A 144,179-nucleotide genomic window follows, 5' to 3' on the forward strand; every position below is an offset into this window, starting at 1 on the left:
AGACGACATGCAGAGCTACGTGAAGAGCAGGTAGACCAAATAATCATCAACGTTGTCTGTCTGTCTGTCTAATATGTTCGCTAGCTGTTAGTGTTGTTGCATAGCAACCATCCATCCATCCATCGTCTACCGCTTATCCGGGATCGGGTCGCGGGGGCAGCAGCTCCAGTAAGGAACCCCAATCTTCCCTTCTCCGGGCCACATCCTCCAGCTCCGACTGGGGGATCCTGAGGCGTTCCCAGGCCAGTGAGGAGATATAATCTCTCCACCGAGTCCTGGGTCTTCCCCGGGGTCTCCTCCCAGCTGGACGTGCCTGAAACACCTCCCTAGGGAGGCGCCCAGGTGGCATCCTTACTAGATGCCAGAACCACCTCAACTGGCTCCTTTCAACGTAAAGGAGCAGCGGCTCTACTCCGAGTCTCTCACGGATGGCTGAGCTTCTCACCCTATCTCTAAGGGAGACGCCAGCCACCCGTCTGAGAAAACCCATTTCGGCCGCTTGTACCCGTGATCTCGTTCTTTCGGTCATGACCCAGCCTTCATGACCATAGGTGAGGGTAGGAACGAAGATCGACCGGTATATTGAGAGCTTTGCCTTCTGGCTCAGCTCTCTTTTCGTCACAACGGTGCGGTAAAGTGTAATACTGCCCCCGCTGCTCCGATTCTCCGGCCGATCTCTCGCTCCATCGTCCCCTCACTCGCGAACAAGACCCCGAGGTACTTGAACTCCTTCACTTGGGGTAATGGCTCATCCCCTACCCGGAGTAGGCAATCCACCGGTTTCCTGCTGAGAGCCATGGCCTCAGATTTGGAGGTGCTGATCCTCATCCCAACCGCTTCACACTCGGCTGCGAACCGATCCAGTGACTGTAGCATAGGGGTGGTGGTTCCCCTATTTAAAAAGGGGGACCAGAGAGTGTGTGCCAACTACAGGGGTATCACACTTCTCAGCCTCCCTGGTAAAGTCTACTCCAAGGTACTGGAAAGGAGGGTTCGGCCGGTAGTCGAACCTCTGATTGAAGAGGAACAATGCGGATTCCGTCCTGGTCGTGGAACAACGGACCAACTCTTCACTCTCGCAAGGATCCTGTAGGGGGCCTGGGAGTACGCCCATCCGGTCTACATGTGTTTTGTGGATCTGGAGAAGGCGTATGACCGGGTCCCCCGGGTGATACTGTGGGAGGTGCTGCGGGAGTATGGGGTGAGGGGGTCACTTTTGAGGGCCATCCAATCCCTGTACGCCCAAAGCGAGAGTTGTGTCCGGATACTCGGCAGTAAGTCGGACTCGTTTCCCGTGAATGTTGGCCTCCGCCAGGGCTGCGCTTTATCACCAATCCTGTTCGTGATTTTCATGGATAGGATATCGAGGCGTAGTCGTGGAGGAGAGGGGTTGCAGTTCGGTGACCTGAGGATCTCATCGCTGCTCTTTGCAGATGATGTGGTCCTTATGGCATCATCGGTCTGTGACCTTCAACAGGAGTATGCATAGCAACCACCTCGCACCTCGCACTATTGTGCAGAAGTCAACGGAGGGACTATTTTATTTTGAACGTCAATATTTAATAATAAAAACTATTCAAATTAGAGTGTGTATTTTCCTTTCATATTGCCCCACTTGGTAACCGTTTTATAAAAGCAATAGCTCACTTCAGACCGTGATATATGGTCATTATATCACAGTTAAGGGGGTTGTACCACGCCCCTTAACTGTGATATAATGAGCATATACCACGGCCTGTCGTGAGCTATTGCTTAAATATAATGTTCTATTTAAAAATAAAGATTGATGTTATTACGTGTTATTGAGAAGAGAGTGCCTGGCAAAAAATGTGGGCTTTTTACACCTTTAATGATAGTGCAGTTTAAGATTGGACAGAGAGAAGGGGAATGACATGCAGCAAATAACAGCAGGTCTTTTTCGAACCTCGGGCCGCAGCGGCAAGCATTTGTGGATCGCCTACTCTACGAGCTGCGCCACCAGGGATGTGTAATGTACACGTTGGATGTACATTATTATTTCAACAGATTTAGATTTGGTATCTTTACTTTCTCACAAGGAAGATGATGCTGGCGTGCATAACAATTGTTTCGCTAGTTGGCTGGCTCCATAATGATCCAATACAAACGCGATACCAACAACTCAACAGCAACAATGCATACTACGACAACAACAACCCAGAAATTATATATTATATAAAGTGTTGATTATGAGGGGGCTCAATTGCGGTTCGCTCCCCCTTATATTTCAAATCGCACGCCAAACCCGCAAACCTGTTCCTGAATCAGTCACGTGGTACGGCTTCGAACGTCATCACATACGTCATCAACACAAGCCTCGATACGCGCTTCACAAAAATCTTCCGCGATTACTCGACACACCCTTCGAAGCCTCGACACGAAAGGACACATCACTAGTTTACAGTGCTGCATGAGGTTAGCCTTGGGACATAATAAGGCCAATAGCAACAATCACTTTCAACATGTACCAGTCCTGAATTATTATTGAGCACTTGCAAGCGTCACTGGCGGAGAGGGCAGATAACTAAAGTTTATTTTTGAGAGACATTTTTATACAGCTTGGTTTGAATGTCTTTGTCCAACAGGTGGATGTGTGAAAGCTTTCAGACATGAACATGTGAGATTCACCAACAAGAAGAGCTATTGCCATCTGAACAAACACAGGCATGAACATTGGATCTAAGATCTAGATCTTCAGAGTTCTGCAGATTAATCCTTGTGAATGTTGCAGTGTTATCCGCATTTTTATACTTTCGACGGACAGACAGCCTGTTTGCTATCCTGGCTGACAGAAAACGCACCTGTTTCGACTGCACCTCGGCCAATAATAATCAAAAATAATAATTAATTTTAAATATATATATTATATATATATATATATATATATATATATATATATATATATATATATATATATATATATATATATATATATATATATATATATATATATATATATATATATATATATATTCTTGTTTCTGTATATAGCACTTACATTGGTTTGGCTTATTTGTAGCTAATAGTTGAATTTATGATTTGTTGAATTTCTGTATGTTGCACTTTTGTTTAGCTTATTTGAAGTTATTGTTCTGCACTTAAATTATTTCACCTATTTGAAGCTAATGTACTTTGAAGGTTCTTGCTGTTCAGAGTTGTATCCTCATGATTGTTTGCACTTATTCGCTTTGGACAAAAGCGTCAGCTAAATTAAATGAATATAAATCAGAGAGCTTGTAGTGCACACACTAAAGATGTACCAGTCACATTGTCACCAAGGGTTGCAGACTCTGCTGGCTGCACTCTGATATCAGGAGTGTGTCGCCACCACCGTGTGGACAAATTGAGTAATTACATGTAGGCACATTCTTTAATAAAACTAATGTTTTTAATGTTAGGAATTTTCAAACTGTGATATCAAATGTTGTAGAGATTCAAATAGATTTACCAAGTGACTCATTCATGTTGGGTAGTTTGTTGAAAAAAATAGGAAATGGTAAAAATAATTACATAAAAGACCAATTTACAATGAAAATGTCACTTTTCATAATTTATATTTTCATATTTGTTTTATTCAGACCTTTGTAATATTTGTTGGCATTCATTTGACAGTTGGCTGGAAACATGGGGAGAGAGAGAGATGGGTGTGAAGTGCAACACAGCTCCCAATCCAGAAGCAAATTGTTGACACTGCAGTTATGTGCTTTGCACCTCATCCATTAGACTACCACTGCACCCCTGTAGCAGTATTTCAGTCCCACATTACTAATTTGTCTCAGAGTGCTTTACAATCTGTACAACATACAACTAAAACGTTTAATGGGGAGGGATAAAGGAAGAAGAGCAGCAGATTAGGGACATACAGCATACCTGTCAACATTGGAATTTCAAAATAAGGGACATTTTCTGGCGGACTCCGCCCATACCTGAACAGCTGAGCCAGCCAGCCATATAATGACATTATATGGGTCCCTTATGTGTCTACATTTACATTATAATAATGTAAATGTAAACACATAAGGGACTGGTTCAGGAAATACATGTTTATTTAAAGTATGTATTACTTGTACAGACATGTTTATAAGATGTATGTATTTTAATTGCATATATACATTTTATTCAGTGTGGGAGTCCCTAGCATCTGCAAGGGACTTGTTGTAAACATAGGTTGCAGACTTTGCCTGCCTCAAGGCTAGATGAAGGCTACATTATTTTGGCACAAAGCATCGACATCTTTCCCTCAGCTTTGGTCACTTGGTTTGCCTCTGAAACAGTTCTTATCACACATGAAGTCATTGACAGTGGATGTTTTTGTGCCTCTTGGCGTGCTTGTGCTTGGACGCTTTTTCTGCCGTGTGCGATGTTAACATCTGAATGGCACTTTACAAAAAGCACGAGTTTGCCCGACTCTGCTTTTAATAAATAAGGGAAGGTCTCCTCCCATTTGTTCAGGTACTTACATAAAGTTTTAACTTGTTTGGCAGGTACAACTGCGTCTCCATCTATCTCCCGTTCACTGTGACTCTCATCATATGTTCACCTTCTGTGTTATTGTTCCTGTTTTCTTCTTCTGTGTGTTTACTGGCGGATAACATTTTTCAACTAAAGTTAAACATAATACTGCCACCTGCTTTACCGGAGACCACTTTACCACTGTACACTTTTTTAAATTAGGCCTATTTTTATTTTTGAAAGGTTAAAAATACGGGAAAATATTTAAACGGGAGGACAGCGGGATAGAAGGAAAAATACGAGATAATCCCGGGAAAAACGGGAGGGTTGACAGGTATGACATACAGACATGCAGTAGCCTACATGTCACATGCACAGAATATAACAATCACAATGTGAAGAAACAGAATGACAATCAGGTGAATAATAAGTGAACATGTACAAAGAATGGGAATCAGCAATTGGGGCGGGGGGCTACTCATGCTCAAACAGAGAATTACAATGTTTTTCAGGAAGTTATCAACATGCTGGTCCGCAGATCAGACAGACTTTGATTGCTAAGGCCTTAAACATTGAGAGATGGAAGTACAATGGCAACAGGTGTGGAGGCACCAGAGGCCATGACAATAGTTGAAGAGCTTATGGTTTAAAGTTGAAGTGATTCAGCAGAATGATGTCAGCAGGGAGATCGTTCCATAGAAGAAGAACACAACAGGAGCCTGCTGACTTTTATATTAACATATTATTCATATCATGCTCATCTCATGTACTCATCCGGAACATTTATCTGTTTTCTTATGTCTTCTGATTGACCTTGATGTACTTAATTCAAAACAAGCTTTACAATAGCAGTTCAGCACCAAACAAAACCAAACAAAGATCTTAGTAAATAGAAGTCATTTAATTATGTTAAAACAGAAGATTATATAAACACTGCCATGATTATAATGTACAATTAAAAATATATTGTTCATGACACTAAAGACATCCAGAATTGTCAGCGCATGAGATAATCCACCAGGCTCCAACACTTCGGCATGTTAGCATAGGATTAGCTGTGCCGTCTCAACAACACAACACAACTCATTCAAAAGGAGGACTCCATTCCAGTGTCACATTGTTCAGTCATTGAGCCATTACACTGAAAGTTCTGTAAGACTAACACATAATGTGCACTGCAGATTTGTAGGTGCAGTGAGTGGAGCTACCACGAAGACGCTGGATGATTGAGGCGTATTATATTATTTATTTGTTTGTTTTCCCTTCAAGACACCAGAGCACCATACAGACTAGACCATGTCCCTTTGATATTTAGCTCTTTAGTAACTGAAGAGCAACTACTTCATTATGCCATGGAGGGCGTGGACCTTTAGAATTAAGTCATTTTTATGCAAGCAGTGTGTTAATAAGGAGATACTTATTATTCTTTTATTTAGTGGCCCCAGACAGTCTCCCTCCTTTGAATCACACACTTCTGGTCGCTACATATACATTTAGGAATAGGCGGAGTTGGAGATACAAGCCAAACGGACAGAGCTTGTAAGTGACATGACTCATGACTCCTCTCAGGTACCTTGCGGCAGCTTGGCAGGTAGCCAGTGGAAAGAATGTATGGCACACATTGTTGAGTGCAAGAAGAACCAGTTGGTCGAGCTGGACAGAAAGCAGCTTTCTATCTCTTCCAATCAAGTGTGCTTTAAAAGAGATGCATCCAGCAGCCTGTCTGAAAGTTTTACATTTTAAATTACATTTGAATCGGTTAAAACATCGATGTATGTTTGGATTCAGGTGATTTCGGTTTAGTGATGAAAGAATGGTTAATTTTTTTTGTCTCTTTCTTGCCAAGTGTCACAGTCTGGTCGTCTGCTAGTAACGGCCGGCGTCGTCGTAGGAGGTGACATCCAGGTCAAAGAAGTCCTCCAGCTTCCACTGCAGGGTCTCGAATGTGGGCCGGTCCTGCTCGTTCTCCTTCCAGCAGTCTGTCATCATGTCATACATGACTTTGGGGCAGTTGGGGGGGCACGGCATTCTGTAGCCCTGGGGAAGCCTTTGGACCACCTGGTAGTTGGTCATGTCTGGAGAATCACAGGACATTAGAATCTTACATGAGACAATTATTTTGCATTTTATTGTTTACAGACTTTTTAACAGCTACTTCAAAATCATAGAACAACTATATTTTAACTCTTCAGAAAATTCTGAATACATCACTCATATGTTTTAACTATTTTCAGAGAATCATTGATGACAAGCATGATGAAAGACTCACTAGGGTAAGGCATCTGTCCAAACGTCATGATCTCATACAGCAAAATTCCGAAGGACCAAACGTCCGATTTGATGCTGAACTTGTTGTCGTGGATGGCTTCTGGAGCGGTCCACTTCACAGGGAATTTAGTTCCTTCTCTGGCTTCATACACATTTTCATTCTCTTTCTAGAAACAAAATACAGGTTTTCACTGTCAGTCTTAGTGTAAAGACCTTTACAGTCGCAGAACGCCTGTGTGGCTTGGGGGTGTGGAGGATACATTTAGCCATATAATGCATGCCAGTAAATAAGGGCAGCATCTGAACTTAGTGGAGAATGCAGGCTTGTTTTGGTTTCATTTCAAGGCATTAAAATACAGCTACAGGTCCAACACATAGCAAGCTTCAAAACATACATTCACTAAAGAATTTTTTTAGTGTCTAATTAACTATGACACTTGCTAATACAGTACACAACACCACTTAAAATGTCAAACCCACCATGAAGACCCTGGCGAGGCCAAAGTCAGCCACCTTGCAGATGTTGTTCTCGCCCACCAGCACGTTCCTGGCTGCCAGGTCTCTGTGGATGTAGTTTTGTAACTCCAGGAAAGCCATGCCTGCTGCCACCTGGGCAGCCATCTCAATCTGGTCAGAGGTCCCCAGCGTGGTGCCCTTATCCTCTGGAATCAAGAAGAGGCACATAGTCAGTCACAGCCCTGCCCTGGTACGCTGGCAGAGAAAGAAATATCATTCAGAAGAATCTGGAGAAATGTAACTGTAAAACAACAACCTTGCATTATATGGTGGTTTTATTCATTTCTACATCTTGGTCAATGCTGGGGGCAAACATGGAACACAAATCTAATTGTCTGAACACGAATTACGCTCTTTTAACTGCATGATGGGCGATAACTCATACTCATTACTTTTTCTTTCTATCCATCCATCAACTTTGTCAGATAAAAAAGGACAGCGGACAGCAGATTCACCATCATTCTGTTTTCTGGCCACAATATAAAATGGAACTGTTGCATATCTGCACCATTAAAACTCAGCTAAAGAAGATTTTGTCAATGAAGAACACCACTTCTACTGTGTTTTACTTTGTACTTGTGAACATGTCCTAGCGAGGTGACAGTAGGAAGGAGAGTTATGGGCTGCAGACACACGAGTGACACTACATCTCTCGCATCACAGCATGCGTGTCCAAGAGCTGAGCACTACACATGTCCCAGCACCTACGCAAAATAAAGCATTTCTAAAAAAAAAAAAAAAAAGTTTTTTTATTATTTATTCAAAATACTAAAATCAGCATCGGGGTCACTCTCAGTCTACTACTGGTGTTCCTATACATTTGGTTTATGCCACACTGAACAGCCAGCATCTAAAGAGGCTACCACTGCCCTCAGTCCATCCAGGAATAGTCATCCTTTCCTGATTATAAACTGCAGAAAATGATGTTTGTATAATATAATAACGTATTCTTTTAATTAAACTTAACAGTCCTTTTGTCGACAAAATGTCAGAACATTAATTAAAAACATCCTACAGGCAATTGCCTAAAGCCCCCCCCAAGACTTATTCAGATGTCTAGTTTTTTTCTAACCAACAGCAGCAACTCAAATTCAGTGAGCACAAACCCAAGCGGGAGTCACAGCGTGCTGGTGGAGCTCTGGGTTTAACCTGTGTAATGACAGCAAGCCCCCGGGATGACACTCCAGATGCAGCTCTATTACCATTACTTCTGTCTGGGAGAGAATCATGCTTTTAGTTTAGGAACTAGCTTGCCTAAAAAAATTATTAAAAAAATACAATTGGAGCTTGGTTTTTTAGCCTATACATTTGTTTAACTTTTGGTAAATTGGCACCATTAAAAGTTTGTTGAATTACACAGATCTATAGACAGCTATGATTGGATTACTGTTCTACTGAAGATTCAGATTCTCAGGCAAGTTCTGGAGTTACAAGGAGCATATAAGTCACACTGAATCTAAAATGATGTGCATCATGTTTGTGTCTCCAGAATTGACTGAGTTATGACTCCAAGCAGGGGTGTGTGTCACAATCCTGCAGCTCCGACCGATAATTAAGGCAAAATACAAAAAAGAATAAAGAAAAAAAACAAAGTCTGCCACAAAGCACAGATTGTCTGCTGTGTATTGCAATGCAGTGAATGCTGACCATGGCTGTTTTTTAGCTGCAACAACCACTGTCATTCAGATGCATGAACGTGTGCATGCCATTTGCACATTTAAATTAAACATGTAATGCATGTTTACGAAGCTTGAAGTTGATAAATACATGCAACTCCACATAGATTTGAACAGTGAACACACGCACCCACAGACACACGCTCATGCACACACAGTAACCTAAGATGACAGACTAATCTTCAGTAAATAAAAAAAAAAAATCGAGTGAATCCATTGTCTTCTCCAACAAACTCAAAAATGGTCATGCAGTGCTGGCTTGATGCCAACAGGTTCACATTAGTGTGTGTCCTTAGAATGAACTCCTGCAGCCAGACATCAGGGTTTGATCTGCATCATTCCTTAACATTCATTTAAACAAAAGATTCAAGCAAAAAATGTAAGATGAACTCAATGGGAAAGTGGGCGGAGCCAGAACCTGGAACAGATTTTGTATACAAGGAAATTGATTTATAGGCAACTGGACCCTCTGACTGAGACTAAATAAAATTCATGATGTGAAATATGTGCAGCACAAAGTTTTGATTTATGAACTGTAGGATCTAAAATGGTTTTGTTGCTCTGGGATAAATCACTACCGTCACCCTGACCCTTGTAATCTAGCACTGGACTCTGATCTTGTCATAAAGTAGCAGTAGCTCATAATCACATGAGTAGATCAAAGTGAGGCTGCCTTACGTTGGAGGTACTCCAGCAGGCTGCCGTTCTTCATCAGCTCTGTGATGATGTAGATGGGCTGCTCCATGGTACACACAGCGTACAGCTGGATCAGCTTGGCATGCCGCAGCCTCTTCATGATCTGAGCCTCTCTCAGGAAGTCCTCTGCATCCATGGCATCTGCGATAGTTTGTTCAGTGATGGTGCATCAGGAGCGGAACTTTGACAAGTGTTTTATAACATCCAACATTATAACATCTTTTGGGATGCACAGTATCTGATGTAGTGGTTGTAAACTCATTTGTATACAGACGGATAGGTGTCATAATAATCTCCGCCAAGGAGGTCAAGTTTTTGGCGTGGTTAGTTTGTCTATCTGTCTGTCAACAGGATTACGGAAAGATTACTGACCCGATTTTCATGAAACTTGGTTGACGTATAAAGCATGTGCCAAGGAAGGACACACGGTATTTTGGAGTGGATCCAAATAACAGGGCGGATATATTGTTTAACTTGTTTCATTTTGAGAGATAGGACATTTGTGCTGTATTCATGGGGTGTTGGAGTAATCGGTAAAATTTGTTCACGACTGGGAAAATTCATGTGAATGCCCCCGAAGGTCGCAACAACAAATGGGAAGGTCAGTGAATAAGGTACACGACTTGCCGTATTGATGTTATATTACGCAGAAACATGTCGGGTGGCTCAGACAATAAAATACCACAAATCTTCTTTGTAGCGTCCGTGTTGTTTTCACATTACGACTTAAAGCTCATGAAGACGGAAAAAAATTAAATAGGACCATCTGATTTATAGGAGATTTATATAGCTAGATATTGAATTCCTTTTCAGATTTCACTGATCCCATATCTACCCATGATCAAATCAAATTAACTTCCACTCAACAAATTGCTTCTCATTCCTAATAATAGCATGTTTTTGGTTTAGAGAAAAGGAGGCATTAGTGTACCTGGTTTGAGGGTCTTCACTGCGACTGCGGTGGTTTCGTTCCACAGGCCTTCAAACACTTCTCCAAACTGACCGGCTCCAAGCTTCTTCAGCAACTTGATGGAGTTGCGGTCAATCTCCCATTGGTCCACCGTGTTATAGGACAGGCCGTGAGTCTGTGGAGCCTCCATCTACACAGACAGGAAGAGTTACGGTTTAATGATATGAATGGGACTTTATAATGTATAGCAAACTCACATTTAGGAATAGAAACAAGGCAATATTGGAATTTAGGAAAGAAACTGGATGTGCGTTTTACCTTTTTGCAAGGCTCACCCAGACGCACACAGAGGCCATCGGGCTGCTTGGAGTAATGTTCCACTAACTCCTGCAGTGTTGCAAAGGATCGGCTCTTCGACACAAAGTAGTGACCGTTCTCCAGTTTTCTCAGCTTGTAATGCTTCACCTTCCCACTGTCCAGCACTGAAAGACAAGTCAACATGCATGTTATACTCAAGACCTGTAGACGTTTCCTCATGTACCGTAGGCCTAAAGTCTTTTATCAAAGCAAGTCAAGGTCTTGCTTACACAGCCAGCACAAGACGTTCTAAAAGGCTAAAGAGGTCGAAAATAAGATTTGTATTATTCCTTTGACTTGCTATTGTCAAAATAGCATTTTTTCTTGCTAGATGCGTGCTTGTAGTAACTCCACTAACTGTGGTGTGGTGCCCCTTGGTGGCTGTAAACAGAAAACAGACATTGCTCCATTAAGTTTAACAGTTGTCTGCCGTTTGCTGCAGAGCAGGTAGTTTACGGTGGGTTCATCAGAGCTTTTCCCCTGTAGACAGCTGCTGCTGGAAATGAGGTTCATGAGAGTGATGAGAGTGCTTACAAAAAAACTAAGCAAGCAGCTGAAAGAGGCTATTTAGAGCTGAACTGGTGATAATTCTCTGTCAATCGTTCACATTCCAACCCATGCTTTATATGAAAACATCGATTAGTGACGCATTAAGGTTAAGAAGTTTACTTTAAATGTGAAATACAGATATTCATAAATATATAACGTCAATTTACTAACCCCTCATTCCGTAAATATTCAGTCGGTTAGTTTTTATACAGAAGTCCATTAAATAAATCTGACGAGAAAAGTTGTTCAACGTGTCACCTTTCTGCATTTGTACATACATGTAGTGATGGAGGTCCTAAACTATATTGTTGCCCATTAAACATTTTTAAATATTATTATGTCTGACCAACTTGTGTTAAATATTGTATTGTTCTCCATCATTGCTGCTTTTTTATATTATTATATTTATAACAACAATTATATTGTTCAGCATTTCTTAGATAAACTGTTCCATCAGGGGTTATCTCTCACACATCAGTCATTAACTGGCTTCACACACACACACACACACACACACACACACACCATTTCTATGGGGAAATCATTTCATTTGTTCTTCATAACTTACATGCTAAAAGTGTGGCTGTCTAGACCTTCACTTCACTATTTAGTAGAACCTGGAAAACCCATTTAGAGATCTGCAGCACGTTCTATGGTAGGGGAAACCCAATCCCCACCTCCAGTCAGCATACTGCCTCAGTTATATCACAGACTGCTGTTAGAAAGCTCGCTCACATCACCATAAGCTTAAGGCCATCAAAGCCTCTGTGTGTTTCTGCTGAATCAAACAAGTGTGTTTTCATCTTTCAAGGTCAACATACCTTTTTATTGTTAATGTCCATATGCAATGTTCCTTTTAAATAAACAAATGGGCAAAAGGTATAAAGTTCATTTAAATGAGTGTTTGGTTTCAGAGGAGAATTCAAAGCTTAAGCTGCGACTAACAGTTTACCTGAGAGGGAGCGCTCCCCTTTCTGACTTTCACAGTTTCTGATGAGGAAGGCACCATGATGGTTCCCTCCTGCCAACAGCATCTTCTCTGCATCCAGCCTCTTGGTGTTGGGAAAATACCATCTGCAAATTCAAGCAAAGAAGCAGAGCTGGTCAAATATAACTGCCATTTCTGAATAGAAATAATTATCAGGGTGCCAAAAGCTGCACTGGTAATTGATTGCAAATTGTCTTGTTTATCCGGTCTGCAGCACTAAAAACACCACCATCACTTTTACCCAATCAACAATGTTTAAGATATAGTGTTAAGGGAATAATCTGGTCATATTCTACCTTTGTCGACAAATCCCAAACCAACAATTTATTGATTTGCTAACAAAGCCTGATTTTTTTTTTTTTTTTAAAGATTTACATCAGTAGTATTACCCTAAATAATTCCATGGCCACACACACACACACACACACACACACACACACACACCAGATTAAACTAGAAACTGAATCCAAAAACTTAATCTGGTAACTAATCAGTTCATATTTATCAGAGGTAAACCAGCTCAAGAATGGAAATGTGATGCATTAAGTTATTAGGAAAATTTAATTCACAACTATTTGTATCCCAGTGAACAGAAGCGGAAAACCAGAGTACAGCTGAGAAGAAACTGGTTCCACTGAGAAGTAGGCTGAGAATGCATTGCAGACAATTCAGCAATAAAGAACACAGAAGTCCAACTCCTGAGTAGTATTAGTGAACTCGGTGTCTGGAGAGGTTAGCACATACTGTATCTGAGCAAGGCCTTTCATAGCATGTTGAAGTGGCTACTTGTAGCCAAACATAAGTTTGCTGCAAAACCAGTTTCTGTAACCTTCCCGAATGATGTAGTCATAGCTGCTAGCTGCAGAGCATACACAAATGTGAGCAAGGCATTTTAATGCACTGTTGAGGCTTCCAAGCATGGTAATCATTAACCTGTAAGTCTACATTTCCTGGTTGCAGACAATCATTAACTAGTTTAACCCAAGACTTTACTTTGTAGCATTATTCAGCACTAAAGACAAAAAACATCTTACAGCCTTTTACCTCCATCAAAATGACAAAGTTATGGTTCTTAGAGAACTTAAGATCTGTCAGATAGGATGCATTCCAAACGTGTTGACAATCTTGGACAGCAATGTCAATGGAAAATAAAATCACAGATTTCAATTATGTTTTAAAGAGGGGATCACTATTTTAGAAAATACTACATGATGATGATGACACTTACGGTTCTGCATCAATACTCTCCACGGGAGCCACATAATTAGCCGGGATGTATCCCTGTTTGGGGGCCGAGACCCCGTTGATGGCTTTCGCAAACCACCATTCACCAGCACTTTTATCCAGAGCCTCTAAAGTATCCCCGGCATTGAAGCTCAGGTCCTCCTCAGTACGAGCGGAGTAATCATACTGGGCGATGTAATAATCCCCCGCTGGGACCGGCGGTGAACATGGTTTAGAATCAATGTGATCAGCACCGATATTTACAACAACCGTGTGAGGTTTCTCCTCAGGCCTGGTGTTCCCTTCAGATTGGTTCGGTTTTTTTAAACATGTCACAAAACTCTCCCAGCACGAAGAAAACCTCTGTTGGATCTCCATGGTTTGGCCGTCAATCACAGCAAGTCATTCCGTGTCAGCAATAAGTGGAAATAGTTCGGGGGAATCCCTTCTGCTCGCTCATGATCCACATTCATTCAAATACTGAGTCACTGTATTAATCCCAGGACCTGGCAGCAGTGTCTTTGACCTCAGCACATAACACTTCACACTGAGCGACGTGACTGCTGCCACTTTCCTAAGTTTCCTGGTTCAGTTTATGGTTCATGTTGCAGCGTAATCATCACCTGCACCTGCTGAGAAATGCATGGGGAGCGGCTCACTTTCATGACGTCATGTGCCCCCTGGCGGCCTTGTTGGAGGACAGCAGCTGAAACAGATGGAAGAACATCTGATTACTTTGGAGATATGCGTCAACTTTTCCTGTTGCCATATCTTTTTTTATTGAGGTTCTCATAACTATGAGATCACTGTGGAAGCTTATTTCTGCCAGGGAACAAATCCCATAAAGTATAGGAATTGACTAAATAATTATTAATCACGGTAAGTCACAATGAGGTGGTACTAGTTTTGTGTAGGCCTACGTAAAAAGTATGGCATAGTAAGTCAAAATGTACTTATTAAGTCACAACTATGAAATAAAAAAATTAAAATAATGATACAACTCAAAATCATGGCCAAAAACGTTCCTAGGGTTGAGCATAGTACAACAACAACTTTTGTGGATGTTGTTGTTTAACCATGAAAATAGCACACAATTAAATTACCAAAAACTAAATGATTCTTAGTGAATTTGAGCTCTGTAAACTGTCACGACTTACATATGTTTACAGTTCATATATCTGTTTATTCCACATATTCATATATTATTACAGTATACAGTATGTATTCTACTGCACTGCATTTACAATTGTACAGTCTGTTTTATCTAATTCTATGTTATATGTATATATTCTACTTACTCCTGCACTTTACTTACACCATTATGTCTCTTATGGCACTATTTTATTTCTTTTTTTTATGTCTTTACTATACTGTATGTTGCATTGTTGGAGGAGCCTGGGACTTAAGATGGTCATTGCCAAAAAATGACATTGTAGCTGTTACGCATGACAATAAAGCTTTTGAGATGCTTGTAATTATTAGACACCAAAGTCACAAGATGAATCCACAAAAGACAACGTGTGAGCCCGAGAGAGAAACTGGGAGCTCAACCTCAAACCTATAACTCAGTTATCAAAGTCACCATTATAAAGTAACTTATATCTTAATATGTTGTTAAAATATCATTGCTGATGCATACTCTGAGAATGAGTGGTGTTAAACAGCAAGTTGCTTACAATATATAGCCTACAATGCTTTCAAGACAATGATCACATTTAAAACAACATTCAATTAAAGTTGTCTGAATTTATTTTTCTTTGATAATCGAGATCATGAGTCCAAGTCACCCAAAGCAAGGACAACCTCTGCCTCTCTAACCAGTTAGTTACTAACTGTACCTGCTGTGTGGTGCTGGAGAGTAGTAGTAGTGAGTAGTGTAGGGTTTATCATCGATCCTCCAGCTGCCTGCTGCTGCTGGATGACTGATGAGTTAAGTGAGACTGAACCGAAATAGTAAAGTTAGTGAAAAAATGCTAAAACACTAGCTGTAGGTAATTGTAGGGTTGGTTGATAATGCGCATATACACTGTGTGTTACGGTTTCGTTCCCCACCCGGAAGCACTGCACGCTCCCGCGTTCGCCCACCTCTCTGCCGCCTTCGTCTTCCATACAGCAGGAGTTTAACTTCTGGCTCCATATGAGCAACAACCTATTGACGTTAAGCGTTCACTGATAATCGATTCGGGTTTCGATAAACGGCTTCGGTGAATTGTTTGCTCGGTACCGTAAGCGCAGACTGAGAGGCGCGTGTACAGACCGCAGTGTCAGTGACAGTGACACATCAGTGGTCTCGTGCGCGAGTTAATGTGTGTACGGGTTCGTTCGGCTCCGGAGCGCTTTCCCCGCGGTTCCCCCAGCGTCTGCAACAATGAGCGAATACTTCAGCCTGTCGGACAGTGATGTTATCGGCTTTGACCTGGATCACACGCTCTGCCGCTACCATCTGAAGGAGACCTCCAGGGTGAGTGTGTGAGTGGAGCGCGTGCAGCTAGCTCCAATACATAACCATACGGTGGCCGTGACGCTTCGATCTGCAACACATCTGGATTAAAAATAGCACGGAACCGTCAATACGCTCCACGGTCACTTGTCAATTATGTTTTACCTGCACCAATTAATTATGTTGAAAATGTCTCTCAGTGTGCTTAGTGGTTGCATTTATGGAGAGATGTGTACAATGTGATGCGATGCTCCTGATGCTGCAGTCACTCTGCGTGACTCACAGGTTGAACGTCGGCGGTGATTGTCATACATGTCTTTAAATCCTCTCTGAAACCTATTGGCAACAGCATCTTCTCATATCATAATCCATTTGCTATTATAAGAAGCTACAATAACTGCATATTTAAAGGGTATAGCTGGATTCTGTGACACCGAGGGACAACACCTAAATTACTGTTAAATCCCATTATGGCCTGGTTCATGAGGCCTGCAGTTCATGTATGCGCTCTCTTGCATGTCACATGTATGTGTATGTGTATGTATGTGTATGTATGTCTACTAATACTGTCAGTGCAGTAGCCTAGAATAGGGAACCCTAAAAGGGTTGCCCAATAAACACATTCTCCGTTGACTACTTCTGCTAGGATTTCTCTGACTAACTAGTTGAGTTAACTGAAAAAGCTTTCCCTATACAGACGCAGCCATGCACAAGACTTCTCTTTAAACCAAATGTGTATCAAAGACCAATAATGTGTTAACCGTAAATGTAAAAAATAACTAGATTAAACGTAAAACTGCACTAAACAATAACTTTGATATTTACAATGGCTCAAATGACTATGTGTAAGGTCAAATGTGTCCCTTATGATGAGACCACAGGGAATTAACACCCAATTCTGTAGTTAATCTCAGCCCTGTGGAGTTGTTACCTCATTGTTTAGGTTTTCCAGCCCTTCTCATCTGTGCTGTTTCAAGCCGCCTCAGGCAGCTGTTTTCAGCAATATAGCTGTAATCATTCCACTGTATGCTACCTGCCCAGCACGTAGAGGACGGCAAACAGAAAGTTAGCAACTAATATTTTTCTTAGGAGTTGGAAAGGTTGAAACAGAGAAAGCGTGACTCCTATCAACATTTCTTTGTGTCTGTTGGATGTGTGCACAGGCAGTTGTTGGCTCACATGTTCACCATTTCAAGTTTATAAGATGATGATAGTAAATCAATGTTGTGTTGTACAAACGATCTAACTAAATCAAACAGAAAAATAAATTCCACATTTCCTGCCAGCATAATCCTGTTCATGTGTTGAACATTGTTAAGTGTCAAAACATTAGTGAGCTGAAAGACAAGTGTTCACTGATCATCACAGCTTCAGCCAGTGTGATCATCCTGTCAGCGTATGTATAAACTGTATATTCTTGGCATTCAGTGGCACATGGTTACATTCCCTTGTTGTTGTCATTTGCATTATGACCGTGCTGCTCATTCTTGTGATGTTATTTCCTCTTTGTTTTTGCAGTTGATCTATGAGAGCTTTGCCAGATATCTGGTGGAGCATAAAGGCTATGACCAGGACCTGCTCAACCTAACCCCTGCTACCTGGGATTTCTGGTGAGTCGGCAACAGCAGCAGTTTATGCCTTAAAGGTAGTACCTGTTTATCTTTAAGAGTAATAAGGCTACGTTCATCTAATGCATATAACAATCGAGTCCTATACTTGTATCACTCAGAAATGTGCCTCTGCCTTTGTTTCTACCCAAATCCACATTTTGGGTGTCACTCTGCCAGACACAAACTATTGAAAGCATTCCTGAAGGCACACCTAAAACACTTGTTGTTTGCATTATTTATAAATGACCTACAGGACTATCTACTGCACAATGGCTGTCAGACTGTTCTTTTTGATGACATTGTAATCAATAATTATTATCATGTCTACAACAAAAGAAGTGTTACAGAAAGCAATACACCGTATGCATGATTTCTGAGAAATGGAAATAAAAGGTTAATATTGTAAAACTTAAGTATAAGTCTCTAGAAAAGCTGATATTAGTTTTTAGCAGTTAGTTAGTTTTCAATGGAGAAAATCTAGAGATTGTCCTTTGCTTTAAATATCTCGGTATCATTTTCAATCATAATGGTTAATTCAAGATTGCCATTGAGGAGCCTTCCGTGCAATGTCAGCTATTTTTTACAAATGTTGAAAATTTGATTTACCTGTAAATGTCTCACTAAATCTTTTTGACAAGTTATTTACGCCATTTATGTTGTATGCATGTGAAGTGTAAGTATTTTAATTTTCTTTTGGAAATATTGGAAAAGCTGCAGCTGCACTAAAAGTTAAAATGACAACCTGCAGTAATATGGTCTATGGGCTGGGAAGATATCCACTCTGTGTTGCAGTTCAAAAGAGAAGGATCTACTGGAGGAGTCTGTCAGAAGCAACTGAACTCAGTCGAATAATGTATTTGCTCAGCCTGCATACTTAGAGTGTATATGTGTCAACATGGATCTCACAGGCTCAGCAGATACTGGATGTTTGTCTTACCTCTGGCTCACACACAAGTGTAACAACATGAACTGGTTGAAAGTAACTGTTGAATAGAAGCTGAGAGATCAGTTCATGCATAAGTGGCAACGTGAGCTCAGACGTATCACGTCATGTGATATTTAAGTAGAATTTAAACAAGAGCTTAAATTGGAAAAGTATTTGTTATATAAAAATCCAAAGTACAGACATTATTTGTAACTTTAAAAGTAAACATAAGTGAGCAGAATTCCTCAGGATCTACCTGAGGAATTCTGCTGTTTACTTTAAAGTTACAAATAATAAGTTACAAATAATAATATAAAGGTTGTTTAGAAACCTGAAAAGGATCATATTTAGTTTGAATCTATGTTTAAATTTACATTACAATCAGACAAAGGTGTTTGTAATCGAGGTGCCTTATTGAAGACTTTCATTCCTTTGTTTAAGTTACATGTGTTGTACTTTAGCCATGCTGTGTGCCATTGTTTTGTTATTATTGTATATTCTGTTTGTGCTCCATACCATGTGATAATGGTCCTGAACCACACAAATAAACAAAAAATTAGAAATAATAAGAATACAATAAGGGTTAAAGGGCTAACAAAAAGTCAAATAGCATTTTTGGTCAAATTCAGTTTTATGGAAGGGATTAGTTCAGTCTGATTCAGTGGGTTTAATACACAAAAGGCTCTTCTTTTACAGAGTAAAGGTGAAATGTTACACTTGAGGTTTATGTTTGCATCAGATTTATTGGGATTATTATATTCTGCCCAATAGTGGATTTTGGAGGCCGGTATGATCTAAATATTTGGGAGATTATAATGATAATAATCCATTTTTAACATAAGTACATATCATTAACAAACTATTTTGATACAAATCCTTTCAATTATTTCTTTTTTAAATCCTTTTTTTTAAATGTAATTCTTGTTAATTATTGGCCAACATATACAACAATACTGATATATCTGCAATGAGTTAAACCAGTCTGATTTATCTGTATAACAGTAGTGATTATTATCATAAATCAATGATTATATATAACACTTATAATAAAGAGTAGAATATTATATGCTAATCAAGAAAGCTTAAGAGTAGGGAATTGCCCCTCCAAAATAAGCCCATATATGTGTATTTAGGAGACAACAACAAGCAATGGATTTAAACCCTTCTCCAAAATCATAGTTAATCCTTATCTATTCAAGTCACACACAGGCTCCACACGCCCAACTTTTTGTCTTGTCTGTGTGTTTCTAGTAATATTCTGCTTGTCTCTAAATGTGGATGCGTTGGTGTGCTTACTTTAGTTAAACCATCTCTCGTGCTAAGCTTAGCTGAACACATTCAGGACCTTTATGGTCCAATGGTTCCCAACCCCTTTGGCTTGTAACCCTTTAAAATGAAGGAATGTCAACCTGTGACCCTTCCCTGCCACAGGTTATGTTTTTTGTGAGGACCTGAGTTGTGAGAAGTTAAACCAAAGAATACTTTTTCATCTCAGATTGTTTCATATGAAGCATTTAAAAGTCAAACAGAGGAAGGTATCAAGTATTTATAACAAAAGAGAAACACATTTGATAATTTAGTGTCACTAGACTCCTGCTGGGACCTTTGTTGCATGTACTTTGAGTTAAAATGTGTCTGTAACGGTTCAGCAAGCAAATCTCTGTCGTCTGGAATGGTCGGCACTGAGTTGTCCATGCTGGGTACAGGACAGGAGTGATGTATACTGTATTTCTAACATGCTGAATTTGTGTCCAGTTTCAAAGGACTAGTAGTGGATCTGGAAGATGGAAACCTTGTGAAGCTAGCTGAAGATGGAACTGTCTTGAGGTATGCTTTTGGTGCATGAAATGTATTTCATCTGACTCTCAAAACCTCTCCTCCGCTCTTTTGTCAAAGTTGTCATTGCTTTCACTGACCTTTTAAAGTGGGATACATAAATATCTAAAAGTTTTATTCCTTGCTTGATTAGAGCGACACATGGAACCAATGACCTCAGCACCGAAGACATCATCAAACATTATGGTCCAAAGAGGGAGTGGATGCACTTCAATAGCCTCAATACCTCCTTCACAAGATCTGGTATGATGTTTGTGTCCTTCTTTATTACCTAATAGCTGTATGCTGTTGGCTCTTGAAGGAAGAGTTCAGATGTCAGTGTATTAGCTACAGTAGGTGGTGGTCGACATGTCAGCAGTTTGGAGAAACAGACAGTAGTACAGGAAGGGAGCAAAGCAATGCACTTTTGTGGACGACGGCAGCAGCAAAACATAAATTAGCCACCTAAAAATTCAATATCAGTTTAAGTACATTATATTTAGAATATTTTCACTGCTTTGCCTTGTTGTCGGACAGCCCTTTTCAACGGTTAACTTAAGCCATTATCTATGCTCTCTTCAAAGTCACCAGACTCCATTGACAAAAAAAGTAATTTCCAAACTAACCAGAGTCAAACAATACCAGAAACCTTTTGGGTTAGAATATGTTTCGCTGTTTCCCCTGTCCACAGCAGTACATTGGTTTGCTCCCTGCCCATACTCGTCTCTCCTAACTAGGCGAGTGCCGACCGCCATCTACTGTAGCGAATACACTGACTATGGATAGTTACCTAAAAAAGAAACAATTTCCCTTTTTTTCACATCACCTGTCACTAGATTCCATCGACTTTTGTTTTGGTCTTTGCAGCAAAATACTATTTCTATGACAACTACTTTGATCTACCTGGGGCTCTCCTCTGTGGAAGAGTTGTGGACATGTTGCATAAGGTAATATTTCATAATGTATGCTTTCAAATGAATGGTTGAGAATTTATGTGGAAAAACCTATTCAATTGTAACTTCATGTTTTTGTGAACAGCGAGGAAATGAGGTGAATTCCGACTTTTGGAAAGATATGGTTGCTGCCATCGACCACAATTACAAAACATCTGCATTCAAAGGTATGCCTTTTTATTCCAAAGCGGCACACATTTTAGTTTATTGCTTATTTATGATGTCTTGTCAAGGACCTATACAGTAAATAAGAAAAACAACATACACAATACAAAGGATACATTTTTCTTTTTCAAACTAGAACTTTTATTCTGTGTTTTGGTTGGTAAGTGGTACATAACTTAACACATCCAATGGGACATTGTTGGTTTGGAAGAAAAAAAATGCAGTTTGAATTTCTCATTCTGTGTTGTTTTGCTGATCACAGTGCTTGTGAGAATGTGCTGATCTAGTAACATGTAGTACAACAGTTTTGTGTGTCTCTAATATTTATATTACAGGAAAAGTCTTAAACAACAGATATTAATAAAAACAAACACAAAAAAAGACATGCTGTAAATGTTACAGGCAGTTGTAAAGCACCACTTCAGATATCTTCCAATATTGTTTCATGTTTCTAAAAATTGCAAAGTCACAGACATGGTGAACTGGGGAAAGGAATCAATTCAAACCTTATTTTTAAAGATTTTACTCAGCAATAATTGTCGTTAAATGTTTTAGCAAATACATTTTGTATTGTAAATATTTGAATAAGGCAATGAAACTCTAAAATTACAACCATATATTTTTTTTAATCTACAATCTTAATTTGCAAATGTATAAACTAATCTGTTTCTCTGAGTAGTTTAATGTTTTGTAAGGTTTTGAGATTTATTTGGATTTGTGAAATCACGTTGAGGCAATCAAAAACCCAGAGAAAGAGCAGTGAACATTATCTGCTGCAAATATGCCATTACTCTCCTCATCAGGGACCTGGACATAGACTCTGTCACCGGCATGCAGCATAAGTACAGTACTGCCTGACATCTGATCCAGGAAACCTTTGTTGTACTCATCATAGGTGAAAATAACTGGATCCTCGTTTTTGTAGAGGGCCACCAATGCATTGGCACCATTGACATGCATATGATAGCTGAAATAGTAGAGGCCTGGAATCTGGCAGGTAAACACACCACTTTGATCGTCATAATGGTTTTCCCCATTGTACAGAACCTGGTCAAACTGAATAGGGGATGCAGCTGGAGGGTAGGCTCTGGTTAGCACAGCACTGAAGGCAGACATTGGGGCCTTCATCATCTCATGAGACATCACAACCTCATGGGACTTGATTGGCATACTCTTCTCATGGTGGTATGCCATCTCTCCTGGTGGGCCAGGTTGACCAGGAGCACCGGCAGGGCCTGGGTGACCATCTTGACCTCTGAAACCTTGAATTCCAGGTGGACCCTGAGGACCAGAAATTCCCTTAGCTGTCATGCCAGCTGGGCCAGGTGGGCCTGGAAGACCTGGATGACCCTTAAGTCCAGGGAGACCTGATGGACCGGAGGGCCCAACTGGTCCCATAGATCCTGGCCTTCCATTCTCACCACTTTTTCCTGGTCCTCCTGAGGGGCCTGTGTGTCCTTTGGGTCCTGGTCCACCATTTCCACCTGAGACCCCTGGGGCACCACTATGGCCTTGTGTTCCCTTTTGACCCTGAGGACCATTATGCCCTGGAATTCCTGAAGGACCTACTGCTCCGGGGGAACCTGGTTTTCCAGTGAATCCCTGAGCTCCCTGTTCACCCTTGGTTCCTCTTGGGCCTGGTGCACCTACCATACCAATGTCTCCTTTGGGTCCCTGTGGGCCTCCCTCTCCCTGGAATCCTCTTGCACCTTGTGGACCAGCTGGGCCAATAGGACCGGAAGCACCTGGCTGACCAGTAAAACCAGTTGGGCCTGGCTCTCCTTTCTGACCAGTGGTTCCTGGAGTACCGGGGGATCCTCTGCTACCTGGTATTCCAGATTCACCCGTTTTGCCAACACCTGGCATGCCAGGGGAGCCTGGCTGACCAGCTGGACCCTGTGGACCTTTAGAACCCATAGGTCCAGTCATACCTGGGGTACCATTCTGACCTGGTTTCCCTGATGCTCCTGTACCTGGAGCCCCGGTGTGACCCTTTGGTCCTTGCATACCATTTGGCCCGGTAGCACCATCTCTTCCTGGTGTGCCACTCTTGCCAGGTTCTCCAGGATAGCCACTGGCACCAGGTGCACCAACTCCAGATTTGCCAGGCATTCCAGATGGGCCCATTGGTCCAACTGTGCCTGGTTGTCCTTGAACCCCAGGAACTCCAATGCCTCGCTCTCCTTTGAGGCCAGGAATGCCAGGAATACCAGGATGTCCCTTCAAACCAGACTCTCCTCTATGACCCATTGACCCAGGGATGCCAGATGGTCCAGGTTTTCCAACGGAAGAAATTCCAGCAGGTCCAGGTGTTCCATGTGGACCAGGTGAACCTCTACCACCCATTGGTCCAGGTGGGCCAGATTCACCTTTCTCACCAGGGAGGCCAGCGCTACCTGGTTTTCCATGACCACCTGAGGCACCGGGTTTACCTGCTTGAGAGTAGCCAGGGGGTCCGGGAGGTCCAGCTGGGCCTTGTGGTCCAGTATGTCCTGTACCACTGTTTCCAGCAGGTCCAGGTGGTCCCATTGGTCCTGGCTCACCTGGAGAACCTGCAGGACCTGGTTGGCCTGTAACGGCTAGACAACACATAAATACAGACATGTAAGTATTTCAGTAATATGATCCAAACATCCTAATGCCCCGGGTATCTGTCTGTGATCAATTTGGTTTAGTTTGATGTTTATAATTGGATTTAGTAAACTGTTAATCTGTCCATGGGCTTTAATGTAAAAAAAGAAAGAATATTTCACAGTATTCCACATGTTGTTGTCGGTGAATATATATATATATATATATATATATATATATATATATATATATATATATATATATATATATATAATATAAATATAATATAATATAAATTAAATATAAATATATATATATATATATATATATATATATATATATATATATATATATATATAATATATATATATATATATTACGTGAGATGCCTTCTTGGTACTTGAATAACCCTAGGTTTGGTATTCTACTCCATAAGACTGCAGGCTGCCTTAAAACACTACTCCCTATTATTGTAGGTTGGGTTGTGGAGACAAAACTCCTTTCCCCAGGATAGTCTTGACAGCACCACTGGTCTGATGTGTTGCTCTCACCAAGCTTATGTCTGCTGCCGTGGGAACCAACACATACCAGCTCCTGTGCATTTTAGTTAAATGTTCCCACACTTTACTGCACCCCTTAATTTCCTGCACTACCCATGGCCTTGAGTGTATATTTAGTGGTCAAATTGTCAACATCACCATGATGGATTTCCTGGCACATACAGTAGAGTTTATGGTCAAGGTCAAATGAGTGCATATTTATGCACTAAAGTGGTGTATAACATCAGGATATATCTTTCTGGAGATTGTTGCTCACGTCTCTGTTTATCACTAAAGTCAATATAAGAATAACCTTACCCTATAAAACCAACGTGGCAGTGAAAACATTGTTTGTTATCTCTCGTTTTTATTTTATTTTTTATTTAGACATTTATTTGATGTTTGATAATAATGAGATGACATAAAATGAGGTGACAGATAGGTTGTGAATAACATGCAACAAAGTTCCCTGGTCGTGTTGGCCTTGTCGCCTTGCTGTTTTCTCTCTTAAATTTTTCATCAGGATTCTACTTGTTACCTTAAACCTGTTTTGCATTAAACATCTCTTTAATTTCTGTTTAAAGTCAAAATGGAAATATTATAGTGTATATAAACTCTCATCTATCAGGGCATGAACTATGCACAAAGAGCATCTCTGATAACATTGCTATCATTGTATTCCTTTATACTCCATAATTCTGGATGCATCACTGCCAAATAATCAAAGAATCAAACCTATAGTGTTGGCCTCTCTTTTGAAATGGTGTTTTGAGAAGAAAGTGCTTTTACAGAGCTGTCATTTTCAAGCCACATAAGGCTGTGCCTGAAACCCCACAGGGATATTTGTGCTAGAAGTGGAAACCCCACAAACTGGACGTGATTCTGGCCACAGTGGCTTTACCACGTATGACCTGTTAACACTGCAAAGTTCTACAATGTTTATATTCAGAGAAGCACTTATATCCATTCTTAATTTGGTTGTCTTAAATAAACTCCCCTGAGTTAGAAGCTACTGTAAATTTACCGTGATTTATTTGTTAGATTGACTCTTTGGTCTTGTGAGAGTGTTTCTCTGCAGTCTGTTGTATTATTTCTTTATTATTATGTGGCATTTTGTTAGGGCGTGCCTGCAACGTGGTTACATCTGTTTAGGAGATTTGTCAAATTTGTGCTCTTATTGTCAACTTTCTATCCTATTTTTATGTTAAGGCACACAGTCAAACCACATCAGAACATCTTCACAAACAAAACTAGAGGAATACATTCTCAAGTGTCCAAAGCACAATTTGAATCATTGTTTAGTTGGGATCTAAAATATAGTGTTATGCATCAGCTTGGCAGTTACATCATGACCACTGCTATGGTTTTTTGATGACACATGCAGATGTGACTGTTTCTTTCTTTAATCTTTATTTATATGGAGCATAATTGCTCTTTTACAGCTATACCCCACCTCACAGCTATATACAGTTCTATTCATTCACAGCAGTTCAGCCAGTTCAACCACAGCCTTCTGCTCTCAGCCAATGAGACGTTGTGCTGGATGTGTGCACCTTGATGACAGTTAATGGAGGAGGGTGGTGTTATGGCAGCCTCATTAACTGATGTGTATGAGCCAACAGTTTGTGAGGTTGCACAAGAGAGGATCTTACTGAAAGGTCAGAGTAGTGGTGATGATCATGATGATTAGCAAAATGAATCAAGAAATGTGTTTTATTTTCAGGTTATTTAACTGATGTAGCAAGTTGCCATATTTCCAGGGTTCACAAAGGTTATCATGATGTATCAGTGGTTGTGGCCTAATTGGATTTTGCCAGTGGGTTATTGTAAGTCATTCCAGAAGGACTGTATCATATGACCTGTTTTTTCAAAAAGTGCTGTTATATGCAATTGTAGGCTTTAACTTTATATTTAATTTGTGGATTGCTTTTAAATGTCTTTGGTGGATGCACTGCTGCCTTGCTTTTCAGCAGCACAAGTTATAATGAAAAGTCTGAAAGCATTCGGTCTCTCCATTTCACCCCAAGTGTCACTTGAAGTGTCTTCTGGTGCTATTGTGCAGTTTAATTTGTTTAGATTTGTTTTAATGGAGCTGGTACAGTCTGTAAGCACTTTTACTGTGCAGCCTGCACAGATTTGAAATTAACGATGGGCTTGGCTGGAGATTAATATTATACCAGAAGTAGATTCTATTTCTGCTTAATTCGCTGAGTTTAATTTAAAGTCTCTGTATTTGTGGTAATTAAAGCATTTCTCCTTAACACTACATTGTCATGATTGTTATTATAGTAAAGATGCTTTCTCCTGAACAACCCTGGCAAGAAAAGACATATCTGACTCACTTTGACTCTTGACGGGGTAGGGAGTCTTGCTCACTTTTGGCACATGGTAGTATCTCTCAGGAGTCGCCTCAGCCAAAGCTAGGAGGACGAGGAGAACGCTTGTCACCCTCAGGTCCATCTTGGGAAGCTAAACCTGAAAAGACAAAATCCATTTATTAGAAGAAGCATTGTTGTTCTCTTTGTATCTAATGACAATCAGCAACCAAAAGGATGTAAGATAACCTCAGAGTGGCTGGGCACCTGTGCTCCTGCACTTCACTGACACTCTTGACAGTGAAAGTGAAGTGCAGTGTGGTTGGTGCATGAGTAAATCTGACAGAATGTGATAGCTTCAAATAAATGTCAGAATCTTTCATTTCTAAATTGACCAGATCATACTTTTCTATCAGTTTTGGGCTCCCAAAGTGAGCAGCATTTATGAAAAATATCCACTTTTAACATCTCTGACTAAATATTTTATTTTGTCAACTTCATCACAGGCACAAAATCTCTCCCAGTGTAAAGCCAGCCACAGCACATGGCTCATTACATTTGTAATGCTCTCAGCGCAGCAGCAGTGACCCTCCCCTTCAGTGAGAGCCAGTCTGCAGTTGGGAATCCCACATGCACTAACCTGAAATCAGAAAGAAAGCTTCCTTACCGGGAAGGTGTATGCTCCAGAGAAACAGCGGGGGGGAGGTCAGGAGGATGCTGTCCCGGCACTGCGCTGTTATATCCTTAGTTGTGGAGTCTGTCTGTCTGAGCGGCAGCTGCTTCTTCCCAGGGCACCGGGCTCAAGGTATTTATACTGAGCAGCTCTCCAGCATCAGGGATGATCTACCTCATGTGGAAGGCCCTCCCTGCTCTGATGTCATCTTTAATAATGGGTGCCATGTCTTGAGAGGAGGACCGTCACTCTGAAGGGACAGGCCTCCCGCTCCTCCCTGACTCTCCCTCTTTCTGTCTGCGCGGAGAAGCAGCAAGGGGATTCTTGTCGAATTCACATTTTCATAAGTTGTTTTCTTGATTTATCTCAGTTTGGTGATCAGCATTTAACTTTGTGGCACGCAGTGGTACAGATCTTAAAGTGACCATCCGTTATTCAGTCATAAATGCACATTAACCACTGTGTTTGCACTTTTTTACAGATGAGTCAGGAGTGAGTCCCTGTCTGTCTTAATGTCCTTTTTTAGCCTGGATTTTCATTTTTAACTGCACAAACACAGATATTTATTGCTAAAAACATCATGTTATTGACTAAGTTGTTGTGACGGTGGGGGGTTTCTGGAAAAGTAAAGACTGCAAGTCTGACAATATGTTCCTGCAGTCTCAAGACTCTATATTGGTTGGATGTGGTAGACTATACGTAGCCGACTGTCTTTCTGTCGGTTTTGGTTCAATCGAAAATGACAGCCAGTTTTTGATGGACGCTGGAAAGTTATGGGAACTCTTTTTGATCTGAAAGATTCTGGGTTTGACAGACAGCAGTCAGTGTTCACTAATGTATATACATTAAACAAACCACCGGCTTGATTTGGGTTTATTTCTGTAGATCCTCTGTGTGTTTTACAAGCTGGTGTGTGGTTTGCTGCAGGGATCCACAGTGCAGCTTTAAGACACCAGGAGGCAGAAGTGAGGTGTTGTTCTAAGTTGCTACCTGCTTCATCCTCTGAGGAGCCTCTACAGTTCACATTCACTGAGCTGCAACAGTACTGTGTTTACATGGAACAGAGACTCTGTGGCATTAAGAGATTGATATCAGTATGTAATGTCATTCAGTAAAATCATATCATGATCATACTGTGTCCAAACTTTCTCTAAATCTTCATGGGCAGGTCTATACTTCAATGTATTACTACTTGATGCCTAATTCTGATACATCTCAGTAATAAACATACTGGCTTATTTAAAGTACGTACCAATTTATTGGTTGGATTGTAGTCTACATTCATGATTAAGAACAAAAACAAATAATGTGAAATGAAACCTGAGAGGCATTAAAGTTACTCCGTGCAGCTTTTTGTGAACACAGTCATTTCTGTTAAAAATCAGTTTTGCACCAAAATACAGTGTGTGTATCATTTAGGCATGTCAAAGTGTTACAGTTTTACTTCCTCATAAAGCATTGGCAGAGATAATTGTTTTCAGAATTTGGAGCCTGCAGTGTTGACGTCCATGGTTCCTTGCTAGCAGTCTTCTTCTTCCTTGCCTTTTGTTTGCGCATTGCTGCGTTTCTTGGCACGTCGTTTCCACAGCCAACTGCCGATGAGAGGAGTAGCATGAAACCACCGGCAGGACTGTGTCTTCACCCACACGCGCGTGTACTTAACCTTAGCCAGGTGATTAGCTTAGATTAGCTCAAAGACTGGAAGAAGGGGGAAACCGTCAGGAGCAGTGACTTCCTGCAATCTCTGCTGATCGCCTGCCAGTAGAGCTAGAAATTCACCAAGTTTTGTAGAAACAATGAATAACATTTTTTAAATGAAAATCTACCTATAAAATATGAAGCTTCTACATTTTTATTACAGATCATCTTGTTTTAAGATGAGATGAAATCAACACAAGAAGGAGCAACAAGACAAATAGTGTGGGATCAAATGTCGTTTTTTACATTGCAATTAAATGTAACATGGTGATCTTCATCAACCTTACAACCATCCTGATTGGTCAAGCCATTGTGTAATATATCTCTGGGTTTGGTAAGGCCTTCCTTTCCTTTGCCCGTATCATTTAAACTGCCAGCAAAGACCACAGATGAGCGCTCAGTGAGCCACGGGCATCTTTGGGTAAACTCTTAGAATTAAATGACAGAGTAGTGTGGGGGTGGAGTCAACATTTAACAACTTTCTAAGCTGAAGATATGCCACTGCATCTCATCATGAAAGTGGCTGTGACCGCAGTGAGGCAGGGCTGCCTTTTTATTTCATTTGGATCTTTTTGTTTTTGGTGTGTCAGAATTAATGCCTCCCTATCTAAATCTGGCCACTGTGAGGTTTAATGTAAACGACTACTTAGATTTCTGGGTTAGCAAAAGGCATTCACAGTACATAAACATGTAATTAGGATGGGAGATGCACTGTATGGAAAGCAGTAGAGACAGAGCGTAGAATGATATTTAGTTCTCCCCTGACAGCAGGCTGGGTGGTATTTCTGGAAGGGTCTGTAACCATTGTTTTGCCCCTCCAAACATCTTAATGTGTTGCTGCTGATGCACTCCAGACGTGTCTTAATGCTCCTTCAGTGGATTTAATTAACTCTGCTGATGACAGCGGTTGTCCCCAAGCATGCTCTGCCTCCATGTTCCACATTATCCTAAAACAAGTCACATTTGTGTGTCGAAATAATTCTGATGAAATGTGTTTTGCACCTTGGTCATCCATGGAGAGAAGATCAAACGTGACCTTTTAGTTTCTGCTGTACACGATGTTTTTCTGAACAAATGAGTCATCCATCCATCGTCTACCGCTTATCCAGGGTCGGGTCGCGGGGGCAGCAGCTCCAGTAAGGAACCCCAATCTTCCCTTCTTCGGGCCATATCCTTCAGTTCTGACTGGGGGATCCCGAGGCGTTCCAAGGCCAGTGAGGAAATATAATCTCTCCACCGAGTCCTGGGTCTTCCCCAGGGTCTCCTCCCAGCTGGACGTGCCTGGAACACCTCTCTAGGGAGGCGCCCAGGTGGCATCCTTACTAGATGCCCGAACCACCTCAACTGGCTTCTTTCAACGTAAAGGAGCGGTGGCTCTACTCCGAGTCTCTCACGGATGGCTGAGCTTCTCACCCTATCTCTAAAGGAGACCCCAGCCACCCGTCTGAGAAAACCCATTTCAGCGGCTTGTACCCTTGATCTCGTTCTTTCGGTCATGACTCAGCCTTCATGACCATAGGTGAGGGTAGGAATGAAGATCGACCGGTAGATTGAGAGCTTTGCCTTCTGGCTCAGCTCTCTTTTCGTCACAACGGTGCGGTAAAGTGACTGTAATACCGCCCCCGCTGCTCCGATTCTCCGGCCAATCTCTCGCTCCATCGTCCCCTCACTCGCGAACAAGACCCCGAGGCACTTGAACTTCTTCACTTGGGGTAAGGGCCGGAGTAGGCAATCCACCGGTTTCCTGCTGAGAGCCACGGCCTCAGATTTTGAGGTGCTGATCCTCATCCCAACCGATCCAGTGACTGTTGAAGGTCATAGACCGATGATGCCATAAGGAGCACATCATCTGCAAAGAGCAGCGGTGAGATCCTCAGGCCACCGAACTGCAACCCCTCTCCTCCACGACTACACCTCGATATCCTGTCCTTGAAAATCACGAACAGGATTGGTGATAAACCGCAGCCCTGGCGGAGGCCAACATTCACTGTCATCCGACTTATTGCCGAGTATCCGGACACAACTCTCGCTTTGGGCGTACAGGGATTAGATGGCCCTCAGAAGTGACCACCTCACCCCATACTCCCGCAGCACCTCCCACAGTATCACAGTGGCTTTGCCACTGTGGAGTTGTTTGACTACCTCAGTGACTTCCGTCAGGGAAATTGACGATGATCCTCCATCAGCTTCCAGCTCTGCCTCTACGATAGAGGGCATGTTAGTCGGATTCAGGAGTTCCTCAAAGTGCTCCTTCCACCGCCCGATAACCTTCTCAGTCAAAGTCAGCAGGGTCTCACCCTTGCTGTACACAGTTTTGATAGTTCCCCGCTTCCCCCTCCTGAGGTGCCGGATGGTTTTCCAGAAACACCTTGGTGCCGACCGAAAGTCCTTCTCCATGGCTTCTCCGAACTTCTCCCACACCCGCTGCTTTGCCTCTGACACGGCAGAGGCTGCCGCCCTTCTAGTCCTTCGGTACCCTGCAACTGTTTCCAGAGTCCTCCCAGATAACATAACCCGGAAGGACTCCTTCTTCAGTCGGACGGCTTCCCTGACCACCGGGGTCCACCACGGTGTTCGAGGGTTACCGCCCCTTGAGGCACCTAAGACCTTGAGACCATTTTGTTTTTCTTTGAGTGGGGCTGGCAGTTTGATTGTTTGACTTTTGATTCTTTGGTACCTGAGTTTTGATACTGTACCAAGACCAAAACAATACTTTTTTCAATACCTCACTTTGAGAATTATTTATTCATTAGCAAAAGAGGCTAAACTTGACAAATTCTAAATCTAGATCCCAACAGATACTGGATTTTTAAGGGCAGATACAGATTTGACTATTTGAGACTTAAAATAATAGTGATTTATCAGAACTATACTAAGTTTTTCAACACCTGAGGGATGTAAGTATAATATTCACACTCTTTTAGCTCTTTTTTGGCCATCTATTGCAAATAATATCTGCTAAATATTCCACTATATTCACGTGCTAGTCACTAACTTTGTCTGCTGGTTGTTGCTGGGTCGTGTACAGTGAGCTCATCAGAGCATTGTGACTGGAAACAGCTGCCTCCTGCATTTGGAAACTAGATTGATGAGAGTGCTGAGACTGAATCAAAACAATTAGCTGAAAGATCCTAAAAAGCACTGTGTAGCTGAGGGGAACAAAAGAGTTGATGATGATCTGTGTTTTTTCACTACGAGCATAACCTTTGACTTTACAATACTGCAACTTCAACTTTGGTTACTAAAGACAATTAGCTAAAGTAATATCGGAGGCTAATAACATCCATTCCAATTCATCAGTCTCTAGTTAAATGTTGTGTAAACACAAACAACAGTACAATAACTTACGAAACAAAAGACAATATATTTTGGTTGTTAAAATGTTTTGAGGTTTCATACTTTGCACAATCCTAATTTGACCCAAGAGTCAAGTTTGTGTCTCCTATATGACTCCTGGTCATCCTGCTGCCTGCTCGGACACAAGTGAAAAAGGACCTTTCATAGATCCTTTTCTGTCTTAAACAGTATTGTGTACTGTACATACCATTTTGTACATACTCACATGTTGCAAACAGCAACTTTTCTGTGCTTTAATACAATATTCGTCCCTGTGACGATTTCATAGGTCAACATTAACACAATTCTTATTGTAAAACAAAATATAGGAATCCATACATGAATTGTTCCTATGTGCAAACATATAAAAGGAAACCCCTGAATGACTTACAGTGTCTTAGTAGCTTCGTGGTCTAAGAAGCACATTGTTCCAATATCACTGTTTTGTTTCTGACAGGGATGTAGAATACATATTTTCTTACCTGCATTTTTTATGGCTTGCTTTGTATTTTGCCGTTTCTGACTGTGTTTGTCTCTATTTGGTCCCAGACATTTGAGGATGCTGTGGTGCCTGAGAGAAGGGAGAAAGTAATTGCAGGTTGATGCATTGGTATGCCAGCAGGAAAGAGTGGAAAGTAGGAGCTAAAGATAGAGTGTTTGAGCTGGGAAGTGAGGGCGGTTCAGATTTAACGTTTTAATATCCAAATGCCACTAAGAGGCACTTGGAGCTTTATGAATGGAAGGACTCAAGCTGGACCTCCTGGCTGAGTGTTGGCTGCAATTAGAGAGACCCAAAGACAAAAAACAGGGTGGGAAGTTTGACCAACCTGAGGCTAACTGTAATTCAGAATAGCAACCAATGGCCTTCACTGCATCCTTCTGGATTTTCTTTTTTTTCATATTGACATTCATAAATGTTGCCAAAGTCATTATGAAATGGAAAGGTTGGTCTCATGAGAAAGAGGAATTAAAGCCAGAGACAGGGAATTTTATGGTTACCAAATCACACAATTACCAGATTTTTCTCTCATTTTAGGATTTATTTTTAGGAGCAGGTTACTTTAAATCCAGTTATCTTAATCAAATCTGAATAAGTGCTATAATGACCAGTACTTTTCATTTTTCTGTACCTCCCACACCAGCTCATAGCCAGCAGCTTTTACAGGCCTGGTGTTGCAATCTGTTTATCCAGCAGCTGAAGAAGATCTCTCACAAGTTCTCACATTGTGGTCTTTGACACATTGTGAAATGTTGCACATATATTCCGGGTGAACAGTGTGAATGCCCAACACTGACAAACAAATACAAACTTTATACTTTTCCTTGAATCTTCAATCGGTAGGATAAAACTGAAACATTGTTAGTTTTACTGAGCTGATGAAACTTTTGTCACAGTAGCTAAAGCATTTTAGCTGGCAAGCTAACACTAACAAAGTTAGCTAGCTTACAGAATTTAGACGTTTTAAATTTGTTTATTTGTTATTATGAGAAAAGATTAACATTAAGTTACATTAAATCACACAACACATGTACAAAATGTCAAGAACACAAAACGATCTATAGCGCATGGCCTAAAGTGCATGGCGAGAGCATTTAGAGCGTGTCCAACTGGGCAAAGGGGTTGTATTTAGTCTCTTAAATATTCATGGGTGCGTTTTGTGCATAACATGAATTAAACCAATCAGAGTCATTTTACATTCCATTTAAAAGCCAGGTGTCATTTGTTGCTAATTAAATGGCGGATTCGGCCCCAATCTCCTGCCCCATCAACAACTTCTCTGACTGCATATGAGTAAATGTACAGATAACTTATTTGACTGTAATGCCTGTCCAAATCGCTTTCTGCTGCCTCAAAATAGCAATGCACCAACAATGCAATGCCTGACCACACTGAATTTTCAAACCAATTTGAGATCATGGGCGGATGTACATTTTGTACTTACAAAACATTTAACATTTACTGTCCGCCATTTTATGTGTGCTGGCCGTGAAAATGACAACTGCGTCAGACTAAAACTAGAAATGACAGTTGCTCTGTGCGCCGCTTTGTGCCGGACATAAGATAGGGCCATTAGACTTATTTCCATTTTGGTCCTTGATGAAGACAACAGACATTAATTTGATGCAGAAGATAAAGTTATAAAGATAGAAGCTCGGGCAGTGTCCAAAATCACTACACACATTTACTGTCCGCCATTTTATTTGAAGTTCTGAATTCAGAGCGTGTCAATGTATCCACTATGTGGTGCCCTCACAATTCCATAATGGAATGAAAAAAGTAGTGTCCATGTACACTACAAAGTGACACTACAGCAGTATACAATACAGTGTTTAGAAGATCAACATTACCTGCACTGGCTCATGTAGTTTTTTAATGCTGAATGAATTTCTTATAAATTAATGTTAGATGCATCTGCTGTAAGTACCGAGCTGAACAGGCTGGTGGACAGTGGCTTTAACTGCTACTATAAAGTGCTGCTGGGATGGCGTGTTTGAGTCCAACCCCTGAAGTTAGCATCGCACTGGTTCCCTTGACAAAAAGTATATAGGATTTTTCCATTGGATTTTGGATTATTGAACAAACATTTTATGATACTTCCACGTTTTGTTCTGTAGGATAATCTTCACAAAAGTACTGCACTTTTATGATTTTTTTAAGGGTAAATGCAATCGCAAGAAGTAAAAAGCTAATGTCAGGGTACAAACAAACTGCACCACGGTGGCATGACTCGTGTCACCACCACTAAGCTAAAGGCGGACTCATGTTCGGAGTGATGACATTTAGTAGTCTCATTTAACCACTTATTAGCAACCGCCAATTTTAAGACTCATACAAGCTTCAGATATTCACGAGTGGGAACAAAACTTTAAAATCTCTTAAGCTGGTGAACATATTTCAGGCTTCTAACTAAAAACCCATTGAAAAAAAACATTGACTTTGAGACCGGTACCGGGACCGAGACTTTGGGAACCGGAAGGGCTAAAATGCTAACTCATTTCCAGGTTTCAGGACTCATTCCTACACACACACACACACACGCACACGCACACGCGCGAAAAATAGGACAGAGAAGCGAATAAAAGACTAACATTTGTTTCTTTCCAAGCAGGCTGAACCGATACTAAAAGGAGACGTTAAAGCACTTCAGTCCACTGATCAGAGAGAATCCACAGGACATCCTGCACAAACCCGGCGTTTTTAAACAGTAAACTAGTGTCAATAGTGATCGCGTTTTCTTTTTTTCACTCAACCGAGATTTAGAAAACAAATGGTAGTCAGCAAAACTGTGACGTACATTACGCCTTACAATTGACAGTGTAGACATTCCTCTGTTTGGCTGCCAATGAAAGGATTCAGCAAATCCGCATTTACACGGAAGACTGTGTGTGTACAGTGAGTATGAAGTCAGCAGTAATATAGCCGTGCACAGTTCATTTGTCGTTGGAACAAATGCTACAACTCCTCACGACCACCTGCTGGCCTCTGGTTAGCGAACGGCTCAAACTTCAGGTGGGCTGATTTTTAAGATGGACCAGTCTTAGACTCCTGTTGTGTCTGTTGCATCAGACGTTTGTAGTTGACATGGCATGTCCCTCCTCTCATCCCCTTGGTCCTCCAGTGTCTCTGGGTTACTGAGTAACTGTGGAGATGGTGTTAGTGGTGAGAAAAGGTGTTGGAGGCCAAACCCAACATCTTAAACAGCTCCAACGCTATTTTGTTTATGTTTTTTTGGGGGGAGTGCTGGTGTTTACCAAATTACGCAGAGCTCAAAATAATTATGGTGCACAAAGACAAAAATGGAAAGAGGTAGGCTGGCAGCTCCTGCAGGCAACATAGCCACGCATGAAAAGTCTTTACTACTATACTTATTGATATTGAGAAGCTATGAGACACAAAAGTAACATGTGATGGGAGCCAATCTCTGGTGGAGCTGTACTGACCCATCACTGACAATGTTGTTGTTGTTGTTTTCAAATTCCTTTTACATTCCTTTCTCACTCTTCCTTGATTCTGTCGACTGAATTTAAGGTGACATCTCCAGCTGTCCTGTCAGCTCCAGAAAGTTCACTGTTTCCAAACATGTCTCTGAAATCAAATGAACTCTAAATTGGTGAATACAAATGGATCATTAGCCCTGTACCACAAACGTGCACTCCTCATTGAAATCAAGGAAAAATAAATGTAGACAGACTCACAAACTGTACTGCATACAAGTATATCATTCACAATGTAGTGTATGTTTAAATGTGTTGCAAGTGAACTCTTAGAGCTCTCCGAGCAAAAGCATTAACATATGAACCAGGCCTATGTGGTCCACAATGTTCTTCAATGTGTTGAAATCGGCAAAAATAAATACATTTGTTTAAATGTAAATGTTTGTTAATTTTTGTATTGGGACCAATTATTATTTAGAATGAGAAAAAGATTAATCAAAGCAGAATGAACAGACCGCCATATCTTCTTCAGCAACTAACTGTTTCTAACTAAATCAAGGATACAATGTCATGAACTTCACATTTTTTCAAGAAACACAATCTTAAACCTAGTGATTACCTGTTGCCCAGCAATGCTGATGTCTTTTCTGCTCAGAAGTTCTGAGTGTTTGTTCTGCTGTGTGTTTTTTCACCATGTAGACTGAGATACCAATACAATCGCTTCATTCAAGAGCAAGTCGATACTGACGTGATTGACAATGTGGGAAAACAGTGAGAGCTGAGCATTCAGAATTAGGATGCTTCAAACAGACTGTGTGACCGTGTCAGATAGTATCAGCTTAACTCTACATAAACATGCTCCTATGTATCCGGGCAGGCTCCAGGCTCGGTTTAATTTACATTATTGCTTCTTAAAAATATTTTGAGGCAAAGCAAAAACTTTTGGCCTTAATTTACATATGGATACGCTTCAATTTTATTCAATTTGCAATGGCAGTGTAATGACTTGCATTTTAGGTGCATAAGTGTGACCCAAAGCTTCTTTTTGGCTTCAAGTCAGTTTTTCAGTCAGAGTTCTGCTTCTGTAGATATGCATTTAAACGTCTTTGCAAACCTTCACAGAAAAGGGTGCTAATGGTAACTGATGGACTGAAATGACATTTACAGTAAACCCCTGATATGCACAAATGCATAAATAAGTTCAAGAAACACAGTCTCAGATTACTAACCGAGGGCTGTCTGCTCTTCTGCATCCCCTGTGTCCATCTCAGCGCCTCTGACATCTTTGCCCATTTTAGGATTAGCCAGGAGACTGTGGAGTCACTGCCAAGATGGCGACGGCAGGAGCCACATTTAGCTTTACAATAGCAAAGTGGTCCAGATAGAATCTGGGCTTGACAGGGTTTTTTTGTAGAGTCCTTCCTTATCCAAATTGAGGGTCTTTTGATGAATACAATTGACTTGACGTTACACTTATTGTGGCACTAAGGGATCTATTTGGGACTGAATCCTTCTCATAAATTGTCTCACTCGAACCTGTTAGCTGTTGGATGTTTATTTTTAATTAAAGTAGGCTACTACCAATGAACTCAGGTCCTGGCGTTGGAGTATGTACTTTCTGAGGTCTTGTGTTGTGAACCCAGTGCTTATCAGCCCTGGTGGCCTGTGTCTTAAATATACTGGAAACTGTGGATTTTCCTCGCCTTGCTGCTCTCCTAGCTCAGGTCTGCTGTTGTTTTTGTTGGTTTGGATTTTATTTTAGGTGTTGGGCTGGGAAGGATCCCTGAGAACCATTCTTAGTATGGTGGAAAGAATGTGAAAGAAAGTTCAGATGCCTTTGGCTCTTTTTTCCCCTCCAATCTAAAGAAACCCTGCATCCCTCAGTGGAAATGAATAAGGAGCAAGTCACGAATAGCATTTATCTCACGAGCAGTATAAATATCTCTGGTTTGATTTTTACCACAGCTGATGAATAGATAATACAAGTGAACTTAAATGTAGATGTAGCAAAAGCTAGTATACCTATTTTCCATCCATCCATCCATCGTCTACCGCTTATCCAGGGTCGGTTAGGGGGTTAGGGTTAACCCTAACCCTATACCTATTAGAGTGGCTTAAATCAGACTTAATATGTACTCCCAGAATAAATATCCATAGTGCAAAATTAGCTGAGTAAAGTGTTTCTTTATGTTAAGGGTCGTACATCACAGAAAAGGCAGCATCTGGATTTAGATTAGCATCTAAATGGATCTATTTTATCAGCATTGTTGTGAAAAATTTCAAATAGTCCATACGCCCTCTGTAGCTTTTGCCTGCAATCAGTTAAACTGTTTAAAATGGAAAAAACATCAAAGTATGTGTTGTTTATAGGGTTACTTGAGAAAGAACACAGTCAGGCTGTGGAAGAATGACACAAAGCTCAGGCACCGCAGTCTTTCAGCTGTGCTGAGACATGTAAACACAGTCTGAAGGTTTCTGCTCTTCCCAAAATGTAGGCTGCATCTTTCCAAAAGTTACTGCCGGACAGTTTTATGGCCTTGAATCTTACGCTCTTGACACCAACACTGAGTGGTGTAATTTACAGGGCATTGTGTAAATAGAACAAAGATGAACTGGGCAAAAATTAATTGATTAGGAAAAAAGACTAAACAGCAGACACTTTTTTAACAGTAGAACAAAGACAAAAGCTGAAGACTAAGGGTCCAGTATGCTTGAAATGATCTTGTGTGATGTGCCGTCTGACCACATCTAAAGGCATGGCTGTTTGTACCCTTTCTGAATTGCCACAAGTACAACTAACTAGCCTGCTTACTGCCAGTTAGCAAGTCAGCTAGCTTGGCGGAGAATTGTAACTGGCTAGTGCTAGAATGTTACCAGTTACCTAGCCTGTTACCACTGTAGCTCGCTAACTAGCCCCTAAAGTCACTACATCAACAAGCTTCCAGCTAAAAGTACATGCAGTGTGACCAGGCCATTACAAAAAAGTTGAAACTTTCTTCAGTTAATGTGGAGGTCATCATACTACTTCCAATGAAAAGTGATCCCTGCATCATTTAGAGAATAGCTGGTCAATCTCATGGAGGATTTGACTCAATCCTATGTTACATACAGGGGGCTGCCTGCAGAACTGTAATGACCACTGGTTAGGTGCCCTCAGCCAGCCCTCCTCTACACTATAATTATTGGGAGGACATTAAAGCCACATTCTCTTTTGAGAAAGAGAATCAAAACATTGTTTGGGCCATAGCTTTGTGTATGTGTGATAGGGAGTAGTAAAAGGAACATAATTCTATACTAAACATTTATTTCAAACCACTAGATTTGGTTTTGTTATTTTATTGGCAAGTAAAATACTTTTATACTTGTTTTGCAATGTGCACATGTTAAGTTTGAAGTCAGTGAATATCTCCCAGCATAGGTGGAGCAACTGAAGAAAAGTGATGCATAATTTTGTCAGTAAACTAGGGGACAGCCTTGGTGAAGTGACATGTGCATTGGTTTTTATGGTAATCCAGAAAATCCAAAATAAGACGGCTTTAAAGTCAGCAGTTTCATTTCAAACATGGCATTAAGCTGCAAAAATACCAAAATGCTCTCATCAAATCCACCACGTCTCCGACCACTCATTCACCTCAGTGTCCACTGCTAAATTGACTGCTGAAGTTGTTTAGCTCCACATAGAATAATTGTTGTGAGCTTCCTGTCTGATAGCGTGGCTGCTTTCTGGATGCAGTGAAGTCTCCTTTAACTACAGAGCTGTGGTTTGTTGTTTGATTCTCCTCCTGCACACTAAAATCTCATTGCGATTTTGCAGCGTTTTCCCCAAATCTCTGTCTTATAGGCAACCTGCTTTTCCAGAAACAAGCTAGCAGCCAGCCGTGTGCACTGTTATATACCCTTACAGTCCATTATAGAAAGCAGTCACATAGTTTCAAATTCCTTACTATGAAACTTGCATCTCCATGGTGATTCTAGTTTTGTCGCAGTCGATGTTTTTCTGTACATTAAACAAGGTTGTTTTAAATGACCTTATCAAGTAGTGAGCATATACATGTTGCACTCGTGTGTTGACATAGCAACCGTATCCATGTTTTTACGACTTCATAAAGATTTAAGCTAGACGATGAAGTCATCCATGCAACATGCCTTTGACTAAAGTGTGTGGAAAGTGTCAAGTTGAGTTAATTTGATGTCTTTGTTTGCATTCTAAATGTGCTCAGACCGATGGCTTTAAAATCAGATGTTCTCTTAATGAGCAACATGTACAGAGGAATGAACAGTCGCCATAGATTAGCGATATTATCTCAACTATTTGGGCACCTGTGGTACATTTTCTTTATACTTTCTTTCATTGCCAAAGTTAATGAAGTTGTCATTGATGGTTATTGAGTTAAACTGATCATAGGCTCTTTTCATCTGTTAACCAGAGGACTTCACTGAAATTACTGATATCATTTACATGATATTTGTTTTTATTTGTCCATGTTTTGAGATATCACTGCCAGAGATTTCTGCCTCTAACTCAATGCAACGAGGTGCTGGAATTTTAATTTGTGACGCTCACAGCATCGACAATTTAGTTGATAAAACAATTTTCCACTCAGGAAACATTATCCACCCAGGAACTCGTCTGGAGCTTCTAATCACATCACATAATGTCACTATCGGCTGATGTGATAATCCACAGACTTCTTGAGTAGAAAGTTGTTCCATGAAAGCTGCACACAGTGAGGTTTGTGGATGATCCAGAGTGGGAACGTGGGAAACTGTTTCTGAAAGAAGATGTTGCTGTTAAATGTTTTGAGCACCACAAATGAAATTCTATTCACCTCCATTGTATTATGGTTGAGACAGGAATTATGAAGACATACTGTATAGTTTAACACTTGGGCAGATTAAACTAAAGCTATATTGACTAGATACCATCCATCTGTGATGAATGGTGATGGAGTAAGACGTGTTTCTGTGTGTTCAGGAAAGACAACATTAACCTTCTCCCCTCCTGTCTCTGAGGACAGGGCTACATGTAAACAGCACAAAGTGCGATTTAAATGCCCGTTCTCCTCTGTTAGCATCACTGTCAACCTGTTTTCATATATCAAATGATCTGTTTGGTATTGAAGTCCCTTTGTCATTCCCTTACATCTTTGTAACAAATGTATACATATGTTCCATTATAAGACGTCACACATCAGGGTGGGGATGTACACTGTTATGTCTGACTTGCTAAATGATGTCGTGGCAACGCTCGTGCTCGTGCCTATGTTTGCTCTCAGATAAGCTACATTTCTGTTTTGCATGCAACAATAACAGTTGGAGCACATTCTGTATAGTAACAAATAAACAAACACACTCTACACTAATTAACTGGTAGGTTGGGTTACATCCGATCGGCCTGGAAGGGTGGAAGTGTTGTATCACACATAGACAAAATGAATCATATGTTTGAAAGAGATTAATCTGTAGATTACAGTTTTCAGAACTAAGAAACATTGTACTCACTGCATTTAGAATAATTGTAATTTGCCTTTTCTTGGTAACACAGGACCTATATGGCTGCAGATCTCTTCTATAGGACTAGATGTTGGTCCTATAGAACTTGTCATAATTTCATCAGATAACAGAGAGAATCTCTTTCCCTGTTATAGAGTCATCATCATGTCTAAGACTGAAATGTGCAATAACACTTGGAGCCTGATGAAAGCTGGTAGCACTTAAGACCATATTAAGTGCTTATATTCTGAGACAACAATAGTTGCTGTCGGTTTAATTCGTTTTTAATAGCCTGCCTCACAGTTGTGTGGTTGTCATCAACACAATGCATTTGTGAGGTAGTTTCCATGTTGAACCAAATCCTGGCAACATGAAAAAACCTTATATTGTACTGTAAGGATGCACAGAGATTTAGTCCAAGATGAGGGCAAGTAAATTATCTCAAAGACTTCAAGCTCTGCATAACCTGATTGTCCTCCTCTGTGACCCATTCTAACTAAACTAGAATAAAAACTTTACAATACCACATTTCTTTCCCATTAGTTGGGCTAGTAAAAAAAAAATACATACCTAAATATGGGTAACTGACAGACTGGCAAAATAAAGTGAATCACAAAGCTCTGACGCTAACAGACCTGACCTTTTTATTTCTCCTCTTTTTTTATTAGAAAGTTGTCGCTGACCATCATTCTCTCTTATTAAAATGGTCATATCAGCTGTCACGAATGAACGTTAATTCCGCAAGTAACTAGATGACATGTTGAAATTAAACTTGGTTGTTGTTGAAGCTGTTCACATCACTTCAATTTCCAGTCACATTCTCCCAGTTAAACTTTCATTCATAGCATGATATCCAACAGAATATAGCCGTGGGTTATTCACGCGGTTGCAAGTTCAGGGTTAGGGTTAGGGTTACGTCACACGAAGAGACGTAGCCATTGTGACCATGAGCCATGAGAGGGCTATAGACTGCACATCTGGACTGGATATGGATGTGTTAGTTGGGGTATTTTGCACGGGGTTCTGGAAACTGTTTGACTCATACAGCTAAAAATTAGAGATGTTGAAAAAGGCAAAATAAAGACGGACAATGTCGGATTATATACAAATGAATAAATGGCCTGACTAGAAAGAACAAAAGAGGACTTTGGATGTAGAAATATAATATTTTCCCACATGTTGTCTGCCAAGAGTCCTGTATAAAGATGACTCCCTGGGGGCCCGAAGCTATTGTTTATGGAGATTGCACCTTGAGATGGGAGGATCATTCATCACTGAAGTGCCATAAAGCCCCTATGATTAAAAGAAACCTGACTGTACTTGCTCAGGATTTTCCACATTTTGCTTTCTGTACTTTATTATTGTTCTGCTGTAAGTCAACCAATATACTTAAAGTGGCAACAGACACGTTTTGCTTTAACTCATCATCATGAAGTAAATGTTGATTGCACAATGTATTGGCTGTAGAATAATGACACCATCTACATATAGCTTGGTTCTCTAAAAGCCTCGCTTTCACGATGCAATTCTGCCTGCCACCGGCTACGATCTCCCTGGAAAATTAAGTCTCCATTTACAAGTTCATCAACCTTTGCCCAACCAAAACAGGAAGAGGATAGCGTTTTTGTGTTCTCCAGTAGCTATCGGTAGCTATCCCCAAAGGGTATCAATGTAAGTTCTTTGCAGTTACTATCCCTAGTAGCTGAAATGGTGGACAGTAGAACAACGGAAGCACATTAACCGCGGGACAGAAAATGCAGTGTGTCCTCCCATATTGTTGATGGTCTCTCGGCTCTGAGGAAAAGGGATCCGGTTGTCTTTGCAGATCCAACAGTAACACCACATGGAAACGCTAGAAGAGGAGTTGAAAAGTTCTCTCTTGCACCTTTAAATGTATATAAGTTATAGGGTAGTTTCTGTATTATACTTTTTTTCAAATGCACAAGGATATTTTTCAATCAGAGGTTACTTTTTATATATTTGGGATTCTTCTGCAGCTATAGGACACATATTAAGGTGCAGAAGTAAATGTATAATGTTATGTGAGGATTCTTTATTCAAGATATGGTCCTCCTGAGATCCGACTTTAGAGTATGAAACCTCAGTTTTCTTTATATAGCTCTGGCTAAATATAGCTCTGGTTTGGTGTAATGACAGATTGCAGTGTCCCTCACGTTTGCTCTGAGGGGAGAGTGACTGAGCGACTGGCGTCACTGTCCCCCACAGTGATCTGCATACATACAAAAACCACCATCCCATTTTCTTAGCTGCCTTTGTTCTTTGTGTCGCCTTTCGCTCTGCTCCAGTAGCATTTCTTCACATGTAAGGAAACCTTTGGAATTGGAAATAATATAGACAAAACTTGCCATTAGTGAACTAATCAAAGTTTTAAGAGGCACAGTCACTTATCAAGGTGGTATTTAGAGACATTTAAGTGACAGTAGCTCTAAACATTTAATATTGTACTTTAATATCACATTCTACACATGTACTGTTAAAGAAAGAAGCAAATCCTACATACTGTATATTGCACACATACTGTATATACAGTATATGTATATATTAAAATGCCATACTTTGTATACATTATATAATAACAAAATTATTTCATAGACTTAGAACTTCCCCTTTGGCAAAGGTCTTTTTAATTCTCCTCTTCTGTCACAGACCAAAGACAGAAAAAAGGCTGTGAGCACCACGAAGGACACGATGCAGCAATTTGCGGTCGGTCTGCTAAAACTAGACTGGCCACGGTTGTCCACGTGGTTCTAACAGGTGCTGGAAAACACAGCTTGTCTGGATGCCTTTTTAAGAGAAAACACTTGAGATTATAGCTTCCCTTTTGAGGTCATCTCCATTTGCTATATCCTGTATATACAGAGCTTGATGATCCTGAAGTATAATAAGGAAATGGATAAATGGATATTTTTTCATATTTGTTTTGATAGCCTTTATTTTCCTTGCTCATTAACTCACCGACAAAGAAAACTAACATGCCTTTAGATTGTGTCTCCTGATCACATTTGGTATGGCTGTCAGTGAAACGCTCCTGCCTTAATTTGCACTGCTACTGTTGATTTGTGTATGCTGTCAGGCCCCTTTGATGTATGAGAGAGATTGAGCTGCTGCCGGTTGCGGTTCTCTCTCTGACGCTGGGCAGATCTCCAGCCGTGCAGGCCTGGTGCCCAGCCACAGGGCACTTTAGTCCTACATTCACAGCCAGAGCCTCCAGAGGCACATTTTACACCACCACACACACATGCTGTAGTAAGCTGGCACCAGTGGCCCAAGCAGAGTTTTGAATATGGTCTTTTCTGAGGGACTGATCACATCCTGTTGCTCTGTCCCAACATGCACCACAGTATTAGCCTGGCCTCTCTACTCTCAGCCTAATGCCTGACAGCGATGACCGGACAGCATTTATGATAAAAGGAAGTTTTCTTTGGAAGTTTACACTAAGGCCGTGTCAGGGCTGGGGTCACCCCAACTGAACAAGTCAAACATGTTTAACAAATATTCCCGAGCTAGAACTTCTTGGTCCACACATTGCTCATAGATGTTGGAGAATTATGCAAGAAGAAATTAATGATTGAAGAGGCAGAGGTGCCGGTTTACCATTTGCCCTTACATAAGCAGTCACTTTTTCACAAAGATCTGTCTATATTCTAAAATAAAGTATCTACATTACTACCAGCATTTAAGACTTTTACGATTTGAATGAAATGCAACTTGATGAGTTCTGTGCTATCATTGACAACAATACAGTTTGTACCAGGAATGATAACAACCATAACAACCAAGCTTCAGGCTGGTTTATGCTTGTAATATATCTGGCATTTTTAAACCATTTTCAAATGGTGGTGCCAAAAGCCTGCCATACCCAACACCTCTCCTTAAAGATATTCATGGAGTTGCAAGTGCATGACAGAAGTAATTTTGTGAAGAATAAAAAAGTTCAAACCCTGCCTACAATAACACCTCTGCACACCTGGCCAATTAGCAGTGAGAAGTGGAAAATTAGAAAGGTGTGGAGAGTTTTCTGAACCTGTGCGATGATCCGACAAGCACTTTGTTTGCAACATACTGACGACTTTGATGATATTTAAACACACTCTTCTAATGTCATCACCTGTGCTTTGAGATAATCTATAAAAAAGTTACAGACATGGCTGTAACAAAAACTTTTTTAGTCCAGACTAGGGTGGTGGACACAGCCATTTTCAGGCTTCTGTCTGTCAAGTCACATGTACCCATGAAGGGGGCGTTACCGTCTGTATGAGATATGAGATGTGGCCTTAGTGTGTGTGAGGACACCGGGGGCCCTGACTGACCACAGCTTGGTGTATGGATAGTGTCGTGCGTAGCAGGTTGCTTACCATCTGTAAGGTGTTTAACTGTCTGATGTGGTTGGGGAGGGCATTCCAGAGGGAGGTTGCAGCAACTGAGAAGGCCCTGTCACCCCAGGTCCAGAGCTTGGTCCTGGTGGTCTTTAGGGTGTTTGCATCTCTGGACCTGAGGCAACGGGTAGGGATGTGGAGTTCAGAGAGGTAGGGAGAGGCCAGGTTGCTTAAGGCTTTTTAGGTGGTGAGTAGTATTTTGAAGTAAATCCTGTTTTTAAGCGGGAGCCAGTGGAGTCCATAAGGAGGACCGAGGCGATGTGGTCTCAGTGGCGTGAAGATGTGAGCAGGCGGGCAGTGGAGTTTTGGATGTACTAACGTTTATTTGTGATTTTGTTGGGTGAGCCGTAGAGCAGGGCTATTCAACTTCATTATCAAGTGGGCCTGATAGGAAAATCACTGGGGGTTCATGGGTCACACAATACTTTGTCAATGAATCACTACAAATAACTCTTACTTACAGTAGTGCCAATAGATACTTATACATGAAATTAACTAGTCACATGCATCCATTTTTTTCACTTTAATTGTATCACCATAATTCATTGCAGAAAGCAACCAGTCTATTCAAAACAGTAGGAAAGCTATAGTTTCCTCCACAAAAGTGCAAAAATGTTGCATCTTTAAAACCAAGGAGACATGAGTTTTTTTCCCAACAGGTCCATGTCCACTAATGTAGAAAAAAAAGATGAATATAATAAAGAGTTGCATTTGCTGATGGTGAAGCAGTTGGAGATGGTGTCCATGGGCTTAAGGAGTTTGTTGATGGTGGAGAAAAGTGTGGAGCTAGCACTGTTGAGAGCATCTTTGTATTGTTCAGCATCCAGGTGTTCTGTTGGTGAGTCTTTCCAGTTGACGCCCCTTGGCTTTGAGGAGTGAGAGCAGAGACATAGATGGTGGCAGCCAGGGTGGAGGAGAGAGAGGAGGGGTTGATGGAGTTGAGGTTGCAGAATGTTATGGTGCGTATCTGTTTAGCAGCGGGATGTCCAGGGTAATAGCCATGTGGTCAGAGATGGTAAGGTCGATACTGGTCAAATTATTGATGGTGATGCCAGAAATGCAGACGAGGTCCAGTGTGTGTCCTTTTCTGTGGAGGGGGGGGAATCAATGTGTTGGGTGACGTTGAAGAAGTGTAGTATTTGATTTAATTTGATTTAGTATATCCAGGAGGTCCGTTGTGGTTTTGCAGTCTGTGGAGTCAACATGGATGTTGAAGTCGCCTGGCAGAAGAACGGCACAGAGTTGAGTTAGAAATTCAGATAAGTCAGAAGGTAATGTAGTGTTTGGCTTGGGGGGAAGATTGTTTTGGGACCAGACAGTTTAAAAGCAAGGTGTTCAAATGAGGATGGGGTGGGAATGGATATTGCAGTAGTTTTGGATTGTTTATGTAGTGTCACTATTTCACCGCCACGTCCGTCCTGGCGTGATTTGTCCATGTACTGTATGTGCATCCAACGGGTGACGTCTGATTGAGAAATAATTATTCCATGGGTTTTTGCCACGTTTCAGTTAGACAGAGAAAATCAAGGTTGTTGTCCGTAATAAATTCATGGGCCTTTGTTGTTTAGAGAACAGGTGTTAAAAAGTGAACATTTAAGAAGTGATTGTTTGTGGGTGGGCTGGTTTGCTTTGTTCGTAGGCAGGTGGAATGCATGTGCTGTTTGTTGTGATGACATTGTGGGGTGTAACAGGGCGAACGCTGACCAGATGGATGGGATGGAGTGGTCAGATAGCAAGTACACAAACTTTCGAAGGGGGCTTCTGTGGATGTAACGGGGTCGACGTAAGAGTCCAAGTTGTTTAATGACTGAAATGCATTGTGGAGGGGTGAAGTTGTTGAGTTTGATTAGCTGCGAGATGGATTACTTCAGCGTCATGCCAACCGGGGAGGGTGAAAGCCTGGAGTTGTTAGCCGCTAGCCACGGACTAGTTGCCTGGTTGTAGAGAAGTGTCAGGCACAACAGGACGGTCCACAGCATGAAAGGTGATCGGGGCAGAGTGATGAATTTGTGCTGGATGTTTGAAGAAACTGTTCAAATGCAGGATCAAGCGATGAAGCAGAGGAGGCAGAGAGGGTAGAGGGTTGAGGCTGTCGGGTCAGCTGCTAGTGATAGCAGCTAACGTTGGCTGCTAGCCGATCGCTGACTTTAGGGCAGCTAGCTAACAGCCAGCTGAGGAGGCAGTGGTCCCAGGCAACAAGGCCTAAGCAGACCGGGACAGCAGCATGTTTATGCCCCTTTTGAAATAATTTCTGTCTGTTACCAATGTTGTAGCTGAGCTACCAGCTCTACTAGAAGAGGCTCTCCCATTGTGTGTGTGTGTGTGTGTGTGTGTGTGTGTGTTGGGAGTACTTGCCAAGAAGGCCGGTAAAATATACCCAGGCTTTCCGTTATTTCTCTCTCGCTGATTGAAACCATGGCTAATCCACTCCTTATTTCAGTTTGAAGTCCACTTTAAACTCACACGGTGACTGATGACAAATGCTAGTCGTTTAGAATCAGCTCTGTTGCATTTAGCATTTAGCATAATAAAAATAACTAGAACTGTTTCTGTGCAAAGTACTGCCTTGAAACTCTCTGCCAGTCTTTGTTTCATGCAAATAGACCCCGTAAAAATGGAGATACGATGATATAAAGTTGATACAAAAATATTTTTGCAAATGTAGCACCCCACGCCGACCCCCCAAACACTCTGCAGTGTAGAGTCTACACAACCGACAGCAGAGCAACACACAAAGTAAAGTCTCTGAAGGAAACAGCAGCTCTCATATTGCTGAGCGCATAGAGCACGTAGACACACTCACATGAACTCTGGTTATATAGGTGAGGTTGTGCTGAAAAACAAGATACCAAACATTGACATTTCTTAATGGGGTTTAGTAAGGCAGAATAAAAAATATGCAAAAACGGCCAAATTAGCTCCGGACTCCAAAGGGCTACATGATTGCTCCTTGTCAAAGCTGCTAACATTGGAATTGATAATATCTCTATCTCTCTAATGATCTGTCCTCTTCAAGTGACCTCTGCTCTCTGACCCCTCACCTCCTGACAAGGGGGACTCGCTAGCACAGGTCTTTTTCTTCCACCTTGTGGCCACAGATGCACTTTAGCGCAGTCTGATCAGGGCAGAGTCTTCTCGGATTAATTTGGGTATTACTCATTATGTTAAACAGACCTGAGTCCTGTGGTAATAGAACTGGACCCGACCCGGACCTGACTGACAGTATAAACCGTGGACTCGTATGGGTCTCGGGTCTTGGGGTTTGGGTACCTCTCAGTGACATTTGAAAAAGACAGCGGATCATGATCTTAAGGTGATTGGCCTCGTCTTCACCAATCTTCCTTAATACTGAGCATATCACTTTTTTTTCACCGATGGTGTCTTAGGACAATTGTGCTTGTACACACATGCATATTAAAAGTCTTCTGCTCATGTTATCCTTTACATGGCACATTGATGGTTTGAAGTAAATACACCTGCCAGCACATATGTGATTAACTGTTGAAAAAAATGAAGAGTATTGTTTTATTTATATTTTGTCAATTGTGACATACCTGAAATACCTGTCCATCAGGCATACACAACAATCAGAAACATACTTCAGGTGTACTATTAGGCTTGTGGTTTAGACAATACTGTATCCCAGGTAACCACAGCCCCGGTTTCAAGTCAGGCCAAGACTTAACTTCTCCCTCTGTTGTCTCCTCATCTTTCTTATCCATCTCTACTGTCACATTTCCTAGATAAAAGCAAATGTCTTAAAAAAATTGGTTAAATAATTGCCACCAAGACACAAATTAGAATAAGAAATATCCTAGTACTAAATGAGAATGTGTTTTAAAACTGATGAGGTCTAATGAAAATGAAAATTGGATGCACTAAAACGAAATTGCAACATCTGCATACGAAATCCACGTCCTACTTTACGGCATTTCCCGAGACCTTGTTTCAGCTTTGTACTTGGGTGGTACATTTCAGGTCCCAGTGGAATAAAACAGCTTCCGCTCTCTGATGTCTTAAGCAGTGTATTTAATCAAATGTAACACACAAGATGGTGGCCAGGTCAGTTGTTTATCCTCTCACACACATAAGTGCAACATGGGATTTTGCTGTCAGGGGAGCTCCCTCAGCTGACCTCCCTGGCTGTGGGTAATGAGGCAGGACAGGCTTTCTACTGCAGGGTCCCAGAGGAGGAACAGCCACACTAACTGAAGGCAAAATGTTGATGTGCCAACCTGCTTTTTCTCTTTAACTGAAGGTGCAACGGTCTGTGGATACAATGACAACTTCTGAAGACATTAGTTGAAAATCAAAACCAAATGTTTACATCTGATACTTTTTTTTTGATCTCCTGATTTGGGTCTTAGCTTTTGCTTGTTTGTGTTTGTCGTCACCCTCTGGTTAGAACCTTCTACTGCTTTCTTAGAACCTAAAATAACCTTTTCCTAAAGCTAGTTGTGTGTTTCACCAGAGGAGGGCAGCATATCCAAACGTTTTTAACTGCAGGATTCCCATGAGCTGTTTGAACCCATCATCCACATTTTAGGCTCATGCACAAGAACTAGAAAGTTGTTATTTAGCAATTTCAAAGAAGACACAAGTTGATGCCATTGTGCTCGGTTCCAGAAAGTAGGAAAAAGAAACAGTGAGCCTCCATTCAGTTTCTCTCTGCTGGGCTTACACCACAGGACCTTTTACGTCACAATCAAGGTCACAGCAAAGACTAAAAGCTTATTAAGCAGAGGTGACATAAGATACATTCCCACTAATGGTCAGTCAATACAGACTTAAAAACTCAAAATGTAAAGAATTATATTTGAAATGGCCCAAACTCTCCCACAAGACTCAAAGTCTCCCAGTTCAAGACCAGGTTGTCCACATAAAGTTAGGGTCCAGTGGTTAATCTTTATTTCTACATGTGTTTAACGAACTTGAAGAAACATTGTTTCTTTAAGGAGTTTTTAATGTTTATAGACAAATCATGTTGATTGACAGGCCCCATAAGGAATTTAGTTAAGGATGTTGCCCACAGCCTATGCCGTATGTTATGTGTTAATAATCAAATAATTATTTCCTCCTTTCCATGTTAACAGACTGGGAAGAAAGGGAAGATCTGCTGTTCTTAGGACTTGGGAGTGTTGGTCAGAGAAGGGTCCTTCTCAGAAAGTCCTGATAGCTCTGACTCAGAATTACAACTAGGATGCTGTTTTCTCCCACTGCTTGTAACTATGTTCTGTACTATATTACACGACCACCGTATTAGATCATGTACCTCAGTCTCTGTGTTTCCACACTGGCAATAGGTCATAGGGATGGCAACAATGTTGTTGACTTTTTCACACTGTACAATATCACAACCAGTTGGTGAGGCTACTATGAAATGTAGTATGAATATTCCAGTGGTCAGATTACCAAGAGATTTACTGAGCACATTGATGCTCCCATGAGGATACTATTTCACCATTTTGGACACGCCATGAGCGTTCCTCTTGCACCACTCTTAGGTCAAAATGTCAACAGTGCACAGAGGTTTTTCTGTAATGGAATAGACAGTTGTCTATTACCCATTTGATTTTATTGACCCTTATTGACCTTTTCCCCTTAAGAAAACACTTTATTGTTTAGCACGACTACTAAAAGTCCTCTCAGAATACAGTAGTAATACATTTATGCAGTGGGGTAAAATGAACATTACAGCTTTGATGGGCCATTTGCAAAGCTTCAGATCTGTATTCTTGGAGTTTTTTGATGGGAGAAAACCTCAGAACTGTGTCATGTGTCAGACAGAAGACAGAATGAGGACACTTTAGGCCACAGGGTCTGAGACTGTGTCTGTGTCTCTCTGACACTCCTGATAGGCAGGCGCTCTCTGGCAGGGTAAACACCTCATCCACACCCTGCCCTGTTTTCTAAGCCCTCTTATCTTCTGCTTGTGAAATGAGCAACACCACTTCTCACTTATTAGTTACCCTCTTCAGCTCGAGATCAAATACCATGTACAGGTCACCTCATCTTTTCTGTTTTGATGAGGTTGCGCATGTTTCAAGGTTAAAATCAAATGTTGTTCTGTGCTTCATATCATTATATCAGGATTCCCAAAAAGTTTTATTGTGTGTAAATAAAACCCTCAAGAGACCATGTTGTGGTATTTCCTCCCATTAAAAACACAAATTGTCCATTGCACATTTCGTAACCTAGTCTTCACACATGGACGCACCATTATATGTTGCCAATCAGCATCAAGTGCCTCGATTCCTCATAGGTTATGTTTTATTCATAGGTTTTTATATTCATGAGACTTTGCTGAGAACATTAGGTCACAAGTTATATTCTGAGATGGACTGGGATTGTGATCAGACCGCTGCCATATTTAGCTCTGTGCAGTACACTGACAGGATGTACTGAAGGGCAGCTGGGGGGCTTCAAAGTGACGGTGCCTCAGAAGTGGAGAGCATGACCCTGAGCTCCCCTTTACCTCCGTGAATATGAATGTGGAGGATTAAGCAGAACAACATTAGATATAAACCGTTTTCTAATTTGTAGAGACACAAGAAAATGGCTAAACCATAGTTTAACACCACTGTCTGTGAATGTTGACCAAGCAGATCTCAATATATTTTGTGATTTGTAAGCAGAATCCATCTATTCAGGCCTGTTCAGCATATAAACCCACCAGCTCCTCTAAAAAGCCTTTAGCCATTGCTCAATCTGTAAACATTTAGTTTGTAATAGTGAGAAATGGAAGCTTGTGTCCTTTGATGTTTGTCTATTAAAAAAAAGCCAACCCATTGTTATTGGTTTATTTCACCCATCTAGATTTATTTTAAGATCCCATATGTGCATTTGTTAAAGATGGCAATACCAGAATTTTTATGGTGCTTCAACATTCCACCCATGAACCAGTCTGTTTGTTTTGTGTTGATGTGTCCTCAGATAAATGTAACGCATTTGCAAATTGAGTTCCTGGCGTCCTTTGACTAATAAATTATATTTGTATCTGTATTATAATGTAACTTAATGCTGTTCAAACCACATTTTCTCATTAACCTGTTAAAAACTTAAGAACCATTAATTTACCAAAATTGCCTTCACTTTGTGCGGACATATTTAACTAGAAAGAGGCACAGCTTTCATCCTGCTGAAATATGTGGTGCTTGTAGAGCTAGCTGGCAAATTACTGTAGCTGGCAAGCTAACTGACAACATGTTACCCATTAGTCACAATAGCGCTCCGAGCTAGCTGTCCGGTAACTGGGGCTGAGAGCTTGGTGACGCAGTGACTCCTTGCAAACTCAAGTTAGCCACTAACATGCCAGCACTAGCCTGCCACAATAGCCTAGCAAACAAGCTAGCTAGTTTGGCAATTAACTGAAGAAAAGGTGAAGTGTCAGGGAAGCTAAGCTGTAGCTAGTGAAGCTGCAAGTTTCTCCTCACTTGAAGTAGCCTATAGCTACAGCAACATTACACTGTATTGAAAGTTGCAAGCTACCCTACCGGCTACTCAGAATTTGTTTTGCTGCTACTACAAAATTACTAATACTACTATACTTACACTGCAAAATAAATATTTTTTGCTTTCTGTTTGAAGATGTAGAAATGTAAGTGGACAGTAGAACACTGTAGCATCAGTTCAGAATAGCATTATTCCAAAAGATATTCCCTCATTTAGTGTTTTGATGATGAGTGTCACACATTGATCCAATAGAGCTGGTGACTTTGAAGACCATAACATATGATGTATTTATATACATGTTACAGACCAGCTGTGTTGTGTGTTTAAGATCAAAACTGGTTGTCTGATTGTGTTTGTGTCTCTGTACAGAGGATGCAGGGACGTACTTCCCCAGTGTGAAGAGGGACCCGGGCCGGTACCTGCAGCCCTGCTCTGACTCTGTCAAGACCTGGCTGCGTAGCATGAAGAATGCCGGGAAGGTCCTCCTCCTCATCACCAGCTCCCACAGTGACTACTGCAGGCTTATCTGTGAACACATCCTGGGGTAAGACTGACTCCTCCTTAACAAGACCAGGACCAGGTCCACAGTACTTACCATAACAGCCCCACAGGATTTATAGCCTGAAAGTCTCTGCTCAGTCCAAGCTGGTTTTCCCTCAGCTCACAACATTCCTAACAGCTCTCACATGCCGTCAGTCATTCCTTTAGTCAATGCTGGCTCACAAGTCTTAACTTACCATCATCATCACACACATATGCTACTCGCACATATCTCCCAGCAGTCACTCTGCACATTAAGCTATTCCTGTTTTTCTTTCTTTTTTTTCTTTTTTTTCTTTCTTTTACTTTGCAGATGTGAAAAAGTATACACATTCCTCAATTCTTAAGAGGAAAAAGCAGGAGAGATACCACGCCTCCAGCAGTGTAATATTTTCATTTTCATTAATACATTGAACTCAAAATCCAAAAATGAGCACGCTCTTTGTGCTATGGTCACACCCTCCACCATTGTTTGCAAACACATCAGCCATTACATCTTTAAAAAATAAATATTTAATGCAGGTTTAGTAGATTTAAAAATTGCTCTTTTGTCATTTCTCACCAGTCCACAACTAAGACCCAGTACTTTATTTTATAATTGTAGGTGTACAGCAAAAGGAATTATTGTTGGTAGTCGAACACTGGCTTTGTGCTTTACTGGCCTCACTCTGTTTGCATTGCACTGTGGCTCAGGCTTATTTTTGTCCTAAGCCCTGTTATACACTCAATCAAGCAGCAAGAGAGCCTTGAAAAAACACAATGCCCATGTTGCTGCTGTGCTCTAAAAAACATAAGCTCTTCTTGTTCTTTGTCAAGGTGTTGTTATCTTACACTACACTCGCCTGCTTAGGTGGTCTGCTTTTTCACTTTTCATGCTCAGAGCTGATTGTTCTCTGTAGTCCAGCAGAGGCAAAAAGCAGCTTGAGGTAAAGCGGTTTTGTTTGGCTCTCTGTGGCCCAGGCCTACACCACCCCACCCCCACCCCCTCTCACCATTTCCTGTAAGGCAGCAAGCAGCCTGGTCATTCCTGTTGATCTTCACCCCTTTCCCTTGCTCCCCTGCTGTTTCAGTGGCTCACCCCTCCCCTCCTGTGCCTTTGACCTCCAGCTCCGCAGCATGTGTCGCCTCCCAATGAGAGCAGTCAGAGCCCCAGCTGTGTGTGTGCTCAAAATCATGTTCAAGTCATTGTTTTACAAGGTCAGGGGATGCAGATTTATTTTGTGATTGCTACAGGAGGAATTTAGGCCAGCTTCATCTTGCCAGAGGTTGTCTTTGTTCACACATGTGGTTGGTCTGCTTTAAGATCCCTCCTGTTTTTCCAACACCTAATATTTGAGTAGCTACCATCTTTAGAGAAACTCTTAGAATTCAGGCAGCACAGGACCAAAAACGTGTCCCTCATTGTTTCAGCACTTTACTGTTGAGAAAGCACTTTGTTGTGAAAGACGCCCTCTCCTGCATCACTACACAGTAGGTCCCTCTCCACTGGCCTCCAGCCGCTTCAGTGTGGTGAACCCGCTGGAAGCCAGTGACGGTCAGCTGTCAGAAGTAGCACAACAAGGCTAGAGCTGTCTGACAGGAGGCTGCTGGCCAACAAGCTGTCCATACTAGCTGCGGCTCCTGTGTGGCACGGCTAGATAAGGCATTTACTGCTGGAGGCGTACTTTGATTTGTTAGTTGTTATTAAGTCTTCTGACGTGTTGAACTGCTTTTCTGGCTTAATAAATCAAAAATGAAGTGAATAAAGTAAAAACTTTTGTGTTACCCTACTATAGAAGCAATATTTCTGACTATGCCTAGTATTATACCTCTACTGGTCTCCAGTATGCTACTACCTCTAAATATTGTGGTGCCTTACAGTTGAAATATGTTTACACTCAAGTTGCTGCTCAATACATAACTATCAGCAGCATGTAACAATTGTAAGAATTGCAAACCTTTTGTTTAAGTACAAGTCAAGGTTAAATACAAGAAAAGTTAAGTTCATGGCAAATGTAACACAGGGTTACACAACAAATGCAGTTGTTGCATCGTCCATTTATGCTACACACACAAAAACATGACAAACAGAACAGTTTTAGTAGCTGTGAATTATTTGAATTTGCAACAGGAGGATTATAAACAAAAAATAGTAAATATTAGCCACACAGTATGCACATACTGTACATACTTCCATGCCTCAAACTGCTTGGTTTACATGTTTTCCAGTTCCCAGTTAGATCTCCTTCCTGTTTCATAAGGCTTTCTCAACCTATAATGGAAACTTGTATAAAGATTCTCCTTGGAGCACATCTTCATGCAGCACTGTATGTCTCCTTGGAGAGCTCTCAACATGCTGACTGTCACTTCATGACTGCAACTCTGTGGGAGCGTCACTGTTTACTTTATTGATAAAAGTATTCCCTCCTTGTGTACACTGTTTATTGCTCCATGTTTTCCATCATATGTTCAGACTGTTTAGCTTCACTGAGCTATTTGTGCTTGTGTAAGCTCTACTAAGTGTATTTGGATGCTGTCCAGGCATTGTCCAGGTTATTGTTGTTTCTCTGGCTGTTGCAGGAAGGATTTTGAAGAGCTATTTGACGTCATCATCACAAACGCCCTGAAGCCCGGTTTCTTCTCCTTGGTGCCTCAGCAGAGGCCCTTCAGGACCCTTGGTGAGTACTGGCCTGCTGCTCTTATGTCCCACTGCACCTTTACAGCATTTGATTAATAATTCAGTCTCTAAAATTTCAACAAATAGGAAAAAAAATGTAGCCCAAGTTCCCAGAGCCACAACAGACACCATTAAATCACTCGTTTTGTCAAACCAACAGTCCAAAAGATATTTAGTGTACAATATCAGACATCTGATCTTTATTTGAGGAGGGTGTTTGGTACTTTTGCTTGATAAATTAAAATGATCAATTACAATTATCACAATTGTCTTTCCAGTCAAGCGGTGTGTCAACAACATAAAGGAAACAAATGTATCACTATCAGGCAATGATTGATTAAAAATGAACTGATGGTATGATGTGGATGATTCCTATATTTTAGAAATATTAGGCATTTTTGTGTAAATGTGAAACCTACTTGCAAATGTGAAATGTATACAGTTAGTACCTAACTTAACCCCACCTCCCCAATCTGCTTCACTGCAGATTGTTTTTATATTGTAGAATCTTCTTTGTTTTTTTTACTTTGGAACTTTTAGTGTCTTTAAGCATCCAGGGGAACTTCCAAGAAAAGCTTCAGAAGGAATAGTTCAACGGTTTGGTAATAACACTTTCTTTCTTCCTGTCTGAGAGTAAGACGAGAAGATCAACATCACTTTCATGTCTATTCATAGCTCCAGTACGGAGATGCAGTCAGGACATTGTTAGCCTAGCTTAGCATAAATCTTTACCAGCAGTACCTTTTAGACATTTTCAATATGGTACATCCCTTGTATTATTTTAGGAATATATAGTAGGGAATCATTCCAGCTGTCATCTCTAAAGATTTCAAACAGCTGTTAGTTGTGTTAGTGAGATAAATATCAGTTGCCAACATTTCATCAGCAGTCCACATAACTCCTACCTTCCTGGACTGTCAGCTCTCTCTCATTAGCCCAGGCATCTGATCTGATCCTGGATGCTCCTGTTGAAGGTGTGCACTGGCAGGGGCAGCCTGTTGGAATGCTCCCCTCATCTGGATTGTCTTACTGCCAGCAATAACACTGGGCATACATTATGTGTGAAGACAGGATGATCCCCTCAGTGAAATATTCTCTCTCTCTCTCTCTCCTCTCTCTCTCTCTCTCTCTCTCTCTCTCTCTCTCTCTCTCTCTCTCTCTCTCTCTCTCTCTCTCTCTCTCTCGCTCTCTCTCTCTCTCTCTCTCCCTCTCTCTCTCTCTTCCTGAGTTTTGCCACGTTGGCAGAAAAAGATATCAGCGTCTACTCTTCCTCTGGCCTCCTCGCATACTGGTTACTACTTCTTTAGTTGGGACTTTGTGTAAGTGGTGGGCACAGGACTTTACAGTCATTTTTTGCTGGCAAAAAGTACAAATAGCTGATTTTGTCAGCTGTAGCTAGTAGCTAGCTAAACAATGTTAGCTACATGAGTTGGTTGAAAACTCTGTAAAACGACATACATGCTGCTTACTGCTGCTAAAGCTAACACCTCCTGGCATCACCAAGCATCTTCACTGCTTGATGATGTAGAACAGCGGTCTCCAACCTTTTTTGCAGCACCGACCGGTTTCATGTATGACGAAATAAAATGATACGACCGGCATAAAAACAAATATAAAGTGCATAGAAAACTCACCATTACGCTGAATTAGTGGGAGCCCTGAGCTTGTGTCTCTGCAACGACCTAGGGGTATAAATTCTTCACCAATAGTAAAAGGTTTCTTTGACTTAGCAATACGGTTAGTCACTAAGTATGACGCTCTCAGTGCACTCGCATGTGTTGATGTGGTGGCCATCAGTAATTGTTTATGTCCTTCTTGTTCATGTTTCTTTCTTTCAAAAAACTCCAAGGGCTTGTCTTTTAATGCCGGGTGCTTGGTCTCCATGTGCCGAAGCAGTTTTGAAGGCTTCGTTGCCTCATTTGTGAGCCTGTGTATTATTCAGAGCGGCGCATGAGAATCACCTGTAGCGCTAAACTCGTATTTTAAGTGACTCCTGGTATTGTCTTTTAAATGCAGCTTTATTTTTCTTGGAAGTCGTAGGCTCTTCTTCTTCTTTCTCCTCATTGGGTCTTTTCCCTTTTCCAAAAAAGCTCTAAGACATTTGTTTTCCACTAATTTTTTGCTTGTGGGCTTAATTTTTGAAGTAAAGTATCACGTAACTGAGACGAGACACGGACGCACAGACGGATGTATCTGGGGATTTTTCAAAATAAAACCTCTTTCAAAATAAAATATTTTTTATTCATTCTTTCTGTGCGGCCGAGTACCAAATGACCCTCGGACCGGTGGCTGGGGACCACTGATGTAGAGGATATAGCAATGATGCAGCAGAATTGTTCTTGTATTGTAGGGCAGGTAGTTAGCCATTGTGTTATAGCAAGGTTAAATACAACTGCTGGGATAAAGCAATATAAAACTCACAAAAATGCAACTTTAGAGTATACCAAAAAAAGACTTTTTAAGCAGGATTTGCTCATCTTCCATTCAAAAAGCTGACAAAACACAGGCAAAATAAACTGCAAATGTCTGGTTATCATGTAACCAGAGCTCTTCTTCAACCTCCACCTGCTTTGTATTTACAACTTCACTCTCCTCCTCCATGTCTGCCCAAATCCAGTTACCTTGCGAGGCAGCGGGGTTCGAACCCGTGAGAATAGCTATCGTGGTGCAAGCAGTTTTGCCAAATCTCTACCGATGGACACACTTCTACTGCCGCACGGTATATACTATCATATCGCCCAACACTTCCTGTAGAGTTCCGACATTTACAGATACAAGTGGTTGATGTCAGTCACGGATGGGCTACAGTCAAATAGATAGAATACACCTGTGGCAGCACCTCATCTCTACCTGCTGTGAGACTCTCAGTGCCCCGCTGTTCCTCCATCTGTAGCACGTCCACTCAATATCCAGTTGTTGTATGCAACAATATCCCAGATCCTGTCACTGTGGACAGCAACATTTCAGCTTTCAGCCAGACATGAAATCTGTGTGAGGTCACTTCCAGTGTTATAGTTTATTTGACTACTAGTAACCTATTGACAAACCACAAAGAGATACATTAAAGGTTTGGTTTAGCTTTTATGTCTCCCCCTTGCTATATTTAACAAGACTTGCCAGGATGCCAGGAGGATAATTACAGAAAGAGATCGAACCTGAAAGAAAATATATATGAATTTTGATGAGGCATGTGATCGGGCAAATATACTGCATCTTGTAAACGCGTTAACAAACTTAACAAACTGTGTCCCAAATAAAAGCTTGGAGAGGTTTTGTTAAACATTATTTTGGATGGCATCCGGTTGAATTCTTTCTTCAACTAGATAAACGTTACCTTATCTGAAAGCACCGAATATCACTGCTACAACAGCTGTGCACACAAAACAAGAGAATGATTTAAAGTCTTTATATTGATTGACTCATTCATTGAATTTCAGTCCTAATAAAAATAATACTTACTTTTATTTTATATTGTATGCAGAAATTATTATTTTGTGCATACAATATACAAAATATTTCAGAACTGTCTTTTCTTTTTCTGGCATGTGCAAATGCGAAGTTTGTTATGCGAATTATAAACACAGGGTGAATCAAGGCAATGAAATCCTAATGAACTGTGTGCTCATTCCTCACTCAGAATCCTGGGTTTAACGTATGTTAGTCATGGGGTAATGAATACAAATATGCTACAAAGTAAAACTAGCCTTGGGCTTTCTTTCTGCTTGTGTTTAGTTTAGCCTAGGGCTAAGAAATATGGCTGTGACAAACCTTCAAGACTGTTTTTTAAAGTGTGCTGTAATCACCGCAGAGTGAGGTGTTCCATAAATCACTTCATAACCTCAGGCTTCTCGAGGTGTTGTTCATCATTATCTCTTATTTCAGTGATAATGCCACAGCATGTCTTCAAAGCTGCTGCTCATCAGCTAGCACTCCTCTGAGCTCCAGACCACATACCTCTCATTCATACGGGGTCTACTGTCAGCTGTTACAACGTGTGTGTGTGTGTGTGTGTGTGTGTGTGTGTGTGTGTGTGTGTGTGTGTGTGTGTGTGTGTGTGTGTGTGTGTGTCACATGTGCAGATGCTCATCCCTGTTCTTTCACACTCCTGTCACAATATTTATAGCATATTTAACCTCAGTTTGAACCTGTGGTGGCCTGTAGAATGCCATGGTTTTGTCAGTGAGAGTGAGGAACTGCTGCTGCTGCTACTACTACTACTACAGCTCTCTCTCTGCTGCTGCTGCTGCTGCTGCTGCTGCTACTACTACAGCTCTCTCTGCTGCTGCTGCTACTACTACTACTACAGCTCTCTCTCTGCTGCTGCTGCTGCTACTACTACTACTACAGCTCTCTCTCTCTGCTGCTGCTGCTGCTGCTGCTACTACTACTACTACAGCTCTCTCTCTCTGCTGCTGCTGCTGCTGCTACTACTACAGCTCTCTCTGCTGCTGCTGCTGCTGCTGCTACTACTACTACTACAGCTCTCTCTCTGCTGCTGCTGCTGCTGCTACTACTACTACTACAGCTCTCTCTGCTGCTGCTGCTGCTGCTGCTGCTACTACTACAGCTCTCTCTGCTGCTGCTGCTGCTGCTGCTGCTGCTACTACTACAGCTCTCTCTGCTGCTGCTGCTGCTGCTACTACTACTACTACAGCTCTCTCTCTGCTGCTGCTGCTACTACTACTACTACAGCTCTCTCTGCTGCTGCTGCTGCTGCTGCTATTACTACTACTACAGCTCTCTCTCTCTGCTGCTGCTGCTGCTGCTGCTGCTACTACTACTACTACTACAGCTCTCTCTCTCTGCTGCTGCTGCTGCTGCTACTACTACAGCTCTCTCTCTGCTGCTGCTGCTGCTGCTGCTACTACTACAGCTCTCTCTCTGCTGCTGCTGCTGCTGCTGCTACTACTACAGCTCTCTCTCTCTGCTGCTGCTGCTGCTGCTGCTACTACTACAGCTCTCTCTCTGCTGCTGCTGCTGCTGCTGCTGCTACTACTACAGCTCTCTCTCTGCTGCTGCTGCTGCTGCTGCTGCTACTACTACAGCTCTCTCTCTCTGCTGCTGCTCCATAAACTTGAGGGACTCACAATAGACAGATTAAATTAATCTGAATCAAGAATGAAGCTGCATAAATATCATGGCCACATAGATAACTCGACCATTTGCATGTTCATGTCATCACTTCACAGATTTCAAGTTAAAAGAAAACATCAAGTAAATAACCACGAAATGTTCGGACAGTTTTGAAATGATGATATTCTTGCTCTACGGATTTTGACAGTCATCCTCTCATATACAGAATATTGGGGTATCCCACACAGAATCTGTTTATATTGACAAAAACTTACCCCTGTTGAATCAGCCTAATATAAGCCTGGTAGGTGTCGATGTTAATAAATGACCTTTTATTTTCTATGGAGATCTTGAGAGTCCACAACTCAGCTCCCTCTGTTTAGACGTTTGAGGCCATATAAAGTCATGGTTGTTTGAATACAGTCTGGACTGTATAATTGTGGATTGGAGCTGCAATAATTCATAGTAAGTGCCCCGTGTGGTCAGTGGAAAGGAAAACTGACTCCATCCTGTTCAACATGTACAATATTTGTATAATGTAAGGGCAAGACAGCCTGCAGGTAAAATCCACTTCTGTGTTTGCTCTTGATGAATATCAACAACAAATGCTCATCCCTGTTCTTTCACTCTTTACATAATATTTATAGCATATTTAACATCAGTATATAACCTATTTATACACATAATATGGTAGCCATGGTAACATGTATGCACGTCAGCACGGGTATGTTTCCTGAATAATAGGTTAAAGCTGCTGTGTTTGTATCTGACTCCATGTACTTTGTCAGTTCATTAAGTCCATTACAAAGTGTGTGACAGTGATCCCACAGTAATAAGCCCCCAAGCAGTACTGTCTCTTCCTCTTAACATGTCTCATAATACTAGTAAAGCTTATATAAATGTTTTCTTCTTTTACACACATGATGTGCTGATGATACAGGATGACAATTGCCAAAACTGTCCAATCACCGAGTTACCTCTCAGTCTGAATAACTTCATGTTTACTCTCTTGGTTAGTTTGTTAAAGTCTGAACAGGAGCCGGACCAAAACTAAAATGCAACAAGGTATCTTTCTTTCCCTTGATCCGGACTATATACTGTGTGTGTATATATATATATATATATATATATATATATATATACTATATCACTGTGGTACCACTTTACATTAAATGTAGTGTTTTAAATGCACAAACAGAAAGCACTCTTATTCTCAGTTGGACCTTTCTGGACTCTTTTAACTAAATTACTTTTTCTTCTAGGCAAACATATAACTTAGCCATATATATAGATATAGCCATCAAGTGGAAAATCCTCAGTCATTATTCTGAGCTCAGAATGACAGGGTGTTTTGCATGGATGAACGCACATTTTCAGAGGGTAACTGAGGTTTTGGAAGTGTTCCTGTCTGGCACGTGGTGTGCAGTGTTGGGCTGAGACGGCCCGGTCACAACTGCTCTGCTGAGATGAGATGATCTTCTTAATGTTAATTTATAATGTTAGCTAACATTACTGGCAGAGACATAACGTTACTCAAATGTGAGATGCTGCTTTTTAGTGCAACAGGTCAAACAGCTAAATCAACCTCTAAAGAGCAGATATTTTAGGTGGCATCAGGCACTGCTTTACCAGTCAGGAGCATACTGTACAATGTATTACTCCACAGATACATTCAGGCATGTGCTTTTAGTATTTTCTCTGTCTCTGTATGTCTGTCTGTCCTTGCTGAGGACCGGAGGAAGTGCAGAGTGGAGTGTGAGCTCCTGAGATCTTCGGGATGTAATAGTGCGTTATGTACACACTGTGTGGTGTATTGAGAAGGGAACGGCATGCTGGGTACAGCTCGCTCTCCGTCACACCCTACAGTACATTCAATAACACATGAAGAAAGAGAGATTGCAGATCTACGGGACATATTCATTACAATCGTTTTAGCCAATAGATTTTACACTTGGTGGATATAGAGTAAAGTCTGTTAATCATCACAACTGAGATGGAGATGAGATTTAACATTAGAGAAGCCCTGCCCCACAGGTTTGGCACCACTGCTTTACTAGCTCACAGTCCATATAATTTACACTGCTATTCTGTCTCCATGTGGGCCGGCTGGTGAGTGCTGTGGTGAGGTGTAGGCGGACTCGAGGCTGTGTGGTCATGTAGCAGCTGGCTGTTTGGTCCAACTGTGGTGTCTGATTCTCTGTCCTCTGCAGTGAATGACGTGGAGGAGAGTGAGGGCCTTCCATCGCTGGACAAACCCGGCTGGTACTCCCAGGGCAACTGGCCGCACCTCCACGAGCTGCTCAAGACCATGACGGGCAAACCAGAGCCCAAGGTAGGCCAGCCACCTCGTACTGTATGTAACAAGAGCGAGGAGTCAGTCCTCTGGCTGAACAACATCCCAGGCTCGCTTTGAGGTTGACTCCAACTTTGGGTTTTGGCAGAGGCTAAAAGAGATGAGGGCTTCACGATAAATCAGCTCAGGGAGATTCACACTGGTGTGATGGAGAGGAGGAACGTGGCCCTTGGCTTGACTGTTGACAGGTCCGCTGCGTGCCAGCATGCTGGGAGTTCACTGATGAAACAAGCCACACAGTGCAGCCAACTCCCCTCATACTTCTTACAAAGCAGCCCATTCTTAGGGACGATTTCTACACAGACCAAAGAGCTCTCTTTTACCTCTCAGGTATGGTAGAGAACTTAGCCTGATAAAAGCTTTACTAGATTTACATTTAATACAATTTTATTTCACATTCTGAGACCAGAAAAACAGGTAATAAAATGAATAAAGGTTAATCATCCAAAGTGTCCATGTGCATTGCAGTCAGAAATATCAAAGGAAGGAAAAGATTGTGAATATTTAATGCTTTACTGCCGCTCCTAAGAATATTTTGTATTGTGCTTCTAGACAAATTAAATAAAGTATTCAGGCAAAGACAAAGCACAACACTACAGAGTACAGATAGAAGGACACACAATGTCATAGTGAATAGACTTGATTCAGCCCTCAGCAGTCTGAATTTGAGCCACAAAAGCTCACATTAGACAGTCCAGTGAAAGCTACTTGGCTGACGGCTTTGTGTGGGGAGGGGAAGCTTTCTGTCCCGCAATGGAATGCCTCATCTGTAGGGAAAAGCTATCAAACAGTGCAGTAAGCTCAAGAGGATGACTGTACTGTATGCTTATGTGTGTGAAAAATGCAATATGAAGGGGTGTCACAGTTTCCAAAGGTTTGGTAACCAGTGATTTCATTTTGAAATACATATAATACACAATTGTGTCTGTCAGATGACACAAATATTAGAATTTCATGTGAAAGCCCTAAAAATAAAAGTGACTACTGATTCGTAATACTTTTTATTTAACCGTTTCAACAGTCTTTTCCTCAACACTAAGGAATGACATCATGTCTGACTTGTGAGGCATAAAAGTCACACAGCCATCAATCACAATGCTCATTTATCAACAAAAAACTGAGTTAGGGCACATAACCAGTGTTTATTACAGCAGTTTTCTTTTTATTATGGTTAATATTTGTGGGGGGCATTATAGGCTCTCTTTTTTTGATAGCAATGTTGGAGAGATGAAGAAGCAAGACAAGGTCCCAGTTATGCGGTGAGTTCCACGTATGTTAAATTTAACACACAATTTGCAGTGTTAAAAAGACTCTGTGTTGTTTACTATTGAGGGAACTGAGAGAAAGAGAATGGAGGAAGCTGTCATATTAGCTGTGTCACACAGTCCGATCTTATAGAACCCTCTGGAAAACTGAGCAGAAGAATTGGGTTAGATGTGCACGAGTTTCTCCACAGTCTCGCCAACATTTAGTTATTCCTGATGATTATTCTCTTGATAAAGAATTACTTCACATACTTTGATTAATTTCCAACCACTCTCATTCAGTTCCATGCTAATGTTGGTAGCAAGTTCTATTTCTGCTAACAGGGTAAAGCTTGTGGGTGTTGTAGTATCCCACAGGACTAAATAATAAAAGAAAGAAAGATGGGACAGATCAGGCAGAGCAGCCCCCCCGTCCCCCCCTCCTCGTCCCTCACTCTGCTCAATGCACCTTCTGTTCCGCAGCCACGTGGAGAAAGCTCTTGTGGAATTCAGTGTCAACCTGCACTTATAGCTGCTTTAAACACTCCTCCGGGGTGACCTGAGGCACTCTGTGTTTTTAGTTCTTTCCACTTTCACCTGACGGGACTTATTGCAGGTGGGCTGAATGGAGGCATTGAGGGAAGATTACAATCCCCTCTCAGCACAGTGCTGAAGCTGATGGGGTCATGGTGGAGCTGATGGGACACTGTTATGGAGATTCAGGGTAGTTATGATCATTCTGAAATGTTTTTTATCAGTGACAGAGGAGTTTGGATTCAGGGCTATCATGACCAAATGAGGACCAAATTGTGAAATTAGTGTAGTAAGCCAATGGAGAAGCTGGTGAGGCTTTGTGTAGCAGGTTAAAGCTTTCTTAATAAATAAGTGCAGGATAGTGCACTGTCCCAGTTGGGGTTGTAACAGTATAACAATATCAGGGTTCATCGGTTTACTGCGGCATTAAAATTAGCAGATAGTATACCGTGTACATTGAGTGTGTGAGTTAAAGCTCCAGATAGCAGCACCTACAGTATATGTTAGTTCTTGATAATCATAGGACATTATTTTAAAAGCTTACAGCTGATATTATTTTTCATTTAGTAGTTAATTTAACATTATATAGTGCAGCTAACATAACTGTTATGTAACATAATTCTGTATCATAGTAACTGTTAATAATACAAAAGATAGTGTAAAATTGTATACCGTGAAACTGTGATATTTCCGGTTAGGGTACCTTGAAAATCTCGAACCCTAGTCCCAGTGAGTCATAATTTTATCGGCTGACATTTTATAAGTCAAGATAAGTTATCCTCCAAATGTCAAGTGGCACTAGATCTGTCAAGCCAAGGCAACGCCCTCTCATTTCTATTGGTCCTACTTTGTAAACCAAGTCAAAGGATCTTAAATCCTTCAACAAAATGTAAATAACTTTTTGGTCACTTTTCTTACATTTAGTATGTGGACCTGCTTTATTCTGCCTGGTCTCAACTGCATTGAAAACATGTGTAATCATCTCATTCTGTTGGCAGAATCTGAATATGAGACTAAATAAGAGAGTAAATGACAAAATGGGGTTTTGTCCTTTTGTCTTGTTGGCCCCCTCCTCTCCCTGTGCTCCAGGCCCACACAGTGTGCAGCACAATAGGCTCATTAAGGCCCCTGCATGCCTGCAGCTCTGTTTACCTGGGACTGGCTTCAGCTTTAACTGCTCCTCTGAGTGATGAGCTGATAAGAGACAGGGGCCACAGGCCCACACTACATGTCATCTTAAAGCTGCAGTAAGCTGATTCTGATAGCAAGAGGATGGGAAGTAGACTCTAAAACACACTCAGGACAATGAGCCTTGATGAACTATGTCACCAGTGAGACAGCCATCAGACACTGAGACACAGGGGAGTCTCTCTGGAGTCCATGACCTGCTCACTCAACAATACACCAATAGATGTCGGACTGTTTTCACCTTCCAGTCGTTTACATTCAAGGATAATTTATTGTCATTATGCAACACAGGGTTGCACAACAAATGCAGTGCACTCCTGAAGTGGAGGAATATAAACAAAGAAAAACACTGGGTTTTTTTTTATTTGGGCAATTAATATGTCCAGCATCATTAACATAAAAATATTTCAACATCGGGGAAACATTGTCCTTCAGCTTTGACGTTTGAGCCCCGAGCATCAGTGATTTATACACATAAGACATTACATTAGAGCAGTCTTTCTCAAAGAGTGGTCCGCGGACAGCACTTTTTGAATATTTGGGTTAGGTGGTCCGTGACTTTGAGAAACAATATATTAGAGACAGAAATCCTTCCAGTTACTGCCATCTGGATGCCGCTACAAACAATCTGTAATCCTCTCCCTCAACAAATTAAAATAGGCACTCTGTTAACACCATTCCTGTATTGTTCCTATCAACTGTAGTTTGAACAGTTTTAGTTACGTGCGTGTTTTCAAATGTGTCTTATTATCTTATATTTATGTTAGTATTGAGCCGAGCTGTTTGGGGAAAGCCAATTTCAAGTCCCAACTTAATTTTTCTTTGAGGTTTCAGAATGCATGACCACCTACCACTACATACATTATGTATAGAGTGTGTATCAAAGCACTGTTCTGTGTATTATATTGGAGTAGATTTGAATCCAGTCATTAAATGGCCATGCATAACACTGTGTTGGCCAGTCCTAGCATGGGCCTATGCCAGTATAAGCTGCACTGTGGCAGAGCAAGTCATGCTCTGGGTTAAGGATAAAAGACAACAGCTGATGGCTGCATTTACAACCAATGAACAGTGTCATAGTGTGTGTGTGTGTGTGTGTGTGTGTGTGTGTGTGTGTGTGTGTGTGTGTGTGTGTGTGTTTGTGTGTTTGTAAGAGAATTCTGATTCACTTCATGGTGCTTTCCCTCATGCAGAGCTCAGTGTGGTTCAGGCTAATGTAAGTCCATACACGTCGAATGTCTTCTGTAATATGTTGCCTCTGTGCTGGAATCCTCAGCTTCTGTAAACATTTATCATCGTGAAGCCACGACTCTTTTTAAGGTGTGAAGACCAGCTGTGGGCAGTTCTGGGAAGGTTTAGTGGAAATGTGATAATAATAATACATTTAATTTATATACCACTTTTCAAGATACACAAAGACGCTTACGCTTACGCGCCCTCTCGACCCCCCCCCCCCCATGTTTGTTTACATGGGAGGGCCGGCCTGAGACACGGCTCAGCTCTGAGGGGGGGACCAGACGGTGCTACTGGAATGCCTTACATCCTCTTTATAGCCTTCTGACTCCTGCAGAGAGGTTTGATTTGGATCTCACACACACGTTGGTGATGGCTAGAAAGGGATTACATGATGCAGCTTCTGTGTTATCAAGTTCATCCCAGATTTTAGGTTTTATATTTCATTGGATGATTGTTCCACACAGCTAGGTTTCACACTGAGCCGAAATGCAGGTTCACGTCTTCAGATTTCATTACATATTGGCTTTGGTTGGGGGAAAACATAAATATTACAACTGTCAGCCTGGAACTACATCCTGAATATGATCCAGGCATGAAGGCCTTGCTTTAGAACGGCTTCTTATTTTTTACTTGAGTGGCACTTGTTTTTTATAGTAACAAGAGCTCAAATGTGTGATGTGAGTCCCTTATAGTGAAACACCGAGAGTTATCACCCCTTCCCCTCAGCTTTACAGATCCTCGATACTTTGGTTTTCTTGCCTACAACTCAGAAAAAATATACAATAAAACCATATCTTCAAAAATAACTACGATCTCTAGTTCCTGTTAAAAGCATTTAGTTGCACAATACAACACATCCACTTTAATTTAGTCAAAGTTTCATCATTGTTGTGAGGGCTTTTCTTATTGACCTAAACTGATTGCTACATTACAAATGTAATGTCATTTTGAAACTAGTGCTAACTCAGAAGTCACTTTAATGATCTAACTGCTCAAGTGACCCTGAGGAGTGTGTTGTCTTATGGTACAGAAATGACTGAAAACCAATGTAGAAAATAATACATCAGAAAGGAGGTAGCATTTGTAAAAACCCCAGAATTATCCTTTAATAGCACTGCATGTGGTACTGCTTTTTTTCTGGTACATGAGTAAAGTAGTAGTAACGCCAGCAGTGATACATGTCAGTAGTCAACTCCTTTATTGAGCCCTAACCCTTACAGGAAGCCTCATTTCTAAGCATTCTGTATGAAAGAAATCCAAACAGTCTTATTGTTCAGTATTCCTGTGAACTGGCCTTTCACTTTGTGTTCAGAATGTCCGCAAATTTCTGTGTCTTTTCATTTTAATATGCAGTGTTCTCCACTGCTCACTTCATATCCTCTCACATTTAAAAGGGAATAAAAATAAATGGTTGTTGAAATGGGCTTTAAAGCTATGAGCGGCATGCGCCTGCACTTCACTGTTGGAATGCGTCTCAGCTTTCTTTTCTTTCCAGACGTGGAGAACAAAAGAGATGTGATGGTCAAAGAAGTTGTGATGAGTTTTGCAGACTTATCATGTCTGGTCTGGTTTACACTGGGGGGCCATAAGACATATGTCAGCCGACTGCTAAGAGAAGTGCAACTTTACCACGGCACTGGAACTATTGTGCAGCTGTTGAAAGTAAACAAGCTGTCACCTTCTTTTTCCCTCCCTCTACAGGTAGTGTACTTTGGAGATAGCATGAGGTCGGATATGTTCCCTGCCTGCAGCTTTGGGAAGTGGGAGACCGTGATGATCGTGGAGGAAATGGAGGGGGAGGGGGTCCCGAAGAGTGACGCAGCAATGTCTAATGAGGCCCAAGTGGAGCCGCTGGAGAAAAGGGGAAAGTTTGAGGTAAGTTCACTGAAGCAGCTGTTTCCGTTTAGCGGTGATGTCTGATGGTGGCTACTTTAGCCGCTAACACCCCATTCTCTAAGCCAACTGTCTGCGGCCTAGTTGCATTATGGGTAATGTGGGTTTTGACAAGGAAGAAGAATGTGGGAGATGAAAAAGATGATATCTGTGGTTCTGCTGCATCGATGTTTTAAGTGCAATCTGGCCAGATAAGCGGCCTCCGTCATTCCTCCTGGAAAAGATAACGTTAAAGTTGCATCCACAGCTCGCTCCTCTGATCCAATAGCCGTCATTCTTGGGGATTTATACGAGTTACAACCTGTTTTTTTTATCTTTTGCCAATGTAAATAAACTGTGAAAGTACAACAAATGTTTAAATGTTCCTGAATAATGGACACTGGTTAAGAAAAAAAATCAATCTAATTTTAAAGTAAAACTTTGAGACAAACTAAAAAGCTACATCAGACTATAAAAGTTTGAAAATCAACTTTGTATTGGTAATGTCAAACAAGCATGGTCTTATTTTTAGAACCGGAAACAGATTCAGAATAACCATTTAAAATGATTATTTAATAATTATATTAAATCATCCAAAGCTCCCGGTCCAGTTGCTGGCAGACTTTATCCACTGTAGCTAGCTAATTAAGCTAACTGAAAATGCTGTTTAATGTGACTCATATTAAAAACAGAAATCATGTACAAAGGGTTTTAAATATTCATTTGATGGCTATGTGATGTGATGTGGAGCTGGTAATGAGCTGTAATGTAATTATTTTCATAATCGATTAATTGTTTGTTCTATAACAGCTGTACAGCACGTTTCAGAAAATAGTTTAAAATGTCCATTCCGGTTCATGGTGATGTCTTTAAATGTCTTGTTTATCAGTTCAGAACACCATCCATTCATCGTCTACCGCTTATCCGGGGTCAGGTCGCGGGGGCAGCAGCTCCAGTAAGGAACCCCAGACTTCCCTTCTCCGGGCCACATCCTCCAGCTCCGACTGGGGGATCCCGAGACGTTCCCAGGCCAGTGAGGAGATATAATCTCTCCACCGAGTCCTGGGTCTTCCCTGGGGGCTCTTCCCAGCTGGACGTGCCTGGAACACCTCCCTAGGGAGGCGGCCAGGTGGCATCCTTACTAGATGCCCGAACCACCTCAACTGGCTCCTTTCATCGCAAAGGAGAAGCGGCTCTACTCCAAGTCTCTCAAGGATAGCTGAGCTTCTCACCCTATCTCTAAGGGAGACGCCAGCCACCCGTCTAAGAAAACCCATTTCGGCCGCTTGTACCCGTGATCTCGTTCTTGCGGTCATGACCCAGCCTTCATGACCATAGGTGAGGGTAGGAACGAAGATCGCCCAGAAGATCGAGAGCTTTGGCTTCTGGCTCAGCTCTCTTTTCGTCACAACGGTGCGGTAAAGCGAATGTAATACCGCCCCCGCTGCTCCGATTCTCCGGCCAAGACCCCAAGGTACTTGATGCAGCAGCGATGAGATCCTCAGGCCACCGAACTGCAACCCCTCTCCTCCGCGACTATGCCTCGATATCCCGTCCATGAAAATTACGAACAGGATTGGTGATAAAGAGGCGGAGGCCAACATTCACTGGGAACGAGTCCGACTTACTGCCGAGTATCCGGACACAACTCTCGCTTTGGGTGTACAGGGATTGGATGGCCCTCAGAAGTGACCCCCCTCACCCCATACTCCCGCAGCACCTCCCACAGTATCACCCGGGGGACCCGGTCATACGCCTTCTCCAGATCCACAAAACACATGTAGACCGGTTGAGCGTACTCCCAGGCCCCCTCCATAGAGGGCATGTTAGTCGGATTCAGGAGTTCCTCAAAGTGCTCCTTCCACCGCCCGATAACCTTCTCAGTCGAAGTCAGCAGGGTCCCACCCTTGCTGTACACAGCTTTGATGGTTCCCCGCTTCCCCCTACTGAGGTTCCGGATGGTTTTCCAGAAGCACCTTGAAGTCCTTCTCCATGGCTTCTCCGAACTTCTCCCACACCCGCTGCTCGAAGGGCGAGTCCGTCGGTACCCTGCAACTGTTTCCAGAGTCCTTCCGGATAACATAACCCGGCCAGTCGAAAGGCTTCCCTGACCACCGGGGTCCACCATGGTGTTCGATGGTTACCGCTCCTTGAGGCGCCTAAGACCTTGAGACCACAGCTCCTCACCTCAGCTTCAGCAATAGAGGTTTTGAACATCGCCCACTCAGATTCAATGCCCCCAACCTCCACAGGGATGTCTAAAAAGCTCTGCCCGAGGTGTGAGTTGAAGATCTCCTGGACAGGGTCTTCCTCCAAACGTTCCCAGTTCACCCGCACTACCCGTTTGGGCTTACCGGGTCTGCCCAGAGTCTTCCCCCACCCCTTGATCCAACTCACCACCAGATGGTGATCAGTTGACAGCTCCGCCCGAATGTCCAAAACATGCGGCCTCAGATCAGATGATACGTTCACAAAATCGATCATTGACCTTTGGCCTAGGGTGCTCTGGTACCGCGTACACTTATGAGCATCCTAATGTTCGAACATGGTGTTTGTTATGGCCATTCCATGACTAGCACAGAAGTCCAACAACAAACGACCGTTCGGGTTTAGATCAGGGAGGCCAATCACGCCTCTCCAGGTGTCTCCATCGTTTCCCACATGCACGTTAAAGTCTCCCAACAAGACTACGGAGTCCCCTACTGGAGCCCCCTGCAGGGCTCCATTCAGGGTCTCCAAGAAGGCCGAATACTCTGAACTGCGGTTTGGGGCATAGGCGCAAACAACAGTCAGAGTTTTCCCCCCCATAACCCGAAGGCGTAGGGAGGCGACCCTCTCGTCCACCGGGGTAAACTCCAACGTAGCGGTGCTCAGCCAGGGGCTTGTGAGTATCCCCACACCCGCCCAACGCCTCATACCTTGGGCAACTCCGAAGAAGAATAGAGTCCAACCCCTATCCAGGAATATGGTTCCAGAGCCAAGACTGTGCGTAGAGGTTATCCCTACCAGATCCAACTGGTAGCGATCCACCTCCCGCACTAATTCCGGCTCCTTCCCCCACAGAGAGGTGACGTTCCATGTCCCCAGAGCCAGCCTCTGCTGCCCTGGTCTGGTCCGTCGAGGTACCTGACCATCACTGCCACCCGTGTGACAGCGCACCCGACCCCAGCGTTTTTTCCCATGAGTGGTGGGCCCACGTAGCTTCTTCGGCTGTGCCCGACCGGGCTCCGTGGCAAACCCGGCCACCAGGCGCCCGCTGTCGGGCCCTCCTTCTGGGCCTGGCTCCAGATGGGGGCCCCGGGCTTCCTCCGGGCAGGGTCTCTCCTTCTCTTTCCCTTTTTTTCATGAGGTCGTTTTGAACCATTCTTAGTATGGCCCCTCGCCTGAGACCAATTTGCCTTGGGAGACCCTACCAGGGGCACAAGGCTTCAGACAACACAGCTCTCAGGTTCATAGGGACACACAAACCTCTCCACCACGGTAAGGTGATGGTTCCCGTAGAGGCAGAGTCCAGAACACAAAGATATTTATTTTAATATGATCTAAAACAGAGAAAAGCAGCACGTCTCCATATTTGAGATGCTGAATTTTTGCATGAAAAATTACGATTATCAAAATAGTTGGCGATTATTAATCAAATAATCGTTGAAGCTCTCATGTGATATCATTGTAAAGACTGAGGGACATGAGGCCGGGCTACAGCATCCTCACCTGTTAATGATCCACAGAAGACATGGAAGTGAAGACACAGCCGAGTACTTGTGTTGCAGTTCAGAGCCAGTTACTCTGTATTTTACTGTATATAAGGAGTATAGTATACTACTATTTAAGCATGATAAGGACATATGTAAATCAGATTTTTTTGTAGTATAACAGCATTTGGCTGCTGAGCTTACATAGAGTACGTGTGTGTATTATTTTAAACATTATGTTTTCTAATAAATTAAATTAGTTAAAATCTTGCAGATCAGCCTGTTATTTTAGTGAATCAAGCAGCAGGAGAACAACATTACTGACACAGATGAAATCTTGATGAAGATGTCGTAAGCAGTATATTTAGTGACGACTTTGATTCCTCTCATCTGTGTTGAATTATGTCAGAGGTACAGTATATCTCAAAAGTGAGTACACCCTTTAGATTTTTGCAAATATTCTGTTATATCCTTTCAGGGGATAACATTATCCTACTGAAACTTTGATATAACTTAAAGTAGTCAGTGTGCTGCTTGAATAACAGTATAGATTTATTGTCCTTTGAAAATTACTCAGTACACAGCTGTTAATGTCTAAACAGCTGGCAACAAAAGTGAGTACACCCCATAGTGAACATGTCTAAATTGTGCCCAAAGTGTCAATATTTTGTGTGACCACCATTGTTATCTAGCACTGCTTTAACCCTCCTGGGCATGGAATTCACCAGAGCTGCACAGGTTGCTTCTGGAATCTTCTTCCACTCCTCCACGACGACATCACGGAGCGCACGGATGTTGGACACCTTGCACTCCTCCACCTTCCTCTTGAGGATGCCCCACATGTGCTCAATTGGGTTTAGGTCTGGAGACATACTTGGCCAGTCCATCACCTTAACCTTCAGCTTCTTCAGCAAGGCCGTTGTCATCTTGGAGGTGTGTTTAGGGTCATTATCATGTTGGAAAACTGCCCTACGGCCCAGTTTCCGAAGAGAGGGGATCATGCTCTGCTGCAGGATGTCACAGTATATATTGGAATTCATGTGTCCCTCAATGAAATGCAGCTCCCCAGTGCCGGCAGCACTCATGCAGCCCCAGACCATGATGCTGCCACCACCATGCTTGACTGTAGGCAAAACACATTTGTCTTGGTACTCCTCACCAGGGTGCCGCCACACACGCCGGACACCATCTGACCCAAACAGGTTTATTTTGGTCTCATCAGACCACAGGACATGGTTCCAGTAACTCATGTTCTTGGATTCATTGTCTTCAGCAAACTGTTTGCGGGCTTTCTTATGCATCGGTTTCAGAAGGGGCTTCTGTCTGGGGCGACGGCCATACAAACCGATTTGATGCAGTGTGCGGCGTATGGTCTGGGCACTGACAGGCTGACATCCCACTTCTGCAACCTCTGCAGCAATGCTGGAAGCACTCGCACGTCTATTTTTGGAAACCAACCTCTGGATATGACGCTGAGCACGTGGACTCAACTTCTTTGGTCGACCCTGGCGAGGCCTGTTCCGAGTGGAACCTGTCCTGGAAAACCGCTGTATGATCTTAGCCACTGTGCTGCAACTCATTTTCATGGTGTTGGCAATCTTCTTATAGCCAAGGCCATCTTTGTGAAGCGCAATAATCCTTTTTTTCAGCCGCTCAGAGAGTTCCTTGCCATGAGGTGCCATGTTGTCCAGCATTCAGAGAGAATTGTGCCCAAAACACCAAATTTAACAGCCCTGCTTATCATTTACACCTGAATCCTTGTAACACTAACGAGTCACATGACACCAGGGCGGGAAAACAACATCATTGGGCACAATTAGGACATGTTCACTATGGGGTGTACTCACTTTTGTTGCCAGCTGTTTAGACATTAACAGCTGTGTACTGAGTAATTTTCAAAGGACAATAAATCTATACTGTTATTCAAGCAGCACACTGACTACTTTAAGTTATATCAAAGTTTCAGTAGGATAATGTTATCCCCTGAAAGGATATAACAGAATATTTGCAAAGATCTAAAGGGTGTACTCACTTTTGAGATATACTGTATGTGCTGAAAGAAACTCTCCATCCTCCTGTTTTTTCTTCCTTTTCAAATATTATATTTAGAAATATTTGTATGTGATGCTTACACTGTCAGATGTTTTTTATCGTCTCTGAATACCATGTAACAGTTCCTGATGACATTAACTGATCATGTGCAAAGCTCAAATGTATCATTTTGGTTAGTGAGGTTTGAGTCTTATCACATTCTGCTGTCACAAAGATCAGTGCTCATCAGCTCTTTCCGTGTATAATAAATGCATGGATGTTGTAGGAGTGATTATGGGTAAGAGAGCAGGGGATTTCTCAGAAATAATGATTCATACTGTATTCGAAATAACCCCCAAAGCTGCTTGGGTAAAAGCCAGTTTGAAGTGGCTGTAAGGGTGGAATTCCCAGCTCCTTTTATCAGGTCTGCACATGTCTGAGAATGATCTGAACACAGTTACATAGTTTGGTTTGTGTGGACTTTCTCCACAGGAGCAGGGCATGAAGTCTCCCTCTGATGTGTCCAAGCAGTGGGGCTCCTACTTTGTCGACTCACATAGAAGCGGAGGAGGTGACGAGGAGAGCCAGAAACTGACCTGGTGCTGCCACTGCATTCACAAATACAGCACCATGGCCATCCCTAGTGTTGAGCACATAGCAGGTATGTGACAGGAGACACATTAGAGACACTGTTACACATCTGCAGTGGTTTGATGGAGAAAGGAGAGCAAAAACAGAAGGTGCAAATAATAACAGTAATAATTATAATACATTTTAAAGAGCCCTTCTTTATTTTTGAGCAGGAATGCAACATCTACACAGTTTGTAGTTATACGAACAGCAATTGTCACAGCACTGCAGCTCCACATGACAGGACAAGATTTCATTGACAAGACTAAAGAGACTAAAATGTCGTGTAGGAAAAAAAGGTTTTACTGCTTGCTGCGTGCCCCATATCAAGACTACAGCGGCTGCACACAATGAGCACAATCTAATTTACAGACTAAAGGCCCTGTCACACATATCCGTATGACAGAAATGTATGCGCATACGAAAATTTGTCAGAGTCCAAATACGTCCAACCTTTCATCGGATCGGATCGTAAAAGTGAACATATACAGATATGTATGTCTAACCTAGCGCATCACTTACTTATACAAACGTGTATACGTGTATACCCAACGTGTACTTCATAAGATATGCAGACGTTATGTTACGTTAGACATACGTGAATACGGAATACGTAGGTGAATATTTACCTACGTAAATACAGTACGTAAATACCTATGTGACTACGTTAGAGGTACGTTAGATATAGGCTACGTCAGCTGATGGTGAATCCTACAGCCAATGTATTGATAACAATTGGATAACCTATTCCTACCCTATGTTAACATTATGCCTGACGACGGAGTAACTTATTAAACGTGTTTCTACAGTACAGCTAGCGTTCAGCATTTTAGCCGTTCTCCAGCATCAGCATGACGTGAACCAGATGGCACTTTTCCAGCTCCGTTGGTCAGACGCTCTGATACGTTTTAAATAAGTAAGTGATACGCTATCAATGTTTGACATACGTATAATAATTTGTTATGTATTCATTATGTATACGTCAGCACCGCTGTGGAAAAGTTGGACGTATTTGGACTCTGACAAATACGTCCTTCAAACGATCACAACTTACCCTTAATTTATATCAACCTATTGCCGATATTTCCTATGCGGCGGTATACGTTTCTGTCATACGGATATGTGTCACAGGGCCTTTTGGGAAAAAGAAAGCACATGATATTGTGGCTAGACTAGATTTCCTGAAACTAAAAACTAGAACTTGAACTAAAAAAGACTCAAATGTCAGCAGCTTTCACTGACTGCCAAACTAAAATAGTTAATTTTCTTTGACTGAGAAAAAAAGAAGGAAGAGGTTAATAAAATACAGCAAAGATGAAGAAGGACAGTTGATACAGGACTAAGGCTAAATTTTTTAATGAATTTAAAAAAGGGACAAAATGAACACTAGTCTAAAGGCAAAAGTGTTAGTTGTTTCAAACCGCCTTGATGACAGACAAGAGCGAGTAGCAAGACACTTCAAAGGCATTGATGGTGTTGGACTCGAGTACATAAGAAAAGTGACTGCAGTAGTTATGTGAATAAAAAAGAAAACTTGACTCATAATTTCAAATTCTACATACTTTCTTATCTCCACACACCTGGCCAATCACTGCGTGAAGTGGGTGTGGAAATGGAAATGAGGGATTTTTGAATCCTCTGTTAATGGTCACACACAGCACAGCACACACAGTGATGTAACCCATCTTAGTATTAGGAGCAGTGTGGGGATCCGGTGCCTTGTTCAAGGACACATCGGCAGTGCCCCAGAGGCGAATTGGCACTTCTCCAGGTACCAGTACCACACTCCTTATTTGGTCCGTTCGGGGATGTTACGACCCCGGCTCGGCGAGGGAAAATGGAGTAACATACACCAGATATTGATGGCAAAATAAGATATATTTATTAAATATGGTGGACAATTTGACAAACAATTGCTTTTGACGACACCACAAAGAACAAAAGGAGGGCTCTTAACACAAGAGCAAATAAGGCATCAAAGCCAAACTAACAAAACAAACTCGGGGTGAAAACTTGATAACAGAAGAACACATAAAACAGCAACGGGGCACCCTAAAGTCTAACAGAAAACACTGCACTTCTCATCAATTAACGGCAAAGGTAAATCTAGTTCCAACACCTAGGATACAGTACACAGAATTTCAACCAACAATATACGATACTCTAGTATCCACACACAAGTACGAGGCATCTGGCTGACAACACCAGCAGCCCCGACTGTCGAGCTGGCTTGGCATTTGTAGTCACCGGTCTCTCCCGTGCGCCTCGGATTGGAGAGCCGGAATAGGTGCACACCAATCACAGCCGGTCTTCATCGAGGTGGGAGGAGGAGGTGTCGCAGCCAATCAAGCGGGCGGCGGTCACACATCCAAATCTGCATATCTAAATAGGGACACAAGGTGCATGCATCCACAAAGTAATCCCCCGCAGATAAACAAGGCCGTGGCCGTAACAGGGGACGTGACCCTCCGGTTCCCTACGGACTGAGCTCCTGCCCTATCACAAACAGGAACATGACTGTTGGTGATGGTGCTCTTTAAGGATATGGAAAGTAGTGGAGTAAGAAATATAAACAAATATTAAGTCATAATATATGTTCCCTTTTAATCTTAAAACTGGAGCAGAATGCTTCATTTACATGTTCAAATTAGAAACATTTTTAGGGGTTCTGTTTCCTCCCACAACACTTTGCAGACCTGTTATTTGTAATAGTTTTGTGCCAGAGTTGTCTCTTAGGAGGCAACAGATCAAACACCAATGAGTCCAACAGTCTCCGGCATGATTACTACCTGCTGTTTAGAACAAAGGGTGCTTTTCCACTGAATAATAAATCATGACTCTTTAACATTACCTTTATGCTTTCAGGAGTGGTGCATTAAAATACAGGTGTCCTGCACATGTACTGGATAACCTGCCATTGACTTTTCCTGTTTGATTTGACTCTTTCTAGATCTCCCCCTGGACTACAAGTTCTCCCGGTTTTCTCCCGACAAACCCTGCACAACCGGCTACTACCCCAGGCCCCCGGATTCTTTGCTGAAGAGGTGCGAGAGTCTGTCGTAAAAAAAAAAAGAAAGGGAAAAAGTAAAAAAGAAAATGTCCTCCTTTACCCCTTTGCCTCAGGAGAGGAATGTGCCTCCCTTTTTGCCTGTAGTTTCGCACCTGACCCGCCGCCATCTGTGGAGCACAGGAAGCATACACTCCTCACCCATTTAGAAAAACCATGTGAATGTAAGCCACAGTATCTCTCTGTAATAACGCCTACATTTGAACGTTGTTTTGTGGTTTAGTGTACTGTACACGTGGAAGTACGACAAAATAAGTGTGTGTGTGTGTGTCTGCATACAGTAATAATAGAAAATGTAGTGTTTTATTGTTTCATGTGTGAGGCCCTTATTATTTTCTATGGTAGATTGTTTAAAAATCTTAATTCTCTGAACTTTTCCAAAATAAGGTGAACATTTGACCGTCTCTTTATCCCTGAAGTGATTACCTCAAGAACGTTATCTACTGTCAGCTGGACCCAGATGGTCACAGTGTGTTTGTCCCTAAAATTCCTTTGCCGTCATTGTGTCAGTATTTCTGTATAACACTGTTATTGTAAAGTTCTCTTTTCTAAATAAAGTTTCACTGTATGCATTTCAGGAACCATAACAATAGCTTTATGGTCCTCTGTTTCCCCTGTGTCAGTTTCGTATAAAGTGTTAATCTTCAGGTCATTGTTGCTAAAGAACTGGCACAATTCTGTCCTCTGTGTTGGCTGTCTCAAAAACACAACTTTGGGAAACACTTAATAATAATAATTGATGAAGAAGACTATGCTAGATGTTCTCTGTATTATTTTTGGTGCAACGGTGACGTGCTCTTTGAGTGATTGTGTAAAAACATTGACTACTCGTGATTCATTCATATGCAGTACCAGATTGAGAGATGCCTACCGACTTCTGAATGGTGATTTTGTCGGTGTGCATAGATAATATTTAAAAGACATTCAGTTTAGGAAAGATCTGGAAGTTTGCTTGTTTCACTCACTTCACTAAAGGTTGATTTCAGATTTGTCTCTGTGCATCTGGGAAGTGTTTAGCCTAGCTTAGCACTGGACTGCTCTTAGCCTCAGTCCAATGAGGAAAAATACAACTTGCAACAACTCCAAAACTTAAATGTTACGTCTTGATATTTAGCAAGTTTGTCACAAAACAAGAGTGAACTCTAGGGGTCAGTTGAGTTCATTTGACAACAGAGTTGGGACTAAACTAAAATGGTATCATTGGTCCACTTGGTTTATATTAACTGAGAACCAACGTGGGAATCCATGCGTGCCAGGTCCAAATGATAGTCTGTGCAGTCTCATCCCATTCCTCTAGGGTCTACATGTCAATATTTCTAATACCTAACTGGATCCAAGCTGACTCAAAATAGGCTATCATCTATTTTGGTCAGTTCAGGTCAACCCCATTTCGGCTCGGTTCTTATTATCCATGGGTCTATTTTGAAAGAGTCTGAATGTATGCGGGTCACGTCTGCTTCTTATTGTTGCGTTAGCAAAGGGAACAACAATAGTTATAGTTAATAGCTAGTTTGCTAACAGGCAGGCCAGAGTGACCATGCATTTACAAACGCCCCCTTCTGGAGTGCAGGGTAGGCCTGTTGTGCTTGTACACTTGGAATTTTAGTTTGAGAGAGATCGTTACATACCTAATACGTATTCTGTCTAAACTGTAGATTGAATTTTGAATAAAAAGCATCGGCCCTACTGTGTACGGTCACTGCACTTAGCTGGTCTTTGTCACAAATATATTTTAGTTTCAACGTTGTTTTACATAAACAATACAAAATGTAAATAAAATTAGTTTGGAGGTTTTTTTAGAAGTACTTTTTATGGAGCCAGACTAGCTTCTTCGCTAGCTGCTAGCTTGTTTGCTAGACTTTGTGCTAAACTGGGTTAAACATCCAAGGCTAATCTCTACGTTAACCCCACACAGGTGATACTGGTTTCAATTTTCTCATCTGGCTCTGAGTAAGTCATCATACAAGAGGATTTCCCAAATTACCTTTTAGATGACCATCATTTCACAAATAAAGAGAGAATATTTTGACAATGAGCTGCACATAGCTGAAATAGGTACGTGAGAATGGTCATCCAAAGTGTATTAATACTTTTGCTGTGTGCGCACGTTTTCGGCATAGGCTACAGCTGTGGTGATTGTACTTTTCTTTCCTCATTTTACCTGGAAAATCTGACATGCACATTTGCCTTATGTTGGATTCATTTGTGGTCTTAAGTTTTTGAAAACACAGGGAAAGTTCAATTCTGTGTTCTAGTGTTGAAGTACTGTCAATGAAATAAAATGTTCTACAATTTTTTTTACATGGGGTTTTCTCTTTTTGAGTTTTCTTTGCAAACTTCAGCAAACAAAGAGCATGTTCTGTACACACTGAAATACAATGACTTTCCAACCACAACGGTATAAACACTATGCTGTCTAGTCAATCAGTCATTGTCTAGTAGACTTTTAAACTGCACAACTCGACCACTTGGCTACATTGTTATATTAAGCATTAGCTACTTCAAGTGCAAAGATGTAACCAAATCTTGACTACTCATTTAAATTATTACACATCTTTGTTTGGTACACTGCTGCTAGTTTGCACACCGAGGATGTCAACTGGAAATAGTGCATTTATTAAGCGAGCTGATTCATTCAGCTTCAACCAAAAAACTAATATTCATTGCAGGACTGTTGTATTTGGACTGCATTAGTTTTAGTGTACCAAATAAACGGGCGACTAAGTTTACCATTATATATGCGAGGGGTCCTCTCATTCTGTGAGTGATATGTCCTTGGTTGTCAAGTTCAGTTTTCAGGATGTAATACCAAGAGGGAGGGCCCGACAGCGAGCGCCTGGTGGCCGGGTTTGCCACGGAGCCCGGCCGGGCACAGCCCAAAAGAGCTTTGTGGTGACTCCCATCCATCCATCCAGTGGGCCCACCACTCACGGACCAGACCCGGGCAGCAGAGGCTAAAGGTGAAAGGTCAATGATTGATTTTGTGATCTTATCATCTGATCTGAGGCCGCATGTTTTGGTCACTCGGGTGAAGAGAAGGGCGGAGCTGTCAACTGATCACCATCTGGTGGTGAGTTGGATCAAGGGGTGGGGGAAGACTCTGGTCTGACCTGGTAAGCCCAAACGGGCTTTCTGGATTTCTGTCTTGGATGACGCCTTGTCAACATTGCGTGGAAGTCTGGGACAGTGTCTAGGTGGTGGCAGTCCGGGGTGACCTGTTCAAAAAGGGGGACCAGAGAGTGTGTGTCAACTACAGGGGTATCACACTATTCAGCCTCTCTGGTAAAGTCTACTCCAAGGTACTGGAAAAGAGTGTTCGGCCGATAGTCGAACCTCGGATTGAAGAGGAACAATGCGGATTCCGTCATGGCCGTGGAACAACGGACCAACTCTTCACTCTCGCAAGGACCCCGGAGGACCCAACCAGTCTACATGTGTTTTGTGAATCTGGAGTATGCGTATGATGCGTATATCCAATCAAAGCATCCAATCCCTATACACCCAAAGCGAGAGTTGTGTCCGGAACAAGAACAACGTTGAATAGCGTTGAGAGTTAACTGAGGTTGTTTTTTACTAAACTTACTTTTCTGTACACCAGAAAACATTTCTAATTAAAGACTATATGTATTGACACTACTTCTGCACTACAGTCACTATGGTCACAGGTAACAATGATGGTAAATGTTAGACGCTAAAATGCTGTTTCTCTCTCTTTCTGTCTCCCTCTCTCTCTCTGAGTGCATGCTGGGAGTTTGTGTGAGAGTGAGACGTAGAGTGTGTGCTTTTCGTTTCTTCTTTTTAATTATTTTGTTTAATAATGGGTGTTAATTTAACTTAAGTTACTGATGATAGTTTGGTATAGTTAACTTTTGGTACGTTTGTATGTGGTTGAGGTGTGTGGGGATTTCCCCTGCCGGTGAATGGGGAATTCTCCAAACTTACGAGGAAACATTGTCACGGTGGGGAAAAGATGAGGACTCAAATGCAAGACGGCAGACGAGGAGATTAACAAAAAGAGGGCTTTATTCCAAAAAGCAAGGGGCAAGTAAGGAGGCCCCGATCTGGAGGCTGGGCAGGAGGCCGGGATGGATGCGGGCGGAGCCGCTCAGGAGGCCGGCGGACCCGCTCAGGAGGCCGGCGGTAAGGCCGGACTGGATGCGGGCAGAGCCTCTCAGGAGGCCGGCGGAGAGGCCGGGCTGGAGAAAGCACTAGGGTCTGGAGAGGAGAGGGGTTGGGGTCTCGAGGGACGGAGGGAGCACAAGGGCTGGGGTCTCGAGGGACGGAGGGAGCACAGGAGCTGGGGTCTCGTAGGATGGAGGGAGCACAGGAAATGGGGTCTCGTAGGACCGAGGGAGCACAGGCAATGGGGTATCGCGGGACGGAGGGAGTACAGGGACTGGAGTCTCGAGGGATGGAGAGATCACAGGGGCTGGAGTCTCGAGGGACATAGGGAGCACAGGGGCTGGGGTCTCGAGGGACGGAGGGAGCACAGGGGCTGGGGTCTCGGGGGACGGAGGGAGCACAGGGGCTGGGGTCTCGGGGGATGGAGGGAGCACAGGGGCTGGAGTCTCGAGGGAACAGGGGGCTGTTGAGGCCCGGCAGCAGAAACAGGGGGCTGTCGCGGCCCGGCAGCAGAAACAGGGGGCTGTCGCGGCCCGTCAGGAGGAACTGGAGGCTGTCGCGGCCCGGCAGTAGAAACAGGAGTCTGCCGTGTTCTGGGTGTCTTGCGCTGAGACCTGGAAGTCCCCTGAAGGGCGTTGCCGCAGCTCGGCAAAAGGAAGTGGGGTGGAAGGATCGGCAGGGTTACGCTGGCAAGGTGAAAAGGCTCTTCAACTCTGGCTTCTTAGCAACCTCTTTTCTCGCCAATCCAGATGCAGCCTGTCGCACAGGGGTTTCGCTTCCACTCACCAAACATTATAATTAAAGTGTACACTAAATCATAAGTCTCCTCGTCCATGACATCTGCGAGTCCATGTTTCTGGTCAGTTCGTACTGTCACGGTGGGGAAAAGGTGAGGACTCCAATGCAAGATGGCAGATGAGGAGATTAACAAAAAGAGTGCTTTATTCCGAAAAGCTTACAAAATAACAAAAATACAAAAGGTAAAAAGTATACTGAAAAGACAAACCAGGAAGACACGGGGAGCACGAGGAAGCACGAGGAAGCACAAGGAGACATCTGCAAGGGTGACACTTAGATGACACACTGACAAGGAACACTGTAGACAGCTGTATATGATTCTTAATATCCGGGATGTGGAGCTCAACCTCCGCTTCTATGTTAAAGTAGATGATTATGATTACGTGATTTTTGCCACCTCATCGGGTATGAAATGTTTTGGGTGCGGGAAGGAGGGACACACCGCAAGGACCTGTCCGAGGCGCGGGGACCCAGCTCCATCTGGTCCAGGGGGGGCGGCAGCTGCTGCGGCAGAGGGCTCTCCGCCGAGGGTAGCCGTGGCTCCGGCGGGGGGATCTCTGCCGGCCGCTCCAGCTGTGCCTGATCTGGCGCACGAGATTATTGTTATTTTAAGTGGTGTGGGGAAAAATAATGTGGAAAAAAATGACCAAGATATTCTAGGTGGAGTAGGAGGAAGTGAGGTCGAAAAAAACAAGGAGGGAGCAGGTACAGGAGGAAGGTGGGAAAATGCAGCGGCAAGTGTATTGACAAGAACAAGGTAACGGGATCATATTACTCCTGTATTAGCTGCTCTGCACTGGCTCCCGGTATAATACAGAATAGAATTCAAAATCCTTCTCCTGACTTACAAATCAATTAATGGTCAGGCTCCAGCATATCTTAAAGATCTCATAGTACCTTATAAACCAACTAGAGCATTACGCTCCCAGACTGCAGGGTTACTTGTGGTTCCTAGAGTCTCTAAGAGTACAATGGGAGCCAGAGCCTTCAGCTATCAAGCTCCTCTCCAGTGGAACCAGCTTCCAGTTTGTGTTCGGGAGGCAGACACACTCTCCACATTTAAGAGTAGGCTAAAGACTTTCCTTTTTGATAAAGCTTATAGTTAGGGCTGGCTCAGGTTTGTCCTGGATCAGCCCCTAGTTATGCTGCTATAGGCTTAGACTGCCGGGGGACACCTCCCTGCTCTCTTCCTTCTCTTCCTCTCTCCTCCCCTCCCTCCCCTCTCTTCTTCTCCCTTCTTCTTCCTCTCTATCTGTATGCATTTATGTAAATGTATGTTACTAACTCACCATCCGGGGTATCATCCCCGGAGTGTCTGTCTCTCATGTGGCAGGTTGCCACTGATAAAGTTTACGTCAGGATCATGGATCGTGACAGCGCCTGCTGACCTGGTCCTGCTGAACACCGGGAAGCCTTATTGACATTTTCCTGGATTCATCCATACTTTCTATTTTTTTTTCCAACACAACGTAATTTCTGTCAAATGTTGTATTTGTACTATGTTGTTTATCCTGTACACACAACATCTATTGCACGTCTGTCCGTCCTGGGAGAGGGATCCCTCCTCAGTTGCTCTCCCTGAGGTTTCTTCCATTTTTCCCCCTTTAATTTTGGGGTTTCTTTCTTTTAGGAAGTTTTTCCTTGTGCGATGCGAGGGTCTAAGGACAGAGGGTGTCGTAACCTGTACAGTCTGTAAAGCACACTGAGACAAATGTATAATTTGTGATATTGGGCTATACAAATAAATGATTTGATTTGATTTGATTTGGGTTGGGGGGAGAGCAGGTAAAAGAGACAGGTGATTTGGGAGGAGAGCAGAAAAAGGAGGCAAGTGATTTGGGAGAGCAGGTGAAGGAGGCAGGAGAGGTGCGTGTAGAGGAGGCAGGTGGTGTGGGAGAAGAGCCACCAGAGGTGATAGGAGACATGCAGGAAAACATGGCAAGAAAAGAAAGGAATACATGGAGTGAGCAGGTAGAGGAAGCGGAGATGGAGGTGGAGGAGGAAGAGGCAGCAGTAGCACTGGAGACAGTACAGCAAAAACCTGCTGCCAAACGTAAGAAAAGGTCAAAGAAAGCATCCAGTGATGCTAAAAACAGTAAAGTTGTGGAAGAAGGACAGACTGTGAGAAGGCAGGGACAGGCGGACGAGAGTCTCAGTGAAGATGAGTGTGTGTCTGACAGCAGTGATATCCCTGGTTTTAATTTAAGTAACAGTCAGAAGGAAAAAATGTATACGGCTGAAAGTTTAAAAGTTTTCCTCCAACAAACTAAAAACCAACATGGTGTAAAGTTGGAGGATTATTTTCCAGATTTGGTCAATTTTAATACCTCAGCCAGACTCCATATGAGTCAAAGAGAGGAGTGTGGCCTCACTGAACAGGAGTTTTATAGATTAAAGAAACTTGTGGTAAAATTAAAAAGACAAATACATGTTGATGATGCGTGTCTTAATTAATATGTTTGTTTGTTTTTTTGCTTTTAACATCTCAGTAGTGATGGATACTTTCAGAGTGGGTGTTTTTCAATGTTAATGGAGCCAGAGTCTTAATAAAAAGAGGGCAAATCTATGAAACTGCAAAGATGAAACATGTTGATGTGTTTTTTTTACAAGAAACGCACAGTGATAGTTTTAATGAGATAAACTGGAGGAGAGAGTGGGAAGGAGAAGTCATTTTAAGCCACAACACTTCTCTTAGTGGAGGAGTGGGCTTCCTCTTCTCCAAGTCTTTTACTCCAGTCTCACTAGAGGTTGAGCATTTTATCGAGGGGAGGTTGCTTTTAGTTAAAGCAAGATTTGACCTTTTTACAGCAGTTTTTATACATTCATTCCGGCTGGTTTTACAGATCATGCTTTGCTTTTATGTAATGTTTTTATTAGAAACATAAAGCCAAAAAGTGCATGTTGGCATTTTAACTCAGTTTTGACTTTTGATAAACATTTTAGACAGGTCCTTATTTATTTCTGGAGTGTTTTTAGGCATAGGAAGGGTGATTTTAGCAGTCTTAGGCAGTAGTGGGACCATGGTAAGACTGAAATTAAAATGCTTTGTCAACAGCACACCCTCAATGTCACACAAGACATCACCAGATCTATGAAAGACTTGGAGGGTGATATAGTGGAACTAGAAAAAGTCCACGCGAGATCAAGGATATATTGAAATCCTCAAAATTAAGAAAATGGCTTTAGCCAAACTGCTAGACGTTAAAGTACAGGGTGCACTGGTCCGGTCCCGGTTTCAAAGCACCACCGAGATGGATGCTCCCTCCCTAGTTTCTTCTTCGGTCTGGAGAAAAAGAACGGACAGAAGAGGGTAATCCACTCTCTTCTCTCAGACACAGGGAAAGAAATAACTGAACCAAGCCAGATAAGAAGGCGAGCCGTGAGTTTTTATTCTTCCCTCTACTCCAGTGAGTATGAGAGAGATTAAACACTCCTCGGAAGGTTCTGTGATTCACTGCCACAGGTCTCAGAGGAGACCAACTCACAGTTAGAGGGGCTGTTGACTACGCGGGAGCTGCAGGTAGCTTTACAGGCCATGCAGGGAAGGCGAGCTCCCGGCATCGACAGTTTCACAGTCGAGTTTTTTAAAGCCTTCTGGGACATTTTATCAAATGATCTTTTAGATGTTTTTAATGAAAGTCTGGCCTCTGGTTCCATGCCGATGTCTTGCCGCAGAGCAGTAATAACACTTCTGCCTAAGAAGGGAATTGCTGTGTGGATTATAAGCTTCTGTTCAAGGCTGGGGGGGCTATGGAGCAGGTCATATACCGGGACCAGACCTACTGTGTGCCCGGCAGGTCCATGGTAGACAATGTCCACCTAATTTGAGATGTTTTGGAGGTCGCCAGCTCATTGTGCATTAATATTGGTCTGATTTCTCTGGATCAGGCAAAGGCTTTTGACCGGGTTGAACACAACTTCCTCTGGAAAGTGATGGAGAGGTTTGGGTTCAGCCCTGGATTCATAGCTAAAATCAAGGTGTTGTACAGTGAAGTTAAGAGTGTGCTGAAGTTCAATGGTAGTCTGTGTGCTCCTTTTAGAGTGTGTAGAGGGGTCCTTCAGGGCTGTGCTCTGTCAGGAATGCTCTATGCGCTCTCCCTTGAAACTCTCTTCAGGAAAATACGCTGCAACCTACAAGGTCTATTTTTACCTGGTTGTAGTAGCACCATTATTTTATTAGCTTATGCGGATGATGTCATTGTTGTCATTGGAAGCCAGAAGGAGGCATATATTTTAACCAATATTGTAAAAGATTTTAGCACAGCATCGGCAGCGAGGGTGAATTGGAAGAAAAGTGAAGCCCTCGCTGTCGGGGAGTGGCGTGGCGATCTCCCAGTTCTTCCCCAGAGCCTCACCTGGAAAAGAGATGGAATAAAATATCTAGGTGTGTTTTTAGGAAAAGAAAATATAGTCCAGAAGAACTGGGAGAATGTCACTGAAAAGATTGAGGGAAGGATTTCCAAATGGAAATGGCTGCTCCCTCAGATGTCTTTTAGAGGCAGGGTTTTAAGGTTTTTGGTTTTAAACAACCTTGTGGCGTCCCATCTGTGGCACCGTCTGACCTGTGTAGACCCTCCCTCAGGCCTTTTAGCTAAAATATAGAAAACAATGGTAGATTTTTTTGGGATGGTCTACACTGGGTGCCACAAGGGGTGCTGTATTTATCCAGAGAGGAGGGGGGATAGGGCCTAGTCCACCTGGCCAGCCGAACAGCCACTTTTAGACTCCAATTTTTACAGAAATATCTTACCGGTCCGGCTGATTTGGTTTGGAGAGAAGTGACCAGCTGTATCCTCAGACGCGTGAGTAACCTGGGGCTGGATACTGCTCTGTTTTTAACTGATTCAAAATTGTTAATTGTTAATTGTTTTAAGTGTTAAGTGCCCTAAGTCTGACTCTCTGCACTGGTTGTTGATGGAGCCTCTAATTCACAGGGCCAGGCTGGACGTCAGCAGCAGCAATACACCCGGCCTGATGGTGGCGCTGTGCAGCTCTAGGACCCTGTGCTTACAACAGCTGGTGGATGCAGTGGGACCGGCGCTAAATGATGCTCGAGCCCTGAGCTCTCTGCTGGGTCTAACCTCTAGCCGGGTGGCTCAGAGGATCCTGCAGCTCTGGAGCCAGAGACTCTCTGGAGAGGAGAGGAGTCTCCTCATCGAATACAGTCAGGGAAAGACCGTTCCAGACCCAGCGAACCCGTTTCCAGAAATCTACCTCAGCCCAGGGCTGGGAGAACTGACCGGCCCCCTGCTCAAGGTCACTAACCCAGCAAAACTGTTGCTGCTCAGAGCAGACAAAACAACTTTCTATGCAAACTGTGTGAAAAGCATCAATAGAAAAGGCCTGTGCAGCAGACCCTCCAATGTGTGGAGCAATAGACTAGGTGGAGAAAGCGGACCGGGTCCACAGTGGAGGATTTTATACAAACCCCCTCTCAAAAAGCGGACTGCCGACCTTCAGTGGAGGATTTTACATGGTGCTATCGCTTCCAACGCTTTCATCTCTGTTATTAATCATGCTGTTTTAAATAACTGTCCGTTTTGTAATTTACGTGAGACTGTTTTCCATGTTTTCACTGAGTGTAAGAGACTCACCGGTTTCTTCTCTCTTTTAACATTGGTTTTTAGTCTCTTTGATGTTATTTTTACTGAGAGTGTTTTTATCATGGGAACTGCCTACACAAAAGAAAGAAAAGAAAAGTGGCAGCTCCTAAACCTCCTCTCAGGAGAAGCCAAAATGGCCATCTACATAAGTAGAAAGAACAGAGTGGAAAACAGAGAAGGGCAGGAGGCGAAAGCAGTGTGGCTATGCAATATGAGAGCAAGACTCTGGCTCGAGTTCAGGTTTTAACATATAGGAGGCATACACTTTTAAACAACGTTGGTGTTTTAAAAATATTATCTGTTCTGTCAATGATGACGAATTACACTTTGCACAAGCTTTTATTGGATAGTTTTTTATTATTCATCTGTTAGCCCTTTTAGTGATTTGTGGTGATCGAGAACGGGATATTTGAAGAATGATTGGAATATTGAATGATGGAATGAGTTGATTTCCGGGTGTGTGGCGGGGAAACACTCACATGAGGTGGCTTTGTGGGTCGATGCGGGTCATTTTTGGCCCATGTTGTGCCTTAGAAGGGTAGTGATACATAAATGATTGTTTACGATTGATTTGTGATGTTAAAGGGTTAAATGTATATATTCTGTATTCGTTGTTTCAAGCACTTTATTTTAAAAGAGTTTGTACAAATTAAAAATATGTAAATAATTGTTTTTAATTTTTTTTAATAAAAACAATTCTCTCTCTTTCTGTTTCCCTCTCCCTCATCTCTTTCTTTCTTTCTGTCTCCCTCTCTCCCCCCTCTCTCTCTCTCTTTCGGTCTCCCTCTCTCCCTCCCTCTCTTTCTTTCTGTCTCCCTCTCTCCCCACTCTCTCTTTCTTTCTGTCTCCCTCTCTCTCTTTCTGTCTCCCTCTACCCCCTCTCTTTCTTTCTTTCTGTCTCCCTCTCACCCCCCTCTCTCTCTCTTTCTGTCTCCCTCTACCCCCCTCTCTTTCTTTCTGTCTCCCCCTCTCTCTCTCTTTCTGTCTCCCTCTCTCCCTCTCTCCCGCCCTCTCTTTCTTTTTGCCTCTCTCTCTTTCTGTCTCCCTCTCCCCCCTCTCTTGCTTTCTTTCTGTCTCCCTCTCTCCCCCCTCTCTCTCTCTCTTTCTGTCTCCCTCTCTCCCTCCCTCTCTTTATTTCTGTCTCCCTCTCTCCCCCCTCTCTCTTTCTTTCTGTCTCCCTCTCTCTCTTTCTGTCTCCCTCTACCCCCTCTCTTTCTTTCTTTCTGTCTCCCTCTCACCCCCCTCTCTCTCTTTCTGTCTCCCTCTACCCCCCTCTCTTTCTTTCTGTCTCCCCCTCTCTCTCTCTTTCTGTCTCCCTCTCTCCCGCCCTCTCTTTCTTTCTGTCTCCCTCTCTCCCCAAACAAATTGTACTAGCCCGTTAATGTTGTAAATAGTGTGTGTAGTTGTACAAATGTCTAGCGTCTCACTGTTGGTGTGTGGTGTGTTTGTGTACAGTGCAGGATCTCAGCCTGGCTGTGGGGGAGTTAGTGGGCCATGGCAGCATTAAGCCTGTCGCGGATGAACGGTGGTTATGTTGACAGCGTGGATAAAGTGAACCGAGTAGTGGAGTCCGGTATTGTGGTAAACGAGACGTTCGTTTCCGTGTCTCCAATAACCACTACCGCTACAAGAGTAACAATCTCATACATTCCACCGTTCATCCGGGACAAAGTGTTACAGAGGGAGCTGTCAAGACCCGGGAAAATAGTGTTCCCTCTCAGGAAGCTGCCGTCAGGCTGCAAGTCTCCTCTGTTGAGACATGTCGTGTCCCACAGGAGACAGGTACTCGTGATACTCAACAAGAGAGATGAAGAGCTGAATTTAGTGTCCAGTCTCAAAGCAGACGAGTTCGATTATGTTGTTTTTGTAAATTCTGGAACATTAAAGTGCTTTGGCTGTGTGAAGGAGGGGCACATAGTGAGAGCCTGAGAGGGAGAAGGCTCAGGGACCAGCCCAAACTGAAGAGCAACCCCTAAATCTAAAGTTTCTGCAAATAAAATAAAATAAAAAGACAAAAGAAGTGGCTCCCAGGCCAAAAAACGTAGCAGTGAGGGAGGAAGAGGAGGAGCAGCAGCAGCATGAGGAGGTGGAAGAACAGGGGGAGGAGGAAGAGGACTGTTAAACAGCCAGCCTCTTACAGACTCACAGGCTTCTATTGGACCAATGCAGGAACAGCTGCACAAAGCAAATTAAAAAAATTCTGCAGAACACAAAACTACAAAAATTGAAAAATTGAAAATTTGAAAACAATTTGTAAAAACAAAACGTTTATTTTAAACTCAACAAGAGCACAAATGAAAATGAGAGGGGATCACGGACCAGGACTATTATAGATTAAAGAAAATGGTCCTGAAAATCCAGATAGAACTTTTAAATGGAGAAAACGAGAGCATGTAAGGCTGTCTGTTGCCGTTTTTTAGCATATATGTAATTTTTTCTCCTCACATCTGATTTTGTGAGTAATTTTAAAATATCCAATCTAAATATTAATGGAACTAGAAATGTGGAGAAGAGGGCTTCTCTTGTTGAGTTTTTAAAACTGAAAAGAATAAATGTAGCAATTGTGCAGGAAACGCACAGCGACACTTTAAAGGGGACAGACTGGGGGAGGGAATGGGCTTTGCTAAAACCTTTATACCAAAGTCCCACACAGTAGAGGAAAGAATGAAGACTGTTGGTGGTGAGAGCTAAGTATGAGCTGTTTAACCTGGTTTTTATTAACATTTACGCTCCAAACTCAGGACCTGCCAGAGTTCAGTTTTTAAACGAGTTCAGTGCTGTTTTAGGTGAGTGTGAACCAGAAGAGTTTTTATTTTTAGGGGGAGATTTTAACCACACAGAATAATGTACTGGACAGAAACTATGGAGAACCTCATGCTGCTTCTAGAAGAGCCATCAGATATATGGAGATTACATGCACAACAGAAACAGTACATATGGGTCCACAGTAGGGGAAATATTTTATTGAATGGCTAGGTTACACAGGTTGTATTGTTTTAAGCACCATTTTAATATTTTTAAAGGGTGCACAATATTGCCATTGGCTTTTCAGACCATTTGATTGTTTCTTGTGATGCTTTTAGAGTTTTAACTCTGCTCTGCTTTTAGACGCACAGGTTAGAAAGGTTTTAGAGATAGGGATTTTAGTACTTTGAGGCAGTGGTGAGATTCTGGGAAAGCAGACATCAAGCAGCTTTGTCTACAGTACACTCTCAATGTTCCTGGAGACATCACCAAGTATATGAGAGATCTGGAGATCCAAACAGTGGAGCTGCAGAGTCCACAGGAAATCAAGGCTGCAATGAGGACTTCAAGTCCAAAAATGGCATCAATGCTCATGGCACTGCAGAGCATGCAGGGGGAGAAGACCCCTGGAATCGATGGTCTCCCCCCGAGAGTTTTTTACTTTCTGGGATGAATCTAAAACAGATATAGTGGACGTGTTCGCAGACAGTTTTAATGACTCCTTCCTTCCTCAGAGCTGCAGGAGGGCAGAACAAGACTCTCCTGGCCAAAAAAGGGGAACTACGGTACATTAAGAACTGGAGGCCCGTCTCTCTGCTCTGTTCAGACTACAAGCTGCTGTCCAAAGTCCTGTCGCCCAGGCTGAAGTAGGTGATGGACCACGTCATCAACCGGACCCAGATCTACTGTGTGCCCGGCAGGTCAATTGTGGAAAACGTATCATTAATTCAGATTTGGAAGTCTCTGGTTCATTGGGCTTCACACTGGTCTGGTTTCCTTTAACCAGGAAAAGGCTTCGAGCACCGTTATCTATGGAGAGTGCTAGAAAGGTTCGGCCTCAACTCTTATGATTTCATCTCCAAGATAAAGGTGATGTATGAGAATATTGAGACTGTGCTTAAGATAAATGGTGGTCTGTGTTAACACTATATAGTACCCGGGGGATTAGACAAGGCTGCTCGATGTCCTGCCGGACATCGAGCAGCCTTGTCTAATCACCCGTGCTGTACACACTTTCAATTGAACCAATGTTGCACATTGTCCGCACTTTTATTACTGACCTGCTTTTACTGGTTTTTAATACAAGTTTTATTTTATCAGCCTATGTAGACGACATCCTAGATGTAGTTGAGTTAGGAAAAATAGTGAACACCTTCCAAAACATCTCATCTGCAAAGGTGAACTGGGCCAAAAATGAGGGCCGAGCAGTGGGAACATGGTCTGATGGTCTCCCTCAGCTTCCAGGTATGTTAACCTGGAACAGGGGAGGTGATAAAAATGGAGATGGCTGCTTCTTTTTGGACAAGCTACATTGGTTTCCCCAGTGTGTACTATACCTGCCAAATGAGGAGGGGGGAGGGGTACACCTGGAGAGCCGGACCGCTGCTTTTAGATTAAAGTTCTTACAGAAGTACCTGACAGGAAATGATGATGTCGTCTGGATGCTGGTAGGCAGCACCATTTTAAGGGGGATAGCATTGGTAGCACCTGGGTTTAGATGCCTCATTGTTTCTGATGAACTGTGGTTTTATTCGTTTGTGTGCCTCCGTTTTACCAAGGACTTTTTAAAGCATGGACAAGTTTTAAAAGGTCCATACTGGAACGCGCAGCATCTCTGTTCTGGCTCCTGGAGGAGCCTCTGGTGTGGTGGGGCTCGGCTGGATGTTCAGGACAGCAGCAGACCTGGACTCACAGAGAGGCTACAAACAGGAGGATCGTGGATGCTGCAGGTTCTGAACTTCATAACATAGAGGCGGTGGGCTCTCTGCTCGGCCTGAGGTCAGTCCGCCACACCAGAGACATTCTGGATGAAAGGATTAAAAGACTGGACGCTGAGGAGTTAGAGAGGCTGCGGAACAATTTTAATGGCACTGAAACCCTTGATGCAGGGGATCCTTTTTCCTGACCTTGGATTCCTAATAGACTTTATGTATAGGTTAAATCACAGACAGCTGATGACATCCACATGCAAAACAGAAAAGGATTTTAGAAACTCTGTATTCTGGTCGTACACAAAGAGAAACTAAGCGGTAGGAAGGACACGGTGTGGAGACAAAGACTAAAAGTACCAGAATACTGTAAACCGGTGTGGAGGCTCTTCAACAAGAGGTCAGGAGACCTGCAGTGGAGGATCCTCTACGGGATTCTGAACTGCTTTGTCTCTAAGATAAATCCCACCGTGTCCTCCGAGTGTCCATTCTGTCCACACACTGAGACTATCACACACATGGACTGTCACGAAACTGGGGAGACTGCTTTTATTTTTGGTGCTGGCTATAGAAAACAAATGTATTTATAATTGTTTTATCTCATTTTTATTTTGCTGTGAATTGATGAATTGTAAATAAAAATAAAAATGTAAAAGTTTTTTATTTATTGAAAATAAAGATGTTTTAAAAAATCCCTCTCTCTCTTTGTCTCTACCTCCCGTCCCCCCCCCTCTCTCTCTCTCTCTTCCTTTCTCTCTCCCTCTCCTTCTCTCTCACCCTCTCTCTCCATCTTCTTCTCTCTCCCTCTTTCTCTCTGTCCTTCTCTCTCTCCCATTTTCTCTCTCTCCCTCTCTCTCCCTTTCTCTCTCCCTCTCCCTCTCCCTCTCGCCCTCTCTCTCCATCTTCTTCTCTCTCTCCCTCTCTCTCTCTCTCTCTCTCCCTCTCTGTCACTCTCTCTATCCCGCTCTCTCTCCCTCTCTCTCTCTCCTTCTCTGTCTCCTCTCTCTCTCCCTCTCTCTCTCTCTCTTTCTTTCTTTCTCTCTCTCTCTCTCCCTCTCTCTCTCTCTCTCTCTCTCTCTCTCTCTTTCTGCTGCCCCTCCTCACTCGCTAGCATGACGCTCCCTCCGCACTCACATATTCTTTCCCTCCCTATCTAACTTTGTTTCGTCTCTAAAACAAACTTGTCCATCGTTTTGAGAATCTTTTTAAAGTCTCTTCTGTGCCGAGAAGCGATGATCGTCGTGAGGACGGAACGCAGATCTTCTGTCAGGTAACGTTCAGGCTTTTCCTTCAGCTGCCCACAAGTCTTTCCGTGTCCGACACGAACAAGGCTACTTTTGTGCTGAGATTTGGATTATCAATAGCATCGATAACTAATATTACTGTCTACAATTCACTTCACTGTTTGATGGAGAGGCATTTCTAAGACTACACCAACTGCAGTCGTGTGATAGTAGAAATGTGTTTAAAATGAGACTGAAAATGTAGCTTAACGTTTGAAAAAGTAAATGTTAGGTCTTATTCCCGGGAAGCAGAAGAGGTTTCATGTATAACTCCGCTGATTACATTTTTTTTTTTACAAATGCGGAACAGACCCGATATTAATCTGTCACAACTATTTACTATATTTGATTTTGTATGTATGACTCTGAACGTGGAAATAGCTGGTAAGGCCCGAGGCAAGGCACACATTGCATTGCTTTTGGCTCTTTTTTTGACAGTGGCAACACAATTGCATTTTCGTATCACAGCTAAATTAGATCTCTGTCAACGCTGCCACAGAGTGCAGACTACAGACACAGACTACAGACACAGAGTGCAGACTACAGACACAGACTACAGACACAGAGTGCAGACTACAGACACAGACTACAGACACAGCCTACAGGCACAGACTACATACACAGAGTGCAGACTACAGACACAGACTACAGACACAGCCTACAGGCACATACTACATACACAGACTGCAGACTACAGACACAGACTACAGACAGACTACAGACACATACTGCAGACTACAGACACAGACTGCAGACTACAGACACATACTACAGACTGCAGCCACAGACTACAGACACAATATACAGACTGCAAACACAGACACAGACTACAGACACAGACTACAGACGACAGACACAGATTGCAGACTACAGACAAAAACTGCAGACACAGACTACAGAAACAGATTGCAAACTACAGACACAGACTACAGACACATTGCAGACTACAGACACAGACTAAATACTATAGACACAGACTACAGACACATATTGCAGACTACAGACACAGACTGCAGACACAGACTACAGACACAGACTGCAGACACATACTACAGACACAGACTACAGACACAGACTGCAGACACAGACTACAGACACAGACTTCAGACACATACTACAGACACAGACTACAGACACATATTGCAGACTACAGACACATACTACAGACACATACTGCAGACACAGACTACAGACACAGACTACAGACACAGACTACATACACAGACTGCAGACACAGACTACAGACACAGGCTGTAGACACAAACACAGACTACAGACACAGGCTGTAGACACAAACACATACTGCAGACACAGACTTCAGACACTGACTGCATACACTGACTACAGACTGCACAACGTGAGTAATGTCTGACTGGGAGCAGTAACTGACATTAAGGACCCTGAGGTCATCTCCTGTATTGTTCTGGATGTTAGGGGGTGTTAACAACTGTTTATATTTTATAATTACAAACATACATGGCAGGTATTTCCCTGATGCTGCTGTATTTAGATATATTCAATATACTTCAATTTGATTACTTTTAGGCAAACAGAAACAAATGAATTATGTACTCGGGATAGGTATTAATATCAGTCCTCATACTGTACCTTTTGAAACGTTTTGATACTGCTACAGACTCATAAGAGGTATTATATAAATAGTACTTATTATTATTAGTACTTATATATATTGACTTCCTATAAAGGACTTCCTTTAGCACTTCTGTAGACTTGTGTTCCTGGCATTGTGGAGACGGCACTTTCACCTTCATTTTAAGAGGAATACCATTTTAGGGCTGCAACTAAAATGATTTTCATTAGCCGTTGTTTTTCCGATTAATTAAACAATCACTGTCTATAAAATGTAAGAAAATATTGAAAAACACCATAACAAGAGCCTTTCCCAGAGCCCCAGCACATTTCTTCAAATGTCTCGTTTTGTCAGAAACCAAATCGTATTTAAATAACAATGATATAAAAGAGTGAAACCAACTGTAAGTCTTCACATCCCAGCTGGAATCTGTATATTACATTACTTTTGTTTCAACATTATCAAATTTACAGAAAATATAATGAAAGGTGAATGAATGAAATATGAATGAAATGATGAATATGGGCCTCAGTATTCCTGGTCTAGCTACAGCTCTTGCTGTAATACCCATGGAACACATTACAATGGTGCTACACTAGATACAAATGTTTTAAAGTGCCATTGATAGCACATATCTAGTACAGGTTCATACCAAAATGTTATCCATTGAATTGACTGATGTAGCCCAAAGCATGTACGTTTGAGATCAGTCTAATTCAGGTTTACAGGCGTCCTCTCTAAAAATAGATCCTTGCCTCCTGACACAGTTACAGCTGTAGTGTGATAGATTAGTTTGGAGTTGTCCACCACCCTCATGTTCACCACAGCGGCATGTGGAGGTCAAATGTCAAAATTCACTTCAGGAGAGGCAGAACTTTTATGTACCAACTTGAGCTTTCCTTGTTTATCAAGTGCAACACAAAATACAGCTCACTGCGTTAGAAGGGACCCCAGTCTAGACGATGTTGAAATTACTACCAAAGGGTTTTCCAGCAGGCCTTTGCCAAGAGCTCCACTAAGGTCATGGAATTTACTCTCATGTTCAGAGCAGAAACGCTGGGCCAACTCTCTGTAAAGCACAGCAGTTTGTTTCAGTAGGCCAGAGTAATGTTACTACACTAATGGGCCATGTATGACCTCCAGGCCATGTCTGGACATCTGGGTGTGTGCATGGCTAAACTTGTCTGACAATAGCAACTCCGAAAATAAATCTTGGGAAGTGAATATTAGGTAACACAGTGTGCAGAGGTGGAAAACAACCTGCAGATTTGTTACGTGGATATAGTAAGTGAAGATTTGATTGCAGAAAGGTATCATTGTATTATGGGATTATTATATTATATTATAATGGGAAATTAGAATTTGAAGGAAATTTACAAACAAATCAATGACAATGCCTCCTACATTACCAGACAGTAGTGGGATTAGCTCATTAACTGTACTTTTCAATAATGGTGTATAATACTATGGAAAGTCTGCATCATCAGGACTACAGCTGTATCTCATTATTCAAGGAATGCAGGGCTTTTGTAAGAAAAGGCTGTGCAGAATATGGGCTGGCTTTCTCAAATCCTTCTCTTTCCCCCACTCTTCCCTCTCAGCTCAGCTCCTTCGGCAATGCCACAGTTCCCTCTCTGATGAGACGATGAGAACCCACACCCGCGGGGCCCCCACAGTCTTCTTCATAAGTCTGCTGTGGCCCCTGCTCGCCGTGGTGGTGGCGTCAGCAGCGGAAGTGGACCCCAGCGGAGGAATCCCCTTCATGGGAGGGAACTACAATGGTCATCCCATGCTGTACTTCAGCCGAGGGGATGTGGAGGAGATGCAGTATGCAGCGGCAGGGACTCACCGGGACATGGCGAGGAGGATCCGCGAGGCTGGCGAAACCATGCTGGAGTATCCTGAGAAGTACCTGCCCCCCTGGAGCCCTGCAGAGTTCAGCGCCCGCTGGAACGAGTTGTACGGAAACAACCTCGGTGTGCTGTCCATGTTCTGTGTGCTGTACCCGCACAGGGCCGGGGCCCTCGACCTCGCCAAGGACTACATGGAGAGGATGGCAGCGCAGCCTAGTTGGTAGATTTTCTGTCTTTTTTATAATTTTATTTATTATTATTTCATCTCTTTCATTTGAGATTTGAAGGCTTGTGCAACAGTCTGTTTATTGAGGAATGTTCTACATACGAAATTTGAACCACCCTCCTGCATTGGCACATAGAAATGTGTTCAGACTTTCAGATGATACCTGATTTCCGTTTCCACCCCCATGTGTGCATCAACTGGGTATTAATGCTCAATCCTCCCCCTCAGAGGCTTTCTCAGCCCCACCTCCGGAGAGCTCGTGTTCCTCTGTGGGCAGAGCTCTGGTAAAGATGCATTGTGGTCCGATAAGTCTGTGCGCTAGGAAATATGTTTAGCAGCTGTTTGCTGAACATGAAAGGAAATGAAATGTTCAGATGTGAGCTGAATATCCCCCCACAGGGGCTGGGGCTGAGACTGAGCTCAGGGTCCAGGTGACCGGACAGAGGCTGACTCCACTCTGCTCTAATTATTAAAAATATGTAAACCAGGGCTTCCATTGATCCCTTTTTTAAATGACCAAAAATGTCTGGATTTGAATGGAAGCATTAGATTAAGCCGGAGTAAGACTCAGAAATGTAAAATCAAAAAGCAAAGACTACAGCAGAACAGTTTTCTTTTGACCTCAGTTCACCTTGGAACCACTGCTTTACAGTATTTCTCTGATGGAATGCTGAATGTGCCGAGGATTGCTGTGGTAATCTGATTAAGCACAATTTCATTTTGAAAGAAAGCACAGTGTAAGCATAAAATCAGCTGAAATAATACAATTCTTAAAGTGAAATATTGATACTCAAGATCCGGTCAGGGAGCAGGGCCCTCCTTATCATCTCCTTTGATCTCGTTCTGTGGTCGTGCATATTTCTAAACACAGTTACTATTGATTGATTGATTGATTAATTGAATTTATTTGATGATTAAAAAGCGCATTACATACGTCAAAATCACCTAGGATCAAAACAATGAAGCCTGAAAGCTTATTTCCATTGTGGTCCTCCAGTAATATTTATCATATTACCACTAACCAATAAACAGTGGGTTTTTATTTCCTTATCAGATCTCCTTCTGTTACATAAATAACATCGATCCTGTTGGAGCAGGTTGCAAAGTTTACAGAAAAATGATGTGCTGCGTAGAGTTATATTTCATTCCCTGAAACACGCAGTAAACACTACAATTCCATAGATTTCAATCACAGATATATACAAAAAATACAAACAAGAATAAGCAGTGGCAAAAAGCCATTCTTGCCATACTTCATACCGTGAGAAGTACAATCCACAAGTCGGCTGAAGCCGTCCATTCAGCACATGTTTTGACAATCGTTGGGCTTTTCAGCTGAACGTCATGCAGGCTTCAGCCATCAGCCTGCTTCCTTTTCCCTAACAATTTGATTAAGTTCAATGAACATTAGTTCTGCCTGCAAGTGCAAAGTGGCCGAGAGGTGGATTACAGCCATTCACTACTTCCCAGCTCTCCGCAGCTTTTGTTTGAAAGACTAAAGGAATGAAGGTCTCAGAAAATGACACTCGGAGAAGGTGGTTGCATCCTGTGTTGGGCTCCATGGTAACCTTCTACCGTTCCCTCACAGTCACACAATCTCACACAATCAGTGCTCACTGGTTAGCTGTGCGGTTATGTACACTTAGTTTGAACTTAAATGAGAACGTATGTACAAATGTGCACAGACATCCTGTACAGTTATCCACTAACCAACAGCATCCTCACATTGCAAAACATGTGCCTTAACTTTACTTTCATACAAACTATTGTGGCAGCAACAGACATTTCAACTCCTAAACTACAGTTTATGTTGCAAAAAGAATTACATCATATGTTGAAAACGCTACACAGACCTCAGGACTTCTCCCTGAGATCTCTGAAAATGTCCCACACAATTTTCAAACAGGCATTATTTGAATTCTAAAGGGTTAACTCTCCTGTCAAATTTCAAAACTTTATTGACACAACCACAGTTGTTGGACAAAAATGAAAACAGCAGTGTTTCAGTGCTTCCCACGGGATTTTGTGAGACAATGGTGCGTGCATTAATCTGGTGCACTTTGAGAGCAACATTAAGAAGTTACATTTATGAAGAACTTTGTGCTCTTGTAAATAATGTCTGGTTAATAATATTCTGTGCTCTATAAATAACTTTATCATATAAACACATACAAATCTAATCCACTGACCACACCCTAACCTTCATCTCACTCACACACACACACACACACACACACCCGGTCTCTCAAAGTCCAAGTTGATGTCTTTAAATGCTTTGTTTTGTCCAAAACCCAAAGATATTCACTTTAATATGATGCATAATGCGTTCTGTGGTACTTCACTAAACCAAGTCCACAAAGTGTCCTGGATAAAACAGGCGGAGCAAGAACACTTCCAATCACCCGAACTGTACTAAATGTGGACTTTGAGTCGTTGGGCGGTGACTGAGGACCTTTCACAAGTCCACGAGAGCGCAGATTCAGAAAGGCCCAAAGTCTTCATCTCACAAATGAAAATTCATCAGCATCAGAACAAACCTTATTGCGGTCGGTACACTCAGGGTGTGCTGGGTGTGGAATGAGCAGTAGCTTATAGTGGCTGCTGTTAGCTCGTGTTAGCAGACTTTAGATAGACATTGCTCTATAACTGACATTACTCATTACTGTGCTCATTCTGTATGGTTTAAACGCTGTGGCATTATTAATGAAATGTGCAGGACATTTCTTACAATCTCAGTATGTGTGCCACAGTGCAGAAAGGAGAAGCCACTGAACATGTATTTTTTCACATCTTAAGAGCACACTGTGAGTTTTCTCCTTGGCCGCACTTTTATTATGGTCACTGAACCTCTGAAGGCTTGTGCAGAATCAGTCAGCTGTGGTATTCATGACCTTCAATTATGTCTCCGACAACTTCATGAACCATGTTCCGACGGGGAACTTCTACTCTGTGGCATACTGGTGCCTGCTTCTTTTTTTTTCCCTTTTTACACAGTCTGTGCAAACATACAGAAGTGAGATTATGTGTGCTTTGGCATAATTCAATATATAGTCCAACTGTGACTTGGCATCCATTTTATTATACTCTTCTTTTTGCCATATGGGCAAATTGCAACATAAAGAAGCAACCAAATAAAGCTGAGCTGCCACTTAATATGTGGAAACCTTGTATTACCAACATCATGCTTTAGTTCCAACACACTGTTAGTACATTATCTTTGAGCTTTAAAATGTTCATAATATCATCAAAAATGTTACGGAAGATATACAGAGATGACTACATAACAAATGGAAAGAGTGAATCTTAAATGAATAAACTTGTGCTCTGTCGTGGTTAATGTCTTAACATGTGATGTCAGCTACTATATACATACTGAACGTACAATATGAAGAGACTTTTCATAAACTAAAAGTGTCATAAAGAAAGTGTCAGTGAAGAGTGACTGACATCATGGCGTCAGTGATTCCTGTATATGTGCATATTCCACCATGAGTCACTGAGTCATCTCATGGCAGTTTAAAATACAGCGATTAGTTTAATCACCACATCTGAAGTTCATTTCTCTTTATCTAAAGTGAGCAGAAGGATTACAGAACACCTTTTACTCTTACAACGTCAACACTTTGCACCTCTAAATCTCACAGCATGCTTACATCCCAGCGCCTGTAAAGCAGGAGAGAATGTGCACACACTACACTTTGAATGTCTCTTTATAAGCCTTTTTATTGGTAAGCAATGGTGCAGCACTTGTGGTGTAAAATGCTACTTAGCATTTTTATTTTTGCTTTCAAAGTGAATAGATGCTTTACAGCTGTGTTAAAGATAATTAAAAGGCTTCGCAAAGGAAAGAGCTTCTTCTTCATGACAAACATTTTCCAGGACTTCATTTAAAGAGTGAACATTTCACACCTGATTACCACTGAATGTTTATTTCCACATGCTCCACATATGTTTGATGCCTTGCATTTAGCCTTTGTTCGGTGTTTTGTATTGCAGGTTGGTTAAAGACGCCCCCTGGGATGAAGTTCCTTTGGCACACTCTTTGGTCGGGTTCGCCACCGCTTACGACTTCCTGTACGAGTACTTGAACAAGGGCCAGCAGGAGCGTTTCCTTCAGGTGATCGGCAACGCGTCACGCCTGATGTACGAGAAGTCGTACGTCCGAGGCTGGGGCTTCCAGTACCTGCACAACCACCAGCCCACCAACTGTGTGGCTCTGCTCACAGGAAGCCTGGTTTACATGACCCAAGGTCAGTGGATAGGGATCTGTGTCTTTCTCATGTGCGTGTTTTTGAATAAGGAGCATGTTGGTGTCAGAGCAAGACACCTTTACAACCAGTGGCTGAGATTGTCATGACCTTATTCATATTCCCCAAGTGTTTTAACAGAAACTGTATATCTGTCGGCCTCAGCTGTCTCATATGATATGACAACATATTTTTGAGCTCCTTCACTCCTTCCAGCTCTGTGTGGGGGCTGTAGGTTAGAAACCTGCCTTGCTCAGCATTAAGAAGCTTCAACTCCACTAAAGGTATTTCATTAGTCTGGTTTTTACCGTAGAGATTTCGTCTCACATGGTCTAAAGCAGGGGTCGGGAACCTATGGCTCGCGAGCCATATAAGGCTCTTTCGATAACGCAATATGGCTCGCAGACAATTTTGAGCTGACATTTTTTAACATGATTAACAAGTAATAAATAATTATACTGTGTCATTTTAAAGTAAAAACATTTAGCGGCGCATTTGTTTTTAGTTCTCCTCTCTCCTTTCCTCCACTCTGTCTCTGGCTGTAGGTTAAGGTGTGTTCACACATGTGTGCGTAGGGGGAGGAGCCCCGCCCTTTGCGAAACCGAGCAGAGGAGAAACTGTACAAAGCAACAGCAGTAGACCGGGGGTGTCAAACTCAATCACAGAGAGGGCCAACATTAAAAACTGGGATGGATTGCTGAGCAGTTCAATTTAAATGCGGAAAAGTTGCTCAGTTGATCAGCAGAATGCTGTCGGGAACACAGCGGTGGAGATGGTTTGTCAGTGTTTGGAAACACGTAGTGACCAAAGTTTCCTTCTGCATCAGAGTCTCCCACAGGCAGCTCGGCTCTCACTGCATCATACATGTCCGTGATCACATCGTCCCAGAGATCTGTGGTGTCTTTCTCTTTGCTTTCATTTCATTCACACACTTAGATACTTCCTCAAATGTCTTTCCCTGTGGTTGTGCCATGCATTGATTTAATTACTAAAACCGGCGGGCCAGTTATGACGTATGATATTTTCTCGCGGGCCGGATATAATTGCCTTGAGTTTGACACCCGTGCAGTAAACACTGAAACATGCACATAAATGAGATAAATAACGTAAGCGTTTAGTTTATTTAATAAAAGAGCTCCTGTTCAATGAAACACTGATACCTTTATTAGTACTCGGAGACGTGTTATTCTTAAAAAATGCACGCATAAAGTTACATTCAAATTTCTTAAATATATGTCTCTCAAGGAAATACATACATTTTTTTTAGCTTTTATGGCTCTCCCAGCCAAAAAGGTTCCCGACCCCTGGTCTAAAGGCTCATTCAGATGACTTAGGATGCAGTTGTGGACTGATTACAGTAAAAAATGTCATTTTAAAATAATAAAATATTGGTTTTGGAAAAGTAGCTCACAGTAATAAGTGTAGCTTTATTTAAGAAATTCAAGAACTGTATCAGACCGCATCAGCTTGTCTCTCTTGAAGAGAGCCAATACTACTGCGTATTCACACTAAAACTACATTTACACATATGCATACGGTATAATGGTATAGGTCATGTCTCCTAATTTGCATGGTGAGACTTGCCAAACTCATCTTGCTTACGAGAGAAACTTTGACTGGAATTCCAGTGTAGTCAGCCTGAGGTTATCTGGTTCTCCAGATGAGTTTCTTCACATAACTCTTAGGTTTGGGCCTTATTCTCTCCAGCATTTCAGACCATCTGACATGATTATTCACTGCTTTATGTTTCTTTTTGCGTCACTATGTAGCGCTAAATAGCAGCAGAGAAAGGCCATCAGAAGGTGAAAGCCTGCAGTGCAGCTTGCTTTGCTTACAGGGATTTGATTTCTGGTACAAAAGATCCAGTCCTGATGTGAACTGAATGACAGTAGGCTTACAGAGAACCGCTGTGGTCACAGTGGTTTTACTTTAGGCTTTTTTGTAGAGGGCAACAACAGGCGCAAAGCTCTGTGAACAATCAGGAGAGTTATAGCCTGACCTCTTTTTGCTTCATTGCATTTTGTGCCGAGCCAAGGAAAAAGTGAGTCTGCTCCAGCTCTGTCTGTGTTACCTGAAGAGGGGATTGTGCTCGGCCACTGCTCTGTTTAGGACAGCTTTTATTTGTTAAAAATGTGCTTTACAGCAGAGCTCATGTAGAGATGACTGTGATAACTAAAAAGAATAGCTTCTTAAAAGATTGGTGACACATAATGTATTTACATTAATAAATAACAAACAGTCTCTCAAGTGTCTCGTCGAACACTGTGCAAAGGCCTGACTGCATTCCATTATCGGAGATGTATCATTCATTTCCTGTGCAAAGGGATGACATTACGTCCTAATGTTATTCTGGCTGTGCATAAATGGAAAGTTTCCAGGAAGCACGACCAAAGAAAAAGAACTAACGGTCTCTCTTCTTCTTTATTGCTTATCTGACACAAGCTTTAGGGCCATTGCTGACTGTTTGGATTAGTTATTATTTTTTCATTATGCGGGGCCCTAAAATAGCATGCTCTAACAATGAACAACTCATGTGCCACTCTGAAATAGAGATATGCAGGCTGTCAGAGTTTGGTTTAGATCAGCAGCACATTCCAGGAGTTTGCTTGTTGTTGCCTGAATGTTCAGTTGGACCCACAGTTCATCTAGTGAACCCCAACTCCCCGGTCTGTCACAGCTGTCCTACTGCCACAGTGAGGCAGTCCATGCTGTGGGCTTCTGTGCTCATCATGACAGCTTGGCATCCTTGTTAAGACATTATGTTCAGACACATAATGTCAAGCCACCTTAATCATTATATTGGGGGGTAAGAATAAACGTGAATAACAAATGCAACACGCTCGTATTTGATCAGAGAGGGCTACAGTACACATAGCAATGCTAGATGTTTAGCTACATTTACTTTGAAGTATTGCTACTTTCAAAATGATGTTTTGTTGTGTCCGGTAACAATCTTTTTTTTACCACTAAGTAGAAGCACAGCCAGATGCTGCTTTGATGCATTTTATTTTGTCTGAGAAAGAAAAAAGGTAATGAGCTACAGCTAGCCAGAGAGAGAGAGAGAGAGAGAGAGAGAGATAAAGAGAGAGAGAGATACAGAGAGAGATAAAGAGAGGGCGAGAGAGAGAGAGAGAGAGAGACACAGAGAGAGAGAGAGACACAGAGAGAGATAAAGAGAGAGAGAGAGATACAGAGAGAGATAAAGAGAGGGCGAGAGAGAGAGAGAGAGAGAGACACAGAGAGAGAGAGAGAGAGAGAGAGAGAGAGAGATACAGAGAGAGTTAAAGAGAGGGTGAGAGAGAGAGAGAGAGAGACACAGAGAGAGATAAAGAGAGAGAGAGAGAGAGATACAGAGAGAGTTAAAGAGAGGGTGAGAGAGAGAGAGAGACACAGAGAGAGATAAAGAGAGAGAGAGAGATACAGAGAGAGATAAAGAGAGAGAGAGTGCAGACTGGAACTTAACTCTAACACATGTGATGCCATATTCAAGAAGAATACGGAGCTGCTCTGCAGGCTGACATTGTTCTATTATTGAACAGTATTGTTGTATGGTGTGAAATAGCTTGAGAAAATCAAGAAAGTGGAGCAGCTCGTCGTGTAGCTGCTGCTTTAAACAGAAGTGTTGCTGCAGCTCAACTCTTTCCAATATGAGGAGCAGCATTTAGCTTCAATAGCTAAACTCCTTTTCACTTTTCACTAATACTGCTTTTAATTTGAAGTGAGACTACATACCTATCCCACCTCACATGAATGCACCTCCCCCACAATTGAGCCGTCAGCCTGTGGGAAACATTCATTACTGACTCTGCTGCCCCCAATATAAAATAGATGAGAAAACAGATGACCCGCTCCCCGGTCAGTTATTTACAAGATCCTTGCAGTTGCACTCTATTAACCGTGTGTGGTGTTCTGATAGATAGATGGACACTTTATTGATCCCGAGGGAAATTTAGCTGCAGACAAGGTAAAGGAGCAGAGAGTAAGTCCCCGAGCATTGTTGGAAATAAGAAATCCCTTGACCTTTCACATTCCTCTGGACATACTGTGTGCTGAGGGAGGGATCTGTGTCCAGAGTCAGCTTCATGCTAACACCATGAGAGACAGTCGGGTCTGAGCTCAGCCTGACAGCAGCGTTATGCCCTCTGCTAGTCATTAGGCAAGCTAGCCACATTATTAGACTGTGGGAAAACAGTAAATTATAGCTGAACCCAGAGAGTTACTGTACACTATGTGCATGAGACCTATTTTGTCTGGTTTCTGTTTTCCTTTTAATGTGGGTGTATGCAATGATTCTCTTTCGTCTTTAGTATTTCAGTAATTGCTGTGGTGTGATTGTACTGTATGTTCGGCTATGTGTCATCTTTTCCTTGGATTTTCTGTTGACCTTGTAGTTTCAGTGTACAGTGTACTTCCTTTTTTTGTCATAGTGGTTGTCATTATTCCCGCTAAATAGCCGGTTTACTTCTGTTTTCTACTTCATTTTAAATTGAACTAACAAGCTGCTGCTGCTGCTGCTGCAATACAGCTGAAAATCCCAAATATGCATAATTGTCTACGTCTGCGTTTATCCCTGGAAATATGTACTTTACAGATATGTAGTTCAGCTCTGTGTAGCCTCTTTTAGCTCATTGTTTTGTTGTTCAGAACTCTGCTCTTATCCACCTCGTTTCCAGCAGCTACCCAGCACCAAACAGCAGACAAGTTAGCTGGTGAAACCCAACATTAGTAAGCTAAAAAAGCTAAATATTATGGAGTTGGTGGAGACCAAAATATTTCTCAGGCTGTGGTAGTCCAGGGCACTGATAAATTGTGTTGATTTTTTCCCAGAAAGCTGTCATAAGAATTGAATTAAATTAAACATTTCTAATTTTGAGGAAAGTACTGAAGAGGCTCTCAGCCTGGGCTGCTCTGAAGTGCGGCCCTGGACTGTGTGAGTGCTGGTTAAAGCTCTGTTTGTGTAAGTATGGTCTCTAGTGCGTGCCAAGAGTTCCTGTTTGATGGTAAATAACTGCTATGTGTACGCCAGTGGTCCCCAAGCCCAAACCAAACAGTGTTGGGGGCGGACCCGCTGGCTGGGCGGGTGCTGGCCAGTTACCGCCGATGGCCCGGGATTCCTCAATGAACTGTGGCTGGAGTGTTTATGTGGTCACTTTTTCTCATAGTACAGTCTATGTGTGTGATCCAGTGTGTATGAGAGCGTATACATGCTGTAGTGTGCCATAGTGGTGTCATGAGTTCCATGTGTGGAAGGTTTCTTAGGCAACAGACTGTGAAGACGCTGTTTGCTGTAATGCTGCTTTTTGTATTAATTCCGTTTGTGACATAACACACGTACTATAAAACACAGGGCCCTCGTCTCTTTGTAATGCTGGATCTCTCATTTTAAGTCCCAGTGCCAATATATTCTCAATAAGCGAGGCTCCTGGCCCTGCGTGCAGAGAGGATCCCTTCTTTCCCATTTAGTACAAAACAGTGGAAATCAGGTATTTTTAATAAGGTTCTTAAGTGAGAACATTTCAAAGAAAAATATGAAAACAGCTCTCGTAATCAAATTAAATGTATCCATACAGAAACAGTGTAATTCCCCTTTATGCCTGTAATGTACTTCTCCTCTCCAGCAGGGACATCTCTGCCTTTAACAGAGTAAATGATACTTTGTAAATGGTACGAAGAGAAACAGGAACAATAGTGTTCTGTCTAAAGATAGCTGAACTTGAAGTATTTTTCGCTGTTACTTGTAGTTTTCGTACAATATATACATGTATGAACAACTAATGTTCTTAAGCAGTCAACCTCTCGCTGCCATTTAGAGCAATCATGTGCAAGTCATAGAAGTAAGATTCTATTTTAATTGTGCCCATGTGCATTTGCACCTTACTAGATTGTCCATAATTTTACATTTTTCTCAAATTCGATTGCGTGCGCGGTGCGGTTTCTATTTAGTTCTCCCCTCTCCTTTCTTCCGCTCTGTAGGTGTGTGCGCACGCGTGTGTGTGTCAGCTACGAAGCCCCGCCCTTCGCAAAACGGAGCGAAGGAGAGAATGTGAATGCGCAAAGTAGACAGTACAAACTGAAACGTGCACATAAATTATATCAATAGCATAAGCGTTTATTTAATAAAAGAGACCTGTCAATGTGAAAAGTGAGTTGTGAATAAAAAATATATTATTTTTTTTAATTAGAGAAAAAAAAAACACCTTGAATTTCAGGCAGGGCGCTGGGCTCTGTTGGTGGGACAATGGTAGGGGAAACACTGCCCCCAAAGGTCTGTTTGGACAGAATTATGTGCACGTGTGGATCTTGAAATACTGTGTAAAACGTGACAAGAATCTGCCACCAGTAACCTATGGTTAGCCAGAAATGTAGAAAAAACACTACAGTATGTTTTTGGAAAATGGTTGTCAGCTATGCGAAGTATGCATGATTGCAGTATAAGGCCAAAGACGGGCCAAAAACATACATAAATATTGGTGCAGCCCTTTGAACAATTGAGAGTCGGGGAACCCTAACCCTAACCCTCAGACTGTATTTAAATTGTGAAACCATCTCCACTTCCTGTGTTCCAGGATACCTCCAGGAGGCCTACCTGTGGACCAAGCAGGTCCTGTCCATCATGGAGAAGTCCATGGTCCTCCTGCAGGATGTGACGGATGGCTCCCTGTATGAAGGAGTGGCCTACGGGACTTACACCACCCGCTCTCTGTTCCAGTACATGTTCCTGGTGCAGCGCCACTTTGCCATCAGCCACTTCGACCACCCCTGGCTCCTGAAGCACTTCGCCTTCCTGTACAGGACTATCCTTCCAGGTAATGTCCATTCACCTGCCATGGCCAACACAGTTTTTAAAACTTTTTTCAAAGCTGTGAAATATATATGATAATATTTTCACTGCAATTGATATATTAGACATCCAAACACAGAGCAATCTGTGAGTAAGGGTTTACTTAGCTATGATCCCAAAAGTTGGATATATTAGATTAGACATGAAAATAACCTTAGGCTGCCACACTGGAAAGCAGTTTCTCCTCTAAACCCATATGGGGTATGCATGCGTGTAGTTATTACCTTCCTGGATGCCTTTCAAAGCTGAGCTGAGACCTGCAGGGATATGTGGTGTCCTGGAAGTTTCGTCTGAAGGTGAGGGGAAGGGCAGCATCAGAGGAGGGGCCCCTAGGTCAGGCTCAGACATTTCACAGCCCCCTGCCAACACTTTCTGTATTGTGGCTGACTCAGAAGGCACCTCTAATTACATCAGCCAGTAGAGCCTTGGATCCGGAACCACAGTAGCAGAATGAATGTGCTGAGAGAGGCTAAAGACTCAAGTGTAAGTATTACTAAAGGGGTTAAAATATCAGTCAAATGGGGTACTTTGGTGGCCGAATGTTTACAGCGCATGTCCTCTCTCCCCTATGTTTCCTGTCTGCCTCTTCACTATCAACTGTCTAATAATAATGCCACAAAAACACATATCAGTTGAAGTACAAGGACTGCATGGAATTGAAGTGTCAGTTGTATGATATAGTAGTGTAACCTAAAAATCAGATGAAGTTTAAGCACCGAAAAAAAATGAAACACCAGTTGTAAGAGATAAAAGGAGTAATAAGTGGAAGTGCCAAAATAAATTACTGTCAGGTCAAGTGAGTGCAGCGTCTCTTTAACTTTAAGCACCAAAATGAGCTAAAGTGTGAGTTGAAGTCTAAGCACTGAATGGAGTAGTGTGTGTGGAGTCTAGTGTGTTTCCTTACAGATGACAGGAAGCAAGTGATAAAAAGAGTGTGACATAGAGTTAGTTGTGTAAGCACAAAGTGTAGGCACTGAAAGGAGTTAGAAGTTGTGCTCATGAAGTAACTGTCTGTTCAAGTGAAAGCAGTGGAAGTATCGCTTGAAGTCTAATAGCTAAATAATGCCACTTAAAGCATGAGCATTGATGGCAGGAAGCAAATGGCAGTAAGAGTTGTACTAACATATTTGAAGATCACTGAAAGGATTTGAAGCGTTAGCGATATGCAAGTTAGAAGGAGTTGGAAGTGTTAGAGGAATGCAAGGTCTGAAAGAAGTGACTGTCAAGTCATGTGTCAGTGGAAGCATTTTGAAATGTCAGTTGAAGTGTAAACACTGAAAGGACTCGAAGTGTCAGTTGTTGTCAGAATACTGTCTTGTGTGTTTACATACAGTTGACAGAAAGCAAATGCCAAAACATTTATAACTAACATTAGAGCTCCAAGACAGTATTGAATGTTAGCAACACTGCTCATTCCCACATGGTCATTGCAAAATATCCTCCATTCCTGTAATAAATATCTTGAAGAATGTGTTCATTGTTTTGCCTCGCTCAAAGAGACTTTACTTCCCAGAGTGTTTCTGTCACAATTTATGTTTACTATTGTTTTTGCTTGGCAAATGATTGACTGTGATTACATGCTGTAGTTACTATAGCTGGTTTCTAAGAACTCTCTTACCACCAGAGTGCAAGGTTTTCCTTACATAATTACAGACAGCAAAACAGTGTGAACAATTTGCGCTTGGTTTGGGACTGAGCTGGGTCACAGCTGAGGGGACTGAGGTTCATGCTGGGGGGGCACTTTTGTTACATATCCGTGACTACAGGCCAAATATTTTGTGCTGAGCTCTGTGTGGTAGTGTTTTGGAATTTACAAAGAAGTTGTTGTTCGAAGTGATATTTTAATGCCTTGTCGGCACTACAAACTTAAAATCAGTCCATACATCAGCATTGTATTTGTGATGTTACCCAATATTTCTGCATGACACCTGTATGAACGGCCACCACTGAGGTTGTTCTGTCTGTGTTTTCTCATCAGGATTTCAACGGACTGTCGCCATTGCAGATTCTAACTACAACTGGTTCTACGGGCCAGAGAGCCAGCTGGTCTTCTTGGACCGCTATGTGTTACGTAATGGCAGTGGAAACTGGCTGGCTGATCTGATTCATCAAAACAGGGTGATGGAGGGGCCAGGGCAGGCTGGAAAAGGCCAGCGATGGTCTACTCTCCACACAGAGTTCATCTGGTGAGCTGCTCAATTTGGTTTCATAATAGGAAATATATGACTGCAATTGTTTTCTGTTTAGAACCGTAAGAGGAAATCCACTCAAAAACTACTCTAATAAAGAACATTTGCATATTTGGGATATCTTGCATTTTGGGCTACATTTCTTACATCTGACGACTTGCCATGGTCCAGATATTTGAGTTTAGGGATGCACCTAATGATTTATGATTAATCATTGAACGGTCAATTATTTTATCCAATTAGTCATTTAATCTAGAACATTTCAGAAAATAATAAGAAATATAGATAACAATTTCCCATAAATTCTCAACAAATTGATTACTTGACTGATTGTTTCAGCTGTATTTGAATCCCAGTTGTATCCTCTAAAGACTGGAAGCAGAGGAGACAGCTAGATAGCCTGGCTCTGTTCAAAGTTTAAAGAATCCTCCAACCAACAAATCTAAAGCTCAATAATTAACACATATCTTTTTTGTTTAATCCGTACAAAAAACAACTTGTTGTGGTCTTACAGGGTGTGGCATGCTGGAATTTTGTCCTGGCCCTTCCAGTGACTTCTGGGAGTCCTGACAACCTCACAGTGACAATAAAATCACTGGCTTTGCCACGAAACAAATCCAGCACTTAACTCCCTGTAAAACCACAACTTGTTGTTTTTACCTTTTGGGTTTTATACAGACAAAGCAGACATGCTGCTTCCAGTCTTTAGGTTAAGCTATGCTAATCACCTGGTGGCACAGGCTTATTTTTTTAGAGATAAACATGGGAGTGGTATTGATTTTGATATGCATTTATCTGAACTGTCCCTCAAAAGCGAGAGAAAGTTCTATTAGGGTGAACACAAGGCATTCTGGGTAAACATAGGGAATCACATAAGCATGGCACATGTAAATGAAGCAGGTTGAGAAAAGGTGGGAACCAAAAATGTAAATTGCAACATACCCTCAGGAAAACCTTTAAACTCATAAGACTTGCCATCAGTGGTTGCTTTTGATTGATGTACATATTGGTATTTTATCCATCTGATATCCGTCCTCTCATGGTATTTTCTAGGTATGACCCAGGACTGTTTCCCAAGCCTCCGTCAGATTTTGGAACATCCCAACTCCACTACTTTGAGGACTGGGGCGTAGTGACGTACGGCAGTGCTTTACCTGCAGACACCAACCGCACCTTTCTCTCCTTCAAGTCAGGGAAGTTGGGGGGACGCGCCATCTTCGACATCGTTCACAGGAACAAGTACAAAGAGTGGATCAAAGGGTGGAGGAACTTTAACGCTGGCCACGAGCACCCTGATCAGAACACTTTCACTTTTGTGCCCAATGGTGTCCCGTTCATTACAGAGGCACTGTATGGACCCAAGTACACTTTGTTGAATAACGCAGTGTTGTTTAGTTCTGCAGTCTCAGGGAGTTGCTTTAAGCCGTGGGCTGGACAGGTTACGGAAGCCTGCGATTCCAAGTGGTTGAAGTACAAGATGGGGCTGGCGGCTGATGCCCAAGGCAGAGTTGAAGCTGCTATGGAGAGACAGGGAATGGTCTTCATCCGTGGTGAGGGACATTCTGCTTATAATCCAGAGCTGAAGATAAGGAACTTCCAGAGAAACCTGCTCCTTCTTCACCCACAGCTCCTGCTCCTTGTGGATCACATCCACCTGGACCCAGACAGCCCGACCAGGGCCATGAGTGCCTTCTTCCACAACACAGAGCTTCCATTCCAGAGTACAAAGATAGATGGTGTCCATGGAGCATTTGTATCACACGGTGAGGATAAATATAAGATGTTCTGGATGGATGACACAGGCTACAGTAACAAAGGAGTGGTAGGTTACTGGAATTACCCTCGAGGGTACCCGTATAATGGCTCGAACTATGTGAACGTCACAATGCCATTGAGGTACCCTCACACCAGGGTGGCCTACATTTTCTATGGACCAGGTGTGGATGTACAGAGCTTCAGCCTGCGTGGTGATGACCAGAGAGTGGATATTTACCTGGCCACCAAGGATCACACTTACACTATCTACCTGCTGACCGGAGAGGTCACCAGCAAGCCTCTGTTTGCCATGGTACTGCTGGACCACAAGAAAATTGTATTTGAGAAGGCGGCAGCTGCGGAAGACAACTCACCTGAGGAAGTGGAGGAATACGTCAACGTGATGGATGACAACCTCCAGCACGTCAAGCCTGTCTTCCAGCAAATGGAGAGACACATCCTTGGACGGGTTCTGAACACTGCCAGCTTCCGTAAGACTGCAGAGCGCCTCCTGCAGTTCTCCGACAAGAAGAAGACAGAAGAGGTCATCGAGAAGATGTTTGCTATGTCAAAGAAACAGGGCAAGGGTAAAGGGGGGAGGAAAGTGAACCTTGGGGAGAAGCTATCTGAGAGTCTACCTGACATTTTTGCACAGATTGAGGTGAATGAGAAAAAGGTGAGACAGAGGACTTCTAAGCGTACATATGAGGACAGTCCAGAGGAGGGAGAAGGAGACTCGCGGGCCTTTATGGATTATACAGACAGCCGCAAAAACAGAAAGGGGGCCTTTGTCAAGGGCCGCAAATTTAAGGAGGTTCCCATGGTGGCCACGGCAGGGAGCGAGGGTCTCTTCAGCACCGCCTCCTACATAAGACTCTTTCTCCTCCTGAACACTGCCACCTTCTTTTTGCTGCTGGCTGTGTTACTGACTCGCTTCCAGAGAGGTCGAAGTTTGCACACGCAGAGATGTTTCTACACCATCCTTCTGATCGACTGCTTCATCTTACTGTACCTCTACTCCTCCTGCTCTCATACACAGTGTTAACGTCATAAGCGTCCAACTACAGATCCAAAAACCTGTTGTTCATGGTGAACTAGATGCTGCACCCCACACCTCAATCTGAGCCGGATCTTATGACACAATATTCGGGAACTTTTAGAAGAAAAATAAATCTGAGATTTCGAGAAAAAATCTTCAAATATTTTAAATAAAAATAGAAATGTTGTAAGAATAAAGTGGTGATTTTACAAGAAAAACGTTACAATGTTTTAACGATGATGTCATAATATTATGAGATTCTTATTTAAATACTTATATCTGCTAATATATTAGTCACATGCAGTCTGTCAGCCTTTACTTGTCAAATGAAGAATGTGAATGAGCTGAAGTTATAGGTTTCATCTATGAACACATTATATTTAGATTTAAGGACACAAAATTAAAACAATGATATCATGTAACAGGATATTACATTTTTGTACATGTCTTATCTCATAATATTATGACCTTTTTCTTGTAATTCCGACTTTATTCTCGTAATATTTTGGCTTTTATTTCCAAAATATCATGTTTTTTAATTTTTGTAATATTATGACTTTTTCCCCCAAATTACCACTTTATACTACTAATATGCCTTTTGTTTTTCTCAATATGATTTTTGTTCATAGTTTTATAATTTACTCTTTTTTTTCTAGAAATTACACATTTACTCTCCAATTAAGACTTTTTCTATTTTATTGATATAACCCAAAATCACAAACTAGCCTCAGGGGGCTTAAAGATAGTAATCTATAAATTACAATTTTAAATTATAACTATTACAACTATTATAACATTAACATTATTTTTCTAGAAATAACAACTGTATTATCATAACATTCTGACCTTTCCCCCAGAATATTATGAGTGTAGTCTTGAAATCTCAGATTATCTTTTTAAAAAGATGTGGCCCGAATACTTGTAAGATCTACCTATTGGGTGTTCAGGAAAAACAACTGATTCCAAATAGGAATTGATGAATTGAGATTTAACCAGACCACCTCTGATGTAATAAGCTTCTGTGGAGCTTTAGAACTGAGTCTGTGTGAAGTGTGTCCTTTGTCTTCAGAGGTCCTGCCTTGTATGAAAGATCTCAAGGTTAGCCACTATAATACAGTCGCCTCATTTGTCCTGTCTACATAGTTCATAGAAATACATTTAAATGTATATATGTGAAAGCAAGATATATTTTTATTGTTTTTTTTTTTACTATTTGTAAATAAAATTACCACATGCATTCATTGTGTGTTGCGTCTAGTGAATGTGGGAACTAAACAATGTGGGTAAAATATACAGTATATAATACTGTGGTCAAGAGAGTCCACACACTGCAACTCAAACAAACAAATAAAGAAAAGATCTTCACCCCTTTGGCACATTACATTTAGAAAAAAAGATCCAACTACGAATCCAGGAAGAAGAAACAAGTCCAACAGAACACAGCTGTGGTCAAACCTGACAAATACCTGACCTACTATTTACCTAGTGAGAAAAAGCCTGAAAAGCACAGGTGTAAAGAATGGAATGAATCAGCTGAATTCCATGGAGCTGCTTTAGTTTCAGGGTCCTGATATTGTTCACGCTTACTCACTGTTTACTCACCACTTACATGGAACTGCCTTTGTTAATGTTAACAGGAACACCTTGGTTTTTCCTAGTGTGACAAGTCAAACGTCAGCTTTTTCACTTTCCTAATAAGTGATTCCAATATCATTGGAGATATTAACACCAAGCATAGCCTTTTCTGTGATTACTACTAACTCCTCTGTTTTACTGCTGCAGTCGTGTCATTCGGGATGGATAGTAGAGGTGGGAAAGATTCTAATTCTAACAATTTACAAGAGTTCAGACAACTCAACATGGTTGTATGATGACATAGTTAGTCTTGTGAGGGTGAAACAACTACATTGACAATATAACACCATATCTATTCAAGTTGGGTTTACACTGAACGATGGACTTCCATGTTATTAAGAACCAAGTCCAATATATGTGGAAAGTGTCCCACTTGTGATGATGACTTGGATGTGGACAGGAAACGTACTTAATAAGTCAGAAATGTGTAATTATTATAGCTCCAATATGACATGAACACAGCATTAGTATCCCCCAGAAACTTATTTTGTGTTTTACTTAGTTCAGTGTGTGTTTTCTGTTCCAGTGCGGTTCTTTTTACATTGGTGAATGTCTTTCAAAATGTGCGTGTGCTTTACTTCTCTGCAGCATTTAAATGTGACTAGTTGTTAAATGGGGAGAAGATGTTTTCTTCATTAGCTAATGTTTTCTTAAATGTTGGCGTTGTTTAATAGTTGTTGTTTTTTGTCAACAAAACCCTTAAAAAGACCCAAACCCACAATGTGTTAGTCTGTCTCTTAATACTTTGTAATTACCTTACCCTGTCTGAGGATCTCTACCGAACTCATTCATACCTATATCTTTTTATTTTCTGAAACAGCTGGTCACTGTAGTTTTCAGTAAATTTTCGACAACCTCCTCAAACAGGACATTATAATGAATTTGTTAGGGACTGTTTTCAGCGGCGGATTAATCCACATTTGGTGCTCTAGTGATTATTTGTGGCAGCAGAACGGTGTATGTGTGTGTGTGTTCATGGTAATGAAGGAACATGTCAGCCAGTGCAACAGTGTGGCTCATTGATGTGACACACACACACACACACACACACACACACACACACACACACACACACACACACACACACACACACACACACACACACATACACACACACACCGTTCTGCTGCCACAAATAATACTTGTTAGTAGATCTACTGTTGGTTTAAATCGGCACATAAGATTTGTTGACAAAAAGGAAACATCTAGAACTTCAGCAGGCTTTATTTTAAGTGATAGTATATTAAGGTCTATTGGGTACAATACTATATTTTTGAAAGGTATTGAGGTAGTCATTCACTCCCGATAGTGGCTCTGAAGTAGTTATTTTATCATCTATGAACATACTCTTTAACCGCTTTAACACTTTTAAACTTTTAACAGTCAGAATCAGTGTGCAGCATTATGAAATATGTCTAAATGTACAGAACTGTTTTCAGACAAACAGAGCAATATTCACTAACCATGTATTAGCAGTGATGGATTTGTGAGCAGTGGAATGCTTTATTTATTTAATGCTGATAGACATATGTTGTAACTGTACAAGTCTACACAGTGTACTCTACACTCTTGACTCCTCCTTGCCCACCTCGCATGCATCAGCGTGCCTCTGAGCTGTCTTATTTAAGTGTTGCTAAATCCACAGGCTCCGCACATTAAATATCATTGGATAGAAATGATAAACGGTAATCAAAGACACTCCCATGCAAAGAACCAATCAGCACTGTATTGTATCATCAGTGAAAAAAATTCATTCATTCATTCTTTTTTAAAATAATTTCTGTCTACCACTGATTTGTCTTATTGCTCAGTTTTCTGAGTGAGGGAGTCCTGCTGTGTGCACAGCTCTGGCGTAACAGAGAAGCATCATTAGATGAGAAACTCTGGCCTTTTGTTGACTTTGTGACTTTCAACAGATCCTAACTCAGGAGTCGCTCACCAGTTAGTGAGTGAAATGAAAATAATGTATTTCCACAAAAATGCTGTGGGTTGTTTTGTTTTGATTGAGCTGATAATCACTTCCAGATGTGCTGCTTGTGGCCCCCTTATATGAAAAGTGACCTCTGCTGTCTGTCCTGGTCAGAACACTTGGGGGATGGAAGTGATAAGTGATTTAGTTACTGTGTCTCACAAACAAACAGGCCGAGGTTCTCTTTGTATTTGAATCCAGAACTGATAAACAATGAAGCTCATAACGAGGCCAACCTTTCTTTATGAGGCCATTTTTAATGTGTTGGGATATGAAATGCTGTCATCTGCTGGCCAAGCAACTGCTCATCTTGTTTTAAACTGTAGAAATGTGTGCTTTACACTTGAAAGAAGAAGAATATATTATCACATGGATCAAGGACTAAATGTCTTAATTTCTATTAATACTTCTTAAGTCATTTCCTTTTAAATTTTAATTATCACAATATACCTCAATCAAGTCATTTCAAAGAAATACAGACACTGTAACAGCATTGTATTGTTTTCTTGTGACATTGTTCAATTATTTTGAAGATTTTCCCAGTTTACTACGTTTCTAGAATTGATTACTCAAAGTGACATTTCAAATGATTAAAGTATGTTATTATTTGAGGACAGAAATGTCAAATGGTCATTGGCAAGGACTGTGTTCTTTGTCTCTTACATCCCAGGTATCTTGATAAATATGCATATTGATTTGTATTAGCATTTCAATACATTTAACCTGTCATGTTCGCCAGTTTCCTCTTATTCTATTTTGACGTTTGCACAAATAGATAGAAAATTATAAGTCAAACTTTTCAAAAATATTATTATTCAGAAATAATACGCCTTTCCATCCGTATGGTGTCGCTGCTCATTTCTGTGTTCGCCTTTCCGATGTGATATGAACCTTCTCGCTGACCGTCGATGGTTTGAATAACCTTTATTGTTAGCCGTCTTTGGTAACTTATCAAACATGGGGGCACGAGTTACGCGTATGTTCAGAAATTTCAACCTAGAAAACCGGGTACACCGAGAAATCTCCCGGGAAAAGCCAGTAGCAGCACCCCGTCACGCGACCAGCCTCCCGCTCTCCGCCGGCAGCTCTGAAGGTGAGTGTCTGAAGCTCCGCTAACGTGTGTCACTGTCTCCTCCGGGGACATGCCAGGTTGATTCAGCCTCAGACATGACATTAGTAATTATGCTTTGGAATGAAAGCTCTGGAAAAGCTTCTGGTGACGGGCATGTTGTGTGTTTGTTTCAGCAGTGGAGGCAGTGTCTGTGAACCAGAAGCACGACCCTCTGCTGAGCCTCCTCCAGTCTGTGTATGTGGAGTCCAAGGATCCAGCAGCAGCAGAGGTCAGGCCGGCGCACTCTCTGTCCTTTTGTACTGATGCCTCTGATTATGGATGGTGCTTTTTTTTTTTATCATTCGAAATTAATCGCATTATTTAGACTTTGATTATTAGAAGAACGACCCTATTGGCGTTCTGCTTCATACGAGACCACCACTTATAATGGCATCCTATTTGTTTATATACTGCACATGGTTATTTCCTTTACTTAAATTCCACTTGCTTTAAATTAGCTTTATTTCTGTTATAGCTTTGTTATTTCTCTTAATTATATGAACTACTTATTCACTTTGGGATCTGTTTATGGGCTCAGTGCAGCTTGATATGTTCCTTAATTTAGTATCATACCCACAGTGTCATACATGAGCCACTAAGAACCACAGATGTTGGTCACATTGAAATCTCTTCACTGTCAAGTGTGTTACAAAACAGCAGGGCTTTTCATTGTTCCTTTCTGCTTATTCTTCTCACAGGCATCACAAGAAGTGACTGTGGGTACAGAAGGTGAGCGGCGGCCGCTGAGGTTCAGTTTACCAGGGGGGTCTTACGGCCTGCTGGAGCTCAAGGATGTTCCTAAAGGCAAACTGACCATCACTGAGACTCTGAAGGCCATGAACAGCCACCAGCAGCAGCCTCAGACATGGACGCCGGGAAAGATTGCTCAGGAATATTCTCTGGACTTGAAGGACACAAAAGCTCTTCTAGAGTTCTTCATCCCCTTCCAGGTTCACATCATACCACCCAAGACTAAAAATGCTAAGCAGATAAAGGCTTCTTAGGACTGGACTGGTGAACAACAGGACTGTTTATGTACATCACTACATTGGAGAGTGACCTGACTGGAACTGTGGAGGCAGAGTTTCACAATGTTTGGACCCAATGTGGGGTTGCTTAATATGTAGATGGTATCATGGGATATTTCTACAATTGATATATAGCAAACAAACTAAGAACAATGAAAGAATTAAATTAATTAAGCTGTGTGTGTCTCTGTAATCCCTTCGAAGATTCCTCTATGATATTTATTAGAATACAAAAGTAGTCATATTGAAATCCGCATATAATAGCTGCATCCAGCGGACGGAAGGTGTTTCAGTCCATCCCACACACACACAGCAGTCACATCTTTTATAGGCTAACAGACGTTATTGCTACTGCACTATGGGTTCGCATGGCACATTTCTAATACTCTGGACTTGGTTCTAGAAGGAAGGAAGAAAGAAAATAAAGCCTGGCTGAAATTTTCACTTTCATAAGTTTACATCGAAACATTTTACATGATTTGTCACAAAACTACCAGAGCTCGTGTGAATCCCGGTGACTTCATAGCATCTGCTCCTGCCCCCATGTGAAGAAAGACGTATAAACTGCGCCTGTTGTGCCTCGTTCTGTGCCAGGCTGAAGTGTTTTGCTGTCCCTCACATATTGCTCCTGCTGCATATGTAGGTCACAGAGGCACAGAAAGTAGTGCAATATGTCTTTCACTGTCAAAGCTGGAAAAGCACAGGTGTTACTAATAACATTAACATTGGCTCTGGTGTCCCAGTAAGCTGTGATAGTGAACCAGCGTGAACAATACCAGGACCCTGAAACTGAAGAAGCAAAAGGGAATTCTGCCATCATTGATTATATTATTTACACCTGTGCTTTTCTGTCACTTGTCAACATGTTCTTTGGGGGAAAAGGCAGAATTTAAAATGTTCTGCTCAGCACATCACATCATGGTCACAACTAATTGAAGGGGTCCTCATCAAAAATGTTTGTGTTTAAGTAAGAAAACAGAAGATATATCTTCAAATTATTTTGTACACTAATTTTAAAGAGCGATATCAGGCTCAAAAATCCATTGGGCAAAATTTTTAATGAGTAATTGGCATAGTAACCATTGTAATGTATGTCAGGCTGATAAGAAACACAGACCCTGTTTTCCTGTATGAATTGAAAAAAGCATCAAATCTGCAGGAGGCCTTCAATGGCACAACAGCCAGTTAAGCACACTTGGAAATGCACAAAGCAGAATTACAGGCACCATTGATCAACTGATGATCATCAGATTTTAATTTGATATTTCAATCAAAAATTTCTAATATTTGGGAGCCATTACTCAAACAGCTGACCAAAAGCAGGGCAGCTCATATTAGGAGTTCTGTTGTCACACTGAGTGATGAGTGGTTTTAAGCCGTTTATGTGGAAGATCGGAAATGCATTTGTTAATATGTAATAAGTAGCAGCCAGTCTGGAAGAGCCAGAGCTTCAAGTAAATGTGCGCACACCTTTTGAAAATAAAGATGCTCGTGTTATCTATGGTGTTTTAGTTATTGCATCCCTAATTTAAAGTGGTTGTATGGGTTCTGTGAATTAGCAATATGTTTCAAATCATCGGACCAAGTCTGCACTGTAACCATCAATGTTGTGTAGAAATCAAATTCAAATATTTATATTTGATATCACTTACTTTTGCAACAACAAACTCCATCCGTCATCTTTGCCACCCACCGCACGTGCCCAAAAAAAGCACTTCCTCCAACCAGACTCGGCCCATTTGGATAGTTTGTCGTTTCTATTGGACGACGCTGAAAATGGGGCGTGTAACATGAAAAGTCCGCTTGTGCCCATGCGACTGGCTTCTGTGGGTGTCTGTTATCACTGAATACAAAGCTGTGTCAAGCTAAGTAAAGAGAGCACGAATTCTGCCCGAAGCTCTTCTGTTATAACTTCAAAGTAAAAAGGTCACTTTATTTAAAGAAAAGATTGTCCAGAAAACTAAATTAATATCAATATTCAGAGTGGAATCATGACAGTTAATACCAAATTAAGCTTCAGCTAGGCTATACATATTTAACATTTAAAAACACGGTGGTATGCGTGTGTCTCGAGAACACACGTTTGAAAATAATAACTGGAAGTAATTGTAATTAAACCTTATTTTTGTAAATCTTCAGTTTTTTCTTCCAGTGTATTGAAACAAATTATATTTTACTTACACTTTAATATATTTGACCAAGTATTCTGGTCTACTAGTCTTCACTTGCACTGTTACAATAGTCAGAAGTATAATACATTCTCACTACACTGGCCCCATCATGCTGACATTATGCAACTGTTGCTCTGAGGAGATTTGTTTGTGCTTTTACTTAAGTAGCCTAGTTTAGAAGACTATCCGTGCCGTGGCGTAGCCAGGATTTTAGATTTTAGATTTCACATATGCTCATTCACTAACCTGCAGATTACAATTTAACCGATGTATCAAATTTTCAGTAAATACAAATATATCTCCCTACATTACATTGTTGGAAGCATTCTTTGCACTGCCAGGCTTGTAATTCTTAATATCAAATTAAATTAAGATTTTTTATGTTTCTAAAAGAGCAATTTTCCACACATGTGCACTTCTTTAAATCGGGTCTACTGCTTATTTTGAAAGTCCAGACCGGAAGTGGTGTTTGTTTATGCTCGCTTGCCGCAGGTAGTCGACAGACTGAGTGTAGTTTGCAACAGTGTGGTGATAATTTGGGCTACATACAGTACATAGCAAGATACATTCTGTTCTGGAGGAGGGGCCGCTCACACCTCACATCTGTATGAAGGACAAGGATAAAAAAGAACCTTGATATTTACTCACGCCATGAAAACGTGGATATCCGTGCAGTCTCTCTCGTGCTCCTAAACAAAGCGAGACTAACCAGATGCGGATTTCACTTTATCTACGACTTCGGTTATAGTGGCATCACCGGCGGTCGCTCTGTTGCTTAGACTTACACAGTTACAGGGCCTAACGTTACATTTGGAAAAGCGTCACTGACCTACTTGTTTAGTAAAATAACTGTTTTTGACTACAACGAGGACGAGCAAGCATTTTGGGCGGAGAGATGCACCATTTGGAGGACTGAGCTGTACCGTCAGCCCGTCGCCCGCTCCTGAGCTTCAACATGGGAGAATGAAGCAGGTAATATCATCGGGAACCGTCTGAACCCAAGCAGGGTCCGTCAACCACACCGTGCACATAATATTTCTCATATATGTTGGTTAAATCCCGACATGAAGACGTAAGTGTATGCTGTCTGTTTCAAACACCCACTGCTCTCCTGTCGTAGTCTACAGAGATGTAACTCTCCGAGGACTCTCCGTGAATCACTGTTTGTCGCCTCAACCATTTTGGTGGCATAACAACAGCCGAGGCTGCACACATCCCTCAGTCGTTTCAAAAGAATCTATTACACTGTCAAAGTGACGGCGAGACGCGAGAGTGGAGCTCCATGAAGTGTAACCTGGTCTGTAAGTGAGGTGTAATTCTATCTGCCATTGATTTTCCTCACATTTCAGTCAATGTTCAGACATCTGAGCTCCTCGCAGAATTACCAATCAGCTGTTGAAATGCTCGGATATGATTTTCCTTGTGAATATAATAAAATCTGAATCTCTCCTCGACACCACATCATGTGTCTAACAAATGGCCCCTTGCTCCCTTATTAGAATTGGTTATAGTCCGAATACTGCACTGCTTTATATGTTCTATGTATAATAATATAAACTTTAATACGGAAAGTGAACAAAAATGTAAATAAAAACGGACTGTTATTCAAGCTTACATCAAAAGGATTTTATAAGCAACCTAATTGTGGAATTGAATCACTACTGAATACTAAATGTTGAGGTTTAAAAGCCACTGAATTGATACCATTGAACTGTTTCACTATGCTAATATTCTTCCTGAATTGATGTGGTTTGAATTCCCCTCTGTGTTCAATCAATTCAGTGTTTTACAAATGCTTTTCTTTCCACAGATACTATATACTGCTGTGACTCTTCGTCTCCATCAACTCTTACAGTCAAATAATTAGTCATTTAATGAGACACACTCTGATAAATTGATATTGCCATAAACTAGTAAATCTTACCACCATGGAGTTATTAGGCAGGCTTCCAGTACAACTTGTGTCTCCTAATTATACAGTCCTAATTATACTCTAAGTACCTGTTCATCCATTTTTACTGCAGATTAACTTGATTGGTGGAGGCTGAAGTGGCTATTTTAACATTTTAGGTCACTCCAGCCCTGAAGGAAGGGAAATACATGTAGAGGCACACTGCTGCACAGTATGTTAAGTGTTGTGATGCACACATGTGCTGTGTCTGGATGTGAGGTGAATGGAGCATGGAGCAGGGACCAGGATTTAAACCAGTTTCTTATTTCCCCTCATTCACCAGGTGTTCAGTGTGAGGAAGTGGGTAGTTGCAGTAGATATTACTGTTATCGGCATCATAAGAATAAAGCAAAGTCTTCCCGGCTTCACTGCTGCCAGCCTGTTTAGCTCCTTACCACAGCCTTTGTCTCTTGACTGGTGTGGTGACATGAGATAACACTATCTGCTACATATCCAGGTATCAGAGCAGCATCCAGCGTGTGTTCTATCGGATACGTAACCCACTAACATGCACATTTCTCATAATAATTGCCTATAATTGTATTTTCTTGATACACCCACACAGGACTACAAATTAATGAAAACACTTAATTTATGTGCAACTGAATCATTTTAAGTGCTTACAAATGGACTATTTTCTACAGCACATTTTATATTTGCCATTTGCTGCTTAGCCATTGTAACTGATGTCAGGCGGTCTGAAGGGACAATCTGCTGTTTGTTTAGGTGATAAGGCTTTTTATTGCAGTATTTGACTTGTCCCCAGTTGAACGCTGGCTGTTGGTTACTGGCAACAGCTAAGAAAAGCACTTTAACAGGGTTTCTTATCACATGTCAGGCAAACAGAAGAGATGTTGTATTTCTTTTCAGGAAAATGTTTTCCAGTTACATTGTTGTTAATATTTTACTGCAACATTTAGGGAAACACACTATTCTCTTTCTTTCTGAGATGAGGGGAGAAGATTAATAGCACTCTCATATCTGTGTGTTAAGTACTGAGATGTTTTCAGGACAGGGTTAGCCTAGCTTAGCATAGAGACGGCTAGCCTGGCTCTGTCTGCCATCCAGCACCTGGAAGGATGAATAACATAATAACATGTTGTATCTGTAAACAAACAGAATTGTAAAAGTAACTATTTCTTGATGAACAGCACGTCTTTGTAGAGTCTCTGGCTACAGTGTGGCTTCCCACAGACAGGTTGTGGTCTCTGTACAGGCTTGATGGTTCAAACCTGGCAACCTCACTGTGACAACAAACACCTGTGTTGTTTGCCAAGAAATAGTTCCAGTCCACCACTCCTTCTAAAATGACACATTTGGGTTCTTACCTTTTTATCTTTGTGTACAAATTAAACAAATTGGTTCCAAAGCCCTACTTAATGCACAGAAATAAGATTGGTATTAATATTTCCATCTCTCTCACTCTCTTTCAAAGTGAATAAGTATGTATATGATTGTGTGTAGCATTAAATTAATGACAAGTTGTGGATGAACTTGCTTTAATGTCATCAAACTCATTCAGCCTACACATTTTCTGATGTACTCAGTGAAGGGAAGTTTTTACTGCGCAATTCCACGGTTGACTTTATCTTTAATGACGACACTGTAATTGAATCCGTCATGCGTTGATACATTACAAATTGGAAGTTGAACAAATTGTGATTAGTTGAAGGAGGGAAGAAATCTGCGTATACAACAATTGGAAATGTCGGTAAAGCAAATTCAAACACTTTGAAACTATGTTTAGCGTCTAAACACTGCTTTTAGTGTCTAATACTAATACTGTGTCTCATTCTGGTAGACTCTGCGGCTTTGAGAGGGATGACAGTGGAATTAATTGGGGAGATGCAGTCATATAACTCTGAATGGATTACAGGCTCATTGTCACTCTCTCATTACTACTCCAAGGGGAACATGGTGTAATCTGGTTTCTCATACCTTTTTGTTTATTTATTTGGTATTCACTACATTTTTGTGTACACCTTAGGGTCTCGCAGCCATGAAGACGCTGCCCTGTTGCGTTGAGCACGGAAGATCTGCACCTGTGGCATCATGTTTAGCTTGAGCTCACCAGCAACGATGCCTGTTCACCCTGGGGATGAATGGTTTACTCCACTACTGCTACCCTTCCAGAGGCATTGGACATTAACATCAGTCTCTGCTGCCTCGTTACGGGGCTGCTGAACCTTTCCGAGAGGCCGTCAATGGAGAACACCTCCATGGGATCCAGGTCGCCCCCGGATCATGTCACGCCGACAGCGGAGGTCGCGGAGAGCCTGCAAGGCGTCGGCCTACCTCTGCAGGTTTTCTTCTGCTTCGTCATGGTCGCCATCCTGCTCTTGGCTCTGTTGGGAAACGTGGTGGTGTGCTTGATGGTGTACCAGAGATCCGCCATGCGCTCAGCAATCAACATCCTGTTGGCCAGCCTGGCGTTTGCAGACATGATGCTGGCCATCCTGAACATGCCCTTCGCTCTGGTTACCATCATGACCACCCAGTGGATTTTTGGAGACGTTTTCTGTCGCGTTTCAGCCATGCTCTTTTGGTTCTTTGTGATGGAGGGCGTGGCTATACTGCTTATAATAAGCATAGACCGGTTTCTTATTATTGTCCAGAAGCAAGATAAGCTGAGCCCACAGAGAGCTAAAGTGCTCATTGTGGTCACATGGGGACTGTCTTTCATTTTCTCTTTCCCCCTGGCTGTTGGTTCCCCTCCCCTACAGATCCCTCCCAGGGCCCCTCAGTGTGTATTTGGCTACAGCGTTGAGCCTGGTTACCACACCTATGTGTTGATACTAATGCTAGTTTTCTTCTTCCTACCTTTCATGGTCATGCTTTACACATTTATGGGGATCCTAAACACCATCCGCCACAACGCCATCCGCATCCACAGCCACCCAGACAGCATCTGTCTGAGCCAGGCCAGCAAACTGGGCCTGCTGAGCCTCCAGAGGCCCTTCCAAATGAACATAGACATGAGCTTCAAAACCCGTGCCTTCACCACCATCCTCATCCTCTTCTCCGTGTTTACAGTGTGCTGGGCACCCTTCACTGCCTACAGTCTGGTAGCTACCTTCAGTAGTGGCTTCTACCACAAAGACAGCTTTTTTCAAATCAGCACATGGGTCCTGTGGTTGTGCTACCTCAAGTCAGCCCTCAACCCACTTATTTACTACTGGCGGATCAAGAAGTTCCGTGACGCCTGCCTTGATCTGATGCCCAAGTACTTCAAGTTTCTTCCTCAGCTGCCAGGTAACACCAAGAGGCGCATACAGCCGAGCGCGGTGTATGTGTGCGGAGAGCATCGGTCTGTGGTCTGAGGGAAAGAGCTGCCCTCAGACATGTAAACCTCAAGGCAACTGGACTCACTGTATGGAAGACATTTCTGCAGAAAGGTGGCATCACTAATTAAACCTATCATTTTAATTTCTCTCATGTAGGGGAGGTTTAATAGGTATTTACTTCCAACTTTGAAGAGGGGGAAACATTGTTGCTGGACTGAACGTAGCTGCAGCATCATGCTTAATGAAATGCATTTATTTGCTAAGTTACAGTTGGTAGCATGTCATTTAGATTCACTCAGACAGTAGATGGTACTTGACATTTAGACTTGATTCCAGAAGCAAAGTTGGAGCTCGTCATGTACATACACTGGAAGTCCAGTTGCCTTTGAGTGTTGAGATTCTTTGATTGTATATGAAGAAGTACCAACTAAAAGGCTGAGCTGCTTGTTTTGTCTCAAATAGCAGACCAAACATGTACATGTGTCTTTTATTTAGTAATTGTAGATAAACAACCATACATCTCTTTTATAGATAGTCACCAACAGCCGCTTCAGTAGTAGGGCTTAGTACCAATACCAGAGTAATGTTTTTCAATTAAAACCAACATTCTCATATTCAATGTTGTCTAACACAAGCGTACATGATCTTTGCCTAAATACAGTCAAAGATTGGCAAGTCAGCAACTATCTAGTCAGTCAACTGTCCAAACATTTGATGCCAGCGTTTGATACTTGACAGGTTTTAATACTTCGTTATACCAACACTTTGCTTTTGGTACGAAAGGTATTTGATTTTGCGCCCCAGCTCGGTGGTCCAGAATGCATTGCTGCTGAGAGTACAACCTTGGATAAACTCGCTGTGTTGCTCTTATGCTATCGCTGCAGCTATGGCTCTTTGTCTACCTACTCAACCAAAAGTACAAACTTCTTCTGTGAGGGTGATGTATTATTGTTGTTCTGGGTAATAAAAGAAAAACTGAAGGAAAGTGTCTGAAACATGTCTATAACCCCTGGAATGCACTGAAGGGCACATATTGTGTGAGAGTATAAATCGGTGAATTCTTCCTTTAATATTAAGAAGACTGGCGCTGCTGGGTTTGACTTGACCACTGGAATCACAAGTCATGGGGAAAGGACCGTGTGTTTTAGCTGCGTAGAATGTGTTTGATGAGGCATGTAAATTAATGGCTTAAATGAAAATTGAATATGGTGAAGAGGCCATGACACATTTGGACGTGTGTATTTCTATTTAAATGTTTTGGATGTGCCTATTGATTAGTCCATTTGCCAGTCAGAATGCTGCTATATCTGGTGAAAATGTGCAATTTCAGTGTACTGTACTGTTGAATGTAATAAAGAAATGGACATTTCTTACCTTGGTAAACTGTGTTAAGTTGTTTTTTGTCTGTGTATCTGTTGTCATGCTGAGGAGAGTGCAGTGCTGGGGGACAGCAGGAGTCCTGGGGGGCCAGATGCTGTTCACCAGCTTGTGTCTGAGAACTCATTGAGGGATTCTCTGTTTCTTTCTGAATGACACATTTTCTGTGGTTTACTATTAATATTCTCTATACATAAATACCTATTTATTTGAAAATGTCATTTTAACAAAGTTTAAACAATGAAATTGTTAGCATACAAAAATCTACAGCTGCCAATTATTATTTTACATGTAATTGTGTCCCCTCACTCACTTCAGGCTGTCTCTGTCTGTGATATCTGAAAGTCTTGGGTTTATGGGACATGGTGTTCATTTAAGGCTGCTTAAAAACATTAATATAAAAAACAGTGATATTAGATGTGGATTAAACCACTCAACACTTGATTATGTTTAGAGCTGGATCTTTAATCATTTGTGATATATCAATTTTGAATGTGATTTTCAAATGAGGTACAAGCGGCCGAAATGGGTTTTCTCAGACGGGTGGCTGGCGTCTCCCTTAGAGATAGGGTGAGAAGCCCAGCCATCCGTGAGAGACTCGGAGTAGAGCCGCTGCTCCTTTACGTTGAAAGGAGCCAGTTGAGGTGGTTCGGGCATCTAGTAAGGATGCTACCTGGGCGCCTCCCTAGGGAGGTGTTCCAGGCACGTCCAGCTGGGAGGAGACCCCGGGGAAGACCCAGGACTCGGTGGAGAGATTATATCTCCTCACTGGCCTGGGAACGCCTCAGGATCCCCCAGTCGGAGCTGGAGGATGTGGCCCGGAGAAGGGAAGATTGGGGTTCCTTACTGGAGCTGCTGCCCCCGCGACCCGATCCCGGATAAGCGGTAGACGATGGATGGATGGATGGATTTTCAAATGATGGAACAGAACATGAAACTTCTGATGTCATATCGGCTCTATACAAACTTTAGATTTAGATTAAGAATGTTAGAGATGAGATTGCTGTACTAGCCATGCCAGTAGTTTAACATTTAAATATGTGTTCAATGCTGTGAGAACCTCAAACTCCTCTCCCCTCTATTGTATTAATATTAAGGTGGAGGCAGAAATCTTAGACACATATCAACGCTTTGCAGGGACACCATTGAACTTCAGTCAGATTCTTTTTGTTTGGCAAACTGATGCTTTCAGGAATTTAATTGACTGAATAAGTAACACAAACATTCCCAAATGGTTATGTTATTTATCATATCAATCACCATATATTTTGACTTACAGTAGAAACATCTAAAAACATCAACAGTGGCTCTGTTCTATTCAAGAATCCAGTTAGCCACGACCCTGAGCCTGCAGCAGCTGAATGATCCAGTCATCCTTCATGAGATTATTCCTGTGCTCTTCTTACTGCCACAGGTCAACATGTCTGCTGTATGTCTCTTTCAGGATAATGTTGTGGTTGTGATATGTAATGGGAAGTTTTTCACCACCACATCATGTGTTAAAGAGACATTATGCACCTGTTTTTCCTAAAGCTTGCTCGAATAAAGAGTTGTCTCTGCAGGTGAATAATAGAGCTGACAAAGCTTCTCAAGGTGAAGACAAAGACAGTCTGCTGCCAGCTAGTATTACAATCTGTAGATCCATGTTACAAGCAATTGTTGATCTTCCATACAGCACTGGATGTGTTGAATGTTAACATGTCATTGTTCTGGATACGTAAATATGGGTAAACTCATGCTCCTGTAAACTGGGATACTGAGGCATGTACATGTACAGACATCATTTGATATAAGGTGTTATGTCTGGGAGCCCAGTGTGTTTATATGATGCATCCATGCAAACTGTGTTAATTATCCTCCTTCCAGTGCGTCACCTGTGTCTATTCTTTCCACTCAGGGACTCCACTTCCTGTCGTAGTCTCTGCTGAGTGCTTTCGTGAGGGTGACATACGCCCGCTGTGCATTCATGCATTTCTCCTCCATGCAGTGATTCTTCCCCGCTTTGATTTTGAACTGGCATGCCAGTCACACGCTTCCCAGTCCGGTCGACGGCGTGTTGTGCAATGCAGCTGATAATAGAAATGCCAGGGAGCTGTGTTATTAGCAGCCGTGCCTGACAACCAGCCTGCAGTCTGTTTACAGTCTCACAGTCCTGATTGTTGTAGGAGAAAGCATTGGCTCTAATTTCTGTTTGCAGTGTCTTGCAACACAGAGTTAGAATTAAGTCAAAGTGAATGAGTATTATATATTTTCAGCCAGGCAAGGTGAGCAGCTGCCCATAAAACCCCAGGCCACCAGGTGCCCCCTCACAGCCCCAAGTTCTATTCATTTCTGGTAGTTTGAGGATATAGTGCTCACATGGTGCAAACTATTCATTCATTTGTGTTTAATCAGACCACTGTGCAACAAACCTGGGGCTACATGCACTGTAGGAATAATTCTAAGAATATTGTACAAAATTCAGGTGGTTTAGATGCCCAGCAGCAAACGTTTCCCCCCGGCCTGCATGCAGGTTCACCCTGCCCTGCAAATTCAATTTCAAATACTTTCAATCTCATGCACATAACATATGTGCAGTGAAATGCAGGATGACATACTGACAAAGCTGTACAATAAATAATGATATATAATGTAAAAATACATTTAAAAAAAGAAAAAAGATATATCTATATGAATAAATAAACATAATGAAAAGCAGAATTCATAAATGAAATTTTATTATAAATATAAATGATATAATATTCAAATTGCACAATCGATTTTGTGGCAGTTTCTGAAGTTTTGTCTGTATTTTATTTTAATAATTCTCATTCTCAAAGTAGATCACACACAAAAGTTACATAATCCAAGTTATGATTGTGCGGGCACAGTGGATTTCACAATCAGTTCTTTATATATATGTAAATATGTAAGATTTAAAAGCGTAAGTTCACTGTAATTGTAAGAAGAAAAAAATAATTGACCTCTAATGTCATTTGTCATACAGATGATTTTGGCTTTATTGTCCAGGTTGTGATGAATGTGTCTCTGAGATTTCTGCCTCAGTATGATGGAGGGGATGGACGTGTGTAACTTTGGATCAGCTGTGTGAATCCTCCAGCTTAACCTCTGAACACAAACACTCTTGTTAACCTTGTGCAGTTACACAAAAAAGTAACCTCCTCCCCCAGAAGCTCTTTGTAGAAATTAAACCACACTATAATAAAAAAGATGAGAAGAGCATCTTTATTAGCAAACACCACATTGCTCCTATTCATTAGAAAGGTTCAGGAGGCAGATGTTATAACTTGTCTGAGTATATTAATATATATTTATTATTATAACACAATATAATACTTGTAAATTATATTTATAAAAAATATGCAGTCTGACAACTACCTTCCCGTGTTATGTAGCTTGTGTAATGAATATGATTGTAAGTCAACATTTAATTTGAATTAGAATACCTTTTTAAAGCAGCCCACCTTTAATGTCAGCCCCATCAAAGAGAAGCTAATCTGTGTGGACTGTGAGACATGAAAGCAGAGCAAATGAGGTTTCTGGCAGCTTGTAGCATCACATGGAAAACACCGCCCGTCCAGAAAAGGTCAGCAGGTTGTTTTTTAATCAGATATCAGACTGCCGAGAACTCCAATGACCTTTGTGCCCCTCTGCAGCCCCTCTGATACTTCCATGAGTTGACTTTGATTTGCTCCGCAGATTTGTGATTATAAAAGATGGCGTTCTTAATCAGCTTCCTCCGTGGGATTCATTATGCAGCCGGCAATGAGTAATGAGCGTGCCCAGAGCTTTGAAGCTCACTTTAATCATTGCACTGAAGACTATTACTAAGCAACAGGATCTTGCAGATGTCTCAGAAGGACGCGTGGTGACGGTGGATGGAGTGATGTTCACCTAAGGAGATGAGATAAAGCTGAAGAGGCACTTGTGGTTATCCAACTGTGTGTACTCTGGCATTGTAATTATTCATTTGGGTATCAGTCAGTTTCACGGTCCATGATTGTTGTTCATTTGTTGGGTGTGAAAGAATCCCCCCCAAGCCAGAGAACAAACAACTCAAACCCCCGCCCTAAGCTATTCTCCATTGATCTGTTGTTTGACTTTCATCCTCACAGGTCGAAGTCTTTGCTGTCTTGCTTTAGAAGAAGGTCAGACATGATGATTACATGGATGAGACTGTCATGGACAAGTGCAGACACTGAGATGTTTTGACATTTTGCTTCGGGTTAAAATAACTACGTCACTTAAAGATTCGCTGCACTCAAACATGTGTTTTTCTTATGTTAATGACCCCTTAAATGTCTGACCTTGACTTTACTGATTTCTGTGCATTTTGTCACAAGAGAGGTGTTTTTAAATTCCTCTCCTCAGGGAATGATGAAACAAGCATGGTTTTCTCAAATCTGAGATTCGATCATAGGTTTCCCCAGTTTGCATTTAGATGGTCAAAGTTCTGACAGCAAACATGGTATAGTGTGCAGTTTCTGCATGTGAACTTAACCATGGAGCCTTCTTCCACTATCTCCCAAAACATCCCACTAGATATTATTGTTTCACAACCAGTAACATTATGTCAGCCACTGCCAGTTACAAGCTAACCAGCTAACAAACTACATAAACAATTAAAATATGCTAACTACACTTACCATTCTGATATGTCATGCTAGTCGCCAATATTGGTGCGCCACAGACTTATGGGTCAAACATGTATGGCTGAATCTCTCCGATGTTTCCTTATGGAGAAAATAGACCGAACCTCATCACACTTATCAACATAGCGAGCAGCGGTGTTGGGAAGCCATATATTAAGTTTGCTGATATTAGCTAACATTAGCCACCATAAGCTACTGGTCATACCAGAACAAGCATGGTTGTAGCAGCAAAAGTGTACATCACTGAGCAAAGGTGCATTCAATCCAAGATGGCAGCACGTCTCTTTCTGTGTCCGTATGTCTGTTACGTTTGAGTGATTATATTTAACTTATCTGATTATATTTAAATTGTCTGGCGGACAATCAATTTACAACTGCTACGTTTAAATCCTAATCGTAAATGTAGTAGTGTGGTTTACTTCTTCGTCTCCTCGGAAATACCAGATCGTTTCTGCTTGGACTATTGGAGCCTCTTCAACTCGGGAACCGGGAACACGTCGTTGAACTCGATGGGTCCAATTTTCGTCTCATCGTGAAGGAAAGAGCTAATTCCTGGCTCTATTAGCTGCGCACTTGACTGTATCTGACTGTCTAAGGATCTCTGCTGGTCCAAATTGTTTTACTTCGAACCAACGATGCACCGGGTCTGGCTTCTTGTTTACCTGTGACGTCACGACACCATCGTTCCCAGCTGATCATGTGGCGTGGAGCTCGGGAGTCCGCTGTTCTGATTGGGTTCTCCACGATTCGCGGGATTTCAAGTATGTTTTTGCTTTTGGCTGTTCTATCCCTTTTAATTTGGAGCGGCACCGGGGGAAGCCCCCACGGGACCGGAAAATCCCGTCAAATTCTCTCATCCCCGGTTTTACCAGGCCGGGGAACGTGCTCCTCTTGCAGTCCGCTGGGCTTTATGGTGATCCCCCTCCCTCTGGTCCTCTCCCCCGTATCTGTCCAGTACACTTCTGTGGACTTGGCCCGTCTGAAGAGCCTCATGGCTCTACAAGACAACTTTATTATTCCTGCTAGCTGTGTTCCTGGCCTTGTATTCGGTTTAAACACCAAGAGAGAGCCATCAAATAATCCACCTATGTCTGTCTGTAGATGTCTAATTGTACTGTTATTGTTGATTTCAGGAAATGTACAACCTAACCATGGACCAGATTCTGTTGTTAATTTTAACACTCCTGCAGATTTTAAATCGAGGTCTGGTCTTGGTCTCATCCATTTGAATGTGCGCAGCTTGATTGCTAAAATGGATATGATTCATATTTGGGCACATTCAACTGATGCTGATATAATAGTGATATCTGAAATCTGGCTAACCAAATCCATTCCAAACAAGGATATTAATATTGATGGTTACAATGTATATAGGACTGATCGACCTAAAAAGGGTGGAGGTGTTGCAGTCTTTGTTAAATCTAAGTTTCATGTAAAGATTATTCTCTCTACATCACTGACAAAACAATTTGAACTTTTGGCTCTTGACTTGGCCTCTCTGGGAACCATTACCTTATCGTGGTGGAGAGGTTTGTGTGTCCCTATGAATCTGAGAACTGTGTTGTCTGGAGCCTAGTGCTCCTGGTAGGGTCTCCCAAGGCAAATTGGTCTCAGGCGAGGGGCCAGACTAAGAATGGTTCAAAACGACTTCATGAAAAAAAGGGAAAGGAAAGGAGAAACCCTGCCCGGAGCAAGCGCGGAGCCCCCGTCTGGAGCCAGGCCCAGAGGGAGGGCCCGACAGCGAGCGCCTGGTGGCCGGGTTTGTGACGGAGCCCGGTCCTGCACAGCCCGAAGAAGCTACGTGGTGCCTCCCATCCATCCTGTGGACCCACCACTCATGGGAAAATCCGCTGGGGTCGGGTGCGCTGTCACACGGGTGGCAGTGATGGTCAGGGACCTCGACGGACCAGACCCGGGCAGCAGAGGCTGGCTCTGGGGACGTGGAACATCACCTCTCTGTGGGGGAAGGAGCTGGAACTAGTGCGGAAGGTGGAACGCTACCACTTGGATCTGGTGGGGCTTACCTCTTGGCTCTGGAACCGTACTCCTGGATAGGGGTTGGACCCTATTCTTCTCCGGAGTTGCCCAAAGTGTGAGGCGTCGGGCCGGGGTGGGGATACTCACAAGTCCCCGGCTTTGCGCCGCTACGTTGGAGTTTACCCCGGTGGACGATTGGGTCGCCTCCCTACACCTTCGGGTTATGGGGGGAAAACTCTGACTGTTGTTTGTGCCTATGCCCCAAACCGCAGTTCGGAGTATACGGCCTTCTTGGAGACCCTGAATGGAGCCCTGCAGGGGGCTCCAGTAGAGGACTCCGTAGTCTTGCTGGGAGACTTCAACGCACACGTGGGAAGCGAAGGAGACACCTGGAGAGGCGTGATTGGGAGGAACGGCCTCCCTGATATAATTCCGAACGGTTGTTTGTTGTTGGACTTCTGTGCTCATGGAATGGCCATAACAAACACCATGTTCGAACATAAGGATACTCATAAGTGAACGTGGTCCCAGAGCACCCTAGACCAAAGGTCAATGAACAATTTTGTAATCGTATCATCTGTTCTGAGGCCGCATGTTTTGGACACTCGGGTGAAGAGAGGGGCGGAGCTGTCAACTGATCACCATCTGGTGGTGAGTTGGATCAAGGGGTGGGGGAAGACTCTGGACAGACCTGGTAAACCCAAACGGGTAGTGTGGGTGAACTGGGAACGCCCCTGTCCTGGGGATCTTCAACTCACACCTCCGGCGGAGCTTTTCAGACATCCCTGTTGAGGTTGGGGGCATTGAACCTGAGTGGGCGATGTTCAAAACCTCTATTGCTGAAGCTGCGGTGATGAGCTGTGGTCTCAAGGTCTTACGTGCCTCAAGGGGCGGTAACCCTCAAACACTGTGGTGGACCCCGCTGGTCAGGGAAGCCGTCCGACTGAAGAAGGAGTCCTTCCGGGTTATGTTATCCGGGAGGACTCCGGAAACAGTTGCAGGGTACCGAAGGACTAGAAGGGCGGCAGCCTCTGCCGTGTCAGAGGGAAAGCAACGGGTGTGAGAGAAGTTCGGAGAAGCTATGGAGAAGGACTTTCGGTCGGCACCAAGGTGCTTCTGGAAAACCATCCGGCACCTCAGGAGGGGGAAACGAGGAACCATCCAAGCTGTGTACAGCAAGGGTGGGACCCTGCTGACTTTGACTGAGAAGGTTATCGGCCGGTGGAAGGAGCACTTTGAGGAACTCCTGAATCCGACTAACACGCCCTCTATGGTAGAGCCAGAGCTGGAAGCTGATGGGGGTTCATCGTCAATTTCCCTGATGGAAGTCACTGAGGTAGTCAAACAACTCCACAGTGGCAAAGCCGCAGGGGTTGATGAGATCCGTCCAGAAATGCTGAAGGCTTTGGGTGTTGAGGGGCTGTCTTGGTTGACACGCCTCGTCAACATTGCGTGGAAGTCTGGAACAGTGCCTAGGGGTTGGTAGACCGGGGTGGTGGTTCCCCTATTTAAAAAGGGGGACCAGAGAGTGTGTGCCAACTGCAGGGGTATCACACTTCTCAGCCTCCCTGGTAAAGTCTATTCCAAGGTACTGGAAAGGAGGGTTCGGCCGGTAGTCGAACCTCTGATTGAAGAGGAACAATGCGGATTCCGTCCTGGTCGTGGAACAACGGACCAACTCTTCACTCTCGCAAGGATCCTGGAGGGGGCCTGGAAGTACGCTCATCTGGTCTACATGTGTTTTGTGGATCTGGAAAAGGCGTATGACCGGGTCCCCCAGGTGATACTGTGGGAGGTGCTGCGGGAGTATGGGGTGAGGGGGTCACTTCTGAGGGCCATCCAATCCCTGTACGCCCAAAGCGAGAGTTGTGTCCGGATACTTGGCAGTAAGTCGGACTTCCCAGTGAATGTTGGCCTCCGCCAGGGCTGCACTTTATCACCAATCCTGTTCGTGATTTTCATGGACAGGATATCGAGGCGTAGTCGTGGAGGAGAGGGGTTGCAGTTTGGTGACCTGAGGATCTCATCGCTGCTCTTTGCAGATGATGTGGTCCTTATGGCATCATCGGCCTGTGTCCTTCAACAGTCACTGGATCGATTCGCAGCAGAGTGTGAAGCGGTTGGGATGAGGATCAGCACCTCAAAATCTGAGGCCATGGCTCTCAGCAGGAAACCGGTGGATTGCTTACTCCGGGTAGGGAATGAGCCTTTACCCCAAGTGAAGGAGTTCAAGTACCTTGGGGTCTTGTTCGCGAGTGAGGGGACGATGGAGCGAGAGATTGGCCGGAGAATCGAAGCGATACTACAGTCACTTTACCGCACCGTTGTGCGAGAGCTGAGCCAGAAGGCAAATCTACCGGTCGATCTTCGTTCCTACCCTCACCTATGGTCATGAAGGCTGGGTCATGACTGAAAGAAATGGGTTTTCTCAGACGGGTGGCTGGCGTCTCCCTTAGAGATAGGGTGAGAAGCTCAGCCATCCGTGAGAGACTCGGAGTAGAGTCGCTGCTCCTTTACGTTGAAAGGAGCCAGTTGAGGTGGTTCTTGCATCTAGTAAGGATATCACCTGAGCGCCTCCCTAGGGAGGTGTTCCAGGCATGTCCAGGTGGGAGGAGACCCCGGGGAAGACCCAGGACTCGGTGGAGAGATTATATCTCCTCACTGGCCTGGGAACTCCTTAGGATCCCCCAGTAGGAGCTGGAGGATGTGGCCCGGAGAAGGGAAGATCGGGGTTCCTTACTAGAGCTGCTGCCCCCGCGACCCGACCCCGGATAAGCGGTAGACGATGGATGGATGGATGGATGGATGGCTCTTGACTTGGAAGTATCAAAAGCTCTCCATATCACTGTCGTTGGTTGCTACAGACCACCTTCAGCTGTCAGTGACACTTTACCATCTTTAATGCAGCTTTTGTCCAGTCTTAACTATAGTGAAATTGTCATTGTGGGTGACCTTAACTGGAACTGGCTGCTACCAGCATCAGAGGACTTTAAAAAATACTGCAATTCCTTAAATCTCCTTCAGATTGTTGGTAGTCCCACTAGACCCAATCTGAAATCTCCTGAAAAATCCTCCTTAATTGATCTTATCCTTACAAATACTCCTCAGAAATACACCACTGCTTCTGTATTTGCAAATGACATCAGTGACCAAATGACATCAGTGACCACTGTGTCATTGCTACAGAAGTCAAAAGTCCCTAAGACAAAACCCTGTGTCATCATAAAGCGTGATATGAAACATTTTGTGGAGCAAGGTTTCTTTCACGACCTGTTTCTCTTCAATTGGGAGAAAATCAATCTCATATCCGATGTTGAAAATGCCTGGAAATTCTTTTATGATGGTTTTATTATAATTATTGACAAATAAGAAAGTAATTAAAAACAAAACAATTAAATCAATAGCTGGAAATAAAAATGTGATAGAGCTTCTACCTTGTATTGTCAAAGACTCTTCAAATCTCTGACAAGGCAGAAATGCTTGGTTGTTTTAATGAAAATTTTATTGCCTCTGGTTCCTTGTTTGAGTCTCAGAACATACCTCAAGGAGCCCCTGCTCACTCTGAAGGTCGTGTCTGGCAGGGTCAAACCTTTACTTTTAATCCAGTAACAGTCTCAGAGGTGCATAAAGCCCTTAAAAGTTTAGACACAAGAAAATCAGCAGGTCCGGATAACCTGGAGCCATACTTTTTAAAGTTAGCAGCTGATTTCCTCGCCTCGCCCCTGGCCTATCTTTTCAATCTATTCCTGGAGACAAACGAAATTCCCCTTATTTGGAAATCTTCTTTTGTTCTCCCACTGTTGAAAGGGGGTGACCCCACTGTCCTAAACAATTACAGACCCATCTCCAAATTGTCTGTCTAAAATAAAGTGCTGGAATCATTGGTAGGTCAACAACTAAAGTACTTTTTAACGACTAATAATATTTTATCTGACCTTCAATCTGGTTTTACGAAAAAACACAACACTACAACGGCCGCCTTAAAAGTAATAAATTATTTTATAAATTTCTTAGACAATAGAGAACATTGTGCAGCACTTTTTATTGACTTATCCAAGGCTTTTGATACAGTAGATCATGCCTTATTGTCACAAAGACTCTACAGTATAGGTATCTCAGATCAAGCTGTCTGTTGGTTTGAAAACTATTTATCAGGCAGATCACAGTGTGTGCGGGCAGAAGGTATAATTTCTAGTTCTCTTAATGTATCCAAGGGTGTACCACAGGGATCGGTTGTAGGACCATTGTTATTTCTAATTTATATAAATAATCTTAATCACAATGTTTTAAATGCAAATTTCCATTTTTATGCTGATGACACAGTGATTTACTGCTCTGCGTCCTCCCCAAATCAGGCTCTTTGTCAGCTCCAGACTGCTTTTAACATTGTACAATGTAACTTGTGTGATTTGAAACTTGTTTTAAATGCTGGAAAGACGAAGCTCATAATGATCTCGAAAGCAAAAACCAAACACTTGAACCTCCCTCCTATCACCACTTCACAGGGTTCTGAGACTGAATCTGTGTCTCAGTTCAAATATCTTGACATTATCATTGACGATTCTCTTTCTTTTAAACCTCAGATTTTAGAACTTTTGAAAAAATCAAGAATAAAATTAGGTTTTTATTTTAGAAACAAGTCTTGTTTTTCTTTCGAGGCCAGAAAGAGATTAGTCTCTGCAACGTTTCTGTCTGTGCTGGACTATGGAGATGTTGTTTATATGAATGCATCGTCTCAGTGCCTCAGCTCTCTGGATACCGTCTACCACGGGGCACTGAGATTCATAACAAACCTCAAAACCCTGACGCACCACTGCACCTTATATGCTCGTGATGGATGGTCTTCCCTGACTACACGTAGACTGAAACACTGGCACATCCTTATTTATAAAGCTATTCTGGGTACTCTTCCACAATACCTAAGGATCTACATTAGTAGGAAATGTAGTGGACCGTATCGGCTTCGCTCCGAGGACTTGTTTCTTCTAACTGTCCCAAAAGTCCGTACAGAACTTGGGAAAAGGGCTTTTAGTTACGCTGCTTCGGCTGCCTGGAACCCGCTGCAGAATGAGCTGAAACTCAGAGAGCTGGTCTCTCTGAACAGACTTAAAGCAACTCTTAAAAACATTGAAGCAGACCGCTGTGTCTGTAAATGTTGCAAATGTGATTGTGATTGTGATTGTTTTTTTGTCTGTAACTGTGCTGCTGCCTATCTTGGCCAGGACACTCTTGAAAAATAGATTTTTAATCTCAATGAAGCCATATCCTAGTTAAATAAAGGTTATAAATAAATACAATTTATATTTACATATCTTTATTGGATTCAATTTCTCCATTTTTAAGCTGATCACTGTGTATTTTCTTCTTTCAAAAGGTGCACAGTGTTGCTTTGGGTTCAAGGCTAAAACAAAATGTTTCATCATTTAGTTTCTGATGTCACTCAGTGTAAATGTTCACATTTACATTTTAGTACATTTCCTCAAACATGATCACTTTGATAATATACTAACATATTATCATATTATTTCTAACAAAAGTGACAGTGAGATAAATTCACGTTCGAAGTGAATTCATGACATTACAATGATTGGGTAACTGATGTTGGGACAGCACACTGATTACATGACTAACAGCCATGTTTCTTTCTCTTCACACAGCCAATGTATCCACTTTAACATGAAGGATGACTGCAGTCTTCTGAGGCTGGGATGTTTCACCAAAGCAGCTGATTGTTGCTTTCACACCCGGCGTTGTGAAGCTGGTGTTCTCTGAATCCTACTGGGAGCAAACACTGGGCTGTCTGGGTAACCTTGAGCGTATCTTCTGGGAATCTGAAATCCTCTGTCTGGGTTAATGTCTTTACTCCTTGGATGCCTTGGAATATATTTTCAGTTTAGAAAGGCATTATTTTGTTGCCCGTAGTGACAGCCATGCAATACATAAATTATCTTGCAAGGGCAGAACTGAAAGGTCAAGAAGATGTGAGGTAGCACTGCTTGAACAATGGTCTAGTAGCTCCTGAATCAATGATATGATTGTTCAGGCAGACACTGGATTTGAGAAATTCTTGTATACATAATGTTGTTGTTGCTATGCACTGCCAAGGGTATACTCATTAGTGCATTATGTGCAAAGGTGAATTTAGAATTGGCTTTTAGGGTTTTACATAAACAACATCAATTATAGATAAACTAGATAAACATGGATTATATTTACTGTATAAGCCATTTACATGGTCCTGTATTATTCAACGGGGAGAGTGTGGGACTAACGGCTATTGTTAATGGCTGATTCCCACAACAACGCCCACCATCTCTATACAGAGGTAACTAAATGAATCTACGTATAATATTATATGTATTTTCATTATGTTATTCTATATATTTCTTTTTGTCAACAAATCTCTTGATGTGTTAGTTCTTCTCTCAATACATTCTGACTGCACTGTGGCTCTCAGCACAGTGGTTCCCACTCAAGATCTAAATCTTTGGTCATGTGTATATACTGTATATATATATATTTTTTTTTAAAGGCTCATTTATTTTCTCGCTCAGCTGGGAAATGTAGTTCTGAGATGAGATAAAATAGCTCTTGAAAAAGCTAGTAAGTAGACCTTGAGTCAAGACTATTTACGCAAACTACTGACAGTGGAGCTGCAACGATTAGTCGATTAATCGATTGACAGAAAATGTTTTTTTATTAATAATTATTTTATT

At 42.2% G+C, this 144,179-nt stretch overlaps 6 protein-coding genes across 8 annotated transcripts; 4 read left to right on the plus strand and 2 right to left on the minus strand.

The window, feature by feature from the left end:
- Positions 1-5,350: 5,350 nt before the first annotated feature.
- frk (fyn-related Src family tyrosine kinase) lies at positions 5,351-14,269 on the minus strand. The gene is made up of 8 exons (XM_029425459.1): positions 13,659-14,269; positions 12,395-12,516; positions 10,855-11,018; positions 10,558-10,726; positions 9,609-9,767; positions 7,219-7,400; positions 6,740-6,905; positions 5,351-6,545 (listed from the first exon to the last, which is right to left on the minus strand). Exons 1-8 carry the CDS (start codon positions 14,030-14,032, stop codon positions 6,337-6,339), a joined length of 1,545 nt encoding a protein of 514 aa, XP_029281319.1. The 5' UTR covers positions 14,033-14,269; the 3' UTR covers positions 5,351-6,336.
- A 1,457-nt stretch (positions 14,270-15,726) lies between these two features.
- On the plus strand, positions 15,727-82,396 carry nt5dc1 (5'-nucleotidase domain containing 1). The gene is made up of 12 exons (XM_029425176.1): positions 15,727-16,115; positions 17,613-17,704; positions 20,385-20,456; positions 20,599-20,708; positions 21,312-21,391; positions 21,483-21,564; positions 54,342-54,516; positions 57,072-57,169; positions 64,452-64,573; positions 70,498-70,671; positions 76,884-77,052; positions 79,972-82,396. The coding sequence occupies exons 1-12, from the start codon at positions 16,023-16,025 to the stop codon at positions 80,082-80,084; spliced, it is 1,380 nt and encodes a 459-aa protein (XP_029281036.1). The 5' UTR covers positions 15,727-16,022; the 3' UTR covers positions 80,085-82,396.
- Positions 21,653-27,138, minus strand: col10a1b (collagen, type X, alpha 1b). Its single transcript, XM_029425175.1, has 2 exons — positions 27,015-27,138; positions 21,653-24,141 (listed from the first exon to the last, which is right to left on the minus strand). The coding sequence occupies exons 1-2, from the start codon at positions 27,130-27,132 to the stop codon at positions 22,286-22,288; spliced, it is 1,974 nt and encodes a 657-aa protein (XP_029281035.1). The 5' UTR covers positions 27,133-27,138; the 3' UTR covers positions 21,653-22,285.
- Positions 82,397-96,407: 14,011 nt separating the features above from the next.
- On the plus strand, positions 96,408-117,490 carry dse (dermatan sulfate epimerase). 2 transcript variants are annotated; one of them, XM_029426052.1, is made up of 6 exons: positions 96,408-96,554; positions 99,760-100,231; positions 104,234-104,487; positions 111,051-111,290; positions 113,304-113,511; positions 114,568-117,490. In XM_029426052.1, the coding sequence occupies exons 2-6, from the start codon at positions 99,804-99,806 to the stop codon at positions 116,312-116,314; spliced, it is 2,877 nt and encodes a 958-aa protein (XP_029281912.1). In that variant the 5' UTR covers positions 96,408-96,554; positions 99,760-99,803; the 3' UTR covers positions 116,315-117,490. The 2 variants fall into 2 exon arrangements, with proteins under 2 accessions (XP_029281912.1, XP_029281911.1); XM_029426051.1 differs by lacking the exon at positions 96,408-96,554 and having other exon boundaries at positions 99,646-100,231.
- A 3,289-nt stretch (positions 117,491-120,779) lies between these two features.
- ndufaf4 (NADH:ubiquinone oxidoreductase complex assembly factor 4) lies at positions 120,780-123,550 on the plus strand. Of its 2 annotated transcripts, none has more exons than XM_029462596.1 (3): positions 120,780-121,005; positions 121,161-121,252; positions 121,722-123,550. In XM_029462596.1, the coding sequence occupies exons 1-3, from the start codon at positions 120,870-120,872 to the stop codon at positions 122,025-122,027; spliced, it is 534 nt and encodes a 177-aa protein (XP_029318456.1). In that variant the 5' UTR covers positions 120,780-120,869; the 3' UTR covers positions 122,028-123,550. The 2 variants fall into 2 exon arrangements, with proteins under 2 accessions (XP_029318456.1, XP_029318455.1); XM_029462595.1 differs by having other exon boundaries at positions 120,783-121,005; positions 121,158-121,252.
- Positions 123,551-124,685: 1,135 nt separating this feature from the next.
- Positions 124,686-130,879, plus strand: gpr63 (G protein-coupled receptor 63). The gene is made up of 2 exons (XM_029425669.1): positions 124,686-125,194; positions 128,161-130,879. The coding sequence occupies exon 2, from the start codon at positions 128,276-128,278 to the stop codon at positions 129,491-129,493; it is 1,218 nt and encodes a 405-aa protein (XP_029281529.1). The 5' UTR covers positions 124,686-125,194; positions 128,161-128,275; the 3' UTR covers positions 129,494-130,879.
- The last annotated feature ends 13,300 nt before the right edge of the window (positions 130,880-144,179 follow it).

Source organism: Cottoperca gobio, chromosome 24 (genome assembly GCF_900634415.1).
Source record: "Cottoperca gobio chromosome 24, fCotGob3.1, whole genome shotgun sequence".
Classification (NCBI taxonomy): Eukaryota; Metazoa; Chordata; class Actinopteri; order Perciformes; family Bovichtidae; genus Cottoperca; species Cottoperca gobio.

Bases quoted from the DNA above. Each gene is read 5' to 3' on its own strand.
- frk (XM_029425459.1), bottom strand. From the start codon at position 14,032: ATGGAGATCCAACAGAGGTTTTCTTCGTGCTGGGAGAGTTTTGTGACA. The intron at 9,768-10,557 runs GTACACTAATGC...AAACTATCGCAG, and splicing joins AGTGAAGACCCTCAAACCAG to ATGCCATGGATGCAGAGGAC. The intron at 6,546-6,739 runs GTGAGTCTTTCA...GTGATTCTCCAG, and splicing joins TGGACAGATGCCTTACCCTA to ACATGACCAACTACCAGGTG.
- nt5dc1 (XM_029425176.1), top strand. From the start codon at position 16,023: ATGAGCGAATACTTCAGCCTGTCGGACAGTGATGTTATCGGCTTTGAC. The intron at 70,672-76,883 runs GTAAGTTCACTG...CTTTCTCCACAG, and splicing joins AGAAAAGGGGAAAGTTTGAG to GAGCAGGGCATGAAGTCTCC. The intron at 77,053-79,971 runs GTATGTGACAGG...GACTCTTTCTAG, and splicing joins TAGTGTTGAGCACATAGCAG to ATCTCCCCCTGGACTACAAG.
- col10a1b (XM_029425175.1), bottom strand. From the start codon at position 27,132: ATGGACCTGAGGGTGACAAGCGTTCTCCTCGTCCTCCTAGCTTTGGCT. The intron at 24,142-27,014 runs GTGAGTCAGATA...TGTGTTGTCTAG, and splicing joins CTACCCCGTCAAGAGTCAAA to CCGTTACAGGCCAACCAGGT.
- dse (XM_029426051.1), top strand. From the start codon at position 99,675: ATGCAGGGCTTTTGTAAGAAAAGGCTGTGCAGAATATGGGCTGGCTTT. The intron at 104,488-111,050 runs GTCAGTGGATAG...CCTGTGTTCCAG, and splicing joins CCTGGTTTACATGACCCAAG to GATACCTCCAGGAGGCCTAC. The intron at 113,512-114,567 runs GTGAGCTGCTCA...GGTATTTTCTAG, and splicing joins CTCCACACAGAGTTCATCTG to GTATGACCCAGGACTGTTTC.
- ndufaf4 (XM_029462595.1), top strand. From the start codon at position 120,870: ATGGGGGCACGAGTTACGCGTATGTTCAGAAATTTCAACCTAGAAAAC. The intron at 121,006-121,157 runs GTGAGTGTCTGA...TGTTTGTTTCAG, and splicing joins CTCCGCCGGCAGCTCTGAAG to CAGTGGAGGCAGTGTCTGTG. The intron at 121,253-121,721 runs GTCAGGCCGGCG...TTCTTCTCACAG, and splicing joins AGGATCCAGCAGCAGCAGAG to GCATCACAAGAAGTGACTGT.
- gpr63 (XM_029425669.1), top strand. From the start codon at position 128,276: ATGGTTTACTCCACTACTGCTACCCTTCCAGAGGCATTGGACATTAAC.